The 144,179-nt window shown below is 41.4% G+C and overlaps 1 long non-coding RNA gene and 3 pseudogenes across 1 annotated transcript; 1 reads left to right on the forward strand and 3 right to left on the reverse strand.

The window, feature by feature from the left end:
• Positions 1 to 1,533: 1,533 nt before the first annotated feature.
• LOC130102008 (cilia- and flagella- associated protein 210-like) lies at positions 1,534 to 32,705 on the reverse strand (annotated as a pseudogene).
• A 10,932-nt stretch (positions 32,706 to 43,637) lies between these two features.
• On the reverse strand, positions 43,638 to 66,651 carry LOC130102009 (cilia- and flagella- associated protein 210-like; annotated as a pseudogene).
• Positions 66,652 to 105,390: 38,739 nt separating this feature from the next.
• LOC130102017 (uncharacterized) lies at positions 105,391 to 110,346 on the reverse strand. Its single transcript, XR_008809097.1, has 3 exons — positions 110,261 to 110,346; positions 105,620 to 105,740; positions 105,391 to 105,411 (listed from the first exon to the last, which is right to left on the reverse strand). It is a non-coding gene; the product is annotated as an uncharacterized LOC130102017 (long non-coding RNA).
• Positions 110,347 to 132,203: 21,857 nt separating this feature from the next.
• Positions 132,204 to 141,581, forward strand: LOC130102010 (cilia- and flagella- associated protein 210-like; annotated as a pseudogene).
• The last annotated feature ends 2,598 nt before the right edge of the window (positions 141,582 to 144,179 follow it).

Consider the following 144,179-nt stretch of genomic DNA (forward strand, 5'->3'; position numbering starts at 1 on the left):
TGACAGTGTGGTCAGGGAAAACTGAGACGGTCGCGTCTCTGACTTAAATCTGCCGGAGCTCTCTCGCGCGGCGCAGAATGTCAACACAGTCACTGTAATAATGAAATCTGCACACAATGGCTCGTGGACGATCACCAGGCTTGGGTTTGGGTTGGAGAGTCCGGTGGGACCGGTCCAAAAGCGGCTCCTTTTCCAGATTGAACGCTTCCTTCAGTAAGGCGGCCACAGCAGCCGTGGTACAGGTGTCAGGGCCCTCCGGTACTCCCACTATCCTGATGTTGTTACGCCGTGATCTGGACTCCAAGTCTTCACATTTATTTTCCAGCATGGCTATGTTAGCTGTGAGGCGCTCGATAGTTGTTTTCATCTCGGCGATGTCATCTGAGCACTCGGTGAGTGCGTGCTCCATCTCTCCGACCGTACCTTTTAGCTCAGACATGGTAGCATCGGTAGCAGCTTTATCATTCGCCAGCTGTGACTTCACCGCTTGCAGGTCAAGCTTAATAGTAGGCAAAGCATCCCCGAGAGTATCCTGGAGTTCCTTTTTAAAAATATCAGCAATATCTTTCCTCACCGAGGCCAATAACTCGAGCTTGAGTGCAGCGATGTCAAGGTTGGCATCCGTCGAGGAGCCCTCGACCTCTGAGGTAACAGATGATCCACTCGAAGACGCGGTCGCAACTTGCAGACCAGGCCGCAGTTGTGTCTGAATAGTTTTGCGAGTTTTAGAAATCTTTCCAGCCATCTTATGCAGTCCGGAGTTAGACTTTTTAGTAAAAAATGTTGCGGAGTAAGAATATACTAAATATGTAACGAAAAAGCGCAGAAAAATAACAATATTAACTGAAATCGGCAAGAGCTAACAAACTCACGTCCTACTCCATTGATGCTCGGCAGCGCCCCCCTGTTGTGCAGTATTTTGAATTCTTTAAAAACCTTGTTTTCTCGAGCCTTTTCTCCGACCGTTCTGGACGACACCTGTTCTATCTAAGGCTGTTGACATTTTAACCCTCTGGGGTCTGAGGGGTTTTCTGGGTCCCTGAGGTGTTCTGACATGCTCTAACATTTGCGCTTATTTCTGTTACTTGTGACATTTTCATGGCTAAAGTCTTATTACACTCGCCTTCAGCTTGCTGTGGACGCCAGCAGCGTAGGCGCCGGTGCCGTACTTTTGCAATCAGGCGTAGACAACGTAAACCATCCCGTGAGTTTCTTCTCTAAGAAATGTAATTCTGCCCAGCGAAAGTACTCCACTATCAAGCAAGAGACTTTGGCTTTAGTCCTGGCTATTCAACACTTCGAAAGTGTATTTAGGTTCTACAGTACATCCAGTTAAGGTCTATACTGACCATGACCCACTCAAATTCCTCAGTCGCATATACAATTCAAATCGTAGGTTAATGCGCTGATTGCTTCAACCTTTTAACCTCCAAATTGTGCATGTCCGGGGAATAGACAATATTATCGCAGATGCGTTGTCTAGGGTGGATGCTTAATAGTATTTTTTTTTTTAAAGCTGAACGCACTTTCTTTCATTTGTTGTATGTATGTGTATTGGAGTGCTTTTCCTTCTTCTTTAGCTTTTTGAGCTTGAAGTTTTTGCTTCTCCATGAAGATTTGATCTGCTTCCTTCTTTGCATTCAGCATCTTCAGAGCTTTCTGTTCCAGCTCTTGCCTCTGATATAGAGTTGAGAAAAATGTTTATTTCAATAAATGCATTTCAAATTCTATATATAAACCGTGTGATGCTCATAAACCCAGCATCACTGTGGTAAAATTAAGCAATAAGCCCCGCGAAGCCGTGTTTTACAGTGGAACAGCTGAGGGACGTTGTTAGGCATGACGTGGAGCGGAGATTTAAAAATGTTTACATGTCGTTAGCCTCATAGCTATTATGCTATGAGACTAACGATGTATAAAAACATTAGGAATAGGTAATTTACCCTGGATTCTCTGTGTGCAGAGATAGATTTCAACATGGCTGCATGTTTTTCTTCTTTCTCGCGCTGCACTCGGGCCCGTCTGGCCTCACGTTCAGCGACTGCTTTTGCGATGATATCTTCCTCATTGCTGATTTTTTCCTGCTTCTGCACGGCTAACTTCTGTATAACAGTCTCTCTATGTCTTTGACGCTCTAAAAGGCAAAAATAAAGACAAATACAAGCCCAGTTCTGAGACAGTGGAAAGAATTATACTTTCTCCAGGCTTCCCACTCAGTGAACTTCCATTAATTCAATAACCTTCCCAGTTAGATGTGATTCATGAATGAGCAAGTTGTAAGAATGTGGATGTCAAATGATATGTCAATGTTCCCAAAATACCTTTCACAGACAAATTAAAGATTGGAACTGGTTTGCAAGCACGTTTGAATTTGAAACAAACACTTAGAGCAGTTTCTAGTTGATTAAATACACCCGAATAACTAAGTTAGCAAAACTCAAATAATTTGAGGTAATCAGTTACATCAAATTGTTTAAGTTAAGAAATTGAATGTGTAAGTAAGCAGAGCTTGCAGATTTTTGTTTTGTAATCATATATTTTAATTGCTTTTAACTTGAAATATCTGAGTAAGATAATTCATACACAACTTAAAACTCTCATGTAATCTCAACTTCAATATTTTTAGTAGTGGAAACTTGGCTAGATTTAACAAGCCAATTCAATAAGTGCTACCTATAGTATCAGCATATCATAGCCCTTGCGGAATGAGTACATCAACTTAAAACATTTAACACACACTGTTCTCAAACCAAACTCGTCACCGGCCATGATGGTAACTCCCCAAAAAACCCAACATAACAGAAACTCTTCTAAACTAGCTTAACAAAACATTAAACACTACTAAATCTCCCACTTAACATTAATCTGGCACAAAAACCATTATATGACACTTAATTTTAGCATTTACTCTCCCTTTTGAGTGTCATTGCAAAGCATGCTGGGAAATAAAAATCCCAGCCCAGATTCAGTTAAATTTAAGTTTGTCAAAATTAAAAGAAACAAGTTCATAGAACTCAAAACAACGAAACAATTCAACTTACTTAAAATGTGTCAGTTTTGTGAACTCAAAAGAAAAAATAAATGTTAAAATATTCATAAAATTGTAAGTATCGTATATTAATTTGATGGAACTAATTTGTATAATGTGAGTTGGCCCTACTCAAAACAATGGATTATTTTGAGCGTTAGGGTTTACAGTGTTAGGAAGCTAAAAATACAAATATTAGATGAGAAACTTTAACCTTGAACTTAGAAATGTTGCCTTGGCAACTAATTGAAATAACATTTCACTTTGTAAGTTGAAGTACTAAAATTACTAAAACTGAAGTAAATATAAAATAAAACTCAAAAGAAATAAAATTAAAAAACAGGGGGAAAAATGACAAAAGCACACAATTCTGAAAATAATAATAAAAGGTCATTCAAAACATTGCTAAATACTGTATACTATAAATAATACTAAAATATCACTGGAAGCCCATGATCTCTAGAGATTCACAGTTTTAAAGTAACAAAAATGCCTAAAATGCGCCCAAAGTTATTTTATCTGTTGTCTAAGCATTTAATATATAAATGTTAGTATGGGTTGGAAGTGTTTAACATAATTAATCAGCATGCTGTGTTTTTGATGCGTGTTAGCCCTCATAAATGTGCAAAAATGCTCCTGAAAATAAAGAAGTTAATTTCTGACACTAATGAGTGTGATTAATATCCACCACAGGACGCATTTCCATTGTCTTATGTACAATACCTAAATGTACAATACCTAAATGTTTCCTCCTGTTTTTCTCTCCTCATTCTCGTCACTTTTTCGCTCTGGCTGGCGATCTGCTTTCTCTTCTCCTCCTCTTCCTCTTGCCTCCGAGCCTCCGCTGCTTTTGTCAGCTCTCTGTTGGTCAAATGGTCCTGATGGAAGACAGAAGAAGGGATTTCAAAACCGCATCTGATTCGATCTGCTTTTACAGTGTGTAAGGACTCAAGGGCGGATCTAATCCGTGGGGAATTTGCATATCATAATTAATAATTGGTAATTAATAATTATTCATGCATGTTTGGATTAGATCAGTCTTACATGTTAATAAATCTCCCGATAAGGGAGGATCTGTCATTTTACCTGCATGCATGCATGTGAATCCTTGAAATTAACCACAAGTTGATTGCAATTAATTACACGGACCACGTTTCACAAAATAGGTAAAATGAATTAGCTCAATTGTCAGTATAATATTTGTGGGGATCCACAATATCATCGTACTTTATAGGATTTCAGGAAACGCAATTCTCTGGCCAGAAGAATTGGGTTTCCCGCCCTATAAACACATACTCTTTAAGGTATATTTAATTTTAGTAAGCTTGTAGCAAGATCTTTGGCACTTAAGGGACTTGAAGCTGAGCAAAGAGACAGTACATCAATCAAATGAATATATAATTAATTTAATAGAGGCATGACTACTTATGTATTTACTACGGTTACAGGGGATATATGTATTTACAAACATAATAAACAAACAAAACACGATAATAAGACATCAATGAACGAGAAATGCGTAAAGTTTGGACAATGGATAACTTACAGGCGTGAGCGAGTAAGAGGGAGAGAGAGAGGGAGGGGGAGAGAGAGAGAACATTAGCAGAATTCCTCCTAAGACATTCACCTCTCTGATTACAACACAAAACATCATCTTAAAGCTTCTTAGAAGCTCTATAAAGAGATTATACTTGCACAAGTTATGTTATGGTCTCTCTGTGTCGAGGCATTCCTGTACAGCCCTGTCTGGCCGCGTGAGCTGAGTCCTTTGTGTGTGAGGAAGCGTCACGTGGGTTGCTTGGCGCGCGTGTTGAACGGAGGTTCAAAGTCTTTGGGGTAACATTACCAAAGGGAAATAGTTCGGCTAAATTCGTTTCACTTCGTGGAAGTGAACTGAGTCAACTACGGAAAACAAAACTTTGACTAACTTTGAGTTAACGTTACATCTTTGCATGGCTGGTGAAGAAACGCGTGTGCATCTCTCAGTCCGTCGCGTCACGTGGTCACGTGCGCGTGTTTCTCCTTCATAGCGAGGCGCGCTCGTTTTTAAAGGCTTGTAGTTGGATTTGCTGAAGAGATTTGTCACGCGGTGTTCCTTTCACTTCGTGGAAGTAAACACTGAGACTAATCTAAAACTGAAAAACACAAACTAAACTAGAAACAAATTAAAGAAAGGCGAAGAGCTCGCCTGGAGGCGAGATGTTACATTATGACACGAGGACAAGCGAAGGAAGAGGGAGTTAAGCCTGCGGTTTGTCCTTTTGAAGACCTGACGTTTCCGCCTTCTTTTGGAAGAGGGTCCAATCAGGAGCTGTCCCTTTGGAGGGAGATTTTATGACCCTTTGTGTTATAACCAGGCATTTAAATCTCTAGTTTCATTGGGTGTTCAAGAGAAGAATCTTCACAATTCTTATAATACTAATGTGTCACAAAGTTTAGCAAAATGTAATGTCAATTAACAAATGGGGAACGAAGATTGGAGTTTATCGAGACCAAACTTGCCACAAATGGATTTGGTTAAACCTTAGTGGGCAAAGTTTGAAACATTATCCCATTAGAGTTGTCGAGAAACATAGACCAAACCACAGAAAGGCAACTCATGAAATAGGGAACTTAGATACATTTGTTCATAAAATTCTCAAGGGGATATATAATAGAATATATCCATGAATGCAGAATTCATTTCTCCTTCTTAGTTAAATCCAGAGAGAGTGAGACACAACAATTCTGGGGATCGACAGTTATATGTAAAATGCATAATGATAAAGTCACAGTTATTCCAATGTAACCCGGACAACAAACACATATAAAACACATTGAATATATCTGGTTAAATGTCTTTTAAAAAGAGAAGTTTCTTTCTCTTGAGCATCAAATTCCAAGTCAGTCATAAAAATGTCTCGTAACTGGACACCACGCTCTGTCCTGAGCGGGCTTCACTTGTGGGGGATGCGTGTGTGTGTGTGTGTGTGTGTGTGTGTGTGTATAAATTTACATTCCAGGCTTTTTGGGTCTTTAGCAGGATGTACTTAGTTATTCAGATTCACCCTCGCCCAGTCCTTACAAGTGTGAATGTTGTCCAACAACCGGCTTACACGAAAAGCATTCATTCTTTTTCTCTTCACTTCTCGATTCTGGCGCTCTTTGATGGCCTGTTCCCTCAGATGAAGATCTCGGAGTTGCTTCATCTCTTCAGCCTCCCTTCTCCTCTCCTGCTCCTTCTTCATGTCATGCTCCTTAACCCTAATAAAGGAGGAAACGTCAGACACATTGACACATTAAGGTGATTCCCAGCTAACAGGGAATGTTCTCAGAACTTTAGATACGGTTCTCTCAAAGTTACGAACAAACGTTCTTCTAGTAACATTATGTTTGTTCAAAGTTATCTGGTCTTTAATCATGTTCTCAAATCATTAACACAAAACAGAACTTATACATAATTCGTGGAGTGGTTTTTTTTACAGAAAAAGTAACAACATTAACCCTCTGGAGACCAGAAACCCGCCGGCGCGTTTTGCTCGTTTTTTTCACATAGCAGAAAAATAGACTTAAAGTACTACCATCATTTCTGTTCATATAGAGTTACAGTTTTTTCTGATTGCTTAAGCACATTTTTTGTAACTATTGGCTATTTTTGCAAAACTCTACACACAAATAAGAAAACCTTTCACCCAATTATCAAAACATTGTAGTTCTCTTGCAAAAGCGAACACAGCTAGATTAACTCTTCACACCTTCGTAAAAATGGTGTTTTCGTATCAAACAGTAAACACAAGCCATCATCTACTAAGCACACAATGTGCCAACTACACACTGATGGTATGAATACAAAACACATCTGGCTTTTGCTTTCTCTGTGTACAGATGTCAATTTGAGGTCATACTTTTGTCGTAGTGTCATGTAAACATACAAGGATCCAAACTTCAAGTATTGGTGTTTATTCACACTCATCAAACCAAGACAAAGTCAGAACACAAAATAGTAATTTCAAAAAAAAACAAAAAAAACAAAAAAAAAAATCAGCCTACATCATGTCGTCTTTCTGGGTCCGGCCACAAAATTTCGTCCACATCGCATGCGATATCCTCCAGTCCTAGGCACCGGGGAAAATATCTCCTTGAATGCCGTATCCAGGCCTGACATGATGCCTGGTCAATATCTCCACATGCCGCCTCCATTGCCTGTAAAAGGGCTACCTGTTGATGAGGATGACCGTCGTACACTTTCCAGCACCAGGCAGAGAAGAACTCCTCGATGGGATTTAAGAATGGAGAGTATGGAGGGAGGTTGAGTGCCATGAAGAATGGGTGGTCTGTAAACCAGTTGCGGACCAAAGCAGCCCTATGGAAACTAACATTGTCCCATATGATGAAATATCGGGTATGCTCTGGTCTCTGAACAGTGAGCATGTCATGTAAGGTGTCCAGGAATGCAATAATGTGTGCAGTGTTGTATGGGCCTATGGTTGCATGATGGTGAACAACACCATTTTGGCTTATAGCTGCACACATGGTTATGTTACCACCACGTTGTCCTGGGACAATGATGATGGCACGGTGTCCAATAATGTTCCTGCCACGTCTCCTGGTTTTACTGAGGTTAAAACCGGCCTCATCTACAAAAAGTAGCTCATGTCCCATGGCATCTGCTTCTAGTTCCATCACTCTCTGGACAAGACAAAACAAATGCAACACATCAGGCCCATGCACAGCACTACAGTATGCACTTCCAAATTCAGAACCAATGACACTATAGCTTACCTGCACATAGTCATATCGCAGTTGCTTTACACGTTCTGTGTTTCTCTCGAAAGGAACTCGGTAAATTTGCTTCATTCTTATTCTGTGGCGCGCAAGTACACGACTTAGTGCAGAAATGCTTACACTGTGTATATTTTGAAAGATGGTGTCATTATCAATTATGCGCTGCTGTATTTCGCGCAGTCTTATTGCATTATTGGCAATCACCATGTTCACTATATGGGTCTCTTGCTCTGGAGTGAACATTCTTCCTCTGCCCCCAACATCTGGACGTCTAGCAATTCTGTAAAGTAACAATTTCAGTATTTTTGCATGTATGGTACTGTTGTGTTTCTCATTAGAGTATGGCAGTGCTACAAAGTACTTACCGATTCTCATTTCGAAATGTCCTAATGATGCTTGCCACAGTGTAGCGGCTCAAATTAGGCTGAACCCGTTGGCCAGCTTCCCTCAGGGTCATCCCATGGTTGATGACATGGTCCACTATTGTACCTCTGATGTCATCAGTTATTCTATTTCTTACTCTTCTTACCCTTCCTCTTTCCCCTCCTCATCCTCTTCTTGCTCCTCCTTGTCCTCTTCCTCTAACTTCCTCTAACCCTCTCGCTTCTTCAACTCCACGTCCTCTCCCTCGGCCTCCTCGTCCTCTTCTTGCTCCTCCTTGTCCTCTTCCTCTAACTTCCTCTAACCTTCTCGCTTCTTCAACTCCACGTCCTCTTCCACCAACTTCTTCACCTCCACGTCCTCTTCCTCCAACTTCTTCACCTCCACGTCCTCTTCCTCCAACTTCTTCACCTCCACGTCCTCTTCCTCCAACTTCTTCACCTCCACGTCCTCTCCCTCGGCCTCCTCGTCCTCTTCTTGCTCCTCCTTGTCCTCTTCCTCTAACTTCCTCTAACCTTCTCGCTTCTTCAACTCCACGTCCTCTTCCACCAACTTCTTCACCTCCACGTCCTCTTCCTCCAACTTCTTCACCTCCACGTCCTCTTCCTCCAACTTCTTCACCTCCACGTCCTCTTCCTCCAACTTCTTCACCTCCACGTCCTCTCCCTCGGCCTCCTCGTCCTCTTCTTGCTCCTCCTTGTCCTCTTCCTCTAACTTCCTCTAACCTTCTCGCTTCTTCAACTCCACGTCCTCTTCCACCAACTTCTTCACCTCCACGTCCTCTTCCTCCAACTTCTTCACCTCCACGTCCTCTTCCTCCAACTTCTTCACCTCCACGTCCTCTTCCTCCAACTTCTTCACCTCCACGTCCTCTTCCTCCAACTTCTTCACCTCCACGTCCTCTCCCTCGGCCTCCTCTGATTCTCACTCTTCTCACTCTTACTGCTCCTTCCATTGTACTCCACACAGACAGCTTACCTGTGGCTTATTTATAGTGCTTAGGCTGATTGCAAAGTGAACTAATTATCTAAAACAGTTTTCACATGTGAAAGTGTGCCAGACAGTTGGTAAAATAGTGTTAATGATAGCCATACATGTGTATAATTTTGCTAGGAGTGTGTTGGAAATTTGGTAATTGAGTGTATGCAGTGAGTTGTGTTTAAAGTTCTGCAAAAAGAGTGTTGTGCAGTGAATTGTGCCTACAGTTTTGCAAAGTGTGTGTTACAAAATTGCAAACTGAGTGCAAAGCAGTGTTTGTGCTTTTAGTTTTGCAAACTCAGTGAGTGGTTTTGCTATACATATTCATAGTTTTAGAAATTGTGCTACAATAATCACGATTAGCGCTTAAGCATTCAGAAAAAACTGTAAGAAATATGAGAAAATAATCTGTTAAATGTCTACTTTTTTATGTGCCCACATACAATCGAAATAAAACATAAAAAAACCCAGCAAATACTATTCACCCAGCCATAAGCAATATATCTTTTAAATCATTTGAGTTTGTACTTTTAAATGATCCGATTCAAAACTAAAATTAATATTCTCCGTTTATGTCATCTATATAAAAAGAGAGACGTGTCAGCCCGTCTCATTACCGTTCTCTCAGCTGATTATCTCTGGTAATGTGACACGCCCACGGAGAGCACGCGCTATTCAAACGCAAATATGTGAAGCAACACATTGAGACGCGTTAACGCCCATAAACTCTGAAAACACACATTATTTTTTAGTCAGATTAATCTACTGTCGTCTTGCGCGGCTATATGAGGAACAATCCTGGGACAATTTACCACAGAACAAGTGCTGGTTTATTTTCACTTCGAGGAGCAACAGATTCAGCTGAGAAGTAAGTGTTTTATGCAAGTGCTTAGTTCTAATCGCGATATAGAATAACGTTAGTGTCTGTAAACGGAAAAATAGCATACTGTTTAAATGTAAATCATGTTTGTGTGTGTGTGTGTGTGTGTGTGTGTGTGTGTGTGTGTGTGTGTGTGTGTGTGTGTGTGTGTGTGTGTGTGTGTGAATGAATGAATGAATGAATGAATGAATGAACGCACAGATACGTACTGTTACAGACTCTAAAATAGACATCAAATAAGCTTTTGTTAGGAGTTTCTGCTCATACTGTTAAATATATAGTATGTTTTGTCAATAAACTAATCAACTAAGATGTTATAGTGTTTGTTCAAGCTATATCATAATAATGAATCCTCAACTTTGAAATATGTATGATCAAACTAAGACATTTATGGAAAAAGACAATTTTCTTTTCAAGATGTTTCCAACTCTAACTTTGAACTGAAAAAAAAACATGTCTATATGGTGAAGGGTGTGTGATAGAAGTGTCCAGACGTATGCACCCTGTATTTTCCTTATATAAATCCAAACAATCTAAAAGCCATTCTTTTTTAAATCTCCTCAATCTTCTTTGTGCAAGGCTCCTGTAATGATATGGCCTGATAGCACCTAATAGGGCCATATTATGGGAGGGTCTTTGTCTTTCTCAGGTGTGAAATGCCATACATATTAATGAGAGATCATGCCTCCTCGCATAAAGCTTTCTCAAACAAAACACGTCATTAAAAATGTAAAATACTTTATTGACTTATCTGAATGAGTAGTCAGGATGATTCTCACATAGTTTTGGAGCAAATATTCTAGACTATGTGATACAATTTTCAAAAGTCTTGTGAAGAAATAATCAATATGTGTTTTGTGGTCTTATTTCAGCAACTTTCATTTTTATTTTTTTCAATAACCACGCATAAACATTATTCTCTTAAAAATACAAACATGTACATACATGTTGCTCACTTATCATGGTAGTCCCGTCTGTGCTATATAGAGTGAATTTAAACCTTTGCCATTAACATGTTTATAAATAACTGAAAAAAGCACAAATGTCAGTGCATGTCAAAACATCCCAAGGGCCCCAAAAACACTCTGATCCCCAGAGGGTTAACATAACACTACTTTCCATTAAACTAACTAAGTAATACAATTAGTTAATTTTAACGTAACACAATATTGTAATGTATTACTTTTAAAAGTAACTTTCCCCAACACTGTTCAAAAGTAACATTCCCACAGTGTTTGAAGAATAAAAATAAATAAAAACATTTTAAATGTTGTTGACACTTTGAACGTTTAGGGAACATTCAGAAATAACATTTATATCTTAATTGGAACGTTATCAAAAAGTCCTTAGAGCATATTTGTGTTAGCTGTGTATGCACTGAAGCATAAATGCACTTTAATTTCTCCTTACTGTAGTTTCAAGCACTCAGAAATGGCCAGTTGGTCTCGTTTTCTCTGCAGTGCTTTCTGTCGCTCCTGCTGGACCGCCTGCTCTTCTCTGCAAGCCATTCGGGCCAAGATCTCTCTGTCCACGGCTCTGCTGGCGTTCTGCCTCATGCGCTTGAGCTCGATCTGAGCCTCTCTTTCCTTCAGGACCTCCGCCAGCCTCAGAGCGCTCTAGAACAACAAGAGGATCGTTTCTACTAACATTTCACCACAGAAAAACAGTTGCATTTAATATTCAACAATATCATAGATCTGCCTTAAGGTGGACGATGATCCAATTTTTTATTATTATTTTCATGTTATCACTGTGAAGCTGCTTTGATACAATCTGTATTGTAAAAAGCGTAATATAAATAAAGGTGACTTGACTTGACTTGTGGTCTAATAACGTAAGACACACACATGGAGGCCTTTGACTCTGTCAGTCTGGTGGTACTGCTGGGTTTTAGTTTTTTCAATAGCCTCCTTTCTTTTCTGGGCCTGTTATCTTGCTTCTTCCAAGTAGATAGGTTTCTTCTCCTCCTCTTTCATCGCCTCTCGAATGGATTTCGCCTCCAGTTTTTTTCCATCGTTTTCCCTGTAAGGACAAAATCAGATTTGTTTGTTGTACTTTGTTACTGTAAACATCAAGTCTCATATTATAACCCTCAGAGACCCAGGTATTCTTTTATTTATTTATTTTTAATGAAGACAAACTAAAATATCACATCAAGATGACATTCAAATTACAATTTAACATTACCTACTTAGTATAACTTAGTATTATAATAGGGGCACAGACGGCGGGGCGGCAGTGGCTCAGTGGTTCATGTTGGTTGTCTACAAACCGGAAGGTTGGTGGTTCAATCCTCGGTTCCACCTGACCAAGTGTCGAGGTGTCCATGAGCAAGACACCTAACCCCAGCTGCTCCCGACGAGCTGGATGGCGCCTTGCATGGCTGCCGTCGTCCGTCGGTGTATGAATGAGTGAGTGAATGGGTGAATGTGAGGCAAATTGTAAAGCGCTTTGGTGGCCATTGGGTCTGTGAAAGCGCTATATAAATGCAGTCCATTTACAGACACAAAAAGAAAATTAGACAGCGAGAAGTCTAAATAAGGCTATATAAAAACAATAAAAGTGTCTGACAGGTTCTATAGACAGACGTCTTTAATAATCATAGTAATAATAATTTATAATTTAAATAAATTATTCTTATTTCTTAATAAAGACTCATAAAAAGGCCTATTTTCTTCCTTAAAAGTGATTAGGTCATTAAAAAGTATGATGTTTACGCATATATAGTTTTAGGGTAAATTTGGGGGTTTTCAAGCAAGTATTATTGCTCAGTCAGTGAGACTAATGCTTTCTGTACACCTAAAGACTTTGAAAAGATTTAGAAAAGACTTTATAAGATTATCAGCTCACATCTAAAGATTTTGGGTTCAGTGTTTTTAGTCTCAGACTAAAGATTTTACATACACTGAATCTTGTAGTGACACTATTTACAAGACTACAACAAGATTATTTTAGCTTTTTTTTCCCACCAAATTCCTCCCATCATGCTCAGCAGTGATTTAACAAAAATGGAGGAGAAGCAGCTACAGTTAGCTATCATTTAATAATAATAATAATAATAATAATAAATTATCATTATTAAATTATATAAAGGCAACCATACAGTCATGTGAAAAAATAGGACACCATGAAAGCCTGTCTATTTTTCAACATACGGACATGTAATAACATAACAATACTGAAGGACCCAGTGATTTATATAAACTATTTAAAAATAAGAAAGCCCTTTTTAAGACTCTCTGTGAACTGTAATTTTAAAAGAATGCAATTTTTGAGGAGGAATAAATTAGGACACCCCCCATATATTTCCCCCACACTGCTTATGAGTGTGGAAAAGGATTTTAAAAGATATCAAAGGACTTTGACATCAGCCATTCCACCATTTTACCTCACTGAATTAATTTCAACAAAGGGGGGTATCACTAGTTATTAGGGGTCCTAATTTTTTCCTCCATTAAAATAGGCATTTTTATGCATATTTTTTGTTTGATGAGTAAAAATATGTTAATTTATATTGTTTAATTACAATAAATCACTTTCTTTTCCAGGAATAAAAAAAATCAAATTTGACATTATGTGAACATTTCTTAACTCTTTCCCCGCCAAACACGAAATTTTCCGGGTTTTATAAAAAAACGCTTCCCCGCCAAACACGGAATTTTCCGGGTATCCGTGTTTTAGGTGGTATATACGGTAAGGAAGACCCACGCGCATGTTTTGAAAGAGTACACAACTCAAAGATCAAAGCAACAGACTGCGATCGTCTCTAACGTGAAGAAGTGGAGTAGTGAGAATGTAGCTCAAAATATCAGACAGACAAATGCAGAGGTATACGGCTGATCAAGTGCTGGAGGTGTTGATGGACTCGGAGTCCGATCACTCTTTATTTGATCATTCTGAATCTGATCGGGACGAAGTAGTCAGTGAGAGAGATGCACATGTTGTCACAGAAAGTTCTAGCCATGGACGTGCCGCAGATAGATCGTTCACCCGTCGATCTGGACGAAGACAAAGTTCACCTGTGTGTCGAAGATTGGACAGTGACAATTCAGACTGTGACATTACAGACTGTGATACTTCGGACAGTGAGTGGACGCATTCAAGGTCAAGATCTAATTCGTCGCTCCAAGGTGCCAGAACGCATAGAGGTAAGACAAGATAAGAAAATATCTGAGAAAGTGTTATATCTTTATGGGATATATATATATATATATATATATATATATATATATATATATATATATTAGGGTGCATCAAAAAACACAATTCTTGAATTTTGATATGGCTGGGTGCTAAAAGTGTTCCAATATATGTAGAAACAACAAATGCAAAATATTTTTCCAGTACATGATGATTTAGGGGTGCCACCGTACATCTGTTTTTGTAGGATAAAGTGGTTAACAGTGCTCAATGGTCGCCATTGAGATCTGAGGTAAACAATACTACAGCTCAAGAAATCTGAGGTGATCTTTCTGTTTGAGGTGATCTTTCTGTGTTTGGTATGTATTATTACATATTACTATCATATCTGGAATTGTATCTTTGTATACTTATTTATCATAAGTCATTTAAGTCATATTTATAGGTATTTGGTGCTCATTACATCTAGCTAACGTTAGCTAGCAACAGTTTGCTAACCACAGTTAGCTATCTATGTTAGCTAAGCTATTAAGCTTAACATCAACAGTATTCTAGAGTGGACAATGTCATATTCACAGTATAGATGACTCATGTTTATTGAGAGTAGCATTGTAGTTGGTGGTAGACTTAGTCAATGCTAACAACAAGCTGCGGAAAATCGCCCAGGCCAATCGCTCCAGTGAGACTACAGCGAAACAATTGGAGAAAATGGAGTGCAGACTTGATGCCACATTTCCGCTGTGGCCTCCAAATGTTGAAAAGCTGATTGATAATCCAGAAGACCTAGCTTTCTTGGCCAGCATGAAGAATGAGAGAGTGGCCACATTTGGGGCCGGTTTCACAAAGCTATTTTAGACCGGTCTATAGTGTTAGACAAGTCTAAAATTTGCTCATAGACTAGTCTAATGCAAGTTAGACTGTTTCACAAAAATAAAGACTGACTTAAAGTAACACCAGGTTACTTTTGCTCTCGGGGTGGGGTCCCCCTACAGTTGGGAAACAGTATTGTCCTCTAGACCTCTACTACTGTCGTAAACTCTGTCATCCTACATGCACGTGCAATTGTTGACAACCACGATAGCCCTGAACACTGTAGGAGGAGGTCACATGCAGGTGTTCTGCTTGCGTCTTGTCTGAAATGTCTTCATCCCAGGTACAGTGGCATATATTTCAGCATGTCATATGAATATAATTTCATGGGTTTTATTTTTTTCTAACGACAAATGATCGCGATGATCACGTTTACAAGCCAGCGTCATTATAGTAGCCTAGTCTATTGGTTACCGTTTTACTGGATCTATATGATACTTCAATGCAATGTTTGAGTGGTAGATAATAACCATATATCGTCAATATTATAATATCAAGCTACCATAAATGAATCTGCAAATTTTACAAATCGATTTGCATTATAGCTTGAGGCAAGACAAATAAACAAATATCACAGACATGTTAGGTTTTGTACATCTTATATATTTACTTGCAAGAATGTAGCCCCTACCAAACTTGTACAAGCCGTTTAGACATAGGCTTTCATTTGACTTTTTGTTTTGTTTTTTGCCAAGTCTGCATCGGTCGGGCACCCCTCCTCCTCCTTCAGCTCACGCCAGCGAGAAAATGCTGGCCCAATTCTGTTCTGCCTTTAACGCGATCACTTTCTCTTTTTCTCTTTTTGCTTTGCTCCGATAAAACCTTTGCTTTCTTGTTTTTCTGTGCTGCTTCGGCCATGACTATAACATTTGGCTCGCACGTCCGATTTTAAGGAAGTGGGGGTGGTGGTGGAAGTGACGTATATGCCGTAAAGCAGTCGAATTTTGTAGTTCTCTTTGTTCGCCGGTTACTACCCGAAACCCGAAGTTTAAAAGTACGATTAAAAACGCTACAGACCCCGTCAGGCTATGGCAGACGTGTCATTCAACCTATTGTAAGTCGATGTACCATCACAAGAGACTTGGAAATATATTATGAAGGTTGAAAAGTTACCTGGTGTTACTTTAATTTAGACCAAAAAAATTAGACGCCTTCCCCCCCAGGCTAACTTAGGTCTAAGACTCTGTTACCTTGGCAACCAACAGTAACAATCAGTTACATTACAAACAGCCAAAAGCAAAGGGAAAATGGCCCTTTCCAAATTAAACATTTCTTCTTGTTACTACATTCTCCGCTAAATTTCCCAAGTAAAATGTCCTTGTAACTGTTATACTCCTCCAACAAACATATATTTTCCGCTGGGGTAAACTGCACTGAGCAGATGAATGCGCTTACTCGATCCGCCATGTTTTTTGTTTTGAAAAGTGTCTTATTTTACCCAGAATGCATTGCAGTGTAGTCCTACTTAAGATAGTCAGAGTCTTAAGCGCTTTGTGCAATGTCCAGCTTGGAGTCGGAGAGTGATGAGGAGACAGAGGAGGATACTAACACAGTCTATCCACCATCTGAGGGCGAACCATCCCACAAGCAGAAGACTGGAACAAACGTCTTCATTCCTTAGCCGACCAAGTGTCGTGTCACTGGCTACAAGGTTGAAGATGTCACCAATGCAACAGGCTGCCTTCACGCGTGGCCTTGTTGCAGAGTCAGGCGGTGAATGTACACATCTCTCTGCATCTTACGCAAATGCTGACCGAGCAAGACACCAAGTGCTGGAGACAATCAGTGAGGAACAGCACAAGCAGTGGACACCACCTCCATTGTGCACCCTACACTGGGACAGCAAGTTAACACAGATGCTCAGCAATGTGCGCCAGTTGGAGGAGCGTCTTACAGTAGTGGTTGGAGATACAGAGCGGCTGAAACTGCTTGGTGTCCCAGCGTATAAGAAGCAGACCAATGAGGCATGTGGAGTGATCATTGGCCGGTTGACATGCAAGTTGCTGCAGGACTGGTGCTGCACTGACCAGGTTGTCAACATGGCATTTGACACAACATGGCATTTGACACAACATGGCATTTGACACCACTGCGTCAAACACCGGGCATCTCACAGCAGCCTGTATTGCCATACAGCTCTCACTGGGCCGACCACTGCTTTGGTCTGGGTGCCGGCACCACATTGGTGAGGTCCTCCTGAACCAGGTTTTCACAGTGAGGTCAATGTACGTGCAATGAACGTGGTCAATGACTGTGTCCCGATCGTGGCGTCAAGCTCACATCCGACTTCGTCGCAGTGAGCAGAATGTGAAGGAAAGAATGTGCTGCAGGCAGTTGAACATGACCACAACATACAGCCAAACCTTCGCCGCTGCAAACACAAGCTAATCCCTGAATAGGACGGTTACTCTTGGGTGGCGGGTGGGGAGACATGTCTGGGGGAGACGCACTGGTTAGGTTCAGAGTTCAGGTTCCATTTCCTCTCTCTTTGTCCCTGGTGATGTTGCTCAGTGGAGCAGACTCTGGCACAGACTGAGCAATTAAGTTTAAAATTTAGTTAGTGTCAGCTCTTACCATTAGGCCCTGTTAGTTGCCAGTGAGTTAGCCACTAGACATCCATCCGACATCCATCCATGCTGCACAAAATTCAGGGTAAGGCCACGTGAACATGTCCCATTGACCTCCAATCATTTTGTCTATAGGACAAATGAATGGAGAATCTTGAAAGTTGAATTCTGAGAAATGCCCAAGTTGCCCAAATGGCAAACAAACAACTTTTACTTTTATAACCCTATATTTGTTACTGTATAAAATGTTACTGTATAAAAGTTCACTGTACTCAACATTCCCAGGTCAACCTTTTGGCAATTAGACTAAAAATTGAAATTTCGCCAAAGTTCATGTGTTAGGTGGCACCCCTAAATCTCAATTGAATTCCTTAAAACTTTGCAAAAGTCATTTTTATGTTAATTGGAACAAAATGCAATGCCAGCCAAATTGATATTTTGAAATTAAAATTTCCCATTCAAATTTGATGCACCCTAATATATATATATATATAACACTATAATATTTGTGTGTGAGTGTGCATGCATTTATGTGTGGCTGTGTCTGTAAATATGAGCGTGTAATGGCCCAATTGTTTCTCTCTTTGTGCACATTTAACACATTGTAATATATGTTTATATATATATATATATGTGTGTGTATCTAGGTCTGTTTATTGAAAGTAATTCCAATTATTTATATCATTATTCACAGGTAGAACACAGCGAGGCAGAACGCATAGAGGTAAGAAAACAAAATATCTGAGAAAGTGTTATATCTTTATGGGATAAAATATATATATATATATATATATAAATAAACACTATAATATTTGTGTGTGAGTGTGCATGCATTTATGTGTGGCTGTGTCTGTAAATATGAGCGTATAATGGCCAAATTGTATCTCTCTTTGTGCACATTTACCACATTGTAATATGTATTTATATATGTGTGTGTGTATCTAGGTCTGTTTATTGAAAGTAATTCCAATTACTCATATAATTATTTACAGGTAGAACACAGCGAGGCAGAGGCCGGATGCGTCAAGTACATCAACACGGTGCTGCTGGTGACCAAACAAGGGCCACTGTGAACCATCCTGATCCAGCTGAAGATGATGAACCTGATGATCCTGAGTGGCATGAAATTAACTGGCAGCCAAAAAACATTCCCTTCACTGAGAATCCTGGGCCTATCGGTGATGCTGCTGCTCTTGAGTCAGAACAACCTGTAGACTTTACTGAGTTGTTCATTTCTAATGTACTGATTCAGAACATTGTTGATCAGACCAACCTGTATGCAGATCAGTGTATTCAGGCTATGGATGACACTTCACAACATGCTAGATATCATGCATGGAAGCCTGTCACAGTTTCAGAAATGAAAACTTTCATGGGGCTCCTTTTTCTCACTGGTATCATTCATAAGCCTGAACTTGATATGTATTGGTGTACAGATGACATGTTAGCTACCCCCTACTTCAACAAGGTCATGCCTCGCAACAGGTTTGAAATCATATGGAGATTTCTTCACTTCAATGATAATACAACAAGGCCAGACAATTGTACTGACAGGCTGTACAAAATCCGCCCTGTCTTGGATCACCTTGTGTCCAAATTCCGCGAAATGTATCAGCCCAAGTCAAACATTTGCATTGATGAGGGGATGTTTCTGTGGCGTGGACGCCTAGCTTTCAGGGTGTACAATCCCCATAAACCCATCAAATATGGAGTAAAATCCTACATCTTGTGTGATTCTGATACAGGGTACTGTTTTAACATGAAGCCCTATTGTGGGGAAAGCGCTGCCCTGGGAGACACGGTTGTCTCTCTTCTTGATCGCCTAGTAGGTCACGGCTACAGATTGTTTATGGACAACTTATACAACTCTGTACGACTGTGTAAGCGCCTACTTGATATGAAAACCCATGTACGTGGTACAATTAGGAAAAACAGAGGTGAACAGATCAAAACATTGTGTACTACCCTTTTATCAGGAAGTCACACAAGTGGACGAAGAAATTTGTCATGTATCTGTTTCAGATCAGTTTGTTCAACGCTTTTGTCATTTACAAAGCGAAAAACCCACAGGGTAATTGTAACACTCTTCTCTCATTCATCCAGAGTGTTATAAAATCATGGACCAGCCAACAGTATGCTGGTGGTGGGGAGGAAAGTGTTGAGCCCCCAACTGAAAACACTCCAAGAGCACCATACAACACTGACCCAACCAACCGGCTGAATGTCAGTTTTGCTGTTCATGAACTTGTTCCAATCCTGCCCACTCCCAAAAAGCAACACCCAACCAGAGGATGCAGAGTTTGTGTACGTAAGGGGTTGCGGAAGGAGACCTCGTTCTACTGCAAAAGTTGTGGTGTCCCCTTACATCCTGGGAAATGTTACTCCGTGTACCACTCAAAAGCAAATTACACTGCCTAAATTTGATATATTTTACATTTATTTATAAATTTAATTTATTTTGGAAGGTTTTATATATGAAGGAAACGACATCTGAATGTATTCTGCTTGAAAATGCACTTGTTTGATAAAAATGCCTTTTTCTCAGCTTTTTGTCAAAAATGTTGTGTTTTTGACAAAACCCATGGGCGTAGTAAGCAAAAAAAAGTGGGTGGGTCCTCCCCCAGAAAAAATTTACTAATGCCATTTCATGTATTCTGATGCCTTTTAATTAAACAAGTAAACTAAACTCGCCTCCACGTCGTGCATTAAATGCACAGCTATCCGTGGATTATCCCGCTGCTGATACCATGGTCATTTGCCAGCATTGACAACTTAAAGCTGTTATTGATGTTTGCAGCGCAATATTTGACTGGACGGGTACAACGGGCGGTTATTTTCGTGAGTTGCGGCTCGTTGAGAAATATAATGTAGCGATTCAGCGGAAATGGAGTTTAATTCATTAGGGCATTCCTCAAGTGTAATGGATTTCACTGACAGCGCTCTAGAAAGCGAACAGACATATGCGCTGAATGTAAAAGTGAGTGGGTCCAATATCATTGGTCTTAAAAAGTGGGTGGGTCTTGTCCCACCCATATACAATGGTTCCGACGCCCATGACAAAACCTACCTCTGTTCAAGTGGCAATAAAAAAAGAACAAATGAAGATAAAATAAAATCGTTTTTTTGTTTAAAAGCAGAGGCTCAGATCTTTATTTTGATATATAGCATCTTCATATATTTGTCACGAGTCTATGATGGAGGACTCAAATGCAGAAATGTGTTAACAGGTTTTATTGAAAGACAGTAGACAAGACAAGAGCGATGGTGGTGGGTGAGGAGGTGAATAGTCCAAACAGTAGGCAGGGATGAGGCACAAAGACAGGCAGGCTGAGAGAGCGCTGAATCCAACCCAGGATGATAGTAGGAGGGAGGGTTAGTGATGTGACATTTGAACCGAGGCATCGGAGCTTGTGTCGAGAAAAAATGGGCGTGCCAGATGAAGCCGCGATTCGAGGCTTGTGTTGTTAACGTGAAAATCACGTGACTGATGACAAACGAGGCCTCGGTTTGTGTGGATACGTCATCGGTTCGGTCTGAGTGTCGCTTCCGGATAAAGGGGTTCGAAACTCGCGCCACCTTGTGGGTGTTGTCAGGAGTAGTAGAAGCTAGAAGCAGTTGTAGTGTCAGAGAGTCAGAGATCTCTCATTGTTGTTATTGTGTCATATACGTGTTAGGGCTGTATATTATTACATTATATCAGGTTAGAATAGTTATTATTAATAATAATTGTTATTATTAATTATAGAAGCTATATTATAGTCTTGTTATATTAATTAGATAAGATTATTTGGATTGCTTTGTATTTTTGGTAGCTTAGATTTTTGGATCTGGACTGCTTTTTCATTTGGATTGCCCTTTTGGATTTGTTTGCTTTTTATGGCATCTTCCTTTATCCTGGTAATGGAGCCAGCAAGAAAGAGGAGATCCTCCCCTGTCTGGGCTCAACAGAAGCATCAGTATCTTCATTTATACCCGCTGGCACTGACATTTTATGTTCCCCTGCATCCTCTGTTCCTTGTGAAAGGATATTTTTCCAAGGCTGGAGAGGTTTTGTCCAAGAAGAGGAATTGTCTAAACCCCAACACACTTCAAAAAAATTCATTTTCTCAATAAAAATCTATTGCAATCCTTCCTTCATCCACCCCAAACTGTGGTGTTTACAGCAGTTTACTTTATTACACTCCCTCGAGTCCCTCCACCATAAGCACTGCACTCAACACAGTCCCTTTTGTTGTTCATACTGTCACTATCCAATTTTTTTTTTTTGAATAAATTAATTAACTGTGTGTGTGACAGTTGTCTCTGTACAAGTAAATGCAGACAGAGAAAGATACACGTTTTATTTCATACCCAGGCAATGGACAAATGTCTGCACAGATCTCTTTATTATTGCAAATGAAAGGTTACAGAGAAATTAACAGTGAGAAGAAGATAAATAAATAAAACAGAGCGGGAGGGGGGCGGGTCATTGGTTCAGAATGAATTAATTTGCCTGCTATTTCTTTGCACAGTAGCTAGGTGTCACTAGTGAGCAATGCTGAATGAAGCTTCGAGTAATGAACCTTTGGGTGAAGCAATGGGCTGCGAGGTCTCAGTGGTTCAGGAAGCCTCATTTTGCCATCACTAGGGAGGGTAGACACAGAAGGCCAGCAAGAGACTGTCTTGCTGCTTGGCTGATGGTATAAGCGGCCAGGGAAGCTCAGCTTGGAGGACAAACTAGGGAAGACAAAAGACACAGAAAGCACAAGAAACGACGAGACTAGACGAGGAGATTTAAGTTAGCTCTGACTAGAAATTACTAGACTGTCAAACAAACAATGTAGCACAACGTCTATACAGAAGAACAACATCTAACGAACTGGCAACACATGAGGGCAAGAGAACACATATAAAGGGTGTAGTGATAATCAGATAGGTAATTGAGCCAGCTCTGGTATGGGGAGTGAATTAACTAGATTCTAATTTAGTTAAGTTCCCCTTAACTTCCATTCGTGAAACAAAGGGGATAGTGTTTTGAATTGATTAAATCATTGACTCTGACTCGCACATGCAGCATCTTTCTCTAATGAATGAACAACGGAATGCTTTGCTTACGAGTTGAGTCAGCTCTGGACATGTGACTCGAGATGAGATCACGAGTCCGGCCGAAGACCATGCGACCCCTTAGGGTCTCCTTGGTTTGACCACCTCACAACAGAGCATTGTGCAATGAGTATGTCAATTCACAATGCTGCCTGAGTGCTGACAGACAATTGCCCATTCCACACACACACACACACCACGGATGGACAGATGCACGCCACACATACAGATGCACGAACACAGACGTCTTTGTGCATAACTTAGGATAAGAATGTCCTATAAATGTATATAACACAGAAATTGTATCCAACCTTCCTGTACGCATGCATATCTTATTAGCTTTGCTTTATAATAGAAGTGTGGTTTGCTAGTGTATAGCTCTGAAGTCTAAGAGTTCATCAAAAGAATGTTCCAACACACAAACACCAGCCATGGAACTTTTCAGAGAAAAGTACCTCTACATGTTTTAAATGTATTCATTTTTGTGCTTAGATGTCGTCACATGCCATACTGGAAGTACTGACAATTTTATTGTGTGTTAAGCAAACTTTAAAGATGCTTGTAATTCTGCATATGAATGTAACTCTATATTCCGATAATCTTCATGTGACGTGTCTGATATGTCTGTAATTCGCTCAATCTAACGGAGCCGAATTCCGATAGCATGATGAAGTAAGGTGCATTATTTTACACATTTCATATTTCAGGAGCCAAACGGCTCAAATACAATCTCCTCATGAAGTGGGCATCCCCCACAGGACAAAGAGAACTGTGTCCGCTTCAGATCCGCGGACGGTCATGTGTGGTTCGCGCAAACAGAGGCGTGAACCCTCCTCTCCATAAGAGACACAGAAGTTTCTTTCGGAGAACACGAGAGCTTTTTCCTGTGAGAGGTTTCTGGATCCATGGCCCCCTTAGGGGGGGCTTTCTCCGTTTTCTTTAATCTTTCTTTATTTTCGTCTTCGGACTTTTCTTACGTTTAGTTTCAGTGAAATGAACGTAATCGGCAACTTCAACCTGAAGGAGACTCTTTGAATCTGCAGTGACCGCGCTCGCCCGGAAAGGCTGAGAAAGCACGCACCCGCTCCTAAGGACACACACGCAAGACACAGTTTTCCTCAGCAACACCAGGAGAACCAAAGACCTTTAAGCCTTCCTTCAAACTAACGCGCTTTGCCCGCTCTGAAAGACCACGTGAACGCGTGACGCAAGGACAGAGACACAGACACATGCTTTCTTCACATCACGCCAGAGAGCGTTACCTGTGCAAGTAACCGTTTACCATTCTTTCAAGGTTTAAGATCTGTTGAGTCTTGTTCTAACTCAGAGGTTCTGTGTCTGTGATGAATTTTGCCAAACCAGAAGATCTCTCATCTTCTTTCTCTCTCTCTCCCTCCCCATCTTTCTCCCTCGCAATCTCTCTCTCTCTCACTCCTGTTTGTTACTCGTCTGTATCGTTAGTTTTACTGTTTAACTGTACATACATGTATCCTGTGTTCAAATGTAGAATTCTGTATCCGTAGTTTCAATTATTAAAACCATATTCTTGATTGATCCTGAAGTGCTCATTTACAAGTCAATGAAATGAATATCTCATAGCTACAAAGCTTTACAAGTTGTTACTATATCAGTAACGTAAATTTTATAAACATGAGAAAAATTAATGTTCACGGCCGGAACATTGAGATTTCTTGGAGTTTATAAAAAGGGATAACTTTGTTGAGAAGTTGGTAAGTTAATCTTACGGCTGTTTGCTGGACAAACCGATTGTTTGATAAACTAAATTAATTCCCTTAAAGTTGTCTCATATAATCGATCTGTAATGAGACCATTGATATATGAATGAGGAATTATAATTCGTTATGATTTACCATTCATATATACAATCGATCTATTTTCAATTTCGATAATTTAACTGTAATATGCAATATATTAATCATATTCATGATTAATTATTAAAATTCCCTATGCATAATTTGAGCTAATTAAGGCACATCTCGATGTGGCTACAAGGGAGCTAAGAACAAGAGGAACAGGTGAGCACACTCAGACAAGGAACAGGTGACCACACTCAGGTAAACGAGGACTCAAACAAGGGAGCAGAGAACATGAGGAACAGGTGACAACACTCAGACAAAAGAGGACTCAACTAGACAAGAGGGTGTGGTACAGGGAAACAAGGAGGCAGGAACAGAGGAGCACATGGCCAACACAAACAAAACCATATGTTAAAGCACAACACAAACATAGAGACATGAAACAAAGACAACACAGACAAAGCTGCCAGAGCAAGACCCTGACAATATTCATAGAAGAAAATATTCTGCGGGCCATTAAAGTTTAGTGAAAATCGTCAAAAACCCTGGCGGTGGCTGGCAACTTTTTTTTAAAAATGCTGGCGGGGAAAGAGTTAATAAAGAGTTGACTATTTAATGGGATGACCTAACTTTTTCACATGACCGGGGGTTATGAATCTATATCATTATATGATGAGAACAATAGTTTGAACTAAATGTCTTGAAAGGGTATAATTTTAAATGCTGTGTTGAAATTATGGATATAAGTGTTTCTTTGTTGTGACTGATGGCTTCCTGTTTCCGGTTTTCTGAGAACGATTTTATTGGTTGTTGATTGTTTTACGTCACTATGACTACGCTAGGACTTGCGATAATATCAAACATGTTTAATATGAAAGACTAGAGAAAGACTGGCATAAATCGGGTCGCCGACTCCAGATTATCACCTCACAATTAACGATCGAGACGACGGGAGCGCGCCGAGACTCCAGTAAGATTCCTAAAGACTGCCGGTCTTTAGTCTGGGACTGTGAAAATCCTTTGGTGTACGCCCGGCATAAGAAGTACGGAGCCCCGCACAATAAGAGAGCTACAAATGCAGTAACTCCAGTGCGATGCTGTCACTCACAGCTATGGTGTTGGGTTTGACGTGCTCTTTAGAGCGCATGTGCAGCGCCTCCCGCTGTTCAGCCGCTGCTATGACACTTCTGCTGTGACGATTCACTCCGTTCACACTGTCCTGCATGCGCTGCCAATCAGATTTGGACAAAACTAGGTCTGCTTCGTATTTCTCTATCTCCCAACTCACAACTGTATGCATTAGACAACAAATTTCCAAGTTATTATAAAAGCCATTCCTGATAAGCTGGAGTCGATGGTTGCGGTCAACACCTCTCATATTGCCGGATTGAGAGAAAAGCTTAACGCCGTGTGTGATGATGTGAATGAGGTGAAGACCAAAGTTTCCCAAGTCGAGTCACCACTGTTGAAAGAGAACAATCGGATCGGCGCATTGGAGTCACGCATCACTGAATTGGAGCGGTATTCCAGACGTTGGAATTTGAAATTACACTGCCTGTCAGATAATATCGATGAAAAAAATGTAAGGAGAGAAGTGGTTGGCATTTGTCAGAAATTACTGCCAGAGCACGCTGACCATCTTCCGGATGTGATCGACACAGTGCATCGTGTTGGTGTGAAGAAAATTCTGCCCGCGGTGTAATCATCCAGTTCTCTTCGCGTATACACAGAGCAGCAGTACGGGCGGCAGCCAAAAACTCCGCTTATCTACGGGAAAATGGTCTGCGTTTTAGAGAGGATCTTTGCAAGGCCGACAGAGATGGTAGAATGAAGTTGTGGCCGTTAGTCGACGAGGCACGGAAAGCAGGAAAGGTTGCCTACTTTGTAGCTGGTCGGGCCTTCGTGGAGAAAAAAAGAGATCTTTCCGCCAAGCTGAGTTCTCTCAACTTTGAGATAAGGTGTTCTGTTTACATGCTTGTTAAAAAATAAATTAATTTGTTTTTCATCGCCACTTGTTTTTTTCCTAGCTATTGTTCATATTTTGTCCGGTTATACCTACGAAACTACAGTTGATGTGGCACTTTTTGTTCTCATCAAAATATTGTTCAAGTGAATTCCATTTTTATTTTGAGGTCTTTAACTTTAATTTCACTCAATGCAAAGAATCGAAATAGCCTTACCTTGTGTCAAATAGTAAACTGAGCAACAGGAGAACTGGATATTAATTATAAAAACGCTTGCACGCTCTTGCCGTATCTACGGACTGACCGCTTGTTCTTTAGGAGTGGGTAGATGTTTCTCCCTGCCTTCTCGGCTGTTTCGATGACTTGATTGGCGTATTTCTGGAACTGGGTTTCCTCCTAAACAATGAGAGCGGTGTTCTTTGCCACAAAGTCTTTCAGTTCTTTTTTCGCACGACGATTTGTGGTCTAATAACGTAAGACACGAACATGGAGGCCTTTCACTCTGTCGGTCTGGTATACTGCTTGGTTTCTGCTTTCTCAATGGCCTCCTTTCGTATCTGGGCCTGGTATTTCTCTTCTTCTATGTCGAGACGTTTCTTCTCCTCTTCTTCGATCGCCTTCAGCTTGCTGTGGACGCCAGCAGCGTAGGCGCCGGTGCCGTACTTTTGCAATCAGGCGTAGACAACGTAAACCATCCCGTGAGTTTCTTCTCTAAGAAATGTAATTCTGCCAAGCGAAAGTACTCCACTATCAAGCAAGAGACTTTGGCTTTAGTCCTGGCTATTCAACACTTCGAAGTGTATTTAGGTTCTACGGTACATCCAGTTAAGGTCTATACTGACCATGAGCCACTCAAATTCCTCAGTCGCATGTACAATTCAAATCGTAGGTTAATGCGCTGGAGTCTATTGCTTCAACCTTTTAACCTCCAAATTGTGCATATCCGGGGAATAGACAATATTATCGCAGATGCGTTGTCTAGGGTGAATGCTTAATAGTATTAAAAAAAAAATTTACTTGGAAAAAAACAAAAACGTTTTGTTTATTGTGAAAATGAACTTGCATGTGTCCTTATTTACTGAATATGGTCTATACATTTAGGTTATAGTTAATAATAATAAAACAACACTATATGTATATATATATATATATAGATTGTTTTGGGATTTATTTTAATTTATTGGGCTTGCTAACCTAATGTAAGTCTGTAGCAATACTAGGTATTGCGTCGCGCATAGTTGCGATTTGCCTGTGACTTAACCATATACGCCAAAATAATACATTCCTGTGTAATTCTAACTTCTTTTCGCATGCAGATACGCCTTGAACGAGGTAGTGATTATTTATAGCTGGAACTCTATTGTCTGGGTTGGCTCAAACATTGAGCTGAAACACAGAATTCGTGAGTAAAAATGAGTGTTCTCATGTTCCAGGTATGGCGACAGGTCACCATTTTGGGGTGGGGGTATTACGTCCCCCAGCTCTGGTGTTTGTTCCTATACATGTGTTTGAGCGCAATGTCTCTTCCCCAATTACAGATGAGCCACACCTGAGCGAAGCCTACTTGCGCTATAAAAGGCTCCTGGGACCATTCTACATTTCAAATGTAGAATTCTGTATCCGTAGTTTCAATTATTAAAACCATATTCTTGATTGATCCTGAAGTGCTCATTTACAAGTCAATGAAATGAATATCTCATAGCTACAAAGCTTTACAAGTTGCTACTATATCAGTAACGTAAATTTTATAATCACGAGAAAAATTAATGTTCACGGCCGGAACATTGAGATTTCTTGGAGTTTATAAAAAGGGATAACTTTGTTGAGAAGTTGGTAAGTTAATCTTACGGCTGTTTGCTGGACAAACCGATTGTTTGATAAACTAAATTAATTCCCTTAAAGTTGTCTCATATAATCGATCTGTAATGAGACCATTGATATATGAATGAGGAATTATAATTCGTTATGATTTACCATTCATATATACAATCGATCTATTTTCAATTTCGATAATTTAACTGTAATATGCAATATATTAATCATATTCATGATTAATTATTAAAATTCCCTATGCATAATTTGAGCTAATTAAGGCACATCTCGATGTGGCTACAAGGGAGCTAAGAACAAGAGGAACAGGTGAGCACACTCAGACAAGGAACAGGTGACCACACTCAGGTAAACGAGGACTCAAACAAGGGAGCAGAGAACATGAGGAACAGGTGACAACACTCAGACAAAAGAGGACTCAACTAGACAAGAGGGTGTGGTACAGGGAAACAAGGAGGCAGGAACAGAGGAGCACATGGCCAACACAAACAAAACCATATGTTAAAGCACAACACAAACATAGAGACATGAAACAAAGACAACACAGACAAAGCTGCCAGAGCAAGACCCTGACAATATTCATAGAAGAAAATATTCTGCGGGCCATTAAAGTTTAGTGAAAATCGTCAAAAACCCTGGCGGTGGCTGGCAACTTTTTTTTAAAAATGCTGGCGGGGAAAGAGTTAATAAAGAGTTGACTATTTAATGGGATGACCTAACTTTTTCACATGACCGGGGGTTATGAATCTATATCATTATATGATGAGAACAATAGTTTGAACTAAATGTCTTGAAAGGGTATAATTTTAAATGCTGTGTTGAAATTATGGATTGTAAGGATTCAGGGCGGATCTAATCCGTGGGGAATTTGCATAAATTAATTAATAATTGGTAATTAATAATTATTCATACATGTTTGGATTAGATCAATCTTACATTGAATTTACTCTCCCTCTAGGGGAGGATCTATCATTTTACCTGCATGCACACGTGTATCCTTGCATTTTAACTACAAGTTGATTGCATAGATCACGTTTTACAGACAGGTAAAATTTAATTAGCTCAATTGTCAGGATAATATTTGTGGGATCCACAATATCATCTTACTTTATAGGATGTCAGGAAACGCAATTCTCTGGCCAGAAGAATTGGGTTTCCCGCCCATCAACACATAACGTTAACGTTACTCTTTAAAGTATCTGTAATTCGTAAAGCTTGTAGCATTTAGACCTTTGGCACTTAAGTGACTTGAAATTGAGCAAAGAAACAGCACATCAATCTAATGAATATATAATTAATTTAATAGAGGCATGACTACTTATGTATTTACTACGGTTACATGGGATATATGTATTTACAAACACATAGACAACAATGAACAATACAATAAGACATCAGTGAACGAGAAATGCATAAAGTTTGGACAATGGATAACGTACACGCGTGAGCGAATAAGAGAGAGAGGAAAGGGGATGGGGAGAGAGAGAACAGAGAAATTGGGAGAATTTCATTGGCAGGAAGACATTCACCTCTCTGATAACAACACGAAAACACATTCTTAATGCTCTGAAAACAGGGTAACCCAAATTTACTTGCATGTGGAAGGGTTCTCTCATGTGTTGCTGCGTTCCTTGAGCGGCCTGCATGTTGAACGAAGGTCCTGTCCTGCTTGCGCGCGTCGTGTGGAGCGCGGCTGCAGCGTTTTTGCACGGCCCGTCCCGGCGCGTGCATGGTTGGCCGCTTGCGCGTGGCGCCTTTGTTCCATGGGGGATCACGTGGCGTTCGTTGGCATTCGGCGCGAGTGTTTGAAAGGCTTAACGTCTTTGAGGTGACGTTACCCGAGGAAATAGTTCGGCAGAGTTCGTTTCACTTCGTAGAACGGAGGAATCACGAGGAGTTAATGTTCCATTTGTGCATGGCTGGCGAAGGAGCGCGTGCTTCGCTCGGTCCGGCGCGTCACGCGGTCACGTGCGCGTGTTTCTCCTTCAAAGCGAGCGCGCGCTCGTTTAAAAGTCCCTTGTAGATGGATTTGCTGAAGAGATATGTCACGGGTTTTCTTTCCAATCGTCGATTGGAATTAAACACAGAGACTTATCTACAACTGAAAAACACAAACTAAACTAGAAACAAATAAAAGAAAGGCGAAGAACTCGCCCGGAGGCGAGACGTTACATTATGACACGAGAACACGGGAGGAAGAGAGAGAGAGAGAGAAAAGAGAAGCGTCTTTTATCACTTTTTGGAGAAATCCAGCCTCTTCCTGTTGGCTTGGCCAATTAGAGGGTTGGAAGTTTACAGGCGGGACTTTGGGTTTTATTTCTCTTTGTCTTGTCAGACTGCTTGTCTAATTAAATTATGACCTGTGTTAGGAAGGGTCATTTCTACTGCAGAGATGTGTTATGCACATAATCATACCTTTTAAGGTGTGTTCATACATATATCTGGCTGAGTCAAGTCAAGGGCATTTTTACGATATCAAACACGACTGTTATAGGTAAACATTTACATTAAAAATACACCTAGGGTATTTATAATTCACTTTTAAGTTACGGACAAATTATAGTCATTACAATGTGACATGGGCAAATGGACACACATAAAAACACATCGAATATATCGGGTTAAATGTCTTTTAAAGAAAAGAAGTTTCTTTCTCTTTGAACATCAAATTCCAAGTCAGTCATACAAGTGTCTCGTAACAGGAAACCACGCTCTGTCCTGAGCAGGCTTCATTTGTGGGGGGATGCGTGCGTGTGTGTGTGTGTGTGTGTGTGGCTGTGCGTGTGTGTGTGTAAATTTACATTCCAGGCTTTTTGGGTCTTTAGCAGGAAGGTATTTAGTTATTCAAATTCACCCTGGCCCAGTCCTTACAGTCCCCCTTTTTGTCTGATGAAGTCCCTGTGTGGACTTAATCGGACAACAATCATCACAATGGACGGATGGCAGGTGAATCATGACTCATGCAGCAGGTGGTTATTAGGGCTGAGGATTCAGCTCTATGAGGTTCGAAGCTGCCTCTGGCCTGGTCTCTGACTTGGCACCCCCTTTTTGCGGGTTTCGTCCGAAACCTTTCGTGAGCTTGGCTGAAGATGTTTTTATCTCATTGAGTCTCCTGTATAGGATGAAGGTCAAGCCCAGTATCAGGGTGTGTCTGACTACCATAGCGGTACACCGTGCAGTGCCGGCTGGGGTCCAGGCTTGGACAACAGGTGAGGTAGTCAGAATGGGTAGTCGAGACAACGCTTGGAGGGCTGTGTCGATAGGAGCAATGTCAATTAGCTGGGATCACCCCCCTTTCGCAACCCACAACTCCCGTTCTGGAGTTAGGGTGAAAGTGTGGTTCCTGGAGAAGGATGGGATTTCCAGTTTAATTTGTACTCTCTTGCATGGAAGATGGTATCATGCCAGGTCGTCACGGTGAAGGATGGCACTTTTCGGTGCTTGGATTCACAGGCTCTAGTGGAGCGAGGTGACACAGGTGTCAGTGTCATTCTGGTCGTAAGTGAGTGCAGCTGCGCACACAGGAGTGTTAGCGAGCCGCCTGTCACTTACACTCTCTGCTTGGGTCTTGATGCCTTGAGTGCGTAGCTTGGCTTCGGCAGGGCAGCGGGTGTCGCTGATCTGCAGCCCGCAGATTCCGTCAGTGTTGTCTCTGAGGAAAGGCTTGTTAGGGCAGAGATAGTGAATTTCTTTGGTCAATGTGCACACGTACGGGTTCGGAGCTTAGGACGGCTTTGTGTTGCTGTCGTTGCAGTCAACCCCGTCCGGCGTGTGGATCTTGATGTGAATGTTACTTTTCAAAATCTGACCTTGACAATGTTCTTGAGCCGGTAGATTCGGCTTGACTCTATGATGGGCAAGTTCAAGAGAAAACCCCCCAACTTCTCTGCTTGTAGTCGACGCAGAGAGGGATGGCACTACCCAGAGAGTAGGAAAGGTGTATTTGTAAAGAGTCAGTTGGCGTGGTGATGGCGGACGCCAGCACGGTTTTCACGAGGCTTAGGGGTATCAGGTGCGGTGGAATTCTACCCCGGGCGAGGCTGTCGATGGAGGGGTTCACCCCCTGCGGCAGGTTTGTCATCAGGGCTGTTACCAGCTGAGTTTGAGCAAAGTCATTCTGGAAGACAGTAAACAGCTGTTTCATGGAGTGAGTGTTGGAGTGCATGGGGTTCAACGCTGTGAGTGTTGAAAGTTACCACAGTTCCCTTTAGTGTCTTGTCGATGGTCTGCACTCTGTTGTGAGTGCTCTTTTATCTGTGGAATCTCAGTCTGAATTTCGGCTACATGCCGTACCACGTTGGCGAGGTTTGCTGCATTCATGCTGGACATACAAGTGTTAAACAGAGTTCTGACGGCAGTGCGGCGGTGGTTGTGGCCACCTGGCTCCGCTAGAGTGACAGTCATTTTCTCAAGTTGCTTGAGCATGTGTTCAACCACGGTCTCAGCGTGAGTGCGGGAGTCCTTTGTCCATCGGCACCTACCCAGCTGTATTGTGTTGTTACGCTGGGGTAGTGTGTTCTGTAGGCGTTGTAAGGATCAGGTGGCACATTCACTTTCTGAGTGCGGGTCCGGCAGAAAAGGAGTCCTGGTGCCAGACCTGGTGAGATGTCCGAGTGCGGTCGCCCTCTGGTTGGCTGGAGGCACAGCAGCATCCTGGTAAAAGTGAAAGGGAGAGAGAAAGAGAGAAAGGGAGGAAAAAGTGTCTTGCAAGTGTCTCTGGTGCTGCGGCGTGCAGCGGCATACATTGGCATTACCCCCCTTTTGCACTGTGGCATCACAAGCTGTGGCGCGGTGATGGCATCAGGTGCAGAACGCTGAATGTTGTTTAGTGCACGCAGCATGTGCTTGACGCAGGTTGGCTGAAGGCACCGGTTGTCGGTGGGTGCAGACGGCGGTCGTGGGTGGTTGGAGGGGTAGAGAGGTGGTTGTCTCAAAGTTCATTTGGTTAGTCACAGTCTTTGGTGAGCTGAAAGGTGCAGGGTAGCAAGTTCACATCTCCATTTGGTGCTGAGGCTGTGCCTTTATGGCTGGCTGAGGGAGTTCTTGTGACCTCTGTGACCTGCCAGTTAGGTTCTCTTGACCTGTGTGACTGGAGGGGAAGGGGTTTTTGAACTTGAGCTCAGACATTCAGTTGTTTAAGGTCTATTAAAGGCTCAAAGCGATTTAACAGAACTTGGCCAATCAGAAGTGGGTACGTGATCGGTACACTGGGTGAACGGGAGCTACCTGTTTTGAGCCAAATGTTGTTTTGGCTGTAGGATTGCACGTTCAGCTCACATGTTTGGGACTTGAGAGTTCGTTTTGATGCTCAGCTGTAGCACTGAGTCTTTCAGAGAGTTGGGCTGACATTAGCGTGGTGTTCGAGCTAGTGTCTAGCAGGGCTTCAAGGCTCAAATCAATGTCTTTGGTGGTGGTCAGGTAGGGGCTCTGTGCACACTTGTTGTGAGTGATTAATGCGTGGCCCTAAAAGTTCAGAACTACTGCTTAATAGGTTCGTTAAGCATTTAGCATAAAGCTAAGTGTCTCTTGTGTCCTTATCTTAGCTGTGACTGTTAGGCTAAGTTTTGTGTGGTTCCGATGGTGCTTTCTTATTTAAATTCTGCTTATTGTCAATCCTCAGGACTCTAGTAGTGGTGTTGAAGGGTCACAAAACGAGTGCACTGGTTGAAATTAAGCCAAAATAACAAATAAGGGGGTCTGTTTCCTTTCTGGGCCCTATAGGAGATGGAACCACACTCGGACAAGAGAGTCCAAAAAAAAAAATTTAAATCATATAGATGACCTAATAGACCAGGGAATAGCTGCTTGCTATTATTATCAAGGTCAAAGGAAAGAAAAAAAAATTAATGAGGAAAATAAAATAAAAATTAAAGCAAAATGGAATAAAATGATCAAACACAGGAATGATCTGAAGTCGAGAATAATCAGTGGCATTAGTGACTAAACTTTGGATTTGCTTTGATCAACACTTTATAGTGGGTTGTAGCGGTTGCATGTTCAAAACCACCTCGTGTGTGTCCCTCCAAAGGTTTAGTCAACATGCAGATGAAAATTCCTATGGTTATACAAATTCTTCTGTAGTTAGTTACGCAGTTTACATGTAGTTAAACTTAAGTTTAATTAACAGGGGATCTGCGAAGTTAGTCTTCAACGGTTAGCAAGGAGTATTCCTAAACCAGTGAAGGTGAACTTTAGCTAATAAGAATTGCAAACACGGAAAGTGGATAATTAGAAACCCTAACTGGTGTTGAGGAAAGTATTCTAGAATACTTTGCCCTGTGGAACACAGGCGGTGATTAAGGGTTCAAGTAAATGATGCTAGCTGCTAACTGTGGAAGTTATTTAGCTTAGCCTATGCTGTACGGGAGCTAGGTTAGGTTAGCTTAGCCTAAGTTAGCTGGATGCTAGGCTAGATTTAGCTTAGCCACCCAGGCTGGTTTGTTTACAAAAGTGACATTACGAGTTAACACTTCCTGTGGCAAGTTGTCATGGGAACCAGAGCATGTCAGAACAATTCAACAGTACTTGAAGAATGTCTGTACATTTTACATGAATCACACACGTTTTAACGGGTTAACAGGAGGCGCCTATACTTTGTATTTCAAGAACTTGATGTTCCATTTAGTAAACTGCAGATGTGTTTTGGCATTTGCTAATTGTACTAATGCAACTTTGCTCTTTACTTTACATGACTTATTCTATTTGTTTACAAAGTAAGGACATAGAATTGCTGCAAGTCAACGCTTGTCTAAGCGTATGTAGTTACGTTTCTTCTCGTGCATAAATGCTGATTTTTCAGCACGTGACTTGGTTTGATCGCTTAGTAGCTTTCTGCTTGTAGATGCAGCCAAAATTTAGGTGAATTACATCAATCTAGCAACAATTTTTTTTTCCTTTTTTTTTTTTCTGAGGGCCTTTACATCGTAGAAAGGGGAGCATCACCCGGGTCTACATAGATAACACTGTTCTGAGTTTTCTTTGTCAGAAACAGGTTTTAGTCATACCGCGATTTGGATTTCTTTTTAACCAAAGCGGAATGGATATCGGTACAGATTACAAGCTGCTGAGATGATACCTTTTTCACACAGACTTACGCTTTAATGCTGAAGTTACTGATACCAGTTGAGAATCTAAGGCTCTTTTACTTGAAGTAGAGATGTCAATTCCAGCTATTGTTTTATCGGCATTCAGACAAGCCAGCGATCAAAACACGTATTGCACGTTTTGTTTTAGTTGGATCGCGATGATCAAGTGCACGCCCGTGGGTTAACGGTAGTTTAGAACTCAGGTGATTTTACTACACTCTGGCGTCAAGGTAACGTATACCCTATTTGGAGCTGGTGTTCTATGTAACTCTTCACTGTCACGGAACCTAATGTTTAGCGGTGCCGATTTACTCAACATCTAGAAACCGTTTGTTTCAAAAGAGTCGTGCATAGTCTGTCGGCCGTTGAGGCTTACATGTCCGTCTAAGATTCCTTTAAATCAGTAAAATTCAAATTTTACAGACGCAGAGTCTTGCAACTCTTTGAGCACACTTTCATCTACTTTTAAAAGTTTTATGTCCGATGTTGATCAAGGACCTTTTAGCTGAGTCTTGCACGGTGTTCGTGCAGTGTGTCTTCTGGTTTTGCAGTTCAGGAATTTGGGGTTTTAGGAATTCTTACTGAGGGGACCTTCACGCATCGTTGAGTGGGCATTGCGTGGGGGCAGAAGAACTATGGTGGCTGACGGGTTTTGGAGGGAAAGTTTCTTGAAACTTGTGTCCTCAGTCACAGGTTCGTTGTAAGTTCCACAGCAAACTCGTTCGGAGCCGGTGGTGGTAGCACAGGTTCTTCTAGGTCTGTGCTGCTGGGTGTCTGTGACGTGTGTTCACCGGTTGGAGACTGCAGGTGAACAATCAATGTCCTGTAGATTGTCAGAGATGTGTGGAAGGCGGCTTTTTCACCCCCCTTTTCAGCTCTTGTGCGTTGGCTGAAATGTGCGGACCGGTCAGGGGAAACTTGTGGTGTGTGTTTCCCCTTTTCAGGTCATGCTGCAGTCTATAAGAGTGTGGCAACTCTGTGTGATCGGTGCCAAGTTCGTGTTCGAGATCTTGTCTCTGTTGAACGGGCTTGTGGATGGTCGCACGGGCCTCTTTTGAGTTTTTCGCAGGCCGTGCGCTTTCGAGTCTCTTTCAGTTCGGTCTCTGCTCTTTGCAAGAGGCTTCACTTTGTCGGAGTTTCTCGTCGAGTTCCTCTCTGGTTCTCTTCTCTGACTATTCACTTCGGTCTGTGTCGATGAAGGTTAGCCAGGGCAGTTTGAAGTCTTTCCACTTCCTTTTGTAGCTCGGGGTCGTTGTCATCCTCGGCGTTGCAACCTTGTGCTCCAGGGCGATGCGGCTCCTTTGTGGAGGCGTGCTTGCGCGGTGAGCTGGAAAGCGAGGCTTTGACGTGTTTGGCCCAGTCTTTGTCGTGGGAGCTTTGGCTGGGTTGGTGCGACATTAGCGTGTCCACGTCTGCGTCCAGCTGCTCTTTGCTCGGGCTCTGTCACTGGCGACCTTGGGCCGGAATGGAGGTGTCATGAATCTCAGCCATGTCTCCATGTTGTCCCAGCGGGTTGTGGGACTGTAGGACCGGAACATACTGGCTTCACTGTGGGCGAGAGGAACACAACACACACAGAGAGACCAATGCAAGTTCGTCTATGTCTAACGAGCTATAATACCGGCTATGCCGTGTATGAAAATTTTGGTTAACTGATGCAGACAGTTAAATCATTCGATGGGACAATTTAGGCCTGAATAAAATTTAACAGGGCGGTAGCTTAGGGGTCACCTGTCTATGCTAACGGCTTGGTTTGTCAAACTATTATTCAGCGTTCCTTGTGGTCTCAGAGAGGTTCTGTCTTCTAGGTGAACTGAAAGGAACAGAGCACAACAGAAAAGAGCAGTGGCAAGATAGCAAAGTTCGAAGTAACATGCAACCATCAGAGATGGAAAGGTCTGTAATGAAATGGCATTAATAGTACACGAGAAGTGTTAAAAAGGGGAAACGGAGGCCTAAGCCTGCAGTTTGTGGCTTTGAGAGGGAGCCAAACACTCCCATGACCGGGGAATCTCTAGATTCTGTGGCCAATATTAAGTGGATGGGTTTAATACCTTTTTCTAGTTTGCCTGGGGTGAAATGAGGTCATTCCGCTCGAAGTCAGCATCGTGGTTGGTCCCTCTGTCGCCCCAAACACTTGACAGCAGTGTCCCGGGCCTTTCGGTGCATCTGTACCTAGGTGCGCCCTCTCAAGCAACTTGACCTGGAACACAACCGGCGGTGCCGAATTGGTAATGTCGTGTTGCGGGCCGCACGAAGGGAAAGATACAGGAAAGTCTGAGACCCGTGCTCAGTCAGTGCTGGTGACGCAGATCAGACGAACCACCCGCCGGACCTCGAGCAGAGCTGACTGTCAAATTGCCACAGCCCGAGAGAGCTTTCTACCTACAAACACAAAACAGGATGAAGAACAATTGAACCTCAACGTGAATTAAAGCTCTTTTATCTAAATCAAATTGAGTGTCCTTTTTTTTTTTTTTTTTGAAAAATCAAAGGCAACGGCTTTACTAAAATTATGGTAAAAACAAAGGGAATTATGACAAAGTTAATTATCAGAATAACCTAGTCTCCCTTCGGAGGAGAGTTTTAGAGCCGCAGGAAGAGCACAGGAGGAAGCAGGCTGTAGTGGCGCGTTTGGGCCACAAAGGGTTTTGGGCCACTTCCTCTTAGTGGTCAAGCTGGCTGACAGAGAACTTGATTTAAATTGCATTCAAACTGGTTTAAATACGATTCAAATCAAGCGTATTCATAGATGTTAAGTAACTTCTAGAACAGCAAGGAGACAGTTGTAATAAAATCAAATCAAAATTATTAAAAATAATTTGAAAAGGGAAATATAGAAAAAGCCATAAAACAATTCCCAACGGGCAATGAGACTTAATTCAAATTAACCTTGAAATCGGTTTGTTTCAAACCAAATTTGAATAAGTGTAGGAAATTAAGGGTTGGCCTTATATTTGATGATCACGACCACAGTGAGGTGTCAGTGGTAGTAACCAACATAAGATCAACTGGGAGAAAGCCATTTCAAAACAGAGCGGTCATCAGAAACTGCTAAGACATAATTTTGAATTTTTAAGTTCAAATGTGGTTTGAACCAAAATCCAAAACAAGTGCACACAGTCAAGGCAGGGAAAATCATGTTAGTAAACGAGGCTGTAAATTGCCATGCATTGAAAGTTAGAAACACGAGTTCAAAATCTCACTGGTAAACTTTGAAGTTGTGGGAAGAGAAAATTGAAGAAAAGACGCTTTACCGCTAGTGTCCACACTATGGCGCTATTGCGCTCATGGAGGGTAAAGTCAGGACGTGGAGGCCGTCTGATACTGGGAAACTCAAGGGCTCGCCCTAGCGTTTGGCAGTAGCATTGCAACCCGCCTGCTTTCACAAGTGACTGTCTCAGAGGACGTGCAAAGAATTACACGCCTCAATTGCTGCATCAATCCGAAATAGTGCGGAATTTAAATATCGACCGATTTCTTTCCGGTTCTATATTTCACAAAACAGCGTGGCAGGATTTTTCCTACACACACACATAGGGACAACAGGAATTACACGTCTGTCGTTCGGATACAAATACATTTATCAAATAGCATTTTATGATTTACAATGTTTTTTAGGTTTTGGATTTTTTTCAATGCTATATTTCACACAAGTGTGTGGCAGGATTTCTTCGCTGCACTACACGTAAATTGTGGACAACAGGAATTAGGCATCTGTTTTTCGGATCCAAATAACATTTATCAAATAGCATATATGATGAAAAATGTTTTCAGTGTTGGATTTTTTTTTTTTCGGTGCTATGTTTTACAAGCACATCTAGCAGGATTCGTCGCTGCGTTGTGCGAGAGAAAACAGGAATTATTCATCTGTTTTTCGACTCCCATAACATATGTCAAATAGCATTGATTAAAAATGTTTTCAGTTTTGGATTTTATCGGTGCTATATTCATTGAACACGTTAGCAGGTTTTCTTCGCTGCGTCGTGCAAAAGGAAACAGGAATTATTCATCTGTTTTCGACTCCAAGCATATATCAAATAGCACTTGTGATAATATGCTTTTCGGTTTTTTACAATTGAGTAGCTAAGTCAATGTTTTAACCAGGAGTTTTTATCGTTAATCTAACGATTATAAAATAAGGCCTTTTTAAGAATAGTGAAAGAGCATCGTTTCACTAAATCTTGTCTTCACCCTGACAGAAGAACATCGTTCGGACAGGGGAGTTTAACATTAAAAATGTCGTCGTTCAAAAGAGGTTTCTTCGTCTTTTGTGGGACAAATTTAATACTATGAACTGCAGTTTACTTTTAGTTATTAACAATGGCAAACGGAATGTCAGACATTATTTTGCAGCGGTGAGTTCGCATTGCGTTCGCTCACTCGAGGCGCACGTACAATATTAAATCACAATATAGACATAGATTGAAAACTGATTTTGCTCATAAAACAAGTTTAAAATGTGCTTAGCATTTTCTCCACCATTTTATGTAAGGATTCAGGGCGGATCTAATCCGTGGGGAATTTGCATAAATTAATTAATAATTGGTAATTAATAATTATTCATACATGTTTGGATTAGATCAATCTTACATTGAATTTACTCTCCCTCTAGGGGAGGATCTATCATTTTACCTGCATGCACACGTGTATCCTTGCATTTTAACTACAAGTTGATTGCATAGATCACGTTTTACAGACAGGTAAAATTTAATTAGCTCAATTGTCAGGATAATATTTGTGGGATCCACAATATCATCTTACTTTATAGGATGTCAGGAAACGCAATTCTCTGGCCAGAAGAATTGGGTTTCCCGCCCATCAACACATAACGTTAACGTTACTCTTTAAAGTATCTGTAATTCGTAAAGCTTGTAGCATTTAGACCTTTGGCACTTAAGTGACTTGAAATTGAGCAAAGAAACAGCACATCAATCTAATGAATATATAATTAATTTAATAGAGGCATGACTACTTATGTATTTACTACGGTTACATGGGATATATGTATTTACAAACACATAGACAACAATGAACAATACAATAAGACATCAGTGAACGAGAAATGCATAAAGTTTGGACAATGGATAACGTACACGCGTGAGCGAATAAGAGAGAGAGGAAAGGGGATGGGGAGAGAGAGAACAGAGAAATTGGGAGAATTTCATTGGCAGGAAGACATTCACCTCTCTGATAACAACACGAAAACACATTCTTAATGCTCTGAAAACAGGGTAACCCAAATTTACTTGCATGTGGAAGGGTTCTCTCATGTGTTGCTGCGTTCCTTGAGCGGCCTGCATGTTGAACGAAGGTCCTGTCCTGCTTGCGCGCGTCGTGTGGAGCGCGGCTGCAGCGTTTTTGCACGGCCCGTCCCGGCGCGTGCATGGTTGGCCGCTTGCGCGTGGCGCCTTTGTTCCATGGGGGATCACGTGGCGTTCGTTGGCATTCGGCGCGAGTGTTTGAAAGGCTTAACGTCTTTGAGGTGACGTTACCCGAGGAAATAGTTCGGCAGAGTTCGTTTCACTTCGTAGAACGGAGGAATCACGAGGAGTTAATGTTCCATTTGTGCATGGCTGGCGAAGGAGCGCGTGCTTCGCTCGGTCCGGCGCGTCACGCGGTCACGTGCGCGTGTTTCTCCTTCAAAGCGAGCGCGCGCTCGTTTAAAAGTCCCTTGTAGATGGATTTGCTGAAGAGATATGTCACGGGTTTTCTTTCCAATCGTCGATTGGAATTAAACACAGAGACTTATCTACAACTGAAAAACACAAACTAAACTAGAAACAAATAAAAGAAAGGCGAAGAACTCGCCCGGAGGCGAGACGTTACATTATGACACGAGAACACGGGAGGAAGAGAGAGAGAGAGAGAAAAGAGAAGCGTCTTTTATCACTTTTTGGAGAAATCCAGCCTCTTCCTGTTGGCTTGGCCAATTAGAGGGTTGGAAGTTTACAGGCGGGACTTTGGGTTTTATTTCTCTTTGTCTTGTCAGACTGCTTGTCTAATTAAATTATGACCTGTGTTAGGAAGGGTCATTTCTACTGCAGAGATGTGTTATGCACATAATCATACCTTTTAAGGTGTGTTCATACATATATCTGGCTGAGTCAAGTCAAGGGCATTTTTACGATATCAAACACGACTGTTATAGGTAAACATTTACATTAAAAATACACCTAGGGTATTTATAATTCACTTTTAAGTTACGGACAAATTATAGTCATTACAATGTGACATGGGCAAATGGACACACATAAAAACACATCGAATATATCGGGTTAAATGTCTTTTAAAGAAAAGAAGTTTCTTTCTCTTTGAACATCAAATTCCAAGTCAGTCATACAAGTGTCTCGTAACAGGAAACCACGCTCTGTCCTGAGCAGGCTTCATTTGTGGGGGGATGCGTGCGTGTGTGTGTGTGTGTGTGTGTGGCTGTGCGTGTGTGTGTGTAAATTTACATTCCAGGCTTTTTGGGTCTTTAGCAGGAAGGTATTTAGTTATTCAAATTCACCCTGGCCCAGTCCTTACAGGATATAAGTGTTTCTTTGTTGTGACTGATGGCTTCCTGTTTCCGGTTTTCTGAGAACGATTTTATTGGTTGTTGATTGTTTTACGTCACTATGACTACGCTAGGACTTGCGATAATATCAAACATGTTTAATATGAAAGACTAGAGAAAGACTGGCATAAATCGGGTCGCCGACTCCAGATTATCACCTCACAATTAACGATCGAGACGACGGGAGCGCGCCGAGACTCCAGTAAGATTCCTAAAGACTGCCGGTCTTTAGTCTGGGACTGTGAAAATCCTTTGGTGTACGCCCGGCATAAGAAGTACGGAGCCCCGCACAATAAGAGAGCTACAAATGCAGTAACTCCAGTGCGATGCTGTCACTCACAGCTATGGTGTTGGGTTTGACGAGCTCTTTAGAGCGCATGTGCAGCGCCTCCCGCTGTTCAGCCGCTGCTATGACACTTCTGCTGTGACGATTCACTCCGTTCACACTGTCCTGCATGCGCTGCCAATCAGATTTGGACAAAACTAGGTCTGCTTCGTATTTCTCTATCTCCCAACTCACAACTGTATGCATTAGACAACAAATTTCCAAGTTATTATAAAAGCCATTCCTGATAAGCTGGAGTCGATGGTTGCGGTCAACACCTCTCATATTGCCGGATTGAGAGAAAAGCTTAACGCCGTGTGTGATGATGTGAATGAGGTGAAGACCAAAGTTTCCCAAGTCGAGTCACCACTGTTGAAAGAGAACAATCGGATCGGCGCATTGGAGTCACGCATCACTGAATTGGAGCGGTATTCCAGACGTTGGAATTTGAAATTACACTGCCTGTCAGATAATATCGATGAAAAAAATGTAAGGAGAGAAGTGGTTGGCATTTGTCAGAAATTACTGCCAGAGCACGCTGACCATCTTCCGGATGTGATCGACACAGTGCATCGTGTTGGTGTGAAGAAAATTCTGCCCGCGGTGTAATCATCCAGTTCTCTTCGCGTATACACAGAGCAGCAGTACGGGCGGCAGCCAAAAACTCCGCTTATCTACGGGAAAATGGTCTGCGTTTTAGAGAGGATCTTTGCAAGGCCGACAGAGATGGTAGAATGAAGTTGTGGCCGTTAGTCGACGAGGCACGGAAAGCAGGAAAGGTTGCCTACTTTGTAGATGGTCGGGCCTTCGTGGAGAAAAAAGACATCTTTCCGCCAAGCTGAGTTCTCTCAACTTTGAGATAAGGTGTTCTGTTTACATGCTTGTTAAAAAATAAATTAATTTGTTTTTCATCGCCACTTGTTTTTTTCCTAGCTATTGTTCATATTTTGTCCGGTTATACCTACGAAACTACAGTTGATGTGGCACTTTTTGTTCTCATCAAAATATTGTTCAAGTGAATTCCATTTTTATTTTGAGGTCTTTAACTTTAATTTCACTCAATGCAAAGAATCGAAATAGCCTTACCTTGTGTCAAATAGTAAACTGAGCAACAGGAGAACTGGATATTAATTATAAAAACGCTTGCACGCTCTTGCCGTATCTACCGACTGACCGCTTGTTCTTTAGGAGTGGGTAGATGTTTCTCCCTGCCTTCTCGGCTGTTTCGATGACTTGATTGGCGTATTTCTGGAACTGGGTTTCCTCCTCAACAATGAGAGCGGTGTTCTTTGCCACAAAGTCTTTCAGTTCTTTTTTCGCACGACGATTTGTGGTCTAATAACGTAAGACACGAACATGGAGGCCTTTCACTCTGTCGGTCTGGTATACTGCTTGGTTTCTGCTTTCTCAATGGCCTCCTTTCGTATCTGGGCCTGGTATTTCTCTTCTTCTATGTCGAGACGTTTCTTCTCCTCTTCTTCGATCGCCTTCAGCTTGCTGTGGACGCCAGCAGCGTAGGCGCCGGTGCCGTACTTTTGCAATCAGGCGTAGACAACGTAAACCATCCCGTGAGTTTCTTCTCTAAGAAATGTAATTCTGCCAAGCGAAAGTACTCCACTATCAAGCAAGAGACTTTGGCTTTAGTCCTGGCTATTCAACACTTCGAAGTGTATTTAGGTTCTACGGTACATCCAGTTAAGGTCTATACTGACCATGAGCCACTCAAATTCCTCAGTCGCATGTACAATTCAAATCGTAGGTTAATGCGCTGGAGTCTATTGCTTCAACCTTTTAACCTCCAAATTGTGCATATCCGGGGAATAGACAATATTATCGCAGATGCGTTGTCTAGGGTGAATGCTTAATAGTATTAAAAAAAAAATTTACTTGGAAAAAAACAAAAACGTTTTGTTTATTGTGAAAATGAACTTGCATGTGTCCTTATTTACTGAATATGGTCTATACATTTAGGTTATAGTTAATAATAATAAAACAACACTATATGTATATATATATATATATAGATTGTTTTGGGATTTATTTTAATTTATTGGGCTTGCTAACCTAATGTAAGTCTGTAGCAATACTAGGTATTGCGTCGCGCATAGTTGCGATTTGCCTGTGACTTAACCATATACGCCAAAATAATACATTCCTGTGTAATTCTAACTTCTTTTCGCATGCAGATACGCCTTGAACGAGGTAGTGATTATTTATAGCTGGAACTCTATTGTCTGGGTTGGCTCAAACATTGAGCTGAAACACAGAATTCGTGAGTAAAAATGAGTGTTCTCATGTTCCAGGTATGGCGACAGGTCACCATTTTGGGGTGGGGGTATTACGTCCCCCAGCTCTGGTGTTTGTTCCTATACATGTGTTTGAGCGCAATGTCTCTTCCCCAATTACAGATGAGCCACACCTGAGCGAAGCCTACTTGCGCTATAAAAGGCTCCTGGGACCATTCTACATTTCAAATGTAGAATTCTGTATCCGTAGTTTCAATTATTAAAACCATATTCTTGATTGATCCTGAAGTGCTCATTTACAAGTCAATGAAATGAATATCTCATAGCTACAAAGCTTTACAAGTTGCTACTATATCAGTAACGTAAATTTTATAAACACGAGAAAAATTAATGTTCACGGCCGGAACATTGAGATTTCTTGGAGTTTATAAAAAGGGATAACTTTGTTGAGAAGTTGGTAAGTTAATCTTACGGCTGTTTGCTGGACAAACCGATTGTTTGATAAACTAAATTAATTCCCTTAAAGTTGTCTCATATAATCGATCTGTAATGAGACCATTGATATATGAATGAGGAATTATAATTCGTTATGATTTACCATTCATATATACAATCGATCTATTTTCAATTTCGATAATTTAACTGTAATATGCAATATATTAATCATATTCATGATTAATTATTAAAATTCCCTATGCATAATTTGAGCTAATTAAGGCACATCTCGATGTGGCTACAAGGGAGCTAAGAACAAGAGGAACAGGTGAGCACACTCAGACAAGGAACAGGTGACCACACTCAGGTAAACGAGGACTCAAACAAGGGAGCAGAGAACATGAGGAACAGGTGACAACACTCAGACAAAAGAGGACTCAACTAGACAAGAGGGTGTGGTACAGGGAAACAAGGAGGCAGGAACAGAGGAGCACATGGCCAACACAAACAAAACCATATGTTAAAGCACAACACAAACATAGAGACATGAAACAAAGACAACACAGACAAAGCTGCCAGAGCAAGACCCTGACAATATTCATAGAAGAAAATATTCTGCGGGCCATTAAAGTTTAGTGAAAATCGTCAAAAACCCTGGCGGTGGCTGGCAACTTTTTTTTAAAAATGCTGGCGGGGAAAGAGTTAATAAAGAGTTGACTATTTAATGGGATGACCTAACTTTTTCACATGACCGGGGGTTATGAATCTATATCATTATATGATGAGAACAATAGTTTGAACTAAATGTCTTGAAAGGGTATAATTTTAAATGCTGTGTTGAAATTATGGATATAAGTGTTTCTTTGTTGTGACTGATGGCTTCCTGTTTCCGGTTTTCTGAGAACGATTTTATTGGTTGTTGATTGTTTTACGTCACTATGACTACGCTAGGACTTGCGATAATATCAAACATGTTTAATATGAAAGACTAGAGAAAGACTGGCATAAATCGGGTCGCCGACTCCAGATTATCACCTCACAATTAACGATCGAGACGACGGGAGCGCGCCGAGACTCCAGTAAGATTCCTAAAGACTGCCGGTCTTTAGTCTGGGACTGTGAAAATCCTTTGGTGTACGCCCGGCATAAGAAGTACGGAGCCCCGCACAATAAGAGAGCTACAAATGCAGTAACTCCAGTGCGATGCTGTCACTCACAGCTATGGTGTTGGGTTTGACGAGCTCTTTAGAGCGCATGTGCAGCGCCTCCCGCTGTTCAGCCGCTGCTATGACACTTCTGCTGTGACGATTCACTCCGTTCACACTGTCCTGCATGCGCTGCCAATCAGATTTGGACAAAACTAGGTCTGCTTCGTATTTCTCTATCTCCCAACTCACAACTGTATGCATTAGACAACAAATTTCCAAGTTATTATAAAAGCCATTCCTGATAAGCTGGAGTCGATGGTTGCGGTCAACACCTCTCATATTGCCGGATTGAGAGAAAAGCTTAACGCCGTGTGTGATGATGTGAATGAGGTGAAGACCAAAGTTTCCCAAGTCGAGTCACCACTGTTGAAAGAGAACAATCGGATCGGCGCATTGGAGTCACGCATCACTGAATTGGAGCGGTATTCCAGACGTTGGAATTTGAAATTACACTGCCTGTCAGATAATATCGATGAAAAAAATGTAAGGAGAGAAGTGGTTGGCATTTGTCAGAAATTACTGCCAGAGCACGCTGACCATCTTCCGGATGTGATCGACACAGTGCATCGTGTTGGTGTGAAGAAAATTCTGCCCGCGGTGTAATCATCCAGTTCTCTTCGCGTATACACAGAGCAGCAGTACGGGCGGCAGCCAAAAACTCCGCTTATCTACGGGAAAATGGTCTGCGTTTTAGAGAGGATCTTTGCAAGGCCGACAGAGATGGTAGAATGAAGTTGTGGCCGTTAGTCGACGAGGCACGGAAAGCAGGAAAGGTTGCCTACTTTGTAGCTGGTCGGGCCTTCGTGGAGAAAAAAGAGATCTTTCCGCCAAGCTGAGTTCTCTCAACTTTGAGATAAGGTGTTCTGTTTACATGCTTGTTAAAAAATAAATTAATTTGTTTTTCATCGCCACTTGTTTTTTTCCTAGCTATTGTTCATATTTTGTCCGGTTATACCTACGAAACTACAGTTGATGTGGCACTTTTTGTTCTCATCAAAATATTGTTCAAGTGAATTCCATTTTTATTTTGAGGTCTTTAACTTTAATTTCACTCAATGCAAAGAATCGAAATAGCCTTACCTTGTGTCAAATAGTAAACTGAGCAACAGGAGAACTGGATATTAATTATAAAAACGCTTGCACGCTCTTGCCGTATCTACGGACTGACCGCTTGTTCTTTAGGAGTGGGTAGATGTTTCTCCCTGCCTTCTCGGCTGTTTCGATGACTTGATTGGCGTATTTCTGGAACTGGGTTTCCTCCTCAACAATGAGAGCGGTGTTCTTTGCCACAAAGTCTTTCAGTTCTTTTTTCGCACGACGATTTGTGGTCTAATAACGTAAGACACGAACATGGAGGCCTTTCACTCTATCGGTCTGGTATACTGCTTGGTTTCTGCTTTCTCAATGGCCTCCTTTCGTATCTGGGCCTGGTATTTCTCTTCTTCTATGTCGAGACGTTTCTTCTCCTCTTCTTCGATCGCCTTCAGCTTGCTGTGGACGCCAGCAGCGTAGGCGCCGGTGCCGTACTTTTGCAATCAGGCGTAGACAACGTAAACCATCCCGTGAGTTTCTTCTCTAAGAAATGTAATTCTGCCAAGCGAAAGTACTCCACTATCAAGCAAGAGACTTTGGCTTTAGTCCTGGCTATTCAACACTTCGAAGTGTATTTAGGTTCTACGGTACATCCAGTTAAGGTCTATACTGACCATGAGCCACTCAAATTCCTCAGTCGCATGTACAATTCAAATCGTAGGTTAATGCGCTGGAGTCTATTGCTTCAACCTTTTAACCTCCAAATTGTGCATATCCGGGGAATAGACAATATTATCGCAGATGCGTTGTCAAGGGTGGATGCTTAATAGTATTAAAAAAAAAATTTACTTGGAAAAAAACAAAAACGTTTTGTTTATTGTGAAAATGAACTTGCATGTGTCCTTATTTACTGAATATGGTCTATACATTTAGGTTATAGTTAATAATAATAAAACAACACTATATGTATATATATATATATATATATTAGTGCTGGGCAAGTTAACGCGTTATTATCGCGTTAACGCATTTATTAATTAATGCCGACAATTTTTTTATCGCGCGTTAACACAGAGTTTTTTTTATTATTATTTTGAAAGTCCGTTGCTCACTGGCTCTGAATACACATAGGCCTACAGTCAAACCATGATCACAGGAGGGGTGGGATGTTGGTCAGCCAGCAAATAACCCACTCAAACAAGCAATGGAGAGGCTTTGGCAGGTTCTCTCAGGTGAACAGAAAGGGAGACAGCGCTCCGCGAGTGAATGACAGGCGCTCTATGGATAGTAACCATGGCAGCGGCTTCTGTGCGCTACGCAGCTGTAGCCTTTTTAACTTAAATTAAAATTATACATAACTTTACCTGATAGGCCTGCGTTTAGTTTAGCGGGGATGCTCTGCCATGTGAATTCCCTCCTGTTGATGTCCTGATAACTATTTAGATTCTGGAAACTCACAAACAGCGAGCCGAGGATCAGTCTCTCTTCCAATGATTTGTGCTGCGCGTCGTGTACAAAAAGTTAGACAATTCAACTTCGGCAACGCGCGGGCGCGTGCGTGAGGCGAGCATGACCGCAACAGTTTCACAGGAACGCACCCGCTTGTCGCTGCACCTGTGCTCGACCACTTCACCTCACTCTAGGCTGATTTATACTTCTGCGTCAGACCTAAGGAGCCTCTACGCTATAGACTACGCGTTGGTTTTCATTTATATATCTGCGTCGTTGTCCGCGTTGACGCGCAATTACACATGCAGAGGGAGAGTGTGAAACCCGGCGAGCGGTTCTAGCAATCACAGCGCTTGCGGTACGCGTGCATCTCTCACAGCTGCGGCGTGAGTTCGACGCAGAAGTATAAATTGGGCTTTACCTCTGTTTAATGTAATCTTACGTGGGAAACCATGGCATGCCATGACCAAACCTAAGCTGCTATCAGAGAAGTAACGTTGGTCGACTTATATCTGTAGTGATCATGACCCTTTGACTACATAGACTGTTTCTGCTGCTACCTGATACAAGATACCTGTTCAGAAAAAAAAAACAATAAGACTCGTTTTAACAAGCTAGATAAAAGATAATGCCCTGGCAGTGGCAAATAGCTTTGTTTAAATATTTTATTTGATTACGTTAATGTTTAAGTTGAGATTTACAAGAAATATTTTATTGAGACTGTGTAAAGGGAATACTGCTGATATAAAAGCACCTTATTTGTTTAAAGTTTTTGCAAACCACATTTATTGCACTTTTGTAGCAGTACATTTAAATCAAAAGTGCGCAATACACTACTTTAGAATTCATTATTCAATTTTGCGCGTAACAATGCGATTAATCGCGATTAATCGCAAGAAGATCATGCGATTAATCGCGATTAAATTTTTTAATCGTTGCCCAGCACTAATATATATAGATTGTTTTGGGATTTATTTTAATTTATTGGGCTTGCTAACCTAATGTAAGTCTGTAGCAATACTAGGTATTGCGTCGCGCATAGTTGCGATTTGCCTGTGACTTAACCATATACGCCAAAATAATACATTCCTGTGTAATTCTAACAACTTTTCGCATGCAGATACGCCTTGAACGAGGTAGTGATTATTTGTAGCTGGAACTCTATTGTCTGGGTTGGCTCAAACATTGAGCTGAAACACAGAATTCGTGAGTAAAAATGAGTGTTCTCATGTTCCAGGTATGGCGACAGGTCACCATTTCGGGGTGGGGGTATTACGTCCCCCAGCTCTGGTCTTTGTTCCTATACATGTGTTTGAGCGCAATGTCTCTTCCCCAATTAAAGATGAGCCACACCTGAGCGAAGCCTACTTGCGCTATAAAAGGCTCCTGGGACCACACCTGAGCGCGCACACAGAGCCTGAGAACAGAGTCGATGCACAGCCGTGCTTTCTGTCTTTTGAGTGACTACCGTCCAGCCGTCCACCCGGCAGTAGAAAGCGTTCCACCTTTGTATTTTTTTTTTGTTAACCTACCTATTATTTGATAACCATTCTGTTAAATAAACATACCCCTACTTTTGATACGAGCTGATCTGTGTGCGTCTCTCCTTGGTTAAGGGTGGTGTCCGTCTGCCCGTAACATAGTGGAGGCTCGTCCGAGATCAATAGTTTAAGTCGGACTTTAGTGTTTAGTGTTAATTGCGGAACTTTTGAACGCTACAACATTTTGGTGAGTATTCTGGTGGGCAATTTTGATTGTCTGTTCCTTTGTTTAGTCGACTGTTTATTTTATTTTGGTGGATATCTCAGGAGGGGGCACGTGGGACGCCTCGAGCTGAGTAAGCCACTGAAGATTGCGTAGGTATTTAGGATTTTTTTGGGGGGTTTTATGTGTAGTCAGTTAGAGAAGTTGGACAACATTTTGCCTATCAGAATACCTTTTAGTTTAGTTGTATAGCTTGTGATATATTGTGGCATATCGCCTATTTAGTGAGCGCTGGTACTCTGTATGTACTAGCGTATTGGTTAAATTTGTGGATGGACATTAAAATTTGTGGTCGTTTGTAGCCTATATTGTGCTTTTCGTTTGACCACTTTAGATATTCGCTACTTTGTAGCTTTGTTGCAGTTAAACTGCTTTGGTGAGTGTTTATTTGTACTTGATTTTGGTGCGCTTTAAGCGTCTTTTCGCGTTATAAATGGCAACAGAGGAAGCTACCTATTATTTGATAACCCTTCTGTTAAATAAACATACCCCTACTTTTGATACGAGCTGATCTGTGTGCGTCTCTCCTTTATGTTAAGGGTGGTGTCCGTCTGCCCGTAACACCAAGTTATTAAAAAAAGCTCTGATTATTATACATTATTTTCAGATATTTTGTTGTGCAGTATTTTTTTTTTTTTTTTATTGAAGGAAAAGGAAAACAATACAACAACAACACAATACAGAATTTCCAATCACAGATACAATTTATCCTTTCCCCCCTTTTTTGTTTTTTTTCCACCCACTTTTTAAACATATACACTCACCGGCCACTTTATTAGGTACACCTGTCCAACTGCTCGTTAACACTTAATTTCTAAGCAGCCAATCACATGGCGGCAACTCAGTGCATTTAGGCATGTAGACATGGTCAAGACAATCTCCTGCAGTTCAAACCGAGCATCAGTATGGGGAAGAAAGTTGATTTGAGTGACTTTGAACGTGGCATGATTGTTGGTGCCAGAAGGGCTGGTCTGAGTATTTCAGAAACTGCTAATCTACTGGGATTTTCACGCACAACCATCTCTAGGGTTTACAGAGAATGGTCCGAAAAAGAAAAAACATCCAGTGAGCGGCAGTTCTGTGGGCGGAAATGCCTTGTTGATGCCAGAGGTCAGAGGAGAATGGCCAGACTGGTTCGAGCTGATAGAAGGGCAACAGTGACTGAAATAACCACTCGTTACAACCGAGGTATGCAGCAAAGCATTTGTGAAGCCACAACACGCACAACCTTGAGGCGGATGGGCTACAACAGCAGAAGACTCCACCGGGTACCACTCATCTCCACTACAAATAGGAAAAAGAGGCTACAATTTGCAAGAGCTCACCAAAATTGAACAGTTGAAGACTGGAAAAATGTTGCCTGGTCTGATGAGTCTCGATTTCTGTTGAGACATTCAGATGTTAGAGTCAGAATTTGGCGTAAACCGAATGAGAACATGGAACCATCATGCCTTGTTACCACTGTGCAGGCTGGTGGTGGTGGTGTAATGGTGTGGGGGATGTTTTCCTGGCACACTTTAGGCCCCTTAGTGCCAATTGGGCATCGTTTAAATGCCACGGCCTACCTGAGCATTGTTTCTGACCATGTCCATCCCTTTATGGCCACCATGTACCCATCCTCTGATGGCTACTTCCACCATGTCACAAAGCTCTAATCATTTCAAATTGGTTTCTTGAACATGACAATGAGTTCACTGTACTAAAATGGCCTCCACAGTCACCAGATCTCAACCCAATAGAACATCTTTGGGATGTGGTGGAACGGGAGATTCGCATCATGGATGTGCAGCCGACAAATCTGCGGCAACTGTGTGATGCCATCATGTCAATATGGACCAAACTCCCTGAGGAATGCTTCCAGCACCTTGTTGAATCTATGCCACGAAGAATTGAGGCAGTTCTGAAGGCAAAAGGGGGTCCAACCCGTTACTAGCATGGGGTACCTAATAAAGTGGCCGGTGAGTGTATGTACATGTACACATATACACATTAAAAAAAAAAAAAAAAACCTCTAATAAGAATTATTAGAAATAAGTAAATTAGATCACAGAGTGTCGTGTTAGAAATAATAAACAACCCCCCACCCACTCAGCTCACCATGACCAACACACATATTACTGGTTAATTATGCAATACAAACAGTACAATAATAACAGGCACACATTCAATTGGGTAGTACCTTTAAATTTGTGAAATAGGAAATAAAGGGTTGCCATTTAAGGAAAAATTTGACTGTACATCCTCTCAATGTATATTTAATTTTCTCAAGTTTAAAAAAATACATGATGTCTCTGAGCCAACGGGAGATAGAAGGATATTTAGCAGACTTCCAATGTAGCAATAAGGAGCGTCTTGCTAGTAAGGATGTGAAAGCTATGATGTCCTTTTGTGTACGGTTAAGTGCCATTGAGGGGTCAGGAATCCCAAATATAGCAATCAGAGGACAAGGTTGGAGATTTACCCCAAGAACAGAGGACATAATATTAAAATAAGCCACCCAGAAATCTACCAAATCAGGACAAAAAAAAAATCATGTGGCTAAGATGACAAGGGGAGCCATGGCATTTATCACATTTGTCTTCCACTTCCGGATATATTTCAGATAGTCTAAGCTTAGAGAAATGTACCCTATGTAAAACCTTGAATTGAATAAGTCCAAGACGAGCACAAGAGGTGGTAGAACGTATCCTCTCTATGGCCTGTTCCCAAGACTCCTCCTGTATTTGTATTCCCAGTTCCCTTTCCCATGTACCCTTAAGTTTGTCATTTGAATGGTCGCTAAAAGCTAAGATAATGTCATATAGCTTTGAAATGATTCCCCTGTGATGAGGGACAAATGAAAGCATGGTTTCCCACCGATGCACTGGAGGTAAAGAAGGGAAATTAGGGACACACTTAGCCACAAAGTTGCGAGTTGCATCAGGGTACCAGCAACCATGAGGTATCTGCCATTCCTATCAGCAATAACGTCAGTGGATGAGAACTGGACTTTTTTGTTAATTAGAATAGCGACTCCCCTAGCTTTTGAATTAAAGTTTGAGTGAAAGACTTGACCTACCCAAGGGCAATCTAACCTAACATGGTCTTTAACACGAAGATGAGTCTCCTGCAAAAAAGTAAATCAGAGTTTAAACGTTTCAAGTGTGCAAAAACCTTAGATCTCTTAACAGGATAACCCATACCTCTGATATTCCAACTGATGAATCTGAGAGGTGTGCCTGACCCAGCAATGCTGGGATCTATATTGCCATTAACCATTTGAAAAAAAAAGAAGAATTTATTTTTGAAAATGATCATATAGAGCCGAGGTGGGCCCCCCTCCCCTCCCAACATACCCCTAAACACAAATGCACCCAAAGTCCCCATATAACCACAGAACAAAGGAGACAGCAGTGCTTCCCACAGTAAACAAAAGTTGTCCACAACACCGTTGAACAACTCGGAGACCATGCAAACCAAACAAAAGTAAGAGAAGAAAAAAAGAGAAAAAAACTCCCGCCGATCTCAACACTATTTAACGTTAAACATATGCGCATGAATACAGTAAAGCACGCGAAAATACAAATAACAGTGGGCCCTCAGTCCTGTGCAAATAGATGCAGAAAGCATAAAATGAGGTAATGTTGATCAGATCTAGTAAGTGCAGCAAGCTAGAAAACCACCTAATACTAAACAAATTAAGACTGGTGTATTCACAACCTCTAAGGAATAGGCCTACTAGAACATAGATCAGAAACGCTGTTGGAGCTCACCCAGGAACCAAAGTTTTGACAAAGTCGCTGGCTTCCTCCGCAGAAACGAAATCCTTCTCAACACCGTTGTATGTGATGCGAAGACGCGCTGGATGAAACAGACCATATCGAGCACCGTCAATGCCACGAAGTTGACGTCTGACCTCGTTGAATGCAGCCCGAGCCCGAGCTATCTTGACAGTGTGGTCAGGGAAAACTGAGACGGTCGCGTCTCTGACTTAAATCTGCCGGAGCTCTCTCGCGCGGCGCAGAATGTCAACACAGTCACTGTAATAATGAAATCTGCACACAATGGCTCGTGGACGATCACCAGGCTTGGGTTTGGGTTGGAGGGTCCGGTGGGACCGGTCCAAAAGCGGCTCCTTTTCCAGATTGAACGCTTCCTTCAGTAAGGCGGCCACAGCAGCCGTGGTACAGGTGTCAGGGCCCTCCGGTACTCCCACTATCCTGATGTTGTTACGCCGTGATCTGGACTCCAAGTCTTCACATTTATTTTCCAGCATGGCTATGTTAGCTGTGAGGCGCTCGATAGTTGTTTTCATCTCGGCGATGTCATCTGAGCACTCGGTGAGTGCGTGCTCCATCTCTCCGACCGTACCTTTTAGCTCAGACATGGTAGCATCGGTAGCAGCTTTATCATTCGCCAGCTGTGACTTCACCGCTTGCAGGTCAAGCTTAATAGTAGGCAAAGCATCCCCGAGAGTATCCTGGAGTTCCTTTTTAAAAATATCAGCAATATCTTTCCTCACCGAGGCCAATAACTCGAGCTTGAGTGCAGCGATGTCAAGGTTGGCATCCGTCGAGGAGCCCTCGACCTCTGAGGTAACAGATGATCCACTCGAAGACGCGGTCGCAACTTGCAGACCAGGCCGCAGTTGTGTCTGAATAGTTTTGCGAGTTTTAGAAATCTTTCCAGCCATCTTATGCAGTCCGGAGTTAGACTTTTTAGTAAAAAATGTTGCGGAGTAAGAATATACTAAATATGTAACGAAAAAGCGCAGAAAAATAACAATATTAACTGAAATCGGCAGGAGCTAACAAACTCACGTCCTACTCCATTGATGCTCGGCAGTGCCCCCCTGTTGTGCAGTATTTTGAATTCTTTAAAAACCTTGTTTTCTCGAGCCTTTTCTCCGACCGTTCTGGACGACACCTGTTCTATCTAAGGCTGTTGACATTTTAACCCTCTGGGGTCTGAGGGGTTTTCTGGGTCCCTGAGGTGTTCTGACATGCTCTAACATTTGCGCTTATTTCTGTTACTTGTGACATTTTCATGGCTAAAGTCTTATTACACTCGCCTTCAGCTTGCTGTGGACGCCAGCAGCGTAGGCGCCGGTGCCGTACTTTTGCAATCAGGCGTAGACAACGTAAACCATCCCGTGAGTTTCTTCTCTAAGAAATGTAATTCTGCCCAGCGAAAGTACTCCACTATCAAGCAAGAGACTTTGGCTTTAGTCCTGGCTATTCAACACTTCGAAAGTGTATTTAGGTTCTACGGTACATCCAGTTAAGGTCTATACTGACCATGACCCACTCAAATTCCTCAGTCGCATATACAATTCAAATCGTAGGTTAATGCGCTGATTGCTTCAACCTTTTAACCTCCAAATTGTGCATGTCCGGGGAATAGACAATATTATCGCAGATGCGTTGTCTAGGGTGGATGCTTAATAGTATTTTTTTTTTAAAAGCTGAACGCACTTTCTTTCATTTGTTGTATGTATGTGTATTGGAGTGCTTTTCCTTCTTCTTTAGCTTTTTGAGCTTGAAGTTTTTGCTTCTCCATGAAGATTTGATCTGCTTCCTTCTTTGCATTCAGCATCTTCAGAGCTTTCTGTTCCAGCTCTTGCCTCTGATATAGAGTTGAGAAAAATGTTTATTTCAATAAATGCATTTCAAATTCTATATATAAACCGTGTGATGCTCATAAACCCAGCATCACTGTGGTAAAATTAAGCAATAAGCCCCGCGAAGCCGTGTTTTACAGTGGAACAGCTGAGGGACGTTGTTAGGCATGACGTGGAGCGGAGATTTAAAAATGTTTACATGTCGTTAGCCTCATAGCTATTATGCTATGAGACTAACGATGTATAAAAACATTAGGAATAGGTAATTTACCCTGGATTCTCTGTGTGCAGAGATAGATTTCAACATGGCTGCATGTTTTTCTTCTTTCTCGCGCTGCACTCGGGCCCGTCTGGCCTCACGTTCAGCGACTGCTTTTGCGATGATATCTTCCTCATTGCTGATTTTTTCCTGCTTCTGCACGGCTAACTTCTGTATAACAGTCTCTCTATGTCTTTGACGCTCTAAAAGGCAAAAATAAAGACAAATACAAGCCCAGTTCTGAGACAGTGGAAAGAATTATACTTTCTCCAGGCTTCCCACTCAGTGAACTTCCATTAATTCAATAACCTTCCCAGTTAGATGTGATTCATGAATGAGCAAGTTGTAAGAATGTGGATGTCAAATGATATGTCAATGTTCCCAAAATACCTTTCACAGACAAATTAAAGATTGGAACTGGTTTGCAAGCACGTTTGAATTTGAAACAAACACTTAGAGCAGTTTCTAGTTGATTAAATACACCCGAATAACTAAGTTAGCAAAACTCAAATAATTTGAGGTAATCAGTTACATCAAATTGTTTAAGTTAAGAAATTGAATGTGTAAGTAAGCAGAGCTTGCAGATTTTTGTTTTGTAATCATATATTTTAATTGCTTTTAACTTGAAATATCTGAGTAAGATAATTCATACACAACTTAAAACTCTCATGTAATCTCAACTTACAATATTTTTAGTAGTGGAAACTTGGCTAGATTTAACAAGCCAATTCAATAAGTGCTACCTATAGTATCAGCATATCATAGCCCTTGCGGAATGAGTACATCAACTTAAAACATTTAACACACACTGTTCTCAAACCAAACTCGTCACCGGCCATGATGGTAACTCCCCAAAAAACCCAACATAACAGAAACTCTTCTAAACTAGCATAACAAAACATTAAACACTACTAAATCTCCCACTTAACATTAATCTGGCACAAAAACCATTATATGACACTTAATTTTAGCATTTACTCTCCCTTTTGAGTGTCATTGCAAAGCATGCTGGGAAATAAAAATCCCAGCCCAGATTCAGTTAAATTTAAGTTTGTCAAAATTAAAAGAAACAAGTTCATAGAACTCAAAACAACGAAACAATTCAACTTACTTAAAATGTGTCAGTTTTGTGAACTCAAAAGAAAAAATAAATGTTAAAATATTCATAAAATTGTAAGTATCGTATATTAATTTGATGGAACTAATTTGAATAATGTGAGTTGGCCCTACTCAAAACAATGGATTATTTTGAGCGTTAGGGTTTACAGTGTTAGGAAGCTAAAAATACAAATATTAGATGAGAAACTTTAACCTTGAACTTAGAAATGTTGCCTTGGCAACTAATTGAAATAACATTTCACTTTGTAAGTTGAAGTACTAAAATTACTAAAACTGAAGTAAATATAAAATAAAACTCAAAAGAAATAAAATTAAAAAACAGGGGGAAAAATGACAAAAGCACACAATTCTGAAAATAATAATAAAAGGTCATTCAAAACATTGCTAAATACTGTATACTATAAATAATACTAAAATATCACTGGAAGCCCATGATCTCTAGAGATTCACAGTTTTAAAGTAACAAAAATGCCTAAAATGCGCCCAAAGTTATTTTATCTGTTGTCTAAGCATTTAATATATAAATGTTAGTATGGGTTGGAAGTGTTTAACATAATTAATCAGCATGCTGTGTTTTTGATGCGTGTTAGCCCTCATAAATGTGCAAAAATGCTCCTGAAAATAAAGAGGTTAATTTCTGACACTAATGAGTGTGATTAATATCCACCACAGGACGCATTTCCATTGTCTTATGTACAATACCTAAATGTACAATACCTAAATGTTTCCTCCTGTTTTTCTCTCCTCATTCTCGTCACTTTTTCGCTCTGGCTGGCGATCTGCTTTCTCTTCTCCTCCTCTTCCTCTTGCCTCCGAGCCTCCGCTGCTTTTGTCAGCTCTCTGTTGGTCAAATGGTCCTGATGGAAGACAGAAGAAGGGATTTCAAAACCGCATCTGATTCGATCTGCTTTTACAGTGTGTAAGGACTCAAGGGCGGATCTAATCCGTGGGGAATTTGCATATCATAATTAATAATTGGTAATTAATAATTATTCATGCATGTTTGGATTAGATCAGTCTTACATGTTAATAAATCTCCCGATAAGGGAGGATCTGTCATTTTACCTGCATGCATGCATGTGAATCCTTGAAATTAACCACAAGTTGATTGCAATTAATTACACGGACCACGTTTCACAAAATAGGTAAAATGAATTAGCTCAATTGTCAGTATAATATTTGTGGGGATCCACAATATCATCGTACTTTATAGGATTTCAGGAAACGCAATTCTCTGGCCAGAAGAATTGGGTTTCCCGCCCTATAAACACATACTCTTTAAGGTATATTTAATTTTAGTAAGCTTGTAGCAAGATCTTTGGCACTTAAGGGACTTGAAGCTGAGCAAAGAGACAGTACATCAATCAAATGAATATATAATTAATTTAATAGAGGCATGACTACTTATGTATTTACTACGGTTACAGGGGATATATGTATTTACAAACATAATAAACAAACAAAACACGATAATAAGACATCAATGAACGAGAAATGCGTAAAGTTTGGACAATGGATAACTTACAGGCGTGAGCGAGTAAGAGGGAGAGAGAGAGGGAGGGGGAGAGAGAGAGAACATTAGCAGAATTCCTCCTAAGACATTCACCTCTCTGATTACAACACAAAACATCATCTTAAAGCTTTTTAGAAGCTCTATAAAGAGATTATACTTGCACAAGTTATGTTATGGTCTCTCTGTGTCGAGGCATTCCTGTACAGCCCTGTCTGGCCGCGTGAGCTGAGTCCTTTGTGTGTGAGGAAGCGTCACGTGGGTTGCTTGGCGCGCGTGTTGAACGGAGGTTCAAAGTCTTTGGGGTAACATTACCAAAGGGAAATAGTTCGGCTAAATTCGTTTCACTTCGTGGAAGTGAACTGAGTCAACTACGGAAAACAAAACTTTGACTAACTTTGAGTTAACGTTACATCTTTGCATGGCTGGTGAAGAAGCGCGTGTGCATCTCTCAGTCCGTCGCGTCACGTGGTCACGTGCGCGTGTTTCTCCTTCATAGCGAGGCGCGCTCGTTTTTAAAGGCTTGTAGTTGGATTTGCTGAAGAGATTTGTCACGCGGTGTTCCTTTCACTTCGTGGAAGTAAACACTGAGACTAATCTAAAACTGAAAAACACAAACTAAACTAGAAACAAATTAAAGAAAGGCGAAGAGCTCGCCTGGAGGCGAGATGTTACATTATGACACGAGGACAAGCGAAGGAAGAGGGAGTTAAGCCTGCGGTTTGTCCTTTTGAAGACCTGACGTTTCCGCCTTCTTTTGGAAGAGGGTCCAATCAGGAGCTGTCCCTTTGGAGGGAGATTTTATGACCCTTTGTGTTATAACCAGGCATTTAAATCTCTAGTTTCATTGGGTGTTCAAGAGAAGAATCTTCACAATTCTTATAATACTAATGTGTCACAAAGTTTAGCAAAATGTAATGTCAATTAACAAATGGGGAACGAAGATTGGAGTTTATCGAGACCAAACTTGCCACAAATGGATTTGGTTAAACCTTAGTGGGCAAAGTTTGAAACATTATCCCATTAGAGTTGTCGAGAAACATAGACCAAACCACAGAAAGGCAACTCATGAAATAGGGAACTTAGATACATTTGTTCATAAAATTCTCAAGGGGATATATAATAGAATATATCCATGAATGCAGAATTCATTTCTCCTTCTTAGTTAAATCCAGAGAGAGTGAGACACAACAATTCTGGGGATCGACAGTTATATGTAAAATGCATAATGATAAAGTCACAGTTATTCCAATGTAACCCGGACAACAAACACATATAAAACACATTGAATATATCTGGTTAAATGTCTTTTAAAAAGAGAAGTTTCTTTCTCTTGAGCATCAAATTCCAAGTCAGTCATAAAAATGTCTCGTAACTGGACACCACGCTCTGTCCTGAGCGGGCTTCACTTGTGGGAGATGCGTGTGTGTGTGTGTGTGTGTGTGTGTGTGTGTGTGTGTGTATAAATTTACATTCCAGGCTTTTTGGGTCTTTAGCAGGATGTACTTAGTTATTCAGATTCACCCTCGCCCAGTCCTTACAAGTGTGAATGTTGTCCAACAACCGGCTTACACGAAAAGCATTCATTCTTTTTCTCTTCACTTCTCGATTCTGGCGCTCTTTGATGGCCTGTTCCCTCAGATGAAGATCTCGGAGTTGCTTCATCTCTTCAGCCTCCCTTCTCCTCTCCTGCTCCTTCATGTCATGCTCCTTAACCCTAATAAAGGAGGAAACGTCAGACACATTGACACATTAAGGTGATTCCCAGCTAACAGGGAATGTTCTCAGAACTTTAGATACGGTTCTCTCAAAGTTACGAACAAACGTTCTTCTAGTAACATTATGTTTGTTCAAAGTTATCTGGTCTTTAATCATGTTCTCAAATCATTAACACAAAACAGAACTTATACATAATTCGTGGAGTGTTTTTTTTTACAGAAAAAGTAACAACATTAACCCTCTGGGGACCAGAAACCCGCCGGCGCGTTTTGCTCGTTTTTTTCACATAGCAGAAAAATAGACTTAAAGTACTACCATCATTTCTGTTCATATAGAGTTACAGTTTTTTCTGATTGCTTAAGCACATTTTTTGTAACTATTGGCTATTTTTGCAAAACTCTACACACAAATAAGAAAACCTTTCACCCAATTATCAAAACATTGTAGTTCTCTTGCAAAAGCGAACACAGCTAGATTAACTCTTCACACCTTCGTAAAAATGGTGTTTTCGTATCAAACAGTAAACACAAGCCATCATCTACTAAGCACACAATGTGCCAACTACACACTGATGGTATGAATACAAAACACATCTGGCTTTTGCTTTCTCTGTGTACATACTTTTGTCATAGTGTCATGTAAACATACAAGGATCCAAACTTCAAGTATTGGTGTTTATTCACACTCATCAAACCAAGACAAAGTCAGAACACAAAATAGTAATTTCAAAAAAAAAAAAAAAAAAAAAAAAAAAAAATCAGCCTACATCATGTCGTCTTTCTGGGTCCGGCCACAAAATTTCGTCCACATCGCATGCGATATCCTCCAGTCCTAGGCACCGGGGAAAATATCTCCTTGAATGCCGTATCCAGGCCTGACATGATGCCTGGTCAATATCTCCACATGCCGCCTCCATTGCCTGTAAAAGGGCTACCTGTTGATGAGGATGACCGTCGTACACTTTCCAGCACCAGGCAGAGAAGAACTCCTCGATGGGATTTAAGAATGGAGAGTATGGAGGGAGGTTGAGTGCCATGAAGAATGGGTGGTCTGTAAACCAGTTGCGGACCAAAGCAGCCCTATGGAAACTAACATTGTCCCATATGATGAAATATCGGGTATGCTCTGGTCTCTGAACAGTGAGCATGTCATGTAAGGTGTCCAGGAATGCAATAATGTGTGCAGTGTTGTATGGGCCCATGGTTGCATGATGGTGAACAACACCATTTTGGCTTATAGCTGCACACATGGTTATGTTACCACCACGTTGTCCTGGGACAATGATGATGGCACGGTGTCCAATAATGTTCCTGCCACGTCTCCTGGTTTTACTGAGGTTAAAACCGGCCTCATCTACAAAAAGTAGCTCATGTCCCATGGCATCTGCTTCTAGTTCCATCACTCTCTGGACAAGACAAAACAAATGCAACACATCAGGCCCATGCACAGCACTACAGTATGCACTTCCAAATTCAGAACCAATGACACTATAGCTTACCTGCACATAGTCATATCGCAGTTGCTTTACACGTTCTGTGTTTCTCTCGAAAGGAACTCGGTAAATTTGCTTCATTCTTATTCTGTGGCGCGCAAGTACACGACTTAGTGCAGAAATGCTTACACTGTGTATATTTTGAAAGATGGTGTCATTATCAATTATGCGCTGCTGTATTTCGCGCAGTCTTATTGCATTATTGGCAATCACCATGTTCACTATATGGGTCTCTTGCTCTGGAGTGAACATTCTTCCTCTGCCCCCAACATCTGGACGTCTAGCAATTCTGTAAAGTAACAATTTCAGTATTTTTGCATGTATGGTACTGTTGTGTTTCTCATTAGAGTATGGCAGTGCTACAAAGTACTTACCGATTCTCATTTCGAAATGTCCTAATGATGCTTGCCACAGTGTAGCGGCTCAAATTAGGCTGAACCCGTTGGCCAGCTTCCCTCAGGGTCATCCCATGGTTGATGACATGGTCCACTATTGTACCTCTGATGTCATCAGTTATTCTATTTCTTACTCTTCTTACCCTTCCTCTTTCCCCTCCTCATCCTCTTCTTGCTCCTCCTTGTCCTCTTCCTCTAACTTCCTCTAACCCTCTCGCTTCTTCAACTCCACGTCCTCTCCCTCGGCCTCCTCGTCCTCTTCTTGCTCCTCCTTGTCCTCTTCCTCAAACTTCCTCTAACCTTCTCGCTTCTTCAACTCCACGTCCTCTTCCACCAACTTCTTCACCTCCACGTCCTCTTCCTCCAACTTCTTCAACTCCACGTCCTCTCCCTCCAACTTCTTCAACTCCACGTCCTCTCCCTCGGCCTCCTCGTCCTCTTCTTGCTCCTCCTTGTCCTCTTCCTCTAACTTCCTCTAACCTTCTCGCTTCTTCAACTCCACGTCCTCTTCCACCAACTTCTTCACCTCCACGTCCTCTTCCTCCAACTTCTTCACCTCCACGTCCTCTTCCTCCAACTTCTTCACCTCCACGTCCTCTTCCTCCAACTTCTTCACCTCCACGTCCTCTTCCTCCAACTTCTTCACCTCCACGTCCTCTTCCTCCAACTTCTTCACCTCCACGTCCTCTCCCTCGGCCTCCTCTGATTCTCACTCTTCTCACTCTTACTGCTCCTTCCATTGTACTCCACACAGACAGCTTACCTGTGGCTTATTTATAGTGCTTAGGCTGATTGCAAAGTGAACTAATTATCTAAAACAGTTTTCACATGTGAAAGTGTGCCAGACAGTTGGTAAAATAGTGTTAATGATAGCCATACATGTGTATAATTTTGCTAGGAGTGTGTTGGAAATTTGGTAATTGAGTGTATGCAGTGAGTTGTGTTTAAAGTTCTGCAAAAAGAGTGTTGTGCAGTGAATTGTGCCTACAGTTTTGCAAAGTGTGTGTTACAAAATTGCAAACTGAGTGCAAAGCAGTGTTTGTGCTTTTAGTTTTGCAAACTCAGTGAGTGGTTTTGCTATACATATTCATAGTTTTAGAAATTGTGCTACAATAATCACGATTAGCGCTTAAGCATTCAGAAAAAACTGTAAGAAATATGAGAAAATAATCTGTTAAATGTCTACTTTTTTATGTGCCCACATACAATCGAAATAAAACATAAAAAAACCCAGCAAATACTATTCACCCAGCCATAAGCAATATATCTTTTAAATCATTTGAGTTTGTACTTTTAAATGATCCGATTCAAAACTAAAATTAATATTCTCCGTTTATGTCATCTATATAAAAAGAGAGACGTGTCAGCCCGTCTCATTACCGTTCTCTCAGCTGATTATCTCTGGTAATGTGACACGCCCACGGAGAGCACGCGCTATTCAAACGCAAATATGTGAAGCAACACATTGAGACGCGTTAACGCCCATAAACTCTGAAAACACACATTATTTTTTAGTCAGATTAATCTACTGTCGTCTTGCGCGGCTATATGAGGAACAATCCTGGGACAATTTACCACAGAACAAGTGCTGGTTTATTTTCACTTCGAGGAGCAACAGATTCAGCTGAGAAGTAAGTGTTTTATGCAAGTGCTTAGTTCTAATCGCGATATAGAATAACGTTAGTGTCTGTAAACGGAAAAATAGCATACTGTTTAAATGTAAATCATGTTTGTGTGTGTGTGTGTGTGTGTGTGTGTGTGTGTGTGTGTGTGTGAATGAATGAATGAATGAATGAATGAACGCACAGATACGTACTGTTACAGACTCTAAAATAGACATCAAATAAGCTTTTGTTAGGAGTTTCTGCTCATATGTTAAATATATAGTATGTTTTGTCAATAAACTAATCAACTAAGATGTTATAGTGTTTGTTCAAGCTATATCATAATAATGAATCCTCAACTTTGAAATATGTATGATCAAACTAAGACATTTATGGAAAAAGACAATTTTCTTTTCAAGATGTTTCCAACTCTAACTTTGAACTGAAAAAAAAAACATGTCTATATGGTGAAGGGTGTGTGATAGAAGTGTCCAGACGTATGCACCCTGTATTTTCCTTATATAAATCCAAACAATCTAAAAGCCATTCTTTTTTAAATCTCCTCAATCTTCTTTGTGCAAGGCTCCTGTAATGATATGGCCTGATAGCACCTAATAGGGCCATATTATGGGAGGGTCTTTGTCTTTCTCAGGTGTGAAATGCCATACATATTAATGAGAGATCATGCCTCCTCGCATAAAGCTTTCTCAAACAAAACACGTCATTAAAAATGTAAAATACTTTATTGACTTATCTGAATGAGTAGTCAGGATGATTCTCACATAGTTTTGGAGCAAATATTCTAGACTATGTGATACAATTTTCAAAAGTCTTGTGAAGAAATAATCAATATGTGTTTTGTGGTCTTATTTCAGCAACTTTCATTTTTATTTTTTTCAATAACCACGCATAAACATTATTCTCTTAAAAATACAAACATGTACATACATGTTGCTCACTTATCATGGTAGTCCCGTCTGTGCTATATAGAGTGAATTTAAACCTTTGCCATTAACATGTTTATAAATAACTGAAAAAAGCACAAATGTCAGTGCATGTCAAAACATCCCAAGGGCCCCAAAAACACTCTGATCCCCAGAGGGTTAACATAACACTACTTTCCATTAAACTAACTAAGTAATACAATTAGTTAATTTTAACGTAACACAATATTGTAATGTATTACTTTTAAAAGTAACTTTCCCCAACACTGTTCAAAAGTAACATTCCCACAGTGTTTGAAGAATAAAAATAAATAAAAACATTTTAAATGTTGTTGACACTTTGAACGTTTAGGGAACATTCAGAAATAACATTTATATCTTAATTGGAACGTTATCAAAAAGTCCTTAGAGCATATTTGTGTTAGCTGTGTATGCACTGAAGCATAAATGCACTTTAATTTCTCCTTACTGTAGTTTCAAGCACTCAGAAATGGCCAGTTGGTCTCGTTTTCTCTGCAGTGCTTTCTGTCGCTCCTGCTGGACCGCCTGCTCTTCTCTGCAAGCCATTCGGGCCAAGATCTCTCTGTCCACGGCTCTGCTGGCGTTCTGCCTCATGCGCTTGAGCTCGATCTGAGCCTCTCTTTCCTTCAGGACCTCCACCAGCCTCAGAGCGCTCTAGAACAACAAGAGGATCGTTTCTACTAACATTTCACCACAGAAAAACACTTGTGGTCTAATAACGTAAGACACACACATGGAGGCCTTTGACTCTGTCCGTCTGGTGGTACTGCTGGGTTTTAGTTTCCTCAATTATCTCCTTTCGTATCTGGGCCTGATATCTTGCTTCTTCCAAGTCGATACGTTTATTCTCCTCCTCTTTCATCGCCTCTCGAATGGATTTCGCCTCCAGTTTTTTCCGTCGTTCTCCCTGTAAGGACAAAATCAGATTAGTTTGTTGTACTTTGTTACTGTAAACATCCAGTCTCATATTATAACCCTCAGAGACCCAGGTATTCTTTTATTTATTTATTTTTAATGAAGAAAAACTAAAATATCACATCAAGATGACATTCAAATTACAATTTAACATTATACCAAATTGTAACAAACTTAGTATTATAATAGGGGCACAGACACAAAAAGAAAATTAGACAGCGAGAAGTCTAAATAAGGCTATATAAAAACAATAAAAGTGTCTGACAATGTTTCTATAGACAGACGTCTTTACTTTAATAATCATAATAATTTATAATTTCAATAAATTATTCTTATTTCTTAATAAAGACTCATAAAAAGGCCTATTTTCTTCCTTAAAAGTGATTAGGTCATTAAAAAGCATGATGTTTACGCATATATAGTTTTAGGAAGTACGGAGCCCCGCACAATAAGAGAGCTACAAATGCAGTAACTCCAGTGCGATGCTGTCACTCACAGCTATGGTGTTGGGCCAGTGTTTGACGAGCTCTTTAGAGCGCATGTGCAGCGCCTCCCGCTGTTCAGCCGCTGCTATTACACTTCTGCTGTGACGATTCACTCCGTTCACACGGTCCTGGACGCGCTGCCATTCAGATCTGGACAACACTAGGTCTGCTTCGGGTTTTTCCATCTCCCAACTCCCAACTGTATGCATTAGACAACATATTTCCAAGTTATTATAAAAACATTCCACCGAAAGGGTGACATTTCTGTCCCCAGGTCATTATATGTATAAAATTGCATGAAAATTAACTCTAAAATACATTTTATTATTAAGCAAAATGTCCTGCACATTAAGCTAACTACAAATTTAAAATGTATAATTAAAAACATAAATAAAAACTACATAGAACACTAAAAAATAGCATTTTCTGCATGTCCCCACTCTCTATCTCTAAACTTTACCATGAAATATAATGATTAAAATCTATCAGAAATCAGATTTTTTTTGCATTGTTGTTTGACTTTATATCCAATCTATGTTTTTAAATATTTTATCTAATATTTTAGAGAAAATACATATTTTAGTCGTGTCCCCGGGTTTTCACTCAGTCCTGTTTTAAACCGAAATTTAAAAAGCAAACATAAGTTCACAATAAAACGAAATAAGCCACAACACAACAGAAATAAGCCACAACACAACAGAAATAAATGAGTTTCGGTAACAGGACTGAGAAAACATGCGTCCATCTTTTGCTTAGAAACCTTGTAAAAACTAAATAAAGTTGCCTGAGATTGAACAACAATACACATTTTGAATAGTTAAATATGCATAGTATTAGATTCAGTGTTGAAAAATATAAAAAATAAAGTTTCATTTTGAAAAGTTACAATAAGCAAATGGTACATTCATGTAATGGTTACACAGATATTTTGTTGTGCAGTATTTTCTTTAAATACCTTGTATCCTCGAGCCTGTTCTCCGGCCGTTCTGGACGACACCTGTTCTATCTGTTGCCATTTTTCAATAGATTCGTATTGGTATAATGAGAAGATGCTGTTGTGTGTTGGATCCTCAAGATGCTGTTCAACGTTGGACCAGACAGTGTATATAAGGCTTGGACTCGCTGTGTTCTGACTCAGGAACCCCGCCTGTGACGTCATAGAGCCTGTGCCTGCCTGTGACGTCGGGGGCGCGCAAGATGGCGTCGTGAGCACCAGGCAGTGAAGCCACCGGAAGTGTTCGAGCGGCCATCTTACGATTCCCTACCAGCAGAGGGCTCTGTAGCTCCGACGACCCGCTGTGCAGTATACAAGTGTAACCCCTAAAATCCACTGGATCCGTCTACGGCACGGAACGTCAGCGTCGCGGATGCCGCAGCTAATCGCGGCCATTATAGTCAATGCTCTAAAGTCCACCAGCTGCGGACGCAGCGCGTCTCAGAAGCGTCCCAGAAGCGGCTCTCCGCACCGCTTCGCTAAAGATAGGCGCCTAGTCTATTTTTGACGGACCCGCGTCCAAGCCGCACCGTAAATACAAAAAAAAAAAAAAAAAACACTGTTAATTTCAAAATAAACACCCTGTGCAGAATCCCAATTATATTGCACACCAATACATCCTTAGTAAGAACCATAGACTGACACAGAACGGCATAGAGGATCCGGTCGATTTTCAAAATAATAAAATCGAATTGTGGAAAACGTTCCGCGCCGTAGACGGATCCAGTGGATTTTCGGGGTAATACGACGTTCAAAAAAGGATGTAGAAAATTGCCGACAGGTTGTAATACAAGCCCTATACGTAGTAATTTATATGCACAACTTATTCCCGTGTTGTTTTCTCCGAGGCAAGAGTAACTTAATGCTTCTTCAAAAACAACAACAACGATTTAACAGTAGCCTATAAGAAACCTCAGAGCAGCAATGATCACAATTAAGTGTCCAATAGCAACACCATTTGACAGCTTCAAAAGAGCTTCGTGCATAGTCCGTTTACCGTTACATTAACGTTAACCCATACAATTTGTATAATGCATTTCCTGAACAATGTACTTGTTAACTAATCAAACACTTTATTTAAACAAACTACTGATCTATATAACACAATCGGTCTTCCTACCTTTTACTATCGTATATTGATATGCGCGAGGCGAGGGAGAGAGAGCATACAGCGCTCGTGTTGTTTGAAGACGGTGAGTGCGCGCACGTGCGACCGGGGCTCTGTCTCTGCGGTGCGGTTAAGGGCCGTTACATAAGGCTTGTTTGAGATGAGCAAAATCTGCGCAGAACCGATCACCGGCGGTGATCAGCGCGAGATGCATGCCGGTTAGAAATGTGTCCGAGTGCGGTCCGCCTTGCTCTGATGTCATGCCGACGTATGTCAAAAAACTCTCGCGACCGCAAGGCGCACGTGTCGGATTCTGCAGTCGCGCGCAGTTGCTCTCCACCGACTGCGCTGATCAAAAGCATGATGGGAAACGACTTGGCGACGACACAGCTTAATGCTCATTGGTTTAAACAACCGTGATGTATTGTTCTCTTTTAAAATGTTTGATTTTAAAACTCTGATATCATGTTTTATGTGTATCAATTATTTGTGAATATTCCCAAACTCTCTGACAGTGTGATCTATGTGATGTAATAAAATAAAAAAAATAGAAACACATATCTGTAATCTGTAGAAAAAATGACTGATAAACACGTAGGCCTATTTAAAATGGAATTAAATAAGTACTTTGGGTGTCTTTTGTTCATTTTATTTATTTTCATATTCAAGCAACAAAACTTCAATTACATCCAGTTTATTAGCAACAACTGCACGAGCGTGAATCCCGCGATATCTGCCTTTGATCTCACAGGTGTCTGATCCACTGCGAGAAGAGAGATCTGTCCGGCTTGCCTGCGCTTTTTTCTCTCCTCCTCTCACTGCAGCCGCCTACTCTCGACTACATTTCAGGCGAGGCAAGGCGCATCTCAAACAATAGTCAACGCGAGCGACGCGCTCCCTAAACAGTGGACGCAAGCAGACTCAAGCGTGACGATCCGGGCGATCCGTGAAATGCAATACACCGCTCACGCAACGGGGTAGTAGAGTCAGTAGCCTACCATTCTCAGTAAATGACAGTAAGTTATAAAGACATCAAAATAATACAATATTATAACAATAACTTAAATTTCAATGTACAAATTGAATGGATTTGAATGTACACACACACACTCATATCTCTCTCTTTCTCCTGCCGTAGGCTATTTCAGCCTATCGAGAAGGGCACACGGCATTGACTTCTAGATTGGCTACACACACGACGCGATGAACTGTCATATGAATGCGGATGTATAACCTACGTATAAGCTCCATAGCTCGCATAATTTTTCCTCTTCGCCCGCCTTTGGATTCAAACCTTCTTCTGTAAACATAATATACTTGAATTAATGTACAATACTTGCAATGTCGTCCCCACTGACAACACGTAGTTTTGCGTGCATCGGTGCGTCGCGTATCAAAAACTAGGACGACACATTTGGCTACGCATCGACGCATAATGGTGGCCGAAGCGTAGCGATGCGTAGCCTTGCGGACGCGTATAGGCCAATTTATACTTCTGCGTCGGGTGCGCGCAGTAGGTACGGCCGTAGCATACGCACAGACGCGTACCATACGCCGTACCCTTCGCCGTAACCTGACGCGCACCTCCTCAAAAATGTAACTACACGTCGCGACGACGCGGACCGCAAGGTCTGTGATTGGTCGGCTTGGGAGCATCGCGTTTCCTCCTATGTATTTCCGGCGTGTTCTTCTGCACCGCCCGCCATTTTTAAATTCTAAGTACAGCAAAACTGTTAAAAAAAAATAAAAAAATTACCTTTTCCACCTCGATAAGCTCCAACTCCAACATGATCTGCTCTCTTTCAGTCGACATTGCTTGTAGTAACCTAAACTCAAAACAGCCGCGAGGAATCTTCTTCTTCTTGCCGCGAGGAATCTAAACACAGTGGAACATTAAAACCCTCCGCCGCCAACTAGCGTTTCGGCGCTGTACTGCAGAGCAACGCAGACCTAAACGCAGAAGTATAAATGCTCATGACGGCGTCGCCTACGTGCGTAGCGTACGCCGTACACTACAGCGTACACTCGACGCAGAAGTATAAATTGGCCTTATGCGTACCGATGCGTTGACTATGTAACGGCCCTAAGTAGGTTTTATGTTGGACATTCGTTAGACATTCGATCTTTTCTGCAGCATAAATTGATATAATGTCTTAATAGTCGTGGATGATGTTGTATCTCGTCTAGGTCACCTTGTAAAGCATAATGTCAAAAGTGAATTTTAATATTATTCGATGATGTAATTGTTTTAAGAATTGGAAGTGAAAAAGTCCTCACAATGATCCCCACTTGGGCACTTCAAGTTAGGGAGTGTCTCAAAAGTGCCAAATCGACAACAAAGTTGGATAAGTATGTGCATTATCCCACAAAAACATTAGAAACGTGATCCTTTTACATATGTAGTTGATGTAAGTAAATAGATTAAAAATAGATCAAGCCAGTTTTTAACTTTAATATGATTTATATATCTGTTATACGTAATTAAACTAAATGTTTTAAATGAAATACTTCTATTTAACTTTGTGGTTGTTTTATGTAAATACCTCAAATGACTACAATGCATTTATACACACATGCAGCATAATACACAAAATAGATTGGTAAATATATATATATTTACATTTGTTATGAATTAAAAAAAAATACAAATCTATATAACTTCCTGGTCATGTGACCTGATGATGTCACACCACCTGGAATTTATTCGCTAACCCTTGGAACACATCATACACGACTTGGATTTGGAAAACATAATTTCGTCTATTTTTAGTGAATTTTTGAAATACGCAAATCTATATAACTTCCTGGTCATGTGACCTGATGATGTCACACCAATTGGAAATTATTCACTAACCCCTGGAACACATCATACACGACTTGGATTTGGAAAACGTAATTTTGTCTATTTTTAATGAATTTTTGAAATATGCAAATCTATATAACTTCCTGGTCATGTGACCTGATGATGTCACACCACCTGGAATTTATTCGCTAACCCTTGGAACACATCATACACGACTTGGATTTGGAAAACGTAATTTTGTCTATTTTTAATGAATTTTTGAAATATGCAAATCTATATAACTTCCTGGTCATGTGACCTGATGATGTCACACCAATTGGAAATTATTCACTAACCCCTGGAACACATCATACACGACTTGGATTTGGAAAACGTAATTTTGTCTATTTTTAATGAATTTTTGAAATATGCAAATCTATATAACTTCCTGGTCATGTGACCTGATGATGTCACACCAATTGGAAATTATTCGCTAACCCTTGGAACACATCATACACGACTTGGATTTGGAAAACGTAATTTTGTCTATTTTTAATGAATTTTTGAAATATGCAAATCTATATAACTTCCTGGTCATGTGACCTGATGATGTCACACCACCTGGAATTTATTCGCTAACCCTTGGAACACATCATACACGACTTGGATTTGGAAAACATAATTTCGTCTATTTTTAGTGAATTTTTGAAATACGCAAATCTATATAACTTCCTGGTCATGTGACCTGATGATGTCACACCACCTGGAATTTATTGAATTTAAAAAAAACAGGATGAACATTAAATGAAACCTATGATTGTTTAACTTTTGTATGTTTTCTCCAATAAAGGGATGTCATGAGCTAACTGTGTGCACTTCATTAATTTTTCCTCTATGAAAAAAATCACAAAACATGTAGTTCTTAATGTGAATGGTCATTACTTGTGAAATCAACCAAATAAATAATGGACTAATTTGCCAGCTTTGTCAAATTCCTCTTTTAATATCAATTAGAAAAATAAAAAGTGAAAAAACTGTAGAAAACCTGTTCCAAGGGTTAGTGAATAATTTCCAAGTGGTGTGACATCATCAGGTCACATGACCAGGAAGTTATATAGATTTGCGTATTTCAAAAATTAACTAAAAATAGACTAAATGACGTTTTCCAAATCAAAGTCGTGTATGATGTGTTCCAGGGGTTAGCGAATGAATTCCAGGTGGTGTGGCATCACCTGTCTCTATCTGGTAAAATTTAATTTTGTAGTACAATGTAATAAACATGTTGTTATTTATAGTGAATATTTCATTCACAGCTTAATACTATCTTGTCCTATGTGACAATTTTTTCCCCCACTTTATTCACATCTACATTTTATTAGTATGCTTTTGCATTCATGCTTTGTGTGGTTTCGCACCTTGGAATGCTTATTTGTGTGTGTGTGCACTTTTGAGACAGACCCTGAATTTGCTTGGCGAATGTCTAACAAATGTCTAACATAAAACTTACTTAACCCCACCCTGTCTCTGCTCATTCATATGCGCCCTGTCCACTGATCTAAATTTTGTTTTTACGACGACTTATTTGTTCTTTTTGCAAATAAATTGCCATTTTAGTTAATGTTTTGTGGTTTTAACTCGCTATACCACTGACCTTAAACTAGTCAAGTCAAGTCAAGTCACATTTATTTATATAGCGCTTTTCACAATACAGATTGCATCAAAGCAGCTTCACAGTGATAACATGAAAGTAGTACAACACAGTTCAATAATATTGTTGAATATTAAATATCCCCAACTAAGCAAGCCAAAAGCAAGGCGACAGTGGCAAGGAACCAAAACTCCATCAGATTGGATGGAGAAAAAAACCTTGGGAGAACCCAGGCTAGTCGGGGGCCAGTTCTCCTCTGGCTAACAATCATAGGGTTTCAAAGAAGCTTTACAGTAAGTGCATATCAGAAAGTACCTGGAAAAAATACATTTAGTTAATCATGTAATATTAAGGGGACAACATATCGCCGGCGTTGAGTCGTCTCTTCACAGGCGTTGGTCTTCTCATCACAGGCGTTGGGGCATCCGAAATCCCCGTGAGAGGCAGGATACAAAACTGGAGCCTACGATCGCCATTTTTCTCAGGACAAGCGTCCCGAGATAACAGCAGAAAGGCAGATGGGATATAATTAGCATAGCTGATGTTCATAATGATTTCCATTACACGGGAGTAGGTGTTAGAAAACCATAATCTCACAACTCTCCGCAACCCAAACTCTCCGCAACCCAACCGCAACCCAACCATACGGGCCGACCCGTTTGTCTAAAAGGCTGTCGAGCCCCACTGGTGCGTTAAGCAGTTTCAGTGGCAAACGGTTCCGTATGGCATAGCAGAGGACTAAAAGGTAAGCATTATGTGAATGCTTGACTAAAGAGACGCGTCTTTAGTCTAGTTTTAAACTGTGTCAGCGAGTCAGAGCATCGGACCGTATCGGGAAGGCTATTCCAGAGTTTTGGAGCTAAAAGCGAGAATGCCCTCCCTCCTTTCGTGGACTTCGATATCCTAGGAATGACCAGAAGCCTTGAATTTAGTGATCTTAGAGAACGCGGTGGATTGTAGGGCGAAAGAAGGTCCGTTAAGTACATAGGAGCTAAACCATTAAGGGCTTTATAGGTCAGTAGTAGTACTTTGTAGTTGATACGGAACTTAATAGGTAAATATAGCTGCGAGCAGCGATTACGGGCCCAAGCCGGTGGCACCGCAACCCCGGTGCCTTTAGTTACCTAAAGGCACCGGGGTGGCGGTACCACCGGCTTTGGCCCTTCATCGCTGCTCGCAGCTATATTTATTTATATATATATATATATATATATATATATATATATATATATATATATATAAAGCCGGTGGCACCGCCACCCTGGTGCCTTTAGGGTTATTGTGCACGACGTGCAAAAACGTAACCCTGCTTTGACTGTCGAAAAGAAGTGTGCTGTAGAGCTTGTATCAGTGTGGGCTCTGCAAAAGTGTGCATTGAGGGCACATGTCAACCACAAAGTATGCGAGAGCAACCTTCTGAAAGGTCAGGTCTACATCCAGGTCTACATCTGCCGTGTGTTTACATCATAGTAGTGAAGTTTGAAGCAATCAGGTGATTTCAAAGCTTTTTGAAAGTGACAGACTTCCTGCTGCCAGTTGGTGGCGCTATAACCGGGGTGGCGGTGCCGCCGGCTTTGGCCCTTTCACGCTGCTCGCAGCTATATTTATATATATATATACACACACACACACACATATATATATATATATATATATATATACATAAATATATATATATTGTTTTTTTAAGAGACAAGACAGAATATTACTTGCCTGATCTGATTAGAAAAATAGTGTTTGTGTGTGTGTGTGTGTGTGTGTGGCGTAATTGAACAATGTAGACATAAAGACATACTCCGTCCTTTTGTTCATACAGGACATTATTCAAACTGCAAAGTGTTTACTTATATTTGTGTACACTCGCAATAAAACACAACATTGTGCTTTTGTCAAACTATAAACTCTTGTCAAACTGTAAACTACAACTGTCACCCAACCAAAATCTCTTACACACACACACACACAGTTTAAAAGCAAAAAATATCAAACAATCCTATTTAAAAACAGTCTGTGGGAGCCATCTTTTGGACATTCATCATATCGCATTGGTTTTCATTTCTTGTCATCAAACAGAGCCCTAATCTGTTTATTTTTTCAGTTACACATTCTACATTGATTAAAAAAGAAAAATCAAAGGTGTTTTTATTTTATACAGAAATAAATAATCTATCATTCAGATGAGAATAAAGTTAGTGTTAGTTCAAATTTTAAGGAAAACAAATATATGATCTGAAATATAGCACATTCATGTAAAATTCATTTAGGTTCGATTACCAAACATACAATCTTAATGTAATTTAAAGCAAACAATACATTTAAAATATATGGGTTGTATGACTATTTTTTAATATAAAAAGATATATATCCAAAAAGACAAGGTCTAAAGTTTAACAAGGGTTAAACTCTTATCACTGTAACAAACACAATCACACACACAATCACACACACACACACAAGTCAAATCACTTACATTTTAGATGCAATATTGACTTTTTTTCTGTTTCAGCAGCGAAAATAGTTAAACAAAGATCACAGCAGAACCATCGCGCATCTCACAGCAACGCGTTCTCATTACTGAAAATTCAGCATTTTGAACGAATCGGTTGACTCAAAGATTCAATGACCAATCAATCCATAAACATCTATCTCATAAGTGTTTACTTATATTTGTGAACAATCGCAATAAAACACAACATTGTGCTTTTGTCAAACTGTAAACTACAACTGTCACCCAACCAAAATCTCTTTTTTATTTTATACAGAAATAAATAAAAACTATCATTCAGATGAGAATAAAGTTAGTGTTAGGTCAAATTGTAAGGAAAACTCTGAAATATAGCACATTCATTTAAAATTCATTCAGGTTCAATTACCAAACATACAAATCTTAATGTAATTTAAAGCAAACAATACATTTAAAATATATGGGTTGTATGCCTATTTTTTTTATATAAAAAGATATATATCCAAAAAGTAACAGACACAATCATACACACACACACACACACACACACACACACACACACACACACACACACACACACACACACACACACACACACACACACACAGACACACACACAAGTCAAATCACTTACATTTTATATGCAATATTGACTTTTTTCTGTTTCAGCAGTGAAACTAGTTAAACAAAGATCACAGCAGAACCATCGAGCATCTCACAGCAACGTGTTTTCTCATTACTGAATGATTCAGCATTTTGAACGAATCGGTTGACTCAAAGATTCAATGACCAATCCATAATCTGTCTCATTCATGAATGACTCAGCCGTTCGAACGAATCGTTCGAACAAATGAATCAATGACTCGCTCATTAAGACGGTCGCCTGGCGACACCTAATGACGGCTTAGTGATATGTTTAAAAGTATCATTCTTTCAAACGATTGTTAATTGCTTAACTGCTTTTGGCTTGCTTAGTTGGGGATATTTAATATTCAACAATATTATTGAACTGTGTTGTACTACTTTCATGTTATCACTGTGAAGCTGCTTTGATGCAATCTGTATTGTGAAAAGCGCTATATAAATAAATGTGACTTGACTTGACTTGACTTAATTAACTCATATTTGAAACATAAGCTATATATATATATATATATATACACACATATATACACACAAAAATAAAATAAAAACACATTTGAAGCGTGTTTGCTTACTAAATTGTGAGCAGAACGAAAGTTGCAGCAAATATCAGCAACAGGAGTCAAATTTCATTAATCACGAGAGTGAAGAGCTGACTGAAAAAATGATGACGGAATAGGCTATTTTATGTAAAAGCGCCTATTTAAGCGAATCTATCATTGTACTCTTTTGTTGTTGTGTTTTCCGTGAAAAATAATAGACTATTGAACTCACAATTCAAGCAATTGGCCCCCGATATTGCACTAATTTTAAAGTGACACTAAAAAGTATGCGGCTGCAGTGGCATTCATTACGGTGCGCGTCCATGGCGACGAGCGAGCAAAACAGAGCGAACGTTTTTTCATTTCTACTTCCATAGAAATTCATTCGAGCGCACTGTGAGCGCCACCACTATAAATGTCCTTACTTTACTTTCACTTTTAACTTAGCGATATAAAAGCCCCCGGTGTTACACGTCAAATAACCGGTGAGAAAAAATTCTCGGAGTCACATAGCAGCTACCTATATTTAAATACAACAGGCCTACCTGATTTTGAACACAAGAGGGCAGTATAGCCCTATGTATTATTTGATATATTTATTTTTTAACTGAATAGTGCATCCTGGCTGTTTTTAAACTTGTACATTATTCTTAAATTGAAAACAAGAATAAAATGGGTTTAGTTCTGATATTTGTATAATTTTATCTAGAAATAAATGGTGTATAATTAAATTTTTAGAAGATATGAGGCTTTTAGTGTTTATTTTTTTTTTACATGACTTTAATCCCTCGCCATAGCAAAACAATTAGAGATATTCAATAGATATTCACAATTATGCTTCTTTAATGTATTTTCATCATGTTGAAAAAGTTTGGTGGGAATAAAATAAACCACTTAAGAGGAGTGGGTAAAAATGTAGAGCCTGGTTTTGCAAAACATCCACATTAAGACCAAAATAGCCCACTTCCTGTTGGGCTGGCTTAAAGTTGTTTGGCCCGATGAGATCTATATGTGTACAGAGTTTCATAATATTACATGCAAGTGTGTTTGATTTATGGACCAAATTTTCTGACCAAGTTAATTTAATTAATAAACTAATTATATAAAACTATTTTCAATGCACTACAATTCAACTGGTTATATGCCTTTACTTATTAATACAACTTATTTAAAAAATACAAGGCGTAAGACATTTTTTTTTCTTTTTTAATGCAGGCCAAACCACACAGCAGTCAAATGGTTAATCTAGCCCCCCTCCCCCTCCCCACACTCACAGACACACACACACACACACATAGACGTAGGCTCAGAGAGAGAGAGACATAAAATGACAATTTTCAAACCAAAATATCTGACTTCCTGTTGGTTGGAGCTATTGAGTGTAAATTAGAAAGTTGTCTGGCTGGAGGAGAACAATACACATACCGATTTTTATTACTGTAGATAAAATCAATCCCCCCACTTTTGACAAAAGGTGGCGCTACTGAGCCCCTCACCACGCCCGTTTCTGAAACTCTGCACATGTCTACTGTCTAATAAATGTGATGTGTCTGTCGGGTTTCATGCAATTTCAAGTATGTTAAGAGTCTCAAAAGCATCTACAAAGAATAATAAAGTTTGATGCGTTGCCACGGCAACAGTATCTAAGATATCAATAATCCTTTCTCAGGTCTACATCTGCCGTGTGTCTACATTATACACATAAAGTTTGAAGCAAATTGGGTAAAAATAAGAGGGTGATTTCATAGCCTTTAGGAAGTGACACACTTCCTGCTGCCAGTTGGTGGCGCTATAACTTTGACTCACAATAGTCACATCCATGTGATCGGACTCTTACAGCGAACACACTGCTGAAGTTTCATCAAGATCAGTTAATGTATGCAGAAGTTATAACACACTTCCTGTTTCCTTTATTCGCCATAAATTCGTTTCCTCGCCACGGCCAAACCGTTCGAGATATCAAAAATTCCCTGGCAACTTTTCATCCTCAATGTCTTGACTTCATGCTGACCGAGTTTCGTGGCGATTGGTTGAATTCTCTAGGAGGAGTATATCGAATTCCAGGGGCATACGCTTCCAAACAAACCATAATAGCCGACTTCCTGTTGGGCTGGGGTAAAAAGTAAAAGTACAAAGGATATATGAATCGATGAGATCTATATGTGTACCGAGTTTCATATTATTACATGCAAGCGTGTTTGATTTATGGACCAAGTTTTCGGACCCTGTTCCAGGGGGCGCTGTCGAGCCCCCCTGCCACGCCCGGGTACCAGCTTCAGCCCGGCCCTGATGGCCGCGGGTTCTGACCCGTGTGCAAAGTTTCAAGAGTTTTTGAGCATGTTAAGGGCCCCAAAAGTGCGCTGAGAGTCTCAAAAGTATCCAAAAAGAATATTAAAGTTTGATGCGTTGTCACGGCAACAGCATCTAAGATATCAACAATCCTTTCACAGGTCTACATCTGGCGTGTGTCTACATTATACACATCAAGTTTGAAGCAAATCGGGTAAAGCCTGTTTGATTTATGGACCAAGTTTTCGGACCCCGTTCCAGGGGGCGCTGTCGAGCCCCCCTGCCACGCCCGGGTACCAGCTTCAGCCCGGCCCTGATGGCCGCGGTTTCTGACCCGTGTGCAAAGTTTCAAGAGTTTTTGAGCATGTTAAGGGCCCCAAAAGTGCGCTAAGAATCTCAAAAGTATCCAAAAAGAATATTAAAGTTTGATGCGTTGTCACGGCAACAGCATCTAAGATATCAACAATCCTTTCACAGGTCTACATCTGGCTTGTGTCTACATTATACACATCAAGTTTGAAGCAAATAGGGTAAAGCGTGTTGGATATATGGACCAAATTGTCTGACCCGTTCAAGGGGGCGCTGTCGAGCCCCCCTGCCACGCCCGGGTACCAGCTTCAGCCTGGCCCTGATGGCCGCGGGTTTTGTCCCGTGTGCAAAGTTTCAAGAGTTTTCGAGCACGTTAAGAACCCCAAAAGTGCCCGAAAGCATAAAAAAGCATGAAAAAGCTTAAAAAAAGGAATATTAATGTTTGATGCATTGCCATGGCAACAGTATCTAAGATATCAATAATCCTTTCACAGGTCTACATCTGGCGTGTGTCTACATTATGCACATGAAGTTTGAAGCAAATCGGGTAAAAATAAGAGGGTGATTTAAATGCATTTTGAAAGTGACACACTTCCTGCTGCCAGTTGGTGGCGCTATAACTTTGACTCACAATAGTCACATCCATGTGATCGGGCTCTTACAACGAACACACTGCTGAATTTTCATCAAGATTAGTTAATGTATGCAGTAGTTATAACACACTTCCTGTTTCACGTTTCTCGCCATAATTTCGTTTACTCGCCACGGCCAAACCGTTCGAGATATCAAAAATCCCCTGGCAATTTTTCATCCTCAGTGTCTTGACTTCATGCTGACCGAGTTTCGTGCCGTGTGTTTGAATTCTCTAGGAGGAGTATTTCACATTCCATTGCATGTGTTTTCCAAACAACCCTTAATAGCCGACTTCCTGTTGGGCTGGGGTAAAAAGTAAGAGCATGAAGTATATATGAACCGATGAGATCTATATGTGTACTGAGTTTCATATTATTACATGCAAGCGTGTTTGATTTATGGACCAAGTGTTCAAACCCCGTTCCAGGGGGCGCTGTCGAGCCCCCCTGCCACGCCCGGGTACCAGCTTCAGCCCGGCCCTGATGGCCGCGGGTTCTGAGATGTGTGCAAAGTTTCAAGAGTTTTCGAGCACGTTAAGGCCCCCAAAAGTGCCCAAAAGGTAGTAAAATAATAATAATAATAATAATAATAATAATAAAATATAGCTGCGAGCAGCGATTACGGGCCCAAGCCGGTGGCACCGCAACCCCGGTGCCTTTAGTTACCTAAAGGCACCGGGGTGGCGGTACCACCGGCTTTGGCCCTTCATCGCTGCTCGCAGCTATATTTATTTATATATATATATATATATATATATATATATATATATAAAGCCGGTGGCACCGCCACCCTGGTGCCTTTAGGGTTATTGTGCACGACGTGCAAAAACGTAACCCTGCTTTGACTGTCGAAAAGAAGTGTGCTGTAGAGCTTGTATCAGTGTGGGCTCTGCAAAAGTGTGCATTGAGGGCACATGTCAACCACAAAGTATGCGAGAGTATATGCAAAGTAATGCAGAAGTATATGGTCAGGTCTACATCCAGGTCTACATCTGCCGTGTGTTTACATCATAGTAGTGAAGTTTGAAGCAATCAGGTGATTTCAAAGCTTTTTGAAAGTGACAGACTTCCTGCTGCCAGTTGGTGGCGCTATAACCGGGGTGGCGGTGCCGCCGGCTTTGGCCCTTTCACGCTGCTTGCAGCTATATTTATATATATATATACACACACACACACACACACACACATATATATATATATATATATATATATATATATACATAAATATATATATATTGTTTTTTTAAGAGACAAGACAGAATATTACTTGCCTGATCTGATTAGAAAAATAGTGTTTGTGTGTGTGTGTGTGTGTGTGTGGCGTAATTGAACAATGTAGACATAAAGACATACTCCGTCCTTTTGTTCATACAGGACATTATTCAAACTGCAAAGTGTTTACTTATATTTGTGTACACTCGCAATAAAACACAACATTGTGCTTTTGTCAAACTATAAACTCTTGTCAAACTGTAAACTACAACTGTCACCCAACCAAAATCTCTTACACACACACACACACACACACACACACACACACACACACACACACACACACACACACAGTTTAAAAGCAAAAAATATCAAACAATCCTATTTAAAAACAGTCTGTGGGAGCCATCTTTTGGACATTCATCATATCGCATTGGTTTTCATTTCTTGTCATCAAACAGAGCCCTAATCTGTTTATTTTTTCAGTTACACATTCTACATTGATTAAAAAAGAAAAATCAAAGGTGTTTTTATTTTATACAGAAATAAATAATCTATCATTCAGATGAGAATAAAGTTAGTGTTAGTTCAAATTTTAAGGAAAACAAATATATGATCTGAAATATAGCACATTCATGTAAAATTCATTTAGGTTCGATTACCAAACATACAATCTTAATGTAATTTAAAGCAAACAATACATTTAAAATATATGGGTTGTATGACTATTTTTTAATATAAAAAGATATATATCCAAAAAGACAAGGTCTAAAGTTTAACAAGGGTTAAACTCTTATCACTGTAACAAACACAATCACACACACAATCACACACACACACACACAAGTCAAATCACTTACATTTTAGATGCAATATTGACTTTTTTTCTGTTTCAGCAGTGAAACTAGTTAAACAAAGATCACAGCAGAACCATCGAGCATCTCACAGCAACGTGTTTTCTCATTACTGAATGATTCAGCATTTTGAACGAATCGGTTGACTCAAAGATTCAATGACCAATCCATAATCTGTCTCATTCATGAATGACTCAGCCGTTCGAACGAATCGTTCGAACAAATGAATCAATGACTCGCTCATTAAGACGGTCGCCTGGCGACACCTAATGACGGCTTAGTGATATGTTTAAAAGTATCATTCTTTCAAACGATTGTTAATTAACTCATATTTGAAACATAAGCTATATATATATATATACACACATATATACACACAAAAATAAAATAAAAACACATTTGAAGCGTGTTTGCTTACTAAATTGTGAGCAGAACGAAAGTTGCAGCAAATATCAGCAACAGGAGTCAAATTTCATTAATCACGAGAGTGAAGAGCTGACTGAAAAGATGATGACGGAATAGGCTATTTTATGTAAAAGCGCCTATTTAAGCGAATCTATCATTGTACTCTTTTGTTGTTGTGTTTTCCGTGAAAAATAATAGACTATTGAACTCACAATTCAAGCAATTGGCCCCCGATATTGCACTAATTTTAAAGTGACACTAAAAAGTATGCGGCTGCAGTGGCATTCATTACGGTGCGCGTCCATGGCGACGAGCGAGCAAAACAGAGCGAACGTTTTTTCATTTCTACTTCCATAGAAATTCATTCGAGCGCACTGTGAGCGCCACCACTATAAATGTCCTTACTTTACTTTCACTTTTAACTTAGCGATATAAAAGCCCCCGGTGTTACACGTCAAATAACCGGTGAGAAAAAATTCTCGGAGTCACATAGCAGCTACCTATATTTAAATACAACAGGCCTACCTGATTTTGAACACAAGAGGGCAGTATAGCCCTATGTATTATTTGATATATTTATTTTTTAACTGAATAGTGCATCCTGGCTGTTTTTAAACTTGTACATTATTCTTAAATTGAAAACAAGAATAAAATGGGTTTAGTTCTGATATTTGTATAATTTTATCTAGAAATAAATGGTGTATAATTAAATTTTTAGAAGATATGAGGCTTTTAGTGTTTATTTTTTTTTACATGACTTTAATCCCTCGCCATAGCAAAACAATTAGAGATATTCAATAGATATTCACAATTATGCTTCTTTAATGTATTTTCATCATGTTGAAAAAGTTTGGTGGGAATAAAATAAACCACTTAAGAGGAGTGGGTAAAAATGTAGAGCCTGGTTTTGCAAAACATCCACATTAAGACCAAAATAGCCCACTTCCTGTTGGGCTGGCTTAAAGTTGTTTGGCCCGATGAGATCTATATGTGTACAGAGTTTCATAATATTACATGCAAGTGTGTTTGATTTATGGACCAAATTTTCTGACCAAGTTAATTTAATTAATAAACTAATTATATAAAACTATTTTCAATGCACTACAATTCAACTGGTTATATGCCTTTACTTATTAATACAACTTATTTAAAAAATACAAGGCGTAAGACATTTTTTTTTCTTTTTTAATGCAGGCCAAACCACACAGCAGTCAAATGGTTAATCTAGCCCCCCTCCCCCTCCTCACACTCACAGACACACACACACACACATAGACGTAGGCTCAGAGAGAGAGAGACATAAAATGACAATTTTCAAACCAAAATATCTGACTTCCTGTTGGTTGGAGCTATTGAGTGTAAATTAGAAAGTTGTCTGGCTGGAGGAGAACAATACACATACCGATTTTTATTACTGTAGATAAAATCAATCCCCCCACTTTTGACAAAAGGTGGCGCTACTGAGCCCCTCACCACGCCCGTTTCTGAAACTCTGCACATGTCTACTGTCTAATAAATGTGATGTGTCTGTCGGGTTTCATGCAATTTCAAGTATGTTAAGAGTCTCAAAAGCATCAACAAAGAATAATAAAGTTTGATGCGTTGCCACGGCAACAGTATCTAAGATATCAATAATCCTTTCTCAGGTCTACATCTGCCGTGTGTCTACATTATACACATAAAGTTTGAAGCAAATTGGGTAAAAATAAGAGGGTGATTTCAAAGCCTTTAGGAAGTGACACACTTCCTGCTGCCAGTTGGTGGCGCTATAACTTTGACTCACAATAGTCACATCCATGTGATCGGACTCTTACAGCGAACACACTGCTGAAGTTTCATCAAGATCAGTTAATGTATGCAGAAGTTATAACACACTTCCTGTTTCCTTTATTCGCCATAAATTCGTTTCCTCGCCACGGCCAAACCGTTCGAGATATCAAAAATCCCCTGGCAACTTTTCATCCTAAATGTCTTGACTTCATGCTGACCGAGTTTCGTGGCGATTGGTTGAATTCTCTAGGAGGAGTATATCGAATTCCAGGGGCATACGCTTCCAAACAAACCATAATAGCCGACTTCCTGTTGGGCTGGGGTAAAAAGTAAAAGTACAAAGGATATATGAATCGATGAGATCTATATGTGTACCGAGTTTCATATTATTACATTCAAGCGTGTTTGATTTATGGACCAAGTTTTCGGACCCCGTTCCAGGGGGCGCTGTCGAGCCCCCCTGCCACGCCCGGGTACCAGCTTCAGCCCGGCCCTGATGGCCGCGGGTTCTGACCCGTGTGCAAAGTTTCAAGAGTTTTTGAGCATGTTAAGGGCCCCAAAAGTGCGCTGAGAGTCTCAAAAGTATCCAAAAAGAATATTAAAGTTTGATGCGTTGTCACGGCAACAGCATCTAAGATATCAACAATCCTTTCACAGGTCTACATCTGGCGTGTGTCTACATTATACACATCAAGTTTGAAGCAAATCGGGTAAAGCCTGTTTGATTTATGGACCAAGTTTTCGGACCCCGTTCCAGGGGGCGCTGTCGAGCCCCCCTGCCACGCCCGGGTACCAGCTTCAGCCCGGCCCTGATGGCCGCGGTTTCTGACCCGTGTGCAAAGTTTCAAGAGTTTTTGAGCATGTTAAGGGCCCCAAAAGTGCGCTAAGAATCTCAAAAGTATCCAAAAAGAATATTAAAGTTTGATGCGTTGTCACGGCAACAGCATCTAAGATATCAACAATCCTTTCACAGGTCTACATCTGGCTTGTGTCTACATTATACACATCAAGTTTGAAGCAAATAGGGTAAAGCGTGTTGGATATATGGACCAAATTGTCTGACCCGTTCAAGGGGGCGCTGTCGAGCCCCCCTGCCACGCCCGGGTACCAGCTTCAGCCTGGCCCTGATGGCCGCGGGTTTTGTCCCGTGTGCAAAGTTTCAAGAGTTTTCGAGCACGTTAAGAACCCCAAAAGTGCCCGAAAGCATAAAAAAGCATGAAAAAGCTTAAAAAAAGGAATATTAATGTTTGATGCATTGCCATGGCAACAGTATCTAAGATATCAATAATCCTTTCACAGGTCTACATCTGGCGTGTGTCTACATTATGCACATGAAGTTTGAAGCAAATCGGGTAAAAATAAGAGGGTGATTTAAAAGCATTTTGAAAGTGACACACTTCCTGCTGCCAGTTGGTGGCGCTATAACTTTGACTCACAATAGTCACATCCATGTGATCGGGCTCTTACAACGAACACACTGCTGAAGTTTCATCAAGATTAGTTAATGTATGCAGTAGTTATAACACACTTCCTGTTTCACGTTTCTCGCCATAATTTCGTTTACTCGCCACGGCCAAACCGTTCGAGATATCAAAAATCCCCTGGCAATTTTTCATCCTCAGTGTCTTGACTTCATGCTGACCGAGTTTCGTGCCGTGTGTTTGAATTCTCTAGGAGGAGTATTTCACATTCCATTGCATGTGTTTTCCAAACAACCCTTAATAGCCGACTTCCTGTTGGGCTGGGGTAAAAAGTAAGAGCATGAAGTATATATGAACCGATGAGATCTATATGTGTACTGAGTTTCATATTATTACATGCAAGCGTGTTTGATTTATGGACCAAGTGTTCAAACCCCGTTCCAGGGGGCGCTGTCGAGCCCCCCTGCCACGCCCGGGTACCAGCTTCAGCCCGGCCCTGATGGCCGCGGGTTCTGAGATGTGTGCAAAGTTTCAAGAGTTTTCGAGCACGTTAAGGCCCCCAAAAGTGCCCAAAAGGTAGTAAAATAATAATAAATATAGCTGCGAGCAGCGATTACGGGCCCAAGCCGGTGGCACCGCAACCCTGGTGCACCAGGGTGGCGGTACCGCCGGCTTTGGCCCTTCATCGCTGCTCGCAGCTATATTTATATATTTATATATATATATATATATATATATATAAAAAGCCGGTGGCACTGCCACCCTGGTGCCTTTAGGGTTATTGTGCACGAAGTGCAAAAACGTAACCCTGCTTTGACTGTCTTTTGACTGATTTTTAGATACTAATATAGTATCTAATGAATAAGTACTAGTATCTTTTAAAAGCTACTAGTCCCTAAGGAATAGGCATTAGTATCTAAAGAATAGGCACTAGTACCTAAAGAATAAGCACTAGTCGCTAATGAATAAGTACTAGTACTTAATGGAATAGATACTAGTATCTAAAAAATAAGTACTAGTAGCATGAAAACAGAGACTAGTAGGTTAAAATGATTAAATGTTAAAACGGCTTGCCATATTGGCTCAGAGAGAGAGAGAAAATGACCTTTTAGATACTAGTACCTATTAATAGATACTAGTATTTATTCAATAAATACTAGTACCAAGTCATTAGATACTAGTACCTATTAAATAGATACCAGTACTTATTCATTAGCTACTAATACGTATTCAAAAGAATATCTAAAGAATAAGCACTAGTATCTAAAGAATAGGCACTAGTACTAAAGATTAAGCACTAGTCGCTAATGAATAAGTACTAGTACTTAATGGAATAGATACTAGTATCTAAAAAATAAGTACTAGTAGCAAGAAATTAGAGACTAGTAGGTTAAAATGATTAAATGTTAAAACGGCTTGCCATATTGGCTCAGAGAGAGAGAGAGAGAGAAAATGACCAAGGAAAACAAATATATTGTTCTGAAAGAGAGAGATTTTTTTTTTCTTAGCCCACACTTTTATTAGGTCAGTGACAAAACCCCATCATTGCATCATCTCACCAACAATCAACACAGCAAAACGCACGCACTCACACGCACACACACACACACACACACACACACACACGTGTCAAGTCACTTACATTTTAGATGCAATATTGACTGTTCTTCTGTTTCAGCAGCGAAAATAGTTAAACAAAGATCACAGCAGAACCATTGCATCTCACAGCAACGTGTTTTCTCATTACTGAATGATTCAGCATTTTGAACAAATTGGTTGACTCAAAGATTCAATGACCAATCCATAAACATCTGTCTCATTCATGAATGACTCAGTCGTTCAAACGAATCGTTTGAACGAATGAATCAATGACCCGCTCATTAAGACGGTCGCCTGGCGACACCTAGTGACGGTTTAGTGTTATTTGATTATACACTCAAAATATTCCACAACAAATCCTTTAAATTTAATGATATTCAGAACAGAACACGAATAAAAAAATAACTATAATAAAGCCAAAACGAAATAATTTTAAACAAAAGTAAAAGTAAGTGGTGTTAGGCTCACGTAAATCTCTCTTTAGAATCTAAATGTTGCAACATTTGCGATGTATTTGGATGCTAAACTATTCTTTATTACAGGCTTTGTACTTCACTCACGTTCCAATATCGACGGAAAAAATCATCCTCTTCACTTGTGCAAAAATGTGCTTGGAAAAATCACAGTGGAGCGGTGCTTACTGTGAATGATACAAATTGTACTACTGACTATTTCAACATAGCAGTGTAATTTGTATATGTTAGGTTGAATGTTTTATTATTGTGTGTGTGTGTGTTTGTGTGTGTGTGTGTGTGTGTGTGTCAGTGTGTGTGTGGGGGTCTGGGTGGCTCAGCGCGATTGAACAGTGAAACATACTCCGTCATTTTCTTCATACAGGACATCATTCAAACGTCAAAGTGTTTACTTATATTTGTGTACACTCGCAATAAAACACAACATTGTGTTTTTGTTAAATAAATTAAAGTAATACGTCCCCCGAAATGGCGCTAATTTTAAAATGAAACTAAAATGCTCACGGCTGCACGGGCATTCATAACTCTGCGCGCCCACGGTGAGGGACGAGCAGAACAGAGCGAACGTTGTTTAGTTCATTCCTACTTCCATAGGAATTAATTGAAAAAGCTCACTCTACTCTGCACCATTATTAATGAATTGTGCAGACGTCCTTATTTTACTTTCGCTTTTTACCTGATTTTGAACACAAGAGGGCAGTATAACACTATGTATGATTTGGAAAAAAAAAATTTTTGACTAAACAACCATTCTGGCTGTTTTTAAACTTAAACATTATTCTCTAATTGCTCTCACCATGCCCGTTTCTGAAACTCTGCACATGTCTACTGTCTAATAAATGTGATGTGTCTGTCGGGTTTCATGCAATTTCAAGTATGTTAAGAGTCTCAAAAGCATCAACAAAGAATAATAAAGTTTGATGCGTTGCCACGGCAACAGTATCTAAGATATCAATAATCCTTTCTCAGGTCTACATCTGCCGTGTGTCTACATTATACACATAAAGTTTGAAGCAAATTGGGTAAAAATAAGAGGGTGATTTCAAAGCCTTTAGGAAGTGACACACTTCCTGCTGCCAGTTGGTGGCGCTATAACTTTGACTCACAATAGTCACATCCATGTGATCGGACTCTTACAGCGAACACACTGCTGAAGTTTCATCAACATCAGTTAATGTATGCAGAAGTTATAACACACTTCCTGTTTCCTTTATTCGCCATAAATTCGTTTCCTCGCCACGGCCAAACCGTTCGAGATATCAAAAATCCCCTGGCAACTTTTCATCCTCAATGTCTTGACTTCATGCTGACCGAGTTTCGTGGCGATTGGTTGAATTCTCTAGGAGGAGTATATCGAATTCCAGGGGCATACGCTTCCAAACAAACCATAATAGCCGACTTCCTGTTGGGCTGGGGTAAAAAGTAAAAGTACAAAGGATATATGAATCGATGAGATCTATATGTGTACCGAGTTTCATATTATTACATTCAAGCGTGTTTGATTTATGGACCAAGTTTTCGGACCCTGCTCCAGGGGGCGCTGTCGAGCCCCCCTGCCACGCCCGGGTACCAGCTTCAGCCCGGCCCTGATGGCCGCGGGTTCTGACCCGTGTGCAAAGTTTCAAGAGTTTTTGAGCATGTTAAGGGCCCCAAAAGTGCGCTGAGAGTCTCAAAAGTATCCAAAAAGAATATTAAAGTTTGATGCGTTGTCACGGCAACAGCATCTAAGATATCAACAATCCTTTCACAGGTCTACATCTGGCGTGTGTCTACATTATACACATCAAGTTTGAAGCAAATCGGGTAAAGCCTGTTTGATTTATGGACCAAGTTTTCGGACCCCGTTCCAGGGGGCGCTGTCGAGCCCCCCTGCCACGCCCGGGTACCAGCTTCAGCCCGGCCCTGATGGCCGCGGTTTCTGACCCGTGTGCAAAGTTTCAAGAGTTTTTGAGCATGTTAAGGGCCCCAAAAGTGCGCTAAGAATCTCAAAAGTATCCAAAAAGAATATTAAAGTTTGATGCGTTGTCACGGCAACAGCATCTAAGATATCAACAATCCTTTCACAGGTCTACATCTGGCTTGTGTCTACATTATACACATCAAGTTTGAAGCAAATAGGGTAAAGCGTGTTGGATATATGGACCAAATTGTCTGACCCGTTCAAGGGGGCGCTGTCGAGCCCCCCTGCCACGCCCGGGTACCAGCTTCAGCCTGGCCCTGATGGCCGCGGGTTTTGTCCCGTGTGCAAAGTTTCAAGAGTTTTCGAGCACGTTAAGAACCCCAAAAGTGCCCGAAAGCATAAAAAAGCATGAAAAAGCTTAAAAAAAGGAATATTAATGTTTGATGCATTGCCATGGCAACAGTATCTAAGATATCAATAATCCTTTCACAGGTCTACATCTGGCGTGTGTCTACATTATGCACATGAAGTTTGAAGCAAATCGGGTAAAAATAAGAGGGTGATTTAAAAGCATTTTGAAAGTGACACACTTCCTGCTGCCAGTTGGTGGCGCTATAACTTTGACTCACAATAGTCACATCCATGTGATCGGGCTCTTACAACGAACACACTGCTGAAGTTTCATCAAGATTAGTTAATGTATGCAGTAGTTATAACACACTTCCTGTTTCACGTTTCTCGCCATAATTTCGTTTACTCGCCACGGCCAAACCGTTCGAGATATCAAAAATCCCCTGGCAATTTTTCATCCTCAGTGTCTTGACTTCATGCTGACCGAGTTTCGTGCCGTGTGTTTGAATTCTCTAGGAGGAGTATTTCACATTCCATTGCATGTGTTTTCCAAACAACCCTTAATAGCCGACTTCCTGTTGGGCTGGGGTAAAAAGTAAGAGCATGAAGTATATATGAACCGATGAGATCTATATGTGTACTGAGTTTCATATTATTACATGCAAGCGTGTTTGATTTATGGACCAAGTGTTCAAACCCCGTTCCAGGGGGCGCTGTCGAGCCCCCCTGCCACGCCCGGGTACCAGCTTCAGCCCGGCCCTGATGGCCGCGGGTTCTGAGATGTGTGCAAAGTTTCAAGAGTTTTCGAGCACGTTAAGGCCCCCAAAAGTGCCCAAAAGGTAGTAAAATAATAATAATAATAATAAATAATAATCCTTAGGAAAACAATAGGGCCTTCGCCTTTTCAAGGCTTGGGCCCTAATAATAATAATAAATAATAATCCTTAGGAAAACAATAGGGCCTTCGCCTTTTCAAGGCTTGGGCCCTAATAATAATCCTTAGGAAAACAATAGGGCCTTCGCCTTTTCAAGGCTTGGGCCCTAACCAGTGTAGAGATGATAAAATCGGTGTTATATGATCATATTTTCTTGATCTAGTAAGAACTCTAGCGGCTGCATTTTGCACTAACTGTAGCTTGTTTATTGAGGATGCAGGACAACCAGCTAATAAAGCATTACAGTAATCTAGTCTCGAGGTCATGAATGCATGAACTAACTTTTCTGCATCAGAAACTGATAGCATGTTACGTAGTTTAGCAATGTTTCTAAGGTGGAAAAAGGCTGTTCTTGTAACAGATGAAATATGATTTTCGAAAGACAAGTTGCGGTCTAGTAATACACCCAGGTCTTTTACTGTAGTGGAAAAAGTAACAGGACATCCTTCTATATTAAAGTCGTATTGTAGAGGTTTTGTGTGTAGTTTTTTGGACCAATAAGTAATAACTCCGTTTTATCTGAATTTAATAGCAGGAAATTACGCGTCATCCAGCATTTTATATCTTTGAGACATTCTGTCAATTTATATAAGTTAGTGTTTTCATCTGGTTGTGATGAAATATATAATTGAGTGTCGTCAGCATAACAGTGGAAATTAATTCCATGTTTTCTTATAATATTACCAAGTGGCAGCATATATATTGAGAATAGCAGAGGGCCTAACACCGATCCTTGCGGCACTCCATAGTCTACTGACGTTAACTTTGATTTTCCCCCATTTAAACAGACAAAATGGTAACGGTCAGATAAGTACGATCTGAACCAGCTTAATGCCTGTCCCTGAACACCAGTGTAGTTTTGTAGTCGATCCAAGAGTATTTTATGATCTATAGTGTCGAACGCGGCGCTAAGATCAAGTAGGACTAGTATTGAGATACAGCCTTGATCCGAAGCTAAGAGTAGATCATTTGTAATTTTAACTAGCGCAGTTTCTGTACTATGATGCGGTCTGAATCCTGACTGGAATTTTTCATAGATATCATTTTCTAGCAAAAAAGAGCACAGTTGAGCGGACACAACTTTTTCTAGTATTTTGGACATAAATGGAAGATTTGAAATGGGTCTGTAATTTGCTAGGTTATTTGGATCTAATTGCGGTTTCTTAATAAGAGGTTTTATTACTGCCAACTTGAATATTCTTGGAACATGACCTAAGAATAAAGACGAGTTAATAATATTGAGAAGAGGCTCTTCCACTACAGGTAACACTTCTTTCAGTAGTTTAGTGGGTATTGGATCTAATAAACATGTTGTTGGTTTAGATGGAATGATAAGTTTATTTAGCTCTTCCTGTCCTATCGTTGTAAAGCGGTGTAGTTGTTCTAGAGGGGCCATAATTGAGGTTGAAGCATAAGAGACCATAGAGGATTGTACATTTATAATTGTGTTTCGAATGCTTTCTATTTTCTCATTGAAATAATTCATAAAATCATTACTACTAAACTGTAACGGTATATTTTGCTCTGGTGATGTCTGTTTATTTGTTAGTCTAGCCACGGTGTTAAATAAGAACCTTGGATTATTTTGGTTATTTTCTATTAGTTTGCGGAGATGCTCAGCCCTGGCTGCTTTTAGAGCCTTTTTATAACGTGACATACTGTCTTTCCACGCGATTCTAAAGACCTCTAAATTAGTTTGTTTCCATTTACGCTCTAGGTTACGAGTTTCTCTCTTGATAGCATGCGTAACACTGTTGTACCAGGGTGCTTTAGTTTTCTCTCTAACCTTTTTTAATCTAATTGGTGCAACAATATCTAATGTACTAGTGAAAATGGTGCTCAAACTGCTAGTCATTTTCTCTAGTTCATCTGTTTGTTTGGGTTCACTGAGCAGCTGAGATAGATCAGGTAAGCTATTTGAGAATCTATCTATAGTGGTTGGAAGGATTGTTCTGCCTGGTCGATAACGTGGCGCAACATGACATATTTCAGCAGTACGTATTATGCAAGTTACCATGTAATGATCAGTGACATCATCACTTTGCGGTATAATATCTATATCAGTTGGATTGGTTCCATATGATATAATTAAATCTAGTGTATGATTTAGACGATGAGTGGGACCACTGACGTTTTGCTTGACCCCAAAGGAGTTTAATAAATCTGTAAACGCAGCCCCTAACGCATCATTTTTATTGTCTACGTGTATGTTAAAATCTCCAACAATTATTGCTTTATCGACATTGACCAATAGATCCGAGAGAAAGTCTGCAAACTCTTTTAGAAATTCAGCATATGGCCCTGGAGGTCTATATACAGTAGCCAAGGCTATAGATAATATGGATTTCTTTCTTACATCTAAGAGCGTAACATTTAGCATAAGTACTTCAAACGAATTAAACCTGTGACCTGTTTTCTGAGAAACATTAAGAATATCTTTATAGATTGTTGCAACACCGCCGCCACGACCAGTCAGACGGGGCTCGTGTTTATAACAGTATCCTGGCGGAGTAGACTCATTTAGACCGAAATACTCATTTGGTTTAAGCCAGGTTTCAGTAAGGCAAAGTATATCGAAATTATTATCTGTGACCATTTCATTTACAATAACCGCTTTAGGTGTGAGCGATCTAATGTTTAGAAGACCTAGCTTTAGAAATTGTTTTTGTTCACTGATATTTAGATTTTCTGGTTTAATTACAATAAGATTTTTGCTAGATCCTGCACTAGATTTATTGTTTGGCTTCACTAAACGAGGAATAGACACAGTTTCTATATAATGTTCTTCACTACGTATATCAATTAAGTTTGGACAGCAAAGACTGTGATTTGGATTTTGACTTATTAGTCATCTGGTGCGTAACGTCTTGGAGATGTTGTCCGACAGAACAGCCGCTCCGATTTTGCTGGGGTGAAGGCCATCAGCACGGTACAGCTTGGGTCGCTCCCAAAACAGATTCCGAATATTAACAAAGAGCAGTTTCTGTTCATTACACAATGACATTAACCATTCATTTAGTGCAAATAGTCTACTGAACCTTTCCTGTCCTTGTCGGTACGTGGGAAGCGGTCCAGACACGATGATCGTTGCCTCAGGCGCTGTGGTGCGTACCGTCTCGATCAGGCTCATGTAGTCCTTCTTCAGAACCTCCGTCTGCCGCAGCCTGACGTCGCTCCCTCCCGCATGCAGCACCACAGCTCCGACGCGCTCGTCCCCGGTCAGGATTTCGGGAACCTGTGCAGCGATATCAAGAACACAAGCACCAGGAAAGCAGTGAGAGCGCACCTTACCTTTACCTGAGGTAGCACGGACATGGCGGACCATGGACGTGCCGATGATCACGGCGTCGTCGCGTTTCGACTCGCGAAGAGGGGAGAAGCGGTTCCGAGTGAAGATCTCGAAGACCGGGAGGGGCGGAGGAGTAGTTCTGGTCCTGGCTCGCGTCTTCCGCTGCGTGATCCATGGTCCATTGTGTTGTGTCGGTGCCGGAGTAAATGAAGCCCGAGATGATCGCGTCCTTCTGGACAGAGAAACACACGGAGTAGACGAACTCGGAGTTAGAGAGTTACTAACCACTGACTTGTGAGCATCGGCGCGTGCTGCTTCAAGTGCTGATCGCCGATCCAACAGCTCGGCTTGCTTCTCCAGCAGACCACGGATCTGTTTCTCCACGGATTCCAGCTCCAGATTCACCGAGAATAGCTCGAAAGTGTCCTCACCTGCACTCAGAGGTAAAGTTAGACACGCATCCGATATGTTCGCCATTATAACAAATGAGCTGTAAATTAGCAGTGATACTACAACTATCACTACTAATTTAGGACTGCAATGTCAAATATAACCCGTGTCCTTTCAGTGAAAGGGTGTAATATTAGACGGCCTAAGCCACGCGTGAAATGCTAGCGGGCTAAAGGCTAGTAGCCGAGAATCGGAAGGTTGGATATAAGTAGCGATATCAAAGCAATCTAATTGTTTTTTATAAGGAATAGTTTCATGGATAAGTTCACATGATATAAAAATAGAAAGTGCTTGCTTATAAATGCGTGGTAAAGCAGAAAAACAAGGATTAATGAAGCATTGTCCGAAACCGGACAATGAGACTTGAACTACACGGAAGTTCAATAAGTGAATAATGAACACTGGACACTTAAAAATTAAATATTATACTTTAAACGTATATTTTAACGAGGTAAGCTTCTTATTTTCCTTTCAAACGGCAAATCACAAAATAAAACACTTTCATTACTGCCACCTGCAGTTAGCCTAGACAGACACTCTCCAAGCTCCTCTCCCCAGCTTTTAAAAGCAATTTTTAATAAGCAGGAAAATTTTCCGACTATAAACAAATACCCATTTAAATGCTTAGGGTGTTTGCGTTGTAAGAATGTACAGGGAGACTTTAGATTTAAAAACGGTGTCTCGTTAGGCAATGTTTTCTCAGTCAAATCATAAAAAATCCTATTGATTCAATAGAACGCCTGAGCTCACTAGGGAATACCAATATGATGTTAAACCGAGGTCCTGACTCTATGTCTTTCGAAAAGAGTAGGGGTGTAACCCCGGCATCCTGGCCAAATTTGCCCAGTGGCCTCTGTCCATCATGGCCTCCTAATCATCCCCATATATATATATACTGTATACCAATTGGCTTCATCACTGTCTCCTCTCCACCAGTAAGCTGGTGTGTGGTGGGCGTTCTTGCGCAATATGGCTGCCGTCGCATCATCCAAGTGGAGCGGCACATTGTCAAGTCAAGTCATCTTCATTTATATAGCGCTTTTAACAATGTTGTAATGCCACGCCAGCAGAGGGAGCCCTCTCCTGAATATTGACTGTGTACCGCTCCCTCTGCTTCTACTTTCATTTCCTGTTTGGATTGTATTTCAGTAGAGTTTGTGTGTCTGCACATTGCGAAGTATTGCCAGTTCATCTGCCTTACCTAGCGTTACCTTTGTTCTCTGCCTTCTGACCTTGTGTATCATTCTGCCTGTTTATCTGATTCACGCCCTTTGGATTACCCTTCTGTTCTGGTTGCCTGTTTTTCGGACTGATGACTGTGTTTGGACCTTTTGCCTGTTTCCTCATCTCTGCCTTTTGGATTACCCTTGTGTATGTCGCTAGATCGGACTGCTATTGTGATTTTGACCTATTGCCTGGCTTAACATTCCCTTCACTACAACCTGCTGCTAATAAACACCCGCAAATGGATTCTAATGCTGCCTCAGCCTCGTCTTTACAAATGTAGATTGTCTCAAAGCTGCTTTACAGAGATAAACGTATAATTTAAGGTAACATTGTTTTGGCTTTATAGCGGTTCTCGAATAATGTAATTTTCCAGCTAAAGTTAGTTTTGATTGATTCACTTCCGTCAAAAGGATAATTTGTTATTAAATTAGGGGCCACTAAGACGACGGCGTTCTCTCTAAACAGACTTTAAACGCGAACCTGTGAGAAACACTGATGGCATTCACGTGCGCATCAAGAATTAATTCTATAGTTATGTGCGTTTGAATATATGTGCGCATGTTTGTAATTCTCTACAAACCAAGCCTATACAACTACTTGTCCTGCCTATAAATTTGATACAGAATTTTATTTTATTTTATCACTACGTGGGAGATACGCAAATTTTCCAGAATACTTTATCTGTAGAGTGGTAAAGGGATCCTCCATAGGGAGAGGCTAGTTGGCACTTCAGCACTGCGTTGACATCGGGTCCAGGCGAAGGTCCTTCGTCAGATCTGGATATGGCCTGGATCCGGCAGGCTGCGGAAAAACCTCGGGATAAACAAAGACACTAAAATAAATTGGTGGTGGTTGAGGAGATTCCCCCTTCTGTAAAGCGCCTTGAGTGCCGAGAAAAGCGCTATATAAATGTAATGAATTATTATTATTATTAGTTGAAAATACAGTTGCACCGTGCAGTACTGTCATCATCTCCTCCATGTGTGGCAATGGGTAGCTCCATGTGTGGCCCTCGCAGACCCACACACATGCGGACCCCCCACAACCCCCCCGTTTACTTTTGGACCACCACAATCGGAGAAAGCCATGGAGAGGAGTCCATTCTTTCAATTACACCTGCATGCAAGAGTCGTTCCAGTTCTGCGGAAACAGCATCTCTAACAGAGAAAGGTAAGCGACGCAATTTGTGTCTGATAGGAGGTGCAGAGTCAGAAATCTTAACCTTGTGTGCAAAATGTTTTACACAGCCTAATTAGTTCGTGAGGCGGGGAGAAAATTGGTATCAAAAAGGGCACCAATTCTAATGGTTATTTTTCAAAACAGGCATGCCCCCTGACCACAAAAATGCATGATAGAAGTGCCATGTATGTAGCTTAAGCCTTAAGGTATGAAAAATACCAATTTTACATTTAAATGTGCTGAAAAATTCTCATTATCACTGAGGCTGACTTCATCACACAGAAAGGATATGTGCCTGCAGTACAGGGACTTCCAAGTTATAAAACCTGGCGTAGATGGACGGCGAGGACCAGCCGGCCACTATACATATATCGCCAATAGATACTCCACTGGACCATGCCCAGGAGGAGGCCATGCCTCTAGTGGAGGGAGCTGTGATGCCTATGGGGCATTGCAGGCCCATAGAGGCATATGCTAAAGCCATAGCATCCACCAGCCATCGACATGATCTTTGCTTTGTGATCATAAGCACTGTGCGACCACCGAAGCTCATAAAGAGCTGCTCTGACTGTTTGTACTGAGCGGAGCGTCTGTACCGGGCAGAGTAGGTGTAATTGCTGCTCATCTTCCGATGTGGGAAGAGCAGAGAGAGTGATCACTTGTGCTTTAAAGAGGGTTGAATGAGTTTGGAGAAAAGTATCAGTGACACCTCACATAGGTTTGGGTCCTGGTGACACTTCACATAGGTTTGGGTCCTGTTTTTTTTGCTGAGCACCAGCCAGAGAACACAGACCACTTAAGAGCATAAAGGGGTCTTTGTGTACGGAGCTCTAGCCTCGTTGATTGTGCTCAAGACACTCGCTGGGTGCTCCACTAGCTCCCGTCGAGGGGCCACACATTGAGGGCCCATAGTTTGGGACGGGGGGTGCCAAATCTTCCTGTTCGCCTAGGTCTTTCCTCAGGGGTATTGGCCATGGGGCTGCTGTGAGCAGCAGAATCAACTCGGGGAACCAAGGTTGGGTCCGCCAGAGAGGGGCCACTAGTAGGACTGAGTGTCTGCCCTCCCTGATCCTCTTTATGACCTGAGGGAGGAGCAAGACTGGAGGAAAGGCATACAGGGGAAGGCTGGGCCATTCGAGAAAAATATTGGGCAGTGAGAGTTGTCTTTGGAGGCAAAGAATTTGACCTCTGCCCTCCTGAAAACACTCCAGATAATTTGAACTGTTTGGGGATGGAGGGTCCATTCCCCTGGGGACACATTGCCCCGGGACAGCATATCTGCTTCCTGGTTCAGTTTCCGTGGAACATGCGTTGCTCTCAGCGAGCGCAGGTTGTTTTCTGCCCATAAGAGGAGACTTCTGCCCAGTTCGTACAGTCGTCTCAACCTGAGCCCCCCCTGGCAGTTTATATAGGACATGGTGACCTGACAAACGTGGTAGAATGGTTTTAAAACCACCAGCAATTCTAGGCAGTTGATATGAAACCGTCCCTCCGTGCTGGTCCAAGCTCACCCCTGACTACAAGAGACTGGGTTTCGACCAGTGCTCTGGTGCAGCCGTGGTTTACCCTGATATAGAGATGGCTTGAGCGCCATGATTGGGGGGAAACCTGTGGTTTTAGCCAGTACTGCAGTATGTGTAGCATACTCTGCGGACATACTTATGAAGCAGAGGCATTGAGGCCTAGCATCCTCAGAAAGGTTCTGTGGGGACTCTTAGTCCCCGCTCTAAACGAGCTTGCGAGTCGCTGAATAGCCAGAGAGCGTTTGTTCGATAGCCACACCCTCATTGCAAAATTCATTCTTACCTGTTAAACGGAGGCATTTACAGACTGGTCTTAAGTTTAAAACAATTGGTTAAAGCTGTACACCACTATGTTTTCTGCAAAAAAAAAAAAATCACAATAACAATATTTTTTAAACAAGTTACATTTTTGACAAAATTCCAACCTAGATAACACCAAGTATGAATGTTTTGGTACCAAAAACAATGAATTATAGAAATAACCGACCGTAAATGGAATTTGCCAAATGTTTGGGGGGGTCAAACATAAAATTGGTGATTTTTTTACCTTAAAGGAACACTTTTGGGGACTTTAGCCTATTCACCTTATCCCCCAGAGTTAGATAAGTCCATACATACCTTTTTCATCTCCGTGCGTGCTATAAGTCTGTTTGACGCACCCACCGCTAGCCTAGCTTAGCACAAAGACTGGATGTAAATGGTTGCAGCTAACATACTAATCCAAATAAGTGACAAAATAACGCAAACATTTTCCTATTTACATGTTGTGATTTGTATAGTCACAGAGTGTACAAAAAACAAAGTCACATGAGACACAGACATATTTTAACCATATAAATACTGGGAACTATATTCTCTGAAGGCGAAGCACTGCTACTTGGGCGGAGTGATAACCGCAGCACCCGAGACGTGCCGTGGTGAGGAGCAGAGAGTTCGTTCAGAGTGTTGCACTAATCACTCCGCTCAAGTAGCAGTGCTTCGCCTTCTGAGAATATAGTTCCCAGTATTTATACGGTTAAAATATGTCTGTCTCGTGTGACTTTTTTTTTTTTTTGTACACTCTGTGACTATACAAATCACAACATGTAAATAGGAAAATGTTTGCGTTATTTTTTCACTTATTTGGATTAGTATGCTAGCTGCAACCATTTACATCCAGTCTTTGTGCTAAGCTAGGCTAGCGGTGGGTGCGTCAAACAGACTTACAGCACGCACGGAGATGAAAAAGGTATGTATGGACTTATCTAACTCTGGGGGATAAGGTGAATAGGCTAAAGTCCCAAAAAGTCGGAGTGTTCCTTTAAGCTACCCACTAAGAATTGCTATCATGCATTTTTGTGGTCCAGGGACATCCCTCTGTTGAATAAAAAAGAGTAGCATTGGTGCCCTCTTATGAGACAAATTTCTGAAATTTGGGGGTTTGCCTCACGGACTAAATGCAGTACGCTGTGATGGAGGAGTGGAGAGGGCAGAAAGCTGAAAGCAGATTGTGGCGGCGGCAGCACAGTTTCCATCGAATCGAAGCTGGAGTCCCTTAATCAGATCCATGCCTAGCAAACTGTGCCATTGTCAACGATGAAGAAGTGTGCAGGACAGGTAAGGCCATATTTAGATACCGTTGCAGGTAAACATCCAAGCACTGAAATTGGCTCTTGCAAGTAAGTGACTAAACGGGCAGAGGGAGCTTGTAACGGCACAGTGCGAAAGTGCTGCTCATACAATTCACCTTTGGCTAAGCCCCGCCCCCCTTAGTTACTGTTGCTACGTCCGTCAACTTCATCTGGGCTCTGGTTTGGTATCAACATGGCTTAAGCTGTGACAGATCTTCCTGCTGAAATTTGATCAAACTTTTATAAAGCAGCAAAGAAAGTGTCCGATAGAAGTAGGCAAAAGGGGCTGCAATATGCGTCAAAAAATGAACCACCGCATATCCTAATCGAGACGGAGGCTGGGACTAACAATATCAAGGAGCAACACTGTTCATGCAAAGCTGGGTAGGTCTCTATTCACTTCTATAATCGTTATTACAAAGTAAACAGACTACGCGAGTATAAAGTTGTATTTATTAGCAGCGTGTGCTAGCGTATCAACAACCGGTATGCTAGGTAACGTTAACGTTAGCTGACAAGGTGATTTTTTGGTGTGCAAAAGTGTGCTTGTTGATCCTTGAGGGGTTTCGCTGACTGAGGACATCCACACAGTTTAATCCAAAGACGACACTTGTCAGGATTTGACTTCGGTTTTGGGAAGGGGAAAAAACGGACACCCCCCTCCAAGCTCTCTGGGAAACGCGTATCTGTGTTACAAATGCCCCAGGCACATTGTTTAACCATATTTTTGATAAAACTACGACGGTAATAGCCTGCCGAGACCAAAAATATGAGACGCCGGTGTTAAAGTCAATGGAGCGCTGTGAAAAAGAGTCGGACCTCTGTGGAGCTCGTTCTTGGCTGCGCTGTGATTGGTCGTTCTTGGCTGCGCTGTGATTGGTCGTTCTTGGCTGCGCTGTGATTGGTCAATCTACATTCTAGGGCGTGGCTTAGCCAAAGGCGAATTGTTTTGGCAGAATAGGCACTAATGAACCAGAGTCCGCTGTGAGTTGAAGAGACACAAGTGTAACAGCAGATGTAGTTATAGTCACATCACACATCAAACGTTCAGAAGTTCCAGGTATAGGTAGAGAATACAGACTTCTGGTAATTTAATTGAATGCACTGAACGAGTAGGAGCAGTCTTAGTATGTCCAGTCTTATTACAATTCTTACATTTAGCAGATGCAGCAGGGCAGTTCTGCACGTTTGCAAGATGTCCAGCGGACGCATGTCCGAGCTGATGAAGCAGAATGAGGTTTTGATGAGGTACGGTCTTTGAGTTTGGCCATAGGATGCTGTCGTCCGGTCACAGGAGTGGCATGTACGGCTTGTACTGGAGCAGAACTGCTTGTGGCCATAGATTTTGCCTGGGCATCAGGGGCCTCTAGCTGTGTGGCAACTGTAATTGCCGTCTCCAGTGTCAATTTAGATTCCACTAATAATCTTTCACGAATGCGAGGGTTAGTAATATTTTCGGTAACACTTTACTTGAAGGGGTGTGCATAAGACTGACATGACACCTTTATAATCATGACATGACACACGTCATGAATATGAAGGAGGTTTTATGCATGTTTATGACAACTGTTATTAAGTGTCATTCGCTCAATTGTGACATTTTTAATGCAAATATGACATTGTTTGAGATGTCTTTGTTATGAGAACTTGACATAAACCAATATATCATATGCTGTCATAAATATGTCATAAACATGACATAGCAGATTCATTATCAAACTTAAGAAACCACTTAGCTTTACGGGTTAACACAATATCTGTCTATTAATTGTTTATTAATCTGCTATGTCATGTTTATGACATATTTATGACAGGTTGTGATATATTGGTTTATGTCAAGTTGTCATAACAAAGACATCTCAAACAATGTCATATTTAATTTATAAATGTCATAATTGAGCGAATGACACTTAATAACAGTTGTCATAAACATGCACAAAACCTTCTTCATATTCATATTCATGTGTCATGTCATGATTATGAAGGTGTCATGTCAGTCTTATGCACACCCCTTCAAGTAAAGTGTTACCAAATATTGAAACTGGGCTTTTTCCTCTTCTTCTCTGAGACTCTTCTCTTCCTCTCTTCCTGAGCTTTACTTTCCTGGACAACTGTGTTAAAGCCAGACTCAAGTCTTATGGGATCTCTCTTTCCCTTCATAAACTTTTTAACTCTTTTAAGTGTCACCCCCCTTTTTTTGAATAGACATGAAAATGCACATGCCGAACTTAAATGGTTGTAATTCAAGAATGCTTTGGAATATAGACATAAGATTGGTCTTGTTTTAAAGAAGACACTTGGCAGATTTTTGTAGAAGTGAAATAAATTAAGACAGTGTACAGAAAAAAAGTTATAGAAGTTTGAGTTTATGAAAATATAAAATTAAAAAATTTAATTATTCATATTTTATATAAAATATATTTTTTCAAAACCTGGGCGACTCTAAAACTGCACAAAAAAAAGCCAAAAATCTGAACAAGTTGTGTTTCAAATTTTAGGCTGATATCTCAAAAAATTAGCTTTCAGTGAGATTTAGTTTGGGCGTAGTACCAAACTTTTCCACTAGATGACATTACTGCTCATATAAGGGCGCCTTCATTTCCATATGTGGTTTTTATTTATTTTTAAAACATTTTCAGACCTTTTTTTCTAAAAGAATTGAACGGATGCTATCTTTTGAACTCTTGGCATGAAAACACACTGAGGTTTCTACCATTCTTTCATGATTTTTCATGTTCATCACTATTTCAAAATAAAGGACTGAACACCTTATGGCGCTTTTCCACTACACAGTACCAGCTCGCCTCGGCTCGGCTCGGCTCGACTCGACTCGACTCGCCTTTGTTTGGTTTTCCACTGTATAAAAGTTGTACCTGTACCTGCTTTCGGGTACTTTTTTTCATACCACCTCCGGCGAGGTTCTGAGCGAGCTGAGGCGATACTAAAATGTGACGTGAAAACAATGCAGACTGCTGATTGGTCAGAGAGAATCGTCATTGCGTCATCATTGCACGCGCCAGACGGAGTATCCTGAATAACCCCGCCATTTTTAAATCGTTTTGCCAGAGATTGCGTGATATACCCATTACTACTATTAAAACAGCACACACTCGATTTCCTCCATTGTCCTGTGTGTGTGTGTGTGTGTGTGGGAGCGGGTGTGTCGCGTAGAAGATTATTAGTCACGTCAGTTTCCTGTGGCGTCGCTATGACGACCTGGTACTATTGCGGAGGTACTATCTGTAATGGAAAACGGAGCTTAAAGCGGGCCGAGCCGAGTCGAGTCGAGTTGAGCTGGTACTGGGAATGGAAAAGCGCCATTAGGAGTATGAAAATATTATTTTTTGCAAATTGATAAATTACAGCTCCTCTGTAATTTATTTTGTAAATCAGTAACTAAATATAAAAACTAGAGATTGTAAGCTTTCAAATGATATATAGTTTGTCAATATTAGTTTAGGTTTAGTATAGGATATTACTATTTGAAATATGTAATGACTTTGGGCCCACCGGTGGGCCGGTGATAAGTTCTATCGCTATTTTAACTGCGCTTATTTCCATCGTTGGTATAAGAAGTAGTGGGTGGTAATAGAGAACAAATGTACAGTTTTACACCATCATGCTGATAAGGTTTCTTTAGTCATTCTGCAATCCCGAACCCCTGTAGAGAGAGCACACTTACACTATATTTATGAATGTTTATTTTAGTGTATTTTAAACAGTGCTGGGATCTTATTTAAGCCCTTTCACACACACACCACACACACTACTAGATCATAAATAGTTGCAACATCCATTTTGTCTGATAATAATAATAATGACATTCAATGGCCCTTTAAAATTAGCGTTTATTTCCTTTTATTCTCTGATTTTCTTTCAGTTTGTGAAAGGATGGCTATAAAAGCATAATTTCCTCATCTTTTCGTCCTCTTCTTGTTCTGTCTTCGGACAACAGTCTCTATCGGAAGGCAATAGATGTGCATCGGTATGTTCTTATAGTAGCTTGTCACCCAGGGCCTAGAGAGAAACAGAGAATAAACCAGCAGAAATGTGTTGTTTTCAGGTATCACATAAGTGTGCTTCAACAAGGCCATGGATAAATAGACGCTTTCACATAATGTCAGTTTAGGTGTGTTGCTCAAGGGCATGATATTGATGGTTTATGACTCTTTGGGGTATTAAAGGATTAGTTCACTTTAAAAATAACTTTCGCTGATAATTTACTCACCCCCATGTCATCCAAGATGTCCATGTCTTTCTTTCTTCAGTCGAAAAGAAATAAAGGTTTTTGATGAAAACATTTCTCCATATAATGGACGTCAATGGGCCCCAAACGGTTCAAGGTCCAAATGACAGTGTCAGTGCAGCTTCAAAGGGCTTTAAACGATACCAGGCGATGAATAAAGGTCTTATCTAGCGAAACGATCGGTAATTTCAAAAATAAATAAAAAAGTTTAAGTTTTATAAGCACAAATGCTCGCCTTGCTCTGTTCTGTGATGCGCGTTCGTGACGTCATGTAATACGCAATTACGTTGAAAAGGTCACGCTTTATGAAAAGTCAAACATTTCTGTCCTGACGAAAATTTTCTTTTAGGCTTTTTAATATTACAACACCCAGGATACACACACGAAATGGGCATTTTAACCGATAAACTGACACTAAGACATTTGAATATGTGTATATGGTCCTCCTTCCGCACATTTGAAAACACTGACTCGCTACGTCAAGCGTGACCTTTTCAACGTAATTGTGTATTACGTGACGTCACGAACGCGCATCACAGAGCAAGGCGAGCATTTGTGCTTATAAAACTTTAACTTTTTTATTTATTTTTGAAATGAGTGATCGTTTCGCTAGATAAGACCCTTATTCATCGCCTGGTATCGTTTAAAGCCCTTTGAAGCTGCACTGACACTGTCATTTGGACCTTGAACCGTTTGGGGCCCATTGACGTCCATTATATGGAGAAATGTTTTCATCAAAAACCTTAATTTCTTTTCGACTGAAGAAAGAAAGACATGGACATCGTGGATGACATGGGGGTGAGTAAATTATCAGCAAACGTTTTTTTTAAAGTGAACTAATCCTTTAAAGCCCTTAAACCACAGCAAACTATTAATTAGGTCACTAGCAGCAGTTTATATTTGACATGACAGCTTTCTGGTGTGTTTTGGAGAGGCACACGTTCATACTTTGCTGTTCGCTGGTTGAGGCTGAGGAATGACAGACTTCTCCAGCGGAATCGGTTCTCTTCTTGTCTAACTTGGTTCAGCTCCTGTCGTCTCTTCTCCTCTCTTCGAATGCTTTCCTTTAGGTCCTGTTCTATACGGGCCAACTGCACAACACATATTCAACAACATCTTAATGTCTCTTTATGAGATCAAGAGTTCAGTGAAAATATTTATGCACATTAAATGATAGTTTATAACAAATGATACAGAGAAAATGTTCTTAGTGCTACACAACTGTCATTTTTACTTCCTGGTAAAATTATACTTTATTATCTTTAATAAAACAGCATTTAATGTTGGCGCGCATATTACCGCTTCCAGCAAACCTCTCTGGTCTTCTGCTTTTCTTTGCTGCTCGTACAGTGTAACTGCAGATGGTTCTTCTGTTTTCTGAACGAAATGAGAGCTCTCCGATGGAAATAAACATGATGACCTATAAGAAAATGAAGATGTATCTGTATTGCTCAAAGCTGAATCATGTCCCACAGAATTCGTTTTTTGTTCCACCACAATTATCACAATGTGAAAAGTTTTACTAATATAATGAAGTATAATTTTTATCATAATTGTCCTGCTAAGCATCAGATTAGGGGTGTCAGTGTAAATTGTGTAAGATAATATCACGTTACTGTCTGTGCTTTTGTCACGGTTGGTGGTTGTAGATATAGGGACGGCTGACGCGAAACTGACGTTCCGAAGCTTTTCGAGATCCGAAGCGTGATTCAAAACACCCATGTCACGTGACTATGGCTAAATGAAGCTTCGGAGTGTTTGACAAGTGTTTGACAGGTGGCATGGTCCGCCGAATCAGCGTTTAAATGACAGGGTCGGGAACAGATAGGGTTGCCAACTGTCCCGAATTAGCCGGGACGTCCCGATTTTTGGGCCTAATTTATTTGTCCCGATCGGGACCTCTCTTGTCCCGATTATTGAGTGCTACGCTGATCTGACTGATACCACAGCAACACGACACGTAAATTAGTTCAAATCTCCTAGAATCTAGAGCTGCGCATGCGAGACAGAACATAGCCTACTGTATGTGCGTCAGCGCCAAACCGTGTAGCGCGGAGAGAGAGGGAGAGAGCGTGAGACCTTGCATGCGAGATCCCCCCCCCCCATATAGTAATATGTCCCGCATTTTTCTTTTCGGAAGTTGGCAACCCTAGGAACAGACCACACAATCGCACATCTGTATAAAAGTGAAGTCAATACATCTTGACCTCGTGGGTTTTTGCGAGAGGAGTTTGATTTTGAGATAGCGGATTTTTGGTGATATAGTGACATTTATAGTGCGATTTGTTTACTTATATTTAGGCTTACATTTCAATTTACACATTGACTGATAGGCTAGAGACAGACAGAGTATATACATATAGTGACACATTAATAGATGCATAGAAATATAGACAGATAGATTAATAGATAGATACAGATACATAGATAGATTAATAGATAGCCTACATATACACTTACCTAAAGGATTATTAGGAACACCATACTAATACTGTGTTTGACCCCCTTTCACCTTCAGAACTGCCTTAATTCTACGTGGCATTGATTCAACAAGGTGCTGAAAGCATTCGTTAGAAATGTTGGCCCATATTGATAGGATAGCATCTTGCAGTTGATGGAGATTTGTGGGATGCACATCCAGGGCACGAAGCTCCTGTTCCACCACATCCCAAAGATTCTCTATTGGGTTGAGATCTGGTGACTGTGGGGGACATTTTAGTACAGTGAACTCATTGTCATGTTCAAGAAACCAATTTGAAATTATTCGAGCTTTGTGACATGGTGCATTATCCTGCTGGAAGTAGCCATCAGAGGATGGGTACATGGTGGTCATAAAGGGATGGACATGGTCAGAAACAATGCTCAGGTAGGCCGTGGCATTTAAACGATGCCCAATTGGCACTAAGGGGCCTAAAGTGTGCCAGGAAAACATCCCCCACAGCATTACACCACCACCACCAGCCTGCACAGTGGTAACAAGGCATGATGGATCCATGTTCTCATTCTGTTTACGCCAAATTCTGACTCTACCATCTGAATTTCTCAACAGAAATCGAGACTCATCAGACCAGGCAACATTTTTCCAGTCTTCAACTGTCCAATTTTGGTGAGCTCTTGCAAATTGTAGCCTCTTTTTCCTATTTGTAGTGGAGATGAGTGGTACCCGGTGGGGTCTTCTGCTGTTGTAGCCCATCCGCCTCAAGGTTGTGCGTGTTGTGGCTTCACAAATGCTTTGCTGCATACCTTGGTTGTAACGAGTGGTTATTTCAGTCAAAGTTGCTCTTCTATCAGCTTGAATCAGTCGGCCCATTCTCCTCTGACCTCTAGCATCAACAAGGCATTTTCGCCCACAGGACTGCCGCATACTGGATGTTTTTCCCTTTTCACGCCATTCTTTGTAAACCCTAGAAATGGTTGTGCGTGAAAATCCCAGTAACTGAGCAGATTGTGAAATACTCAGACCGGCCCGTATGGCACCAACAACCATGCCACGCTCAAAATTGCTTAAATCACCTTTCTTTCCCATTCTGACATTCAGTTTGGAGTTCAGGAGATTGTCTTGACCAGGACCACACCCCTAAATGCATTGAAGCAACTGCCATGCGATTGGTTGATTAGATAATTGCATTAATGAGAAATTGAACAGATGTTCCTAATAATCCTTTAGGTGAGTGTATAGATACATAGATAGATTAATAGATAGATAGATAGATACATACATAGATAGATTAAGATAGATAGATAAATAAAAATTACATTATGCACATTGAGGAGCCTACAGGTTACAAGCTTCACATATTAGAAAAATACAATAATAAAAAAACAACAAATGTTTTAATGGCTCGTTGTCAAGGTTATTTCAGATCAACACCGGCAAGTGACCGCTAGGTGTCACCGTTGAGACGGGTGTCGGATGGTTTCGAAGCCTCGACACAATATGGCACATTTGCTTCAACTGTTTCATTGTTTCACGAAGCCTCGATCTGCCCACCACTAGTTGTAGATAGGCACACGGCGATGAAGACGAATGTCAAAGTAAAGGCTTTAATAGATAATCCAACAGGCACAAACTGAGCAACCACATACATAATCAGACGAGACTGAAGGGTTACAAATTTATTAAATGTTTAATTTAGGTTTCCACTACAATAGTATATAAACTGATAAAGTTTAGTAGACTGATTTTAGATGATTGAGTCTCCAGCAAGAGTCTCCTTTCCTGCCAGTCCTGTTTTCTCAATTGTATTTTAAATTAATCAGATCACTGGGATCCTCACCTCTCAGCCTAGATGTTGAATCGTTAGGTTGATTGGATTAGCTATAGGGGAGACTTCCACCTTTTGTCTTTAATGGCTCTGGGATGGCTCTGGAACCAGAGTTCCTGGCCATTGGAATAAGTTATGCTGATTCAATTGGACTGATAGGGCTTTCAGAGTAAGGGTGTGTTCCCACTTCATTTGCATGCTTTGTTTCAGAGTGACTCCACCTCTGTGTAATCCCTCCCCCTTTGAAAGGTATATATTACAATGTTTGACTCAAGAAGTCAGACGAGTTTGAACTACAGCGAGCAATAAAGAACTTCTGCTTTGAAATATACCTCACCGTCTCACTGGTCTGCGCTTTTAAGTTTCCAACACTTTAGAAGAAAATAATTCATAACAGACCGAACAATGAAACACAAACAGAACAGAACTGAAGTACACGTGATAATGAGGGAGATAATAGTGCACAGCTGAACATAATGAGTAACCAAGACAACAAACTCAGGCAAAGGGTGAAGAAACACAAAAAGTCCAAACTAACAGAACCTGGACAGCTTTATTGTTGTTTTGCAGGTACAAGCCAAATGTGTTCAGGTTTATTTTGCAGGTATATTTAATGTGTTTAGTTGATTGATTGCACCAGAAATATCAATGACTTTGTCTTTGTCAAATTCAAGTAGCTATGTCTTGACAAGCTCTTATCATTAAAAAAAAATGGTGATTTATATATCTGTCACATATGGGTGGTTGCAAAGAGAGCACAACGATAGACATAAAAAAAACCTGTTTTTAATATTAAATCAAAAAAGGGAATACGTAGAAGAATAAAAGGAATAATATATAAATCAACCACATAATAGAAAGACCACACAGAACAATGAACTGCGGAAACTAAGCTTATAAATACACACAGATAACTAAATGAACAACAGGTGAACATAATCCAATGAGAAACAAACTAGCAAACAGAACTCAGGAAAAGCAGCGCAGGGAACACAAGGAAAACAAAACCAAAACTGAACGAGACCGTTACAATATCTTGCTCACAATAATCTTAACTTCTTAAAACAAAAATGTGTTACAATGGAATTAAATGTATACCCCATCTGTGAAGATAAATAAACCATTCAAATACTCACTGTTTCAATAATATACAATACATAAGACAAACAATATATAATGTATGTTAAAATAATTTTAGTGTGGAAAAAGTTTGCACAATTGTATAGAATTGTGCAATTGTGTTGCCATGACAACAAAAAAGCTAAACACACACACACACACACACACACACTTTACAGTGGTTTTAATTGAAAGTAATTTAACTCAAAAATGAATGTGAATGTTTTTTTATTATTATAAGCTTCACATTTCTGCTGTATAATCCTCCAACAAATGTCCCCATTCATCCCAGACAGCAACATAGTGTCGGCGCAGATCCTGGCCACATCTGGTACATGGATTCAATGCGTACCAGATGTGGGCCGGATCTGGGCCGACACTACTGTCTGGGACATCTAGTGTAAGTGTTTCATTCGTTGTAACCAAAAACATCAGCAGTCCTGAAAAATCTAACCAAAGAATGATTTTTCTTTACTGAAAATAAATGTTAATTGATCCTTTGTGCTGCATAAAACCCTGACAAAGAGGAGGAGAAGGAAATAACAGCTTTGCATACCTCTGTTCTGTTTGCTCCATCTGCTCATCTGTCAAGAAATCTGTGTCCATGGTCTTATCTAAAGTGCTCTGGCAAACAAAGAAACTGAAATGAATTTTGATTTAAAGGGGAGGTATAATGCTCTTTTCACAAGATGTAAAATAAATCTCTGATGTCCCCAGAGTGTGTGTGTGAAGCTTTAGCTCAAAATACCCCACAGATATTTCTATATAGCATGTTAAAATTGTCACTTTTTGAGGGTGAGCAGAAACGCACCGTTTTTGTGTCCGTCCCTTTAAATGCAAATGAGCTGCTGCTCCCGGCACAGGGGGCGGAGCTTCAAGAGCTTGTGTCCTTTTACCTCACACACACACACATTTATGTTCAAACCGAAGTCAGAAAGATGCAAGACTCAAGAAGAGGTGACAATGCGGTTAGTTGATGAATTTATGCAGCTTATGTGTAGTTATCTTCTAGTCATTGATTAGCATATCCTGTCTTGATAATCTATAAATCGTGTTCCGGGGGCGGGGCTTATGTAAATTTTAGGGTTGTTGATGTCACTAACCCGGGAGGAATGTCGTGTAGTTCCTACCAGCCGTTTGTTGTAGTCCTTAAAAAGCGATTTCTGTAAAAGCAAATATCTTCCATTGCTCTGAACTTTGAGCGTTGTAACTTTGCAGATGTTGTTTATGATCAAACAGCAACATTACACACTAACTAAAGTTAGACAAGTGAAATCATAATCAACAACCCCTTTAAAAGCATGTTCTCAAGTTTAGGATTATTGCTGTTTTTAAATGGTTTAAAAAAGGAAAGCATGTGGGGATTTAATCTCAGTTGAAAACTTATCTTTTTAACTTAGCTTTTAGTTAAGGATTGATTGAAGTAATAACTTATTTTTATTTAGATTTCTATCTCTCTGTATACTGATCTCACTATACAGTTGTGTGAGTGTGTAGTCATGCCTTCATTTGCTAAATGTTTTTTATATATGTATGTTGTAATTATAACTGTGAAGCACTTTGGGCAACAACGTTGTTATTAAATGTGCTATATAAATAATAAAAAGTTGAAGTAGTCTGTAAACACAATGAAGCCTGTCATGAGGGAACCCAGGGGCGGACTGACCATCTGTGTGATCTGGAGAATCACAGAACGGCCGGTACTCCAGGACGGCCGGCGGGCCGGCCCACCAGCCGCCACACACATCCCAAGTCTCCCGCATATTGATAGCGGCTCCCTGATGTCCGCAAATTAGTTAAAATCTCCCGGAATCTAGAGCGAGCAAGAGCGCGCATGCGTAGCGCGTGCACGGCAGAGAGAGAGGGGGCGAGAGATTGCGTGTGTGCTAGTGTGCGCGTGTCCCTCACGAAGCGCATGTACGGACCCAACCAATCAATTGTCAGTGCGGGCGGGCTTTTATCTCTACTACTCCCGAACCGAATTAATCAGAAATTACTTTGCAAGTTACTTGCTAGGGATGATGTTAGGAAGTGATATTCAGCTTGCTATATTTTTAATGATTACAGTAGTTAAAACAGCTAAACTTCAACATTCTAGCTGTAAAATGCCACATGCAGTTGCTAATATTAAGAAATATGTTGTGTTTTTACTTTTAAAAATGTTGGTAATGTTACAGTTAATGCTTACAAACTTTGAAGATTTTGAATACAGAAGTTACATTTGTAATGGTGTATTTTCATTTAGATGTGGTATTATTATTTGTGCAGTAGCTAAGATTAATTACTGCATAAACTAATTAAGATTATTAAGTAATAAATTCATTTTAAGACAGCATGGAATAGATTAATATGCTGTTAGCTATAATTTGGATGGTATAGTATCATGAGCCACAGTTAAAGTGACACTCATGGCAGGCGTTATTGTTGTTGTTGTCGAGTTTCCGCGCACCGATTGCTTTGGGCCGGGCCTAGTCAAAGTCCAGGGCCGTTTTTTAGTCCCAGTCCGTCCCTGAGGGAACCTGACACCAGTGTAACTCCACCTGACTGCAGGTTATTTACCACGTCCTCCCCCTCAGCTGTGAATGCAGAACACATCATCTGTGGCCATCGGAGGACTCATGTACATTAATGATTGTAATGTATGATCATCTCTGATTGACAGGTGTCATTTGTTCGCTTCATTAAAGCTACACTGTGTGATTTTTACCCCCATCTAGTGGTGAAAAGGTATATGACCATCCAGTGAATGTTAGTTTCTGTTCCTCTCAATTCCGATTTCGTTTTAACTCCTACGGTGGCCAGTGTAGTCCAAGATTAACATGGCTTCCAGCAATCCCCCTCTTCACATTCGACACGGCGAAAGGCGAAGCTTGAATTAACGGGTATGTCCCTCTTTGGCTAATGTACTTTCAAGATGGAGGGGCAACATGGCGACCGACATTAGAACCCCTCACCCGTATGTATTTTCAATGGCATATTATACACTCACGAGAATACTTTATTACTTGAACGAAGTATATATAAATTAATGAGCACATATATTTTTGAAATAACTAAGTGTTTTTAGCTAAGAATAAACTAAAAAAGTTACACAGTGTAGCTTTAAATAACATCTTTTTTTAGAGACCGGCACATTAATATTTATCCGGACTTGTGTAGAATGCGTATGCAAGCAGATATAAAGCACTCAGTGGAATGAAATGTTGCACTTTTATAAATGTATTTGTGCACATCAATCTGATTAGGAGTATTTGTAAAAGACACTTACCTGATTTTGAATGTCCACCCTGTGTGCTGCAGCTCTCGGACCGGCGCCGGCGCCTCACTTCTCACTCGCTGTGCACCTTTATCCTCCACTCATTGTTCTTCAATAATGCAGCACTTCTATGGTTTCTCCTTCCGTGACTTCAAGTTTCCTTTGGTGTGATCATACTCCTCCCGTCAGTCCTCACATCTAATTAGATTCTTTAAGTGTTGCTGTCTTCATGCATTAATAAGTCATATAGACTAGCAAATTAATGTGCACATTGTGCAGAGCCTGAGTGTTATTTAACATACTGTATTTTGTTACATGTTCAAAACGTGTTACTGTATTTATTCATTTAAATGCATATTTTAGAACAACATACAGCACAACATATTTCCCATATTTTAGGAGAACATACAGTGAGCTCCAGTATGTGTAAGACAAATGTTGGCAAACAATTTTTAAATTATTTTATTAGATCGCAAACTATTTAATTGATGAAAGTTCTCAGGTTTTACTACAGAGGGTTTTCATACATTTTGGTTTCAACAAGCAGAAATTACAAGTTTAAAACGTGTTTTATACATAGCGTTTTACAAACAAGTGTGCTTATAATATGTTTATTTCTTAAAAGTATATTTTAAAAAACTGTACTCGTGGACTGTACTGTCAGTGTCCTTGTTACACGTTCAATGTAGTTTCTATAGTAAAAACAGTAAATTATGCATAATTACATGCAACTAACCCTAAACCAAACCCTAATCTTAACCATAACCCTATAGTCAAGTCAAGTCATCTTCATTTATATAGCGCTTTTAACAATGGATTGTTTCAAAGCAGCTTTACAGAGACAAACATATAATTTAAGGTAACAGAGATTGTTTTGGCTTTATAGCCATTATCGAATAATGTTATTTTCAGCTAAAGTTAGTTTTGATTGATTCACCTCCGTCAAAATGATCATTTGTTATTAAATTAGGGTCCGCTAAGACGACGCCGTTCTCTCTAAACAGACTTTAAACTGAACCTGTGATAAACGCTGATGGCGTTCACATGCGCATTAAGAATTGATTCTATAGTTATGTGCTTTTGAATATATGTGCGCAGGTTTGTAATTTCCTACAAACCATGCCTAAACAAACTACTTCTCTTGCCTATAATTTGATACAGAATTTTGTTTCATTTTATCACTTCGGGGTGGGTACGCGAACCGAATTCACAACGCTTTATCTGTAGAGTGGGAAAGGGACCCTAGAGGCTAGTTGGCACTTCAGCACTGCGTTGTCATCGGGTCCAGGCGAAGCTCCTAGTCAGATCTGGATACGGCCTGGATCCGGCAGGCTGCGGGAAAACCTCGGGATAAACAAAGACACTAAAATTAGCGTAGATGCCATTCTTCTTATGATGTAAGCGAGTACATCAGGATTTAAGGGAAGTGTTCCCAGTTACGGCTGACCTAATCTATGCAGCCTAACATTGAATTATAGAAGTCTATAATGTATTATGTGTATGCTAGGTCAAAGAGATGTGTTTTTAGTCTAGCTTTGAACTGACAGAGTGTGTCTGCTTCCCGGACAATGGTAGGAAGACTGTTCCAAAGTTTTGGTGCTAAATAGGAAAAGGATCTACCGCCAGCAGTTGATTTAGATATTCTAGGTATTATCAACTGGCCGGAATTTTGAGATCGCAATAGACGTGAAGGACTATAATGCGTTAAGAGCTCGCTCAAGTACTGCAGAGCTAAACCATTTAGTGCTTTGTAAGTAATCAACAATATTTTAAAATGTATACGATGTTTAATAGGGAGCCAATGCAGTGTTGACAGAACCGGTCTAATATGGTCATATTTCCTGGTTCTAGAAAGAACTCGAGCTGCTGCGTTTTGAACTAGCTGTAGTTTGTTTATTAAGCGTGCAGGGCAACCACCCAGTAGAGCATTACAATAATATAGTCTTGATGTCATGAAAGCATGAACTAACTGTTCCGCATTTGTTAATGAGAGCATATGTCGTAGTTTAGATATATTTTTAAGATGGAAAAATGCGGTTTTACAGATACTAGACACATGACTTTCAAATGAAAGATTGGTATCAAAGAGCACACCCAGGTTCCTAACCGACGACGAAGACTTAACAGAGCAGCCATCAAGTGTTAGACAGTATTCTGGGTTATTACGTGTGGACGTTTTTTGTCCAATAATTAGAATCTCTGTTTTTTCAGAATTTAGTAGTAGGAAATTACTAGTCATCCAATTTTTTATATCAGCTATGCATTCCGTTAATTTTGTGAATTGGTAAGCTTCGTTAGGTTTTGAAGATATATAGAGCTGAGTATCATTGGCATAACAGTGAAAACTAATTCCATGTTTCCTAATGATATCTCCTAATGGTAGCATGTACAGAGTGAACAGCAGCGGTCCTAGTACTGAGCCTTGTGGTACGCCATACTGAACTTGTGATCGATAAGACATCTCTTAATTTACTGCTACAAACTGATAACGGTCAGATAAGTATGATTTAAACCATGCTAGTGCAATTCCACTAATGCCAACATAGTTTTCTAGTCTATTTAAAAGAATGTTGTGGTCAATGGTGTCAAATGCAGCACTAAGATCAAGTAACACTAATAGAGAGATACAACCACGATCGGATGATAAGAGCAAATCATTTGTGACTCTGATGAGAGCTGTCTCGGTACTATGGTACGGTCTAAATCCTGACTGAAAATCCTCGCAGATATCATTTCTTTCAAGAAAGGAACACAGTTGTGAGGATACTGCTTTTTCTAATATCTTTGACAGAAAAGGCAGATTTGAGATCGGCCTGTAATCGACTAATTCTGAAGGATCAAGTTGCGGTTTTTTAACAAGCGGTTTTATCATAGTCAGCTTAAAGGTTTTTGGTACGTATCCTAGAGACAAAGACGAATTAATGATATTAAGAAGAGGATCTATGACCTCTGGAAGCATCTCTTTCAGTAGCTTAGTCGGTATAGGATCTAACATACAAGTTGTCGATTTAGATGAATTAACGAGTTTGCAAAATTCTTCCTCTCCTATAGCAACAAATGAATAAAATTGTTCCTCAGGGAGACTACAATGCATTGCCTGATGCGATACTGTAGTAGACGGTTGCATAGTTATAATTTTGTCCCTGATATTATCAATCTTATAAGTGAAGAAGTTCATAAAGTCATTACTGCTGTGTTGCTTGGACACTTGGGCTTGAAGCTTTCTTTTTCGTTAGTTTAGCCACTGTTTCAAATAAATACCTAGGATTATGTTTATTTTCTTCTAATAGGGTTGAAAAATAAGCAGATCTAGCAGCTTTTAAGGCCTCTCTGTAAGCAATCGAGCTCTCTTTCCATGAAATCCGAAATACCTCTAGTTTTGTTTTCTTCCAGTTGCGCTCCATTTTTCTGGCTGCTCTCTTAAGGGCCTGAGTGTGCTCGTTGTACCACGGCGTTGGACTATTTTCTTTAATCTTCTTTAAGCGCAACGGAGCAACTGCGTCTAAGGTGCTGGAAAAGAGAGAGTTAAAAGTTTCTGTCACAATATCAAGTTCTTCTAAGCTATCAGGGATGCTGAGATGATGAAACTGATTAGGAAGATTATTGATAAAGCAATCTTTAGTGGCAGAAGTTATAGGTCTAACATATTTATAACATGGAGTCGGCTTTGCAGCCTTGGCTAAATGTAATTTACATGAGACTAGATAATGATCTGAGATGTCATCGCTCTGGTGCAGAATTTCAACGGCATCAACATCTATTCCATGTGATAGTATTAGATCTAGAGTATGATTACGACAATGAGTAGGTCCTGACACGTGTTGTCTAACTCCAATTGAGTTTACAATGTCTTTAAATGCCAAACCCAATGCATCTTTTTCATTATCTACATGTATATTAAAATCACCAACAATTAGTACTTTATCGGCAGCCAATACTAATTCTGATAGAAAGTCCGCAAATTCTTTGATAAAATCTTTATGGTGCCCTGGTGGCCTGTATACAGTAGCCAGCAGAATTCTCAAACGTGATTTATCGTTTACACTATATATTTTTACAGTAAGCACCAACACTTCAAAAGAAGTATATTTAAAAATTGATTTCTTAGTGGTTTTGAAAATATTACTATAAATTACAGCAACACCTCCCCCTTTGCCTTTTAGACGAGGTTCATGTTTATAACTGTAATCTTGTGGGGTGGACTCATTTAAAGTAATCTAATCATTTGTTTTTAGCCAGCTTTCTGTCAAACACAGCACATCTAGATTATAATCTGAAATCATATCATTAACTATGAGCGATTTTGAAGTAAGGGATTTCAATATTCAGCAACCCAAGCTTTATCATTTGCTCATCAGTTTTTTATTTGTTGAACATCAATTAAATTTTTTACCTGACGTTTTTTGGATTTCCAAATTCGGGGAACAGACACAGTCTCTATATGATGATATCTAGGTGAAAGAGGCTCTATGTGATGGGATTTATCTGACCTTGGTGACGCAAGGCCGCTAGCAGACGGTCAGTTTAGCCAGTCTGTCTGCTTCCTGACCTGAGCCCCAGATTGTCATGTTTTAGCTCTAAGACTATGAGCCAAATTACTAGAGAGAAGAGCAGCACCATCTCAGGAGGGACGAATACCATCTCTTTTCAACAGGTCAGGTTTGCCCCAAAAACTTTTCCAATTGTCTATGAATTCAACATTATTACGCGGACACCACTCAGACAGCCAGCCATTTAGTGAGGCCAATCTGCTAACTATCTCATCACTCCTGCGTACAGGAAGAGGGCCAGAGCAAATTACAGTGCCTGAAATCGTACTTGCGAATTCACACACCTCTTTAATATTAATTTTGGTGATCTCCGACTGGCGGAGTCGAACATCATTAGTGCCGACATGAATAATAATCTTAGAGAATTTACGATTAGCATTAGCCAGCACTTTTAAATTTGCTTTGATGTCAGGCGCTCTGGCTCCCGGCAAACATGTGACTATGTTGGCTGGTGTCTCTATTTTCACGTTCCGTGTGATAGAATCACCAATTACCAGGGCACAATCAACAGAATTCTCAGTGGGTGTTTCACTGAGCGGGGCAAATCGATTTATTATGGTAATCGGAACGGAAGAGTGTTTTTTTGATCCGCGACTGCGATCTCTCACTGTCACCCATGATCTGCCCTGCTGCACTACTTTATTCTACTAGTAACTAGTAATTCTACTTCAGCCGGAACCGAATCATGTACAGAGTTCACTATGCTAGGCGCATCCAAAGAAGTATCTAAAGCTCTAGCATTCTTACTACCCAGACAGCAAACTGACTCCGAAATGCATCCGCCGCGGAGGTACAGTGAACTCCGGAACGGATCAAGAAAGCGGATCCGAAACTGTGTCCACTTGCACACCGCGGCGGATCCGCCCCGGTGGCGGCTCGCGGATCCGGTCCGACATCGCGGCGGTCCCTTTGCGTATCCGTACATAAATGGGTACATCCGCCCCGGCTTCGCTTTGGATCCGCGAATGAGCCGCATATCCGCTCCGGGTCCAAAACGACCCGGACATATGAGCATCGTATCCAGCCCGGGTCTGTAAATTCCGTCTGCAATGCCACTTTTTTCCCCACACTGCCTGATAACATCCTCATCCAAAATTCATGCAATGAATCCAGTGTGTGAACATGATTGCACTGCGCCTTGTTAAAGATGTCAGGGGTCTGTGATACATTAGGCTACAATATTACATTTGGCTGACGCATTTTTTACCAAAGCGACTGCCTACACAGCTTGCCTTTTAAGGCAATTCTCTCAACAATTATATTTAAAAAAAAAAAGTTAAAGTACAATAAGAATAAGTGCACCAGTGAGTGCTGTTTTTAAACAGTCGAGTGTCAGTTCTAAGTGCTAAAGCAAGACTAGTTAGTGCTACGAGAGGAGATATTGATTATAAATAGGCTACATGCCAATGGAATTTGTAAAGGGCATGGTCTCTGAATTGGAAAACAATGTGTAGCCTGTGAAAGACTATTTAAATTAAAACTGAAACAATTTGAAAGAAATAAAACATTTTATTTAACAAAAGAACACATAAACATAATAGCCTAATCATCTGCCTTAGCATGGTTAGACCGGTTGGTCAGGCGCCTCCTCGCCGCACCACGGTCTGCAGCCAAGTTAAATCATCTTATGGCATGACGTTGAATGTCTGTGGGACACAAACCATTTGCACGTACAGCACCTGTAAGCACAAAATGAGGTTTTAAATTTAAGCTAATAAATGGGTTCTCTTTCCTGATTGGCTGAAATTTGTTACAGGTTTGTTACCTTCTAACAAAAAAACTTTTGTTTCGACCAAACAATATCAATTACCCTATATATGGTACAAAGATCATGTTATAGGGGTAAATAAAATCATGGCACTCAGCATCTGATGCAGATCTGGGTAATGCTATAGCCATTTTAAAACAAACAAACATCATGTGATACATTTACACAATTAGAGCTAAGTTAGTTAACGTTAGCCATTGTAAAACAGTCAAATGTGCGATAACGTTACACATTTTGATAGATAAACAGAACAACAGACATTCTGTAGTTGATAACTGGTAGGAAATAAGTGTGAGTGTGTGTAAATTATAAATTAAAGCAATTTCAATAATCAACAAACTTTCAGTAGAGCTGTTATAAAATATAAACCAAATATCTATAAACAAAATGCACAAATAATAATGAATAAAATAAATAATATACAAACTTTCAAGGACCTTTGGGAAGCGGGGAAAAGCAAAGAAATAAATTGCCAAAAGAACAGTCCCTTATCCTGGTTAGGAGTCCATCTTGGTTCTTCACTGATTTAAACGATAACCACACTTTTGCGCTTCACCTGGTGTCTTAGCTCGCAGATTCTACTGTTGATGGATTTTCTGACATCAGCTTCCTTGGCCGTCGAAAACTGGTTTACAACAGCATCTGTGGAACAGAACAATGATTACTCCCTCACTCCTCCTGCTGCCCCTCTGGTTTGCGAAAAATCTCGCAACCATAGAAGCTGATATGTGCCTGAAAACCACATCTCTAGTTTTCTAATATTAACCCATTTAGAACTGAACTAGTCCAAGAAGCTACAAATCAATTGACTTATTAAAATAAACACATCGGAACAGCAAAAAGTGATAGGACAGACCCTGACCTCCATGGGTGTACAATATATCATTCTTGTTCTCTTACGAGAGTATCTCTCGTACTGCGTAATAGCTTACGCTAGGGGGAAAAACTCTTTTCCGCGAGATATTGAAGCCAAAAATTATCCTTAATTTTTTATTAATGTAAAACGCTTTGCAGCAGCAAGCAGACATAGGCGAAACAGCTCGCGCGCCTATTGGTTGCTCTGCAGCAAATGCAGCAGCCTATCGAGAGAGACTCTGCGTGACGTAATGACCAATGGGGGCAATTCGCGCCCATATCGTCATGTCCCGCCAGAAGGGGCGTGGTCTCACCCTATAAATATGCTCGTTAGGCTGATACAAGCTGATTTTTACCTCTTCAGCGAAGCACACGCATCGCTGGATCCGGAGTGAGAAGCCGCGCCGTCGAAGCAAGCCTTTCAGCGGGACGAGCTCTGGAGTCGCTGGCCTCGCCGCCTTCAACTGCCGTACCTGCTGCGCTTTCCGGCGTTCTATATCCTTTCATACTCTGTGTGTATTTACTCTGTTGAGAGTGTTTGCTCGCTTACTTGACGCGACTCACACTTCTCTCACAAAAGAGCTGCGTCTTTTTAAAGATGCCTTCCTGTGGCTCGTGCCGCGCCCCGCTCAGCGATGGAGACCGGCACGTCATCTGTGTTTCCTGCCTGGGTGAGGATCACGCGGCTCTCGCGCTCGCTGACGGCGGATGCCCTCATTGCGAGCTTTTGCCCATGGTGACTCTGAGGACTCGCCTGGCATCATTCTCCGAGCCTTCACCGCAGCCCGCCGTGGTGCCGCGCCGCAAGAAGCGCCGCGCCCAGCGCGCTCCCGAGCTTTCTCCAGCCCGCCAAAGCTCGCCGGTTCGCCCGCCAGCTTCGCCGGCTTCGCTCGAGTCGCTCACCGACGGACAACGGCCGCCGCCTGCCGCCGCGTCCATCCACGAGTTTGACGAACCCACCGAGGCGTGTTCTCTTCTGGCATCCGATAGTGAGGATTGGGCGAGCTCCGTAGATCTCCCCTCCGCTAGCGTTTCCCGCCAGCCCACTGGTAAGAGAGCCGGCATTGAGACTGAGCTGATGCGTCTGCTCTCTCAGGCCGTGGAAAGCATCGGCCTCGATTGGGAGGCGCCCGCGCAACCGCCGCGCAACAGGCGAGCTCTGTGGACCTCCGCCTTCTGTCCGCGAGTCGTCAAGGAAACGGGCCAGCATCAAGACCGCGAGCCCTAAAACCGCGGCTAGCTTTCTTTACGTTATAAGAAATCTACCCCGCCCCCCAATGGGCGTGCGTCACCGGCAAATGAGAAAAGAGTGTTTTTTAGTCCCCGCCGAGGCCGGACTAATCTCCATTTCTTAAACATTTCTCAGCTCCTAGTTTGAGCGGCTGAAAATGTCATTATTGCAGCAATGAGCCTGTTGTATGACACGCACACCTGCATACAAACGCCGACACACACAAAACTGTGATGACACTCTCTTATCTGCTTGCGCTAGTGTAGTTCCCAGTGGCGGAACCCTAAGCTTTCACGCGGGAGACCCGTGTTCGATCCCGGCTCTCGCAGCAGATAAAAATTTAGTCTCGCCGCGGCCAGACTTCCACCAAAAACTTTTCGCTCGTTCAGTTCCAGAAAATGCGACTGTTCCAGTGTATTTTGCAGTAAACAAGCTGGTACCACGGCCCGCTTGCCTGCACATAAAGGCCGTTTCCACGGCAACCTAGAAAAATCATGTGATCATTGTATTTCTGGTTTTCCGGCCACAGCCGATGGTGTTATAAGTGTAATAAAATGCTCACAGCCCAGTGTTCATTTCTACACACAAACACAGCCCGCCACGGTACAGGGCTCACACAAATGAAATCGACGCATGTCAATTGTGCATTAAATGTAGTGAATGTGCCCACAACCCAGTGCCCACAAACACTACCACGGTTTCTGTAAAACGAAACCAACACAAGTCTTCCTAGCCTCCTAGGAAATCGACGGTGTTTCAGTCTCGCCGTGGCCAGACTTCCACTGAAATTTTCGCTCGTTCAGTTCCAGAAAATGTGACTGTTCCAGTGTATTTTGCAGTAAGCAAGCCAGTACCATGCCCGCTTGCCTGCACACAAATGCTGTTCCCACGGCGACCCAGATAAATCACATAAATGGTGTATTTTCTGGTATTCCGGCCACAGCCGATGGTGTTATGAGTGTATTGAAAATGCCCACAACCCAGGGCTCATTTCTACACACAAACACAGCCCGCAAAAATGCAGGGCTCGCACAAACAAAATCGCCTCATGTCGATTGTGCACTAAATGTAGTGAATGTGCCTACGTCTCAGTGCCCACAAACACTACACACACCACATGTCCCACGGGTTCTGTGAAAACGAAACCAACACGCATTCAGTCAGCTCAGGCCGACGGTGTTTTTCAGTGCAGTAAATGTGCCCGCTGTCCTGCGCCCACATTCACTCACAGACATGTTAAGCCCCACGGGGCTCGCCCCGCTCTCTCTCCCTCAGCAAACTGCTATAAGGGTTTTGAGCGCGGCCAGGCTGCCCGCCGCGATCGGCGCGCCCCCCGCCTCACACACTGTAAACACAGTGTCTGCGTTACAGCACGCCGGAGCTCTCTTGCCGTCACTATGTCTCGGCCAGAGCCCAGATCTCATTCTACCCCTAGCTATTCAACGAGAAAGTGTGGGCACAGCTTCCTGGGGTATCGGAATGGGTGCTGAACACTATAAAAAGAGGCTATTCGCTACAGTTCGCTCGACGTCCCCGCCGTTATACGGCGCGCGTCGAGACGACGGTGGAAAACGAAGTATCTCATCTACTTCGAGCCGAGATAGCGAAACTACTGAGCAAAGGTGCTATAGAACCTTTATCTCAAGCTCAGAGCAAAGGGGGCCTACACAGCAGATATTTTCTGGTACCGAAAAAAGATGGAGGTCTCAGACCCTTTTTAGATCTGCGACAGCTGAACAGAGCGCTTGTGAAGCGCCAGTTCAGAATGCTTACGACCAGGAAAATCCTCGCGCAAGTGCGCCACGGGGACTGGTTTATGTCAATAGATCTGAAAGACGCCTATTTCCAAATACAAATAGCGTCCCATCACAGGCGATTCTTGAGATTCGCTTTCGAGGGCCAGGCATATCGATACACAGTCCTGCCGTTCGGCCTGTCCCTAGCACCTCGTACATTCACGAAGTGCAGGGACGCGGCGCTCGCACCCCTGAGACTTCAGGGCATGCGAGTCCTGAACTACTTGGACGATTGGCTGATTCTAGCTCGATCACGATCGGAGCTCATAGAACACAGGGCCGCATTACTCGAGCACCTCGAGGAGCTGGGCCTCACAGTCAATTGGGCGAAGAGCTCACTGTCTCCCAGTCAGAAAATTTCCTTTCTGGGAACCGTGTTGGACTCGCTGTCCATGACGGCACGCCTGTCACCAGAGCGCGGGCTAAATATTCAGCGCGGCGCGAAATCCTTCCGCCACGGCGCGATAGTTCCGCTCAAAAGGTTTCAGAAAATGTTGGGGCTGATGGCCTCAGCAGCCTCTGTACTCCAGTTGGGCTTGCTCCGCATGCGCCCACTGCAGATGTGGCTGAAAGCGCGGGTTCCACCCAGGGCATGGACAGCGGGTCTGTTTCGCCTCAGGGTCGACCTTCAGTGTGTTTCAGCTCTGGAACCCTGGAAAATAACCGACTGGTATCAGTCAGGTGTGAGTCTGGGGACCGCTTCGAGTGTGGAGGTGGTGTCTACGGACGCCTCCACCTCGGGGTGGGGAGCGCTGCTCGAGGGCAGACCGCTAGCTGGCCTGTGGTCAGAACGGGAAAAGCTCCTTCACATAAACTGCTTGGAGATGATAGCAGTCGACAAAGCGCTACGGCGTTTTTGTCCCCAGGTAACAGGCCACCACGTCTTGGTCCGGTCGGACAACATGTCAGTGGTGGCATACATAAATCGCCAGGGCGGCGTCAGGTCACGAAACCTTCACAGGCTGACGGAACGCCTCCTGGTCTGGGCTCAGCACAACCTGCTCTCACTGAGAGCAGCGCACGTGCCTGGTCACCTGAATGTGGGACCAGACAGACTGTCCAGGAACAATGTTCCAGCAGGGGAATGGTCGCTGCACCCGCAGACGGTCCAGCTGCTGTGGAAAACGTTCGGCAGAGCACAGGTGGACCTATTCGCGTCCCACGAAAACGCTCATTGCCCGGAGTTTTTCTCGAAAAGCAAGGACGCGCTGGCTCATGTTTGGCCCCGCTGCCCCCTATATGCTTTTCCTCCTGTCTCGCTCCTGCCTCAGGTGTTGGAACGAATCAGGGAGAACGGATGCCCAGTGCTGCTCGTTGCTCCGCTCTGGACAAACCAGACGTGGTTCCCTGCCCTGATGCAGCTGACCAGCACTGCCCCATGGCCTGTACCATTGAGGAGAGACCTCCTCTCTCAGGCGGAGGGCTCGATTTGGCACCCTCGCCCGGAATTGTGGTCCCTGCACGCATGGGCCATCAACGGGTACCCGCTAGCCTCCCAAAAGGAGTGTTAAACATGATCGCGCAGGCTAGAGCTCCGTCTACCAGGCGGCTCTACTCCTCGAAATGGTCTGTTTTCTCTGCATGGTGTCAAGCCCAGAGCTTTTCACCTGTGGAATGCGGGGTTTCGGAAGTGTTTTCCTTCCTTCAAGAGCTACTGGATAAGGGCAGGACCCCATCCACGCTCAAAGTATATGTGGCGGCCATAGCAACGTTTGCAAAACCGGTGTCTGGCCAGTCGCTGGGGAAAAACGACTTAGTCGTGCGTTTCCTTAGGGGAGCTCGGAGGCTGAACCCTCCCAGGCCCCCTTCAGTCCCGACGTGGGACCTTTCCACGGTCCTGGAGGCCATGAAAGGCGCCCCGTTCGAGCCAATCCAGCTGGTGGACATGAAACACCTGTCGTTCAAAACAGTGTTTCTCATGGCTCTCGCTTCAGTGAAGCGCATTGGGGACTTACAGGCGCTTTCACTAAGCGCGTCGTGTATGGAGTTTGGGCCTAATGACTCGAAGGTCATTCTCAAACCAAAGCACGGGTATGTCCCGAAATCCCTCAATACACCGTTCAGGGCCCAGGTAATTTCCCTGTCCGCCCTTCCGGTTCTCAGTGAGGAGGAGGATGCGAGTCTCCTTTGCCCCGTCAGGGCATTGAGAGCTTATGTGTCACGCTCGTCTGTTTTCAGACAGACGGAGCAGCTTTTTGTTTTGTTTGGCGGGCGTTCCAAGGGACTCGCCGCTTCAAAACAGAGCCTATCCAGATGGATAGTGGATGCCATTGCGCTCGCTTACTCTGCGAAGGGCCTACAGTGCCCCTTGGGTGTCAGGGCGCACTCCACGAGAGGCGTGGCCTCTTCGTGGGCGTGGTCGAGCGGGGTTTCCCTGCAAGATATCTGTACGGCCGCGGGCTGGGCCTCGCCGTCTACATTTATAAAATACTATAATCTGGAGGTACCCGCCTTACAAGCTAAGCTTTTGGCGGTCTAAAATTCAGTGCTATCTGCCCCGCTGTGCGGCCCAGATGCTGAGTTTACTGCAGCCCCATGAGTGTTGACACACGTATGGCCACCCAGATCAGGCTGAAAGTTTTCACCCTGGCTGCGCGTTTTATTGTCATATAATAGCCCCGCTGGGTGCTTTTTTATAGGGAATGACGCTTCCAGCCTCTCTTCCTCCACTCTATGTGAGTTTATGGTGATTATGCACTACATGAGCCCTGGGCTTCGGCCCCCGGGACTTTGGTGTTGGATCCCTGTACGCACGGCGTGTTGCATTGTGTTCCCCTAGCGTAAGCTATTACGCAGTACGAGAGATACTCTCGTAAGAGAACGTACTCGGTTACTAACGTAACCTCGGTTCTCTCTAGAGAGGGAACGAGTACTGCGTATCTTGCCGTGCTTGGAATACGCTCTGGTTCGCTTCAGTGATAAAAACCAGCTTGTATCAGCCTAACGAGCATATTTATAGGGTGAGACCACGCCCCTTCTGGCGGGACGTGACGATATGGGCGCGAATTGCCCCCATTGGTCATTACGTCACGCAGAGTCTCTCTCGATAGGCTGCTGCATTTGCTGCAGAGCAACCAATAGGCGCGCGAGCTGTTTCGCCTATGTCTGCTTGCTGCTGCAAAGCGTTTTACATTAATAAAAAATTAAGGATAATTTTTGGCTTCAATATCTCGCGGAAAAGAGTTTTTCCCCCTAGCGTAAGCTATTACGCAGTACTCGTTCCCTCTCTAGAGAGAACCGAGGTTACGTTAGTAACCGAGTACGTTTGCACACATGGCTCATTAGACAGTAACAATCAGTATAATGATGAAACAGACTGTTACCGATGGCTGTAACTTGTTACTTGCACAATCACATGGAACAAATTGCAACATAATTTTCCTTCTTATACCTGTCTAAGTGAGTGACAAATGTTTCTTCAAGGGTCATCCTTGTCCCTTGACATTTTCAAAACCCACCTTTTTAGACTTAATTCCAGTTACTTTTGTTCATTAAGGTCTTAGTCTTTTAAATAATTATTTCTTAAAGTTGTTTGTTTCTTTCATTCTTTTGTAAAGCGTCTTTGAGTCTCTTGAAAAGCGCTATATAAATCTGAGGTATTATTATTATTTATTTTTTATTCTTCAAACATTCTCTGAAAATGCATGCGGCCAACATGATTTGCTTTTCTAGATTTAGAAAGCGATTGAAAACCACCTTCAGGTCTAAATGGATTAATACCATTTGATATAGAGTAATATTTGATGATATAATACTCAATACCGGTACTTGCCTTTAACTACCATGCTCCGCAGTTTGGTGTTTTCTTTCTGTAAGGCCTTGACCTGGCTCTGCAGGTCTCTGGTAAGGTCATTGTTTTACTGGATTGACGAATCTGCTCTGGACTGACTGTCCTCTGACAGCAGTTCCTCCTCCGCCTGTCATTGTGCAGCAACCTTGTCCTTTTTGTATAGGGCAAAGATGTTCATTTTTAATATTTAATCATGGATAAATAATCTGTAAGTCCTGCTAATTCGATCCAAGGGCGGCATTCAAATTAGCGGTGAAGGTCTCAACGCGCGTTCCGTCTCTTCCAATGGCAAAAGGATTTTTTAATTCAATATAATATATTTTGTCTTATGTATTAACTCGTTTCATCTGACTCCATAGAATGAAAGTGTTTTAATGATATCTGTGCATCATTAAATATACGTTAATGTTTGACTATTCCTTTTAACTCCAATGAAAATAAAGTCAAAGTCTGTTAGCATAATCAAATATAACAATTTATTATGTCAGGTAAATGTATTTTAACAATTCCATAATCAATTGAAAGATAATCAATGCAAACATCAAATGTTTTAGGATTAGAGAAATAGATGCAAACCCAACATGAACTACATGAGCTAAACCTCACGGGCTATCTAAAATACAGAAAAAAGCCACGATCCCTTGCTGCCTTCCATTAAATAGCCAGACCTCATTTCATATGTAAACCTGTATTCACAGTGGAAATGTACTGTGTTCATCCCCCCAGACTTACTGGGGGCAGAAGTAAATTTACATGGTACCATTTGCTAACAGTGGAAATTAGCATTGATGAATTTACACCTTTGGGAGTGCCTAGAGACCACATTCCTTTGTGTGCCAGTTATTCATTAACTCTTAAAACCCTTATTTCCTTTTGTTTTACTTATTTGGAATGAGACATCTGAACCAGCCACCCTGAGACCTTTAAAATGATACCAAACATAATACTCAATGATAATCATTCACATCAAACCATAGATATTCTTATGTGAGTTTTTATGTGTCACTGCGAGAGTGGGGGATGCGGGGAAGAAGTTTGTGTGTGTGTGTGTGTGTGAGAGTTCAAATGTTAATTTGCCAAGGTCCTTTGTCTCATAGACCAGTGGTCTATCTCTTCACCCAGTTTCCAGTTTTCTAGTCTTACAAATCCAAAACACAAACAATTCCTAATGTGATATCAATCTTAGCTGTTTAATTACCTGTTTTTGATTTCCAGAGCCAGAGGCTTTGTCACCAGTACTGGTATCTTCATCACCAAAGTCCAGGCATTTTGCTCTTCTCACCCTCTTGCCCGGCATGGTATCTGGATAGAGTTCCCGCTCAGCAGCTCTGAGTGTAGCCTCTTTTTCTACATTCATGTAGAAGGATAGATTTTCTTAATGCCAAAAATCAACACCATTACAATGAATAATAAATACTACAGAATAAATAAAAACTAATGTGTCCCATTTTCAAACTTCTTTAAAGAGGTAGTGCCATGAATCAGTGTTCAGTGTTTTTAACCACATAATGTTTATCTTAGGTTTTAGACATTTAAATACATATAATTTGTCAAAAGACCACATTTAGGGCCGTTACATAGTCAACGCATCGGTACGCATACGCATCCGCAAGGCTACGCATCGCTACGCTTCGGCCGCCATTATGCCTCGATGCGTAGCCAAATGTGTCGTCCTAGTTTTTGATACGCGACGCACCGATGCACGCAAAACTACGTGTTGTCAGTGGGGGCGACATTGCAAGTATTGTACATTAATTCAAGTATATTATGTTTACAGAAGAAGGTTTGAATCCAAAGGCGGGCGAAGAGGAAAAATTATGCGAGCTATGGAGCTTATACGTAGGTTATACATCCGCATTCATATGACAGTTCATCGCGTCGTGTGTGTAGCCAATCTAGAAGTCAATGCCGTGTGCCCTTCTCGATAGGCTGAAATAGCCTATGGCAGGAGAAAGAGAGAGATATGAGTGTGTGTGTGTGTACATTCAAATCCATTCAATTTGTACATTGAAATTTAAGTTATTGTTATAATATTTTATTATTTTGATGTCTTCATAACTTACTGTCATTTACTGAGAATGGTAGACTACTGACTCTACTACCCCCTGTTGCGTGAGCGGTGTATTGCATTTCACGGATCGCCCGGATCGTCACGCTTGAGTCTGCTTGCGTCCACTGTTTAGGGAGCGCGTCGCTCGCGTTGACTATTGTTTGAGATGCGCCTTGCCTCGCCTGAAATGTAGTCGAGAGTAGGCGGCTGCAGTGAGAGGAGGAGTGAAAAAAGCGCAGGCAAGCCGGACAGATCTCTCTTCTCGCAGTGGATCAGACACCTGTGAGATCAAAGGCGGATATCGCGGGATTCACGCTCGTGCAGTTGTTGCTAATAAACTGGATGTAATTGAAGTTTTGTTGCTTGAATATGAAAATAAATAAAATGAACAAAAGACACCCAAAGTACTTATTCCATTTTAAATAGGCCTACGTGTTTATCAGTCATTTTTTGTTTCTATTTTTTTTTTTTTTTATTACATCACATAGATCACACTGTCAGAGAGTTTGGGAATATTCACAAATAATTGATACACATAAAACATGATATCAGAGTTTTAAAATCAAACATTTTAAAAGAGAACAATACATCACGGTTGTTTAAACCAATGAGCATTAAGCTGTGTCGTCGCCAAGTCGTTTCCCATCATGCTTTTGATCAGCGCAGTCGGTGGAGAGCAACCATAGACTGTAAAAAAATATGGACGACGCCCCTTCGCTCTTTTCCATTGGAGAGAACTGAAGCCGCCAGTGTCCTGATATGGCGCTGGAACTTTATTGGAACTTGAGTCTGCGCAGTAGCGTTTTCGGGACCAGTCATGCGCAGTCGTGAGCAAGAAGTAAAGCCGCGAAATCAAGGCCCCGCCCTCACTCTCGCTGAATCAATCGCTAGCACACGCCCCTCCACTTTTCTTAAGTGGCCTTGTCTGCTGATTGCAGTACCTCGTTAAAATAAGGTAAATACAACTACTAAACACATAGTCAACATTATGAAAAAAAGTCCGTTGGTGCTTCAGTGACTACTTCGCACAGAGAAGCTGTCAATCACAGCTGTCAATCATGATGTCACAGCACCGTTTTTATAGCATCAAATAACTAACTAAAAACTAACTTATTTTAAAAACAAACACTTGAAATTACATCAACGTGATATAAACTACAGTAAATGACAGAAACTATCTTTAGAAAAAAGATATGTGAAGTGTAATTTAATAATTTAGTTGGTCTCACGTCCCGTTGAATAACATGGGGAGGCGGGGCTTATGACCTATACTAGGACCGGTCACCGGGGGGCGATCGTGACGTTTTGGCTTCACTTTTGAGGGCTTGTGCGGCACGCTTGAGAGCAACTGCGCGCGACTGCAGAATCCGACACGTGCGCCTTGCGGTCGCGAGAGTTTTTTGACATACGTCGGCATGACATCAGAGCAAGGCGGACCGCACTCGGACACATTTCTAACCGGCATGCATCTCGCGCTGATCACCGCCGGTGATCGGTTCTGCGCAGATTTTGCTCATCTCAAACAAGCCTTATGTAACGGCCCTTAACCGCACCGCAGAGACAGAGCCCCGGTCGCACGTGCGCGCACTCACCGTCTTCAAACAACACGAGCGCTGCATGCTCTCTCTCCCTCGCCTCGCGCATATCAATATACGATAGTAAAAGGTAGGAAGACCGATTGTGTTATATAGATCAGTAGTTTGTTTAAATAAAGTGTTTGATTAGTTAACAAGTACATGTTCAGGAAATGCATCATACAAATTGTATGGGTTAACGTTAATGTAACGGTAAACGGACTATGCACGAAGCTCTTTTGAAGCTGTCAAATGGTGTTGCTATTGGACACTTAATTGTGATCATTGCTGCTCTGAGGTTTCTTATAGGCTACTGTTAAATCGTTGTTGTTGTTGTTTTTGAAGAAGCATTAAGTTACTCTTGCCTCGGAGAAAACAACACGGGAATAGCTACAGTTGTGCATATAAATTACTACGTATAGGGCTTGTATTACAACCTGTCGGCAATTTTCTACATCCTTTTTTGAACGTCGTATTACACTTGTATACTGCACAGCGGGTCGTCGGAGCTACAGAGCCCTCTGCTGGTAGGGAATCGTAAGATGGCCGCTCGAACACTTCCGGTGGCTTCACTGCCTGGTGCTCACGACGCCATCTTGCGCGCCCCCGACGTCACAGGCAGGCACAGGCTCTATGACGTCACAGGCGGGGTTCCTGAGTCAGAACACAGCGAGTCCAAGCCTTATATACACTGTCTGGTCCAACGTTGAACAGCATCTTGAGGATCCAACACACAACAGCATCTTCTCAATATACCAATACGAATCTATTGATAAATGGCAACAGATAGAACAGGTGTCGTCCAGAACGGCCGGAGAACAGGCTCGAGGATACAAGGTATTTAAAGAAAATACTGCACAACAAAATATCTGTGTAACCATTACATGAATGTACCATTTGCTTATTGTAACTTTTCAAAATGAAACTTTATTTTTTATATTTTTCAACACTGAATCTAATACTATGCATATTTAACTATTCAAAATGTCTATTGTTGTTCAATCTCAGGCAACTTTATTTAATTTTTACAAGGTTTCTAAGCAAAAGATGGACGCATGTTTTCTCAGTCCTGTTACCGAAACTCATTTATTTCTGTTGTGTCGTGGCTTATTTCTGTTGTGTTGTGGCTTATTTCTGTTGTGTTGTGGCTTTATTTCGTTTTATTGTGAACTTATGTTTGCTTTTTAAATTTCGGTTTAAAACAGGACTGAGTGAAAACCCGGGGACACGACTAAAATATGTATTTTCTCTAAAATATTAGATAAAATATTTAAAAACATAGATTGGATATAAAGTCAAACAACAATGCAAAAAAAATCTGATTTCTGATAGATTTTAATCATTATATTTCATGGTAAAGTTTAGAGATAGAGAGTGGGGACATGCAGAAAATGCTATTTTTTAGTGTTCTATGTAGTTTTTATTTATGTTTTTAATTATACATTTTAAATTTGTAGTTAGCTTAGTGTGCAGGACATTTTGCTTAATAATAAAATGTATTTTAGAGTTAATTTTCATGCAATTTTATACATATAATGACCTGGGGACAGAAATGTCACCCTTTCGGTGGAAATTTTTTATAATAACTTGGAAATATGTTGTCTAATGCATACAGTTGGGAGTTGGGAGATGGAAAAACCCGAAGCAGACCTAGTGTTGTCCAGATCTGAATGGCAGCGCGTCCAGGACCGTGTGAACGGAGTGAATCGTCACAGCAGAAGTGTCATAGCAGCGGCTGAACAGCGGGAGGCGCTGCACATGCGCTCTAAAGAGCTCGTTAAACACTGGCCCAACACCATAGCTGTGAGTGACAGCATCGCACTGGAGTTACTGCATTTGTAGCTCTCTTATTGTGCGGGGCTCCGTACTTCCTAAAACTATATATGCGTAAACATCATGCTTTTTAATGACCTAATCACTTTTAAGGAAGAAAATAGGCCTTTTTATGAGTCTTTATTAAGAAATAAGAATAATTTATTTAAATTATAAATTATTATGATTATTAAAGTAAAGACATCTGTCTATAGAAACATTGTCAGACACTTTTATTGTTTTTATATAGCCTTATTTAGACTTCTCGCTGTCTAATTTTCTTTTTGTGTCTGTGCCCCTATTATAATACTAAGTTTGTTACAATTTGGTATAATGTTAAATTGTAATTTGAATGTCATCTTGATGTGATATTTTAGTTTTTCTTCATTAAAAATAAATAAATAAAAGAATACCTGGGTCTCTGAGGGTTATAATATGAGACTGGATGTTTACAGTAACAAAGTACAACAAACAAATCTGATTTTGTCCTTACAGGGAGAACGACGGAAAAAACTGGAGGTGAAAACAATTCGAGAGGCGATGAAAGAGGAGGAGAAGAAACGTCTCAGGTTACTACTGTAACCATAGTTCCCTGAGAAAGGGAACGAGACGATGCGTCACTTGACGCTTTGGGAACGCCCCCAGCGTGAATGCGTCTGAGCATCAATGTCAACTAGTCCAATGGAATGAATGAGCGTCACGGGCGGGTGACGTCATGACCAGGAAGGCATAAGAGCACATCCGGTGAAACGCGGCATTAGCTTCAAGAATTCGAAGCAAGCCGATCACAGGGATGCAGGAAGTATGGCAGGGTGACGCATCGTCTCGTTCCCTTTCTCAGGGAACTATGGTTACAGTAGTAACCTGAGACGTTCCCTTTCGAGGGAACTCGCGATGCGTCACTTGACGCTTTGGGAACGAGAATACCCAAAACGCCAGAATTCCAAGTACCTGAGTGTCAGTCTGTTGGAACTAAGCACTAAGCACCTGAGAACCTGGGGCAGCATCCAGGTCCAAACTGTAAAACCTGACGAATGTGAGCGGTGAAGTCCAGCCTGCCGCATCACAAACGTCTTGGAGAGAAACCCCAAATAACAAGGCTTTAGAGGCCGCCATACCCCTCGTTGAGTGAGCTCTGACCACCAAGGGACACGGATGGTCAGATTACTCGTATGCAAGTGAAATAGCCTCGACTATCCACTTACTAACCGTCTGTTTAGAAGCAGGAAGACCCTTCTTAGGTGATCCAAAGCAAATAAATAACTGGTCGGACTTCCTCATTGAAGATGTCCGATGAACATAAGTATCCAGTGCTCGCACTGGACACAAGAGGTTCAGCCTTTCCTGGTCCGCAGATGTAAAAGGAGGACAGAAACCTGCAGCTCAAAGGGAGCCCCAGATAGGCCTTCTAGAACTATTGCAAGGTCCCAAGCCAGCACCCTAGTGCAAGTTGCAGGCCTCAGCCTCAAAGTGCCAAGAAGGAAACGAGTGATCAGGGGGTCTCGACCCAAAAATGTACTACCCACCAGGGCGTGGAAAGCCGCAATGGCCGCCACGTATACCTTAAGCGTGGAAGGACATAGACCTGATACAAAGCGTTCTTGCAGAAACTCGAATACTGTGTTTACTGAACAGTTAACCGGATCCCACTGACGCTGGTAACACCAAGAAGTGAAAAACTCTCGAAATAGTGAATATAGTTTCCTCGTAGCGGGAGCTCTGGAGCTTAGAATGGTCTCAACAACCTCGGTTGAGAGACCACTCTCTATGAGTTGGGCCCCCTCAGAGGCCATACCCACAGTTTCCAAATCCCCTGCCGGGGGTGCAATATTGCATCCCCTGCCTGAGACGGAAGGTCTCTCCTGATCGGGACCTCCAAGGGAGGTCCGTCAAGGAGAAAAATTAGGTCCGCAAACCAAATTCAGCTCGGCCAGGGTGGTGCTACTAAATAGGCTTATTCCATCCTGGCGGAATCACTCCAGAACTCCTGGGAGCAGAGCAACAGGGGGAAATGCGTACAGACGTAGCCTCAGCCACGTCTGCACCATAGCAACCAGCCCAGAGGGAACTGGTTGAGTGAGGGATAACCAGAGTGGACAGTGCGTCGTATGCTGAGACGAGAACAAATCCACTTCTGCCTGGCCATAAAACTCCCATATTTGCTCCACCGCCTCGGGGTGGAGTCCCCTGGCCTCAGCCCCTGCCTCAACAGGGTGTCTGCTCCAATATTCTGGCCCCCCTGGAATATACACTGCCCTCAGACAGCGTAATTTCCTGAGGGACCAAAATAATAGGCCACCAACGTGTTGTCTGTGGGTCAAGAACCAGAGTTTCCTCCATATAACCAAGGCGCGGGGATACTGCCGCGTGATCTTGATCGTACGGAGTGGGCTTCCCCTCAGGGAGAACCCTCTGGTCCTGAGCCACCACTGTAAAGGTCTCACGTACAGCAGGTCAAAGGGTATCACATTGAACGCTGCTGCCCTGAGGCCTAACAGTCACTGTTTCAGAACAACACATGATGGCCCCTCAGGTCTGGGAGGAGATGTCTCAACGCATTGAAGACGACCATCATCTCTAGGCAATTCATGTGCCAAGCGAGATGATGACTCCTCCCAAGCCCTGAGCTGAGCGGCCTTCCAATACCGCTCCCCAGCCGGTGAGGGAAGCATCTGTCGAGATAGCAACTCGATGGCAAAGAGCTCCCAACACCGAACCCTGGGTTAAGAACCAGTGTTTCCTCCATATAACCAAGGCACGAAGGCACCGCCGCATGATCTTGATCATACGAAGTGGGTTTCCCCTCGGGGAGAACCCTCTGGTCCTGCTCCACCACTGCAAAGGTCTCATGTACAGCAGGCCAAAAAGTATCCCGTTGGACGCTACTGCCACAAGACCCAACAGTCTCTCGAACTGTTTTACAGTGCGTGACTGGCCTAGCCTCAGCTCTTTTGTGGCTGTTAGGATAGCAGCTACACGAACGGGCGACAGAGTGGCCCGCATCGTCACTGAATCCCATACCACACCAAGGAAAGTGGTTCTCTGTACTGGAGAAAGCACACTCTTCTTGGCATTGAGCCTCAACCCCAACATCTGCATATGAGCGAGAACGACACCTCGGTGCCGAACCGCTAACTGTTCTGATTCCGCTAGAATCAGCCAGTCATCTATGCAATTCAGAATGCGTATACACTGCAGCCTGGCGGGCCAGAGCTGCGTCTACACACTTCGTGAATGTGCGGGGTGATAGAGCTAGACCGAAAGGAAGTGCCTGATACTGGTGTTCTTTGCCCCAAAGAAAACCTCAGGAACCTCCTGTGCTGAGGGAGGATGGAGATATGGAAGTATACGTCTTTTAGATCTATCGTGACAAACCAGTCCTCGGATCTGATTTGAGTCACAATCTGTTTGAGTGTCAGCATCTTGGACTTGAGTTCCAGCATCAAACACTCCAACAGACGAAGATCTAGTATGTGACGCAGCTCTCCATCCTTTTTTGGAACAATGAGATAACGACTGTAAAGACCCGACGCAATGTCGGGTGAGTACACCTGCTCTATAGCTTTCTTTGCTAACAGGGCCTTTACCCCTTGCTCCATTACCAGAGAGATTACCATTACCCATAGAGATATATTTGGCAGTAGCTTCCGCGCTGCCAGAAAATCTACCAAGGGAACCAGCCCCTCGAGGCTGGCCTCTGGTGTAATAAAGACAGCCAGTTCGGGGACCTGAAACATACTGGCAGGAACCACCCGAACTGACTGTTTTCGAACCCCCCTCAGAGGGCGCGAGTCCGACGCAATGTCGAGTTGACGCTGCGCCAGAAGCTCGCTGGAGAACGCTGCGCCCCGAAGCACCAAGGGTGGCGGGATTGGCAGAACGGTCCCCTGAGGGCACAGAGATGGAAAGGGCACCGTATAATGAGGTGTACACCATTCCACCCCGGTTGGGGCTGCCCTCACCGGTCTGACGCCGTGGCGCCAGACCCTTTCTTTTGAGCCGCAGCCTTCTCAGCATGAAGAACGGTCCTCGGATCCGGCTTCTGCTTTGAAGGCTTTGGCTGCTGTGTTGTGTATGAGAAACTAGCCGGCTGGAGCTGCTCACGCCCAGCAGCCCCAGTGGGTTGGACATAGCGAGGGAGAGATTATCTTGTATCTTTCTCCATGATTCCCATCAAATTGAGCCAGAGGTGTCTCTCAGTGACCACATTTCTTTGGCTGCCATCCCTGAGAGATAAATCTGAGGCCCGACGGAGTTCTCAAACCCCATCGGGCCAAACTCCCTCACTTCTGTCCAAATACCACAGCAGGTCAGCCTGATATGCTTGCAGCACTGCTATAGTGTGCAAGCAGGCTCGTGCTAGACCCACTGCCATATATGCTTTTCCCACTAGATTAAAAAATAGTTTTCTTTAATGGTTTAGTGAGAGAAGCGGACGCCTTCAGGGACGATACTGAACCGGGAGACATAGCTCGCAAGTGTCTGTTCTACCCGGGGTATTGCCCCATAGCCATACTCTCTTAACCCCCAAATATCTGAATATACATGAATGTGGGGCTAAAAAATGAGTAAGGCTTTTTCCATGATCTAGACAGCTCGCTGTGCAGATCGGGAAAAATGGAAGGCCCCGTGATGGAGGTGGAAAAATAGAGGAAAGGAAACTCGTACAATTTATTTTAAGGACGAGTGCCCCCTTATTTCTGCTGGCCATTAAATATTTAATTTATCTACAGCCTTAGTAAACACCTCCACCAGCTTATTATTATATATATATTTTTTTTATATACATTCTTTATATATATACACTTTATTTTATATATAATATATAAACTATCATATATATATATATATATATATATAGGCTATATATAATTCTCATACGCTGGGGAAGAGATGGCAAATCCACTTCCCCCATGATTGTGTACACTTTCAATGCCCAGCACATCTACCTCCTCGGAGGTAGAGCACTGAAGCATTGATTTCTCTCCCCTGGCGGAAGAGACCGCAGCGCGGGCTTCCGAGACCGGAGAGAGAGCACTGGATCCCTCGTGGAAAGGGAGGAGATAAGATCCGCGGACCCGTCTCCAACCCCGTAACGAGATCCTATTCGCGATCCACAGGAATGCATTCTCCGCGCTGCCTCTGCAGACGCGTGTCCTGCACCCCGAGGATCGCGAGCCTGGCCACTTTCCTCGAAAAGTGACAGGCGGGAGTGGAGCATGCGAAGCGAAAGCTTCTCACAATGTTGCAATCAGCCCCCTCGGAGGCTGATACCGCATGTTCCACTCCCAAACAAACTACACAAAGCTCGTGTGTGTCCCCACCCGTTAAATAACGCGGGCAGGGAGAAGCACAGAGTTTGTAAAGTTGTTTCGCCATAACTCTTCCCAATAATATCGAACAGACAACAATAAATAGACAGAGACAGAGTAACACAGATCGCTTGCTGAGACACAGAAGCTAATGCCGCGTTTCACCGGATGTGCTCTTATGCCTTCCTGGTCATGACGTCACCCGCCCGTGACGCTCATTCTTTCCATTGGACTAGTTGACATTGATGCTCAGACGCATTCACGCTGGGGGCGTTCCCAAAGCGTCAAGTGACGACTCGCGAGTTCCCTCGAAAGGGAACGTATCGACTTGGAAGAAGCAAGATATCAGGCCCAGATACGAAAGGAGATAATTGAGGAAACTAAAACCCAGCAGTACCACCAGACGGACAGAGTCAAAGGTCTCCATGTGTGTGTCTTACGTTATTAGACCACAAGTGTTTTTCTGTGGTGAAATGTTAGTAGAAACGATCCTCTTGTTGTTCTAGAGCGCTCTGAGGCTGGCGGAGGTCCTGAAGGAAAGAGAGGCTCAGATCGAGCTCAACACATGAGGCAGAACGCCAGCAGAGCCGTGGACAGAGAGATCTTGGCCCGAATGGCTTGCAGAGAAGAGCAGGCGGTCCAGCAGGAGCGACAGAAAGCACTGCAGAGAAAACGAGACCAACTGGCCATTTCTGAGTGCTTGAAACTACAGTAAGGAGAAATTAAAGTGCATTTATGCTTCAGTGCATACACAGCTAACACAAATATGCTCTAAGGACTTTTTGATAACGTTCCAATTAAGATATAAATGTTATTTCTGAATGTTCCCTAAACGTTCAAAGTGTCAACAACATTTAAAATGTTTTTATTTTTTTTTATTCTTCAAACACTGTGGGAATGTTACTTTTGAACAGTGTTGGGGAAAGTTACTTTTAAAAGTAATACATTACAATATTGTGTTACGTTAAAATTAACTAATTGTATTACTTAGTTAGTTTAATGGAAAGTAGTGTTATGTTAATGTTGTTACTTTTTCTGTACAAAAAACACTCCACGAATTATGTATAAGTTCTGTTTTGTGTTAATGTTTTGAGAACATGATTAAAGACCAGATAACTTTGAACAAACATAATGTTACTAGAAGAACGTTTGTTCGTAACTTTGAGAGAACCGTATCTAAAGTTCTGAGAACATTCCCTGTTAGCTGGGAATCACCTTAATGTGTCAATGTGTCTGACGTTTCCTCCTTTATTAGGGTTAAGGAGCATGACATGAAGAAGGAGCAGGAGAGGAGAAGGGAGGCTGAAGAGATGAAGCAACTCCGAGATCTTCATCTGAGGGAACAGGCCATCAAAGAGCGCCAGAATCGAGAAGTGAAGAGAAAAAGAATGAATGCTTTTCGTGTAAGCCGGTTGTTGGACAACATTCACACTGTAAAAGCAGATCGAATCAGATGCGGTTTTGAAATCCCTTCTTCTGTCTCCCATCTGGACCATTTGACCAACAGAGAGCTGACAAAAGCAGCGGAGGCTCGGAGGCAAGAGGAAGAGGAGGAGAAGAGAAAGCAGATCGCCAGCCAGAGCGAAAAAGTGACGAGAATGAGGAGAGAAAAACAGGAGGAAACATTTAGGTATAGTACATTTAGGTATTGTACATAAGACAATGGAAATGCGTCCTGTGGTGGATATTAATCACACTCATTAGTGTCAGAAATGAACTTCTTTATTTTCAGGAGCATTTTTGCACATTTATGAGGGCTAACACGCATAAAAAACACAGCATGCTGATTAATTATGTTAAACACTTCCAACCCATACTAACATTTATATATTAAATGCTTAGACAACAGATAAAATAACTTTGGGCGCATTTTAGGCATTTTTGTTACTTTAAAACTGTGAATCTCTAGAGATCATGGGCTTCCAGTGATATTTTAGTATTATTTATAGTATACAGTATTTAGCAATGTTTTGAATGACCTTTTATTATTATTTTCAGAATTGTGTGCTTTTGTCATTTTTTCCCGTTTTTTTTTTTTTATTTCTTTTGAGTTTTATTTTATATTTACTTCAGTTTTAGTAATTTTAGTACTTCAACTTACAAATTGAAATGTTATTTCAATTAGTTGCCAAGGCAACATTTCTAAGTTCAAGGTTAAAGTTTCTCATCTAATATTTTTATTTTTAGCTTCCTAACACTGTAAACCCTAACACTCAAAATAATCCATTGTTTTGAGTAGGGCCAACTCACATTATACAAATTAGTTCCATCAAATTAACATACGATACTTACAATTTTATGAATATTTTAACATTTATTTTTTCTTTTGAGTTCACAAAACTGACACATTTTAAGTAAGTTGAATTGTTTCGTTGTTTTGAGTTCTATGAACTTGTTTCTTTTAATTTTGACAAACTTAAATTTAACTGAAACTGGGCTGGGATTTTTATTTCCCAGCATGCTTTGCAATGACACTCAAAAGGCAGAGTAAATGCTAAAATTAAGTGTCATATAATGGGTTTTGTGCCAGATTAATGTTAAGTGGGAGATTTAGTAGTGTTTAATGTTTTGTTATGCTAGTTTAGAAGAGTTTCTGTTATGTTGGGTTTTTTGGGGAGTTACCATCATGGCCGGTGACGAGTTTGGTTTGAGAACAGTGTGTGTTAAATGTTTTAAGTTGATGTACTCATTCCGCAAGGGCTATGATATGCTGATACTATAGGTAGCACTTATTGAATTAGCTGGTTAAATCCAGCCAAGTTTCCACTACTAAAAATATTGAAGTTGAGATTACATGAGAATTTTAAGTTGTGTATGAATTATCTTACTCAAATATTTCAAGTTAAAAGCAATTAAAATGTATGATTACAAAACAAAAATCTGCAAGCTCTGCTTACTTACACATTCAATTTCTTAACTTAAACAATTTGATGTAACTGATTACCTCAAATTATTTGAGTTTTGCTAACTTAGTTATTCGGGTGTATTTAATCAACTAGAAACTGCTCTAAGTGTTTGTTTCAAATTCAAACGTGCTTGCAAACCAGTTCCAATCTTTAATTTGTCTGTGAAAGGTATTTTGGGAACATTGACATACCATTTGACATCCACATTCTTACAACTTGCTCATTCATGAATCACATCTAACTGGGAAGGTTATTGAATTAATGGAAGTTCACTGAGTGGGAAGCCTGGAGAAAGTATAATTCTTTCCACTGTCTCAGAACTGGGCTTGTATTTGTCTTTATTTTTGCCTTTTAGAGCGTCAAAGACATAGAGAGACTGTTATACAGAAGTTAGCCGTGCAGAAGCAGGAAAAAATCAGCAATGAGGAAGATATCATCGCAAAAGCAGTCGCTGAACGTGAGGCCAGACGGGCCCGAGTGCAGCGCGAGAAAGAAGAAAAACATGCAGCCATGTTGAAATCTATCTCTGCACACAGAGAATCCAGGGTAAATTACCTATTCCTAATGTTTTTATACATCGTTAGTCTCATAGCATAATAGCTATGAGGCTAACGACATGTAAACATTTTTAAATCTCCGCTCCACGTCATGCCTAACAACGGCCCTCAGCTGTTCCACTGTAAAACACGGCTTCGCGGGGCTTATTGCTTAATTTTACCACAGTGATGCTGGGTTTATGAGCATCACACGGTTTATATATAGAATTTGAAATGCATTTATTGAAATAAACATTTTTCTCAACTCTATATCAGAGGCAAGAGCTGGAACGAAAGGCAGAGGAAGAAGAACAGAAAGCTCTGGAGATGCTGAATGCAAAGAAGGAAGCAGATCAAATCTTCATGGAGAAGCAAAAACTTCAAGCTCAAAAAGCTAAAGAAGAAGGAAAAGCACTCCAATACACATACATACAACAAATGAAAGAAAGTGCGTTCAGCTTTAAAAAAAAATACTATTAAGCATCCACCCTAGACAACGCATCTGCGATATTATTGTCTATTCCCCGGACATGCACAATTTGGAGGTTAAAAGGTTGAAGCAATCAGCGCATTAACCTACGATTTGAATTGTACATGCGACTGAGGAATTTGAGTGGGTCATGGTCAGTATAGACCTTAACTGGATGTACCGTAGAACCTAAATACACTTTCGAAGTGTTGAATAGCCAGGACTAAAGCCAAAGTCTCTTGCTTGATAGTGGAGTACTTTCGCTGGGCAGAATTACATTTCTTAGAGAAGAAACTCACGGGATGGTTTACGTTGTCTACGCCTGATTGCAAAAGTACGGCACCGGCGCCTACGCTGCTGGCGTCCACAGCAAGCTGAAGGCGAGTGTAATAAGACTTTAGCCATGAAAATGTCACAAGTAACAGAAATAAGCGCAAATGTTAGAGCATGTCAGAACACCTCAGGGACCCAGAAAACCCCTCAGACCCCAGAGGGTTAAAATGTCAACAGCTTTAGATAGAACAGGTGTCGTCCAGAACGGTCGGAGAAAAGGCTCGAGAAAACAAGGTTTTTAAAGAATTCAAAATACTGCACAACAGGGGGCCGTGCATCAATGTAGTAGGACGTGAGTTTGTTAGCTCCTGCCGATTTCAGTTAATATTGTTATTTTTCTGCGCTTTTTCGTTACATATTTAGTATAGTCTTACTCCGCAACATTTTTTACTAAAAAGTCTAACTGCATAAGATGGCTGGAAAGAATTCTAAAACTCGCAAAACTATTCAGACACAACTGCGGCCTGGTCTGCAAGTTGCGACCGCGTCTTCGAGTGGATCATCTGTTACCTCAGAGGTCGAGGGCACCTCGACGGATGCCAACCTTGACATCGCTGCACTCAAGCTCGAGTTATTGGCCTCGGTGAGGAAAGATATTGCTGATATTTTTAAAAAGGAACTCCAGGATACTCTCGGGGATGCTTTGCCTACTATTAAGCTTGACCTGCAAGCGGTGAAGTCACAGCTGGCGAATGATAAAGCTGCTACCGATGCTACCATGTCTGAGCTAAAAGGTACGGTCGGAGAGATGGAGCACGCACTCACCGAGTGCTCAGATGACATCGCCGAGATGAAAACAACTATCGAGCGCCTCACAGCTAACATAGCCATGCTGGAAAATAAATGTGAAGACTTGGAGTCCAGATCACGGCGTAACAACATCAGGATAGTGGGAGTACCGGAGGGCCCTGACACCTGTACCACGGCTGCTGTGGCCGCCTTACTGAAGGAAGCGTTCAATCTGGAAAAGGAGCCGCTTTTGGACCGCTCCCACCGGACCCTCCAACCCAAGCCTGGTGATCGTCCACGAGCCATTGTGTGCAGATTTCATTATTACAGTGACTGTGTTGACATTCTGCGCCGCGCGAGAGAGCTCCGGCAGATTAAAGTCAGAGACGTGACCCTGACCACACTGTCAAGATAGCTCGGGCTGCATTCAACGAGGTCAGACGTCAACTTCGTGGCATTGACGGTGCTCGATATGGTCTGTTTCATCCAGCGCGTCTTCGCATCACATACAACGGTGTTGAGAAGGATTTCGTTTCTGCGGAGGAAGCCAGCGACTTTGTCAAAACGTTGGTTCCTGGGTGAGCTCCAACAGCGTTTCTGATCTATGTTCTAGTAGGCCTATTCCTTAGAGGTTGTGAATACACCAGTCTTAATTTGTTTAGTATTAGGTGGTTTTCTAGCTTGCTGCACTTACTAGATCTGATCAACATTACCTCATTTTATGCTTTCTGCATCTATTTGCACAGGACTGAGGGCCCACTGTTATTTGTATTTTCGCGTGCTTTACTGTATTCATGCGCATATGTTTAACGTTAAATAGTGTTGAGATCGGCGGGAGTTTTTTTCTCTTTTTTTCTTCTCTTACTTTTGTTTGGTTTGCATGGTCTCCGAGTTGTTCAACGGTGTTGTGGACAACTTTTGTTTACTGTGGGAAGCACTGCTGTCTCCTTTGTTCTGTGGTTATATGGGGACTTTGGGTGCATTTGTGTTTAGGGGTATGTTGGGAGGGGAGGGGGGCCCACCTCGGCTCTATATGATCATTTTCAAAAATAAATTCTTCTTTTTTTTTTCAAATGGTTAATGGCAATATAGATCCCAGCATTGCTGGGTCAGGCACACCTCTCAGATTCATCAGTTGGAATATCAGAGGTATGGGTAATCCTGTTAAGAGATCTAAGGTTTTTGCACACTTGAAACGTTTAAACTCTGATTTAGTTTTTTTGCAGGAGACTCATCTTCATGTTAAAGACCATGTTAGGTTACATTGCCCTTGGGTAGGTCAAGTCTTTCACTCAAACTTTAATTCAAAAGCTAGGGGAGTCGCTATTCTAATTAACAAAAAAGTCCAGTTCTCATCCACTGACGTTATTCCTGATAGGAATGGCAGATACCTCATGGTTGCTGGTACCCTGATGCAAAAAAAGGTTTTGTTGGTGAATGTATATGCCCCGAACTTCGATGATGTTGAATTCGCTAACAGATTGCTGAGTAACATCCCCTTCTTGAAT

The sequence above is a fragment of the Rhinichthys klamathensis genome, unplaced genomic scaffold (assembly GCF_029890125.1).
Source record: "Rhinichthys klamathensis goyatoka isolate OS25496 unplaced genomic scaffold, OSU_Roscu_1.1 h1tg000264l_1, whole genome shotgun sequence".
Taxonomy (NCBI): domain Eukaryota; kingdom Metazoa; phylum Chordata; class Actinopteri; order Cypriniformes; family Leuciscidae; genus Rhinichthys; species Rhinichthys klamathensis.